Here is a 131249-nt window from a genome sequence, read left to right on the forward strand (position 1 = left end):
TTTATCATTTTAATTCTAATAATAATATATTTTCTTTTTTATGTGTTTCATTTTATGTGATTGATTTCATATAAATATGCTTAACTTTTTTATATGAAATCCATCTATCATGTTTAAAACCGAAAAGCAATACAAAATCATTAAGATATACATAATTATTTCTTATAACATACATTAGATAGGTGTACAAGCATTAGATATAAATTTAATATTTTATTCCTTTATCATAAAGAGATGCAATTGTCATGATTATTTTTAAATTTTTTTAAAATCACTAGAAAGAAAAGCATGATCCCCTTTTATTTATTTTTTTTATATTTTTACTAACTAATTTAAAAATAACTTATGAAAATACATTAAGTAATTTTAAAATAAAGTAAAGGGGTTTTGGTTACCTCATCATCGAAAACCATTAAAGTGAAGTTCGCCACATTATCTTTGTCTTTGTTGGTTTGCTTCTCGTCATCGGATGATCTCGATTCCTCCCAAGCCACCTTGAATACTTTCTTCTTCTTTTAGCAACTTCTTTTTAAGTTTGTTTTTATTCTTTAATTTTTATTTCATGAAATTTTTAAATTTTATAGTGAGAAGTTCAAAATCATCATCATCATCACTTGAGTTATCACTCTAAGTGGTATTCTATTGTTCAAAGTGTCAAATTCTTTCTATTCTTTGGAAGATTGTTCTTATGTTTATTTTGTGTCATATAACTCATTTCATAGGTCATTAAAGACCCGATAAGTTCTTCAAGTAAAAAATAGTTCAAATCCTTGGCCCTTTGAATGACCATTACTTTAGGGTCCCAACTCTTTGGAAGGGATCTTAATATTTTGTTAACGAGTTCAAAGTTAGAAAAACTTTTACTAAATGCTTTTAGACCATTGACAATATCTGTAAATCGGGTATACATGTCTCTAATGGTCTCACTATTGAATCTCAGATTTTGATGATAAAGTCAATTGTAATTTGTTTGATCTAATCTATATGTTGAGAAAAGTGTGTAGGATTAATTACGATGGCAGTAAGACATAAAACAAGTGTTGTGCCTAAGTCAAGATCGAGATCTTATTAGGAGTTCGAGAGTTTGATCGACGTCCGAACGTTCGTCGGAAGTTTTGCGGGAACTAACCAAGAAGTCCAGGAGCTTACCATAGAAGCTCATCTGAACTCGCTAAGAAGATCGTCGCAAAGTCCAGGAGCTTGTCGGGAGTCCGCCGGAGCATTGCCGAGAGTTCGTCGAATGTTCGCCGGAAGTATACCAGAAGCTCGTCGGAAGAGCAATTGACGCACCGAAATAAAAAGTGCAGTAAACATGTCTTAATTATCATAGTTAGAGCATAAATTAAGTTAAGATTATGAGGTAATCCCACTAACTTAATTAGGGGCCAATTGGACCTTTAACAAGGCTGAATTGGGTCGAATTGAGCACCCAATTCAGTTCCTGAATTCTTGGCCGGTGGTGACATTGCTTGGAAAGCAATGCCCCAAGAAATCTGGGCAGTGGAACCACCCAGACTGGGCGGTGGTACCGCCAGTAGTTATTGCTGCCAACGATGATACCGCCCCTATCAAGCGATGGTATCGCCAGAGCTCGATCTCCGAGCTTTGTCAAGCGGTGGTACCGCCCAGACTGAGTGGTAGTACCACCCAGTGTCAAGTGTCAGGCGGTGGTACCGCCAGGACCCCGAAAATTTGGGATTAGACACTTTTTGGCTCTATTTTTGAAATCATTGGGGCCATAAAAACTCTATCCTTTTATATATGAAAGAGCATGAAACCTATTGGCATAATCTTGAGTTCATGAGTCTTAAAGGATTATAAAAGTTAGAGTTCTCCTCCTTCACCTCTTAGTCTTGTAACCATTCAAGAAAGAGGTGTGAGACTTATAAGGGTTCATCTCCTAAACCCAAGAAAAGGAGAAAGTACTATAAAGAGGTGTTCGGTCTTCATCTATTGAAGAAATGCCTTTAGTGGATGTCGGAGACCTCATCGGAGAAGGAATCCGAAAGTGGATGTAGGTCACGAAAGTGGATGTAGGTCACGTTGACCAAATTACTTTAAATTCTGATTTGCTTTTCATAAGTGTAATTTACTATAATTGTAAATCATTTCATAGCAAACTGCTTCTCCTCCTCCTCTAGCTTACGCTCTCATACATTTCAGGTTGTCATCTTCCGATTCAGTTTTCATCGAATATACGAAATATTTTATACGAAAATCAAAGAATTTTTCGCTGCACTAATTCACCTCCCCTCTTAGCGCCGCTCTTGATCCTAATAATTGGTATTAGAGCAAGGTTCACTCTTATTTGGTTTTAAAATCCAAGAGAGATAACATTTGCCAACAACCTAGAGGGCCATTCAATTACATGTCCGCCCATATTTAATGGGACGGATTACACATATTGGAAGACTAGAATGGGGATCTTCCTTCTTTCAATGGATTTTGAGCTTTGGAACGTTGTCGAAAACGGTTTTCAAAAGTTTTTTGTTCCAATGAACAATTGGAATAAGTTGGAGAAGAAAACTTTTACTTTAAATGCCAAGGTTATGAATGCATTATTTTGTGCATTAGATAAAAATGAGTTTAATCGAGTATTAATTTGTGAAACGACTTTTGATATTTGGCACACACTCGAAATGACTCATGAAGGCACTAGTAGAGTGAAGAAGTCAAAAATTAATCTTTTAGTACATTCTTATGAGTTGTTTCGAATGAAACCGAGTGAGACCATTGAAGACATATACACTCGATTTATGGATATCGTAAATGGCCTAAAAGGACTTGGTAAAGGTTTCTTAGATTTTGAACTGGTTAATAAGATTTTAAGATCCTTTCCAAAAAGTTAGGATCCTAAAGTAATGACCATTCAAGAGGCCAAAGATCTAAATAATTTTCCTCTTGAAGAACTAATTGGGTCACTAATGACCTATGAAATGACATGTAAAGCTTATGAAAAGCTTGAGGACACCTTTCCAAAGAACAGGAAGGACATAGCACTTAGAACACAAGAAGACCACTTGAAAGAAAACTCGAGTGATGAGAACTTTGATGATGACGTAGCACTCTTAACAAAGAAGTTCAAAGATTCATAAAAAGAAATAAATTTAAAAATGATACTAAAAATAAATTTGAACCTAAGAAAAAATAAGTGATATGTTATGAATGCAAAAAGCTGGGACACTTCAAGAGTGAATGTCCCCAAGAAAAAAGGAGACAACCAAAGAAGAAGGCTCTCAAAGCTACATGGGACAACTCAAGTTCTTCCGAAGAAGAAGAGCCAACCAACACCGAGCAAGTTGCTCACTATGCGCTAATGGCTATTTGAGATGAGGTAACAAGTTCATTAGATGCAAATTTAACTCTCAATGAGCTTTCAAGTGCTTTTAATGAATTGTTTGATGAATGTAGAATCTTGAGTAAAAAATATAACTCTTTAAAAAAGGAACATGCTTCTCTTATTAGTAATTTTGATAGATTAAAAGTTGAGCACAATGATAGTCTAGCCTCATGTACAAAATGTGATAAACTAGAATTACTTCAAAAAGAAAACTTGCTACTTAAGAAAATCTTAAAAAAGATTGAGGTTGGTAGTAAATCCTTGAACATAATCCTTACCAATAAGGGTCACGTTCATAGAAAAAGCAGAATCGGATTTGTGAGTAGCTCTCACCAAAATCCAACTACTTTTGTTAAAGGCCCTACTTTGCATATTTCACCCCGAAAGAAATGTAACTTTTGTTGCAAATTTGGGCATGTAGCTTATCATTGTCCATTTAAGAAATGTAGTCCACATAAATTAATTTGGGTTCCTAAAAGAACCTCAAATGACTCAATGCAACATGATAAGCTTTGTAGATCGATTTTTGAGGTACCCAAGGTCAAATGGGTACCTAAAAATAATCTCTTTTTGTAGAAAAATGTATCATCATAAGCTAAGAGCAAGAGAGGGTACATTGATAGTGGATGCTCAAGACCAGAGATCCAGAATAAGTCATAAAGCTCTCTAGCCAAAAACAGAAAACACAAAGAGAAGATCATTAGAATTAAAATAAGATCATGTTTGATAACTTGATGATGCAATCATTATTTGAAATCTTAAGTGATAAACACTTGATCTTGATCTCTCAAACCTGAAAATTCTTATGCATGAGTTCCCTTTCTAACTTCTTCCGAAGTTCTAAATTTCTAGGATGCATTCCCTCCCAATTTTTTTTTTAGATTGAATTCTATCTAACAAGGTCATGAATTTGTTAAATTTTTATTTTTGGACTTTCTTGATCACTCACCTGAATCATGATCTTATAGTGTGCGCAATGAGCCATATGCATTTTTCCATACGAGTTTTTACGATGTTTGCATACAAATGATGAATCATGAACTTATAATAGGCATTTTACAATACGAGTTCAATATAACGTTTGAGTATGGTGTGTATTTTATATAATGAATCATGAATGTAGAGTCTTCAATACGAATTTTCTTCTCTTATGATGCGAATTTTTACATGATGAAGTAAATAAGGTTGTGCTTCACAATAATAAAAATCTTGTAAAATTGGAATCACCTGTGATAGTACCACACACCAATGTGAGCAGTGCTCACTGCCCGTAGGTGGTGGCACCGCCCAGCTGGCGGTAGCACCACCAGTTGTCTCGGGTGGCAGGCGGTAGCACCGCCCAGCTAGTGTTGAATCTCGGATTTTGATGATGAAGTCAATTGTCATTTGTTATCTAATCTATGTGTTGAGATAAGTGTGCAGGATTAACTACGATGAGAGTAAGACAAGCAGCAGGAGTTGCGCCGGAGTCAAGATCATGATCACGTTGGGAGTTCGAGAGTTCGACGGAAGTTCGGACGGTCGTCGGAGGTTCAGAGAGAACAGATCCGAGAAGTCCAGAAGCTTGCCAAACGAAGCTCGTCGGAACTTGCCAAGTGGATCGTCGCAAAGTCCAGGAGTATGCCGGATGTCCGCAGAAGGATCACCGAGGGTTATCGGTTGATCGACGGAAGTTGGCAGGAAACTCGCCGGAAGAAGCGATTGACGCATCGGAGCAAGCTGCAGAAGTTGTCTTAGAGTTAATCGTAGTTAGCATGATGATTAAGCATGAAAATGGGAGGTGATCCCATTAGCTTAATCTTGGGGCAATTGGGCCCCTGAAAAGATTCAAAGTGGGCCGAATGGAGTGAACCATTCGGACCCTGATTGCACCAGGAGGTGCAACCGCCCCAGCCAGGAGGTGCAACCGCCTGGGCTGTGGGGTTGGGAGGTGCAACCGCCCCAGCCAGGAGGTGCAACCGCCAGGGCTGCAAGGCTGGGAGGTGCAACCGCCCCAGCCAAGAGGTTGCACCGCCAGAGCTCAAGTTCCGAGCTCTGCCAGGCGATGCAACCACCGAGCTCAGTCTTCGAGCTCTGGCAGAGAGGTGCATCAGCCTGAGCTCAGTCTCGAGCTCTGCCAGGTGATGCATTCACCAAGCTCAGTCTTCGAGCTCTGGCAGAGAGGTGGATCAGCCTGAGCTCAGCTTGGAGCTCTGCCAGGTGATGCAACCACCGAGCTCAGTTTCGAGCTCTGCCAGGTGATGCAATCACCAAGCTCAGTCTTCGAGCTCTGCCAGGTGATGCAACCATCGAGCTCAGTCTTCGAGCTCTGGCAGAGAGAAGCAATCGGCAGAGCTCAGTCTTCGAGCTCTGCCAGGCGGTGCCACCTCTCCAGTCGAGAGGTGCAACCGCCTGATCCCAGAATTCTGGGATTTGATCGATTTGATCGTTTTGAGCTCGAATTTTGAATTGGGTTGAGGCCTATAAATACCCCACCCATTCAGCACTGAAAAGATAACAGACCCATACCGAAATCGTGATCTTTTCTGTGATTCTAAAGAGCTCAAAAGTGTTGTAAAGCCTTTAAGTCTCCTCCTTCTGTTCTTCAAGTTTTCAATTGTAAAGTGAGGAGAGAAAGGTCTGTAAAGGTTGTCTCCTAAGCCTGCCAAAAGGAGAGAAATTGTAAGAGGGAAGTTTGGCCTTCGCCCATTGAAGGAAGGCACCTAGTTGACGTCGGCAACCTCATCGGTGGAGGAAGCCAAAAGTGGAGTAGGTCAAGGCTGACCGAACCACTCTAAATCTCTGGTTTGCGTTTATTTTCGAGCACTTTATCATTACTGCAAACCTCCCTCATCACTACTGCTCTCTGCGCTTTCACGAACAAGTTCTAAGTGCTGTTCTTCCAAATCTGCATTCAGACGTAAACTCGTATTTTCATACATTACAGTTTACGTTTACGTTTGATTCTGCAGAACTGTTTTCCGTGCTTTTACGAACGAGCTTCCTTGCAGTTTACGCTTACATTTTAATCCTATTAATAACTGCAATCTGTCCTCTACGATTTTACGAACGAGTTTCAACATTTAGACGTAAAACTGCATTCAGACGTAAATCGGCTTTCTTCGCTCAATCATCATATTTCAGTTCACGTTTACGTCTTGGTTTCAACTGCATACTGCCTTCTGCGAGTATACAAACGAGTTTCAAAGTTTAGACGTAAATCTGCGTCTAACTGCGTTTAGACGTAAATCTGCGTTTAGACGTAAAACTGCGTTTAGACGTAAAACTGCGTTTAGACGTAAAACTGCGTTTAGACGTAAAACTGCGTTTAGACGTAAATCTGCGTTTAGACGTAAAACTACGTTTAGACATAAAACTACGTTTAGACGTAAATCTGCGTTTAGACGTAAATCTGCATTTAGACGTAAATCTGAGTTTAGACGCAAAACTGCGCTTAGACGCAAAACTGCGCTTAGACGCAATCTGCGCTTAGACGCAAACTGCACTTAGATACAAACTGAGAATTTGCTTTTGCATCATAATAGTTTTTGAACAAACGCAACTTTTGGTTTTTAAATCGTTGTAAGATTTCCGCTGCACTAATTCACCCCCCCCCTCTTAGTGCTCTCGATCCTAACAATTGGTATCAGAGCAAGGTTAACTCTCTAAAGGATTAAAACCCAAGAGAGATGGCATACGCCGGAAACCAAGAGGGGCATTCAATTACACGTCCACCCATGTTCAGTGGAACGGACTACACTTACTGGAAGACCCGAATGAGGATCTTTCTTATTTCTATGGATTTTGAACTGTGGAACCTTGTTGAAAATGGATTTTCAAAATCTTCTCTTCCAATGATCGATTGGAACGATTTGGAGAAGAAGGCTTTCGCTCTTAATGCAAAGGCTATGAATGCCTTATTTTGCGCACTTGATAAAAACGAGTTTAATCGTGTTTCAACTTGCGAAACTGCTTTTGATATTTGGCACACACTTGAAGTGACCCACGAGGGCACAAGTAGAGTGAAAGAGTCAAAAATCAATCTGTTGCTGCATTCTTTTGAACTTTTCCGAATAAAACCGAGTGAAACCATTGGCGACATGTTTACCCGTTTCACGGATGTCGTCAACGGTCTAAAAGGACTCGGAAAGAGCTTTTCGGATTTTGAGCTTGTTAATAAGATACTAAGATCCCTTCCTAAGAGTTGGGATCCTAAAGTCACCGCCATTCAAGAGGCAAAAGATCTGCGAAATTTCCCTCTTGAAGAACTAGTCGGGTCATTAATGACCTACGAAATGACCTGCAAAGCTCATGAAGAGCAAGAAGACATCCTTCCAAAGAACAGGAAGGATATGGCACTTAAAACTTCTGAATGCCACTTGAGAGAAAACTCAAGTGATGAGGATTGTGACGATGACTTGGCACTTTTGACAAGAAAGTTTAAGAAATTCTTCAAAAGAAACAAGTTTAAAAACGATGTGAAAAATAAACTTGAATCAAAGAAGGACCAAGTGATTTGCTACGAATGTAAAAAGCCGGGACACTACAAAAGTGATTGTCCCCAAGTCAAGAAAAGAACAACAAAGAAGAAGGCGCTCCAAGCAACATGGGATGATTCGAGCGCATCTGAGGAAGAGGAGTCCAACACCGAGCAAGTTGCTCATTACGCCTTTATGGCCATCGAAGAGGAGGTAACGGATTTATTAGATGCTGATTTATCTTTCGATGAATTACTAAATGCCTTCCATGATTTATTTGATGAATGCAAAGTTATAAATAAGAAATACAAGTTGCTAAAAAAGCTACATGATAATCTTACTTGTGAGTTTGATAAGTTAAAAGTCGAACATCATGATAGTTTAAATTCATGTATCAAATGTCATGATTTAGAAACTATACAAAAAGAAAACTTGCTACTTAAGGACACCTTGAAGAAATTCGAGGTTGGTAGCAAGTCATTAAACATGATCCTTATAAACAAGGGTCATGCTCCCAAAAGAAGTGGGATTGGATTTGTGAGGAGTCCTCACCGAAATCCAACTACCTTTGTAAAAGGCCCCATCTTACACGTTCAACACCAAACCAAGTGCAACTTTTGTTGCAAATCTGGACACAAGACACATTGTTGTCCATTCAAGAAAATAAGTCCAAACAAATTAATTTGGATTCCTAAAGGAACCATGATAAACTCTATGCAACATGATAGAAAATGTAGATCTATTTATGAGGCACCCAAAAGCAAATGGGTACCTAAACGTCATCCTTTCTTGTAGAAAACTAAACAATCGCAAGCTAGGAGCAAGAAATGGTACCTTGATAGTGGATGCTCAAGGCATATGACCGGAGATCCATCTCAATTCTCTAAGCTCTCTAGCATAGACGAAGGATATGTCACCTTCGGAGACAACAACAAGGGTAAAATCATTGGCAAAGGAACCATAGGTAACAAATCCAACCTCTCTATTGAAGATGTTTTACTAGTTGATGGTTTAAAACATAACCTCTTGAGCATTAGTCAATTATGTGATAAAGGATATATTATAAGATTTGAATCTAATGCCTGCATCATTGAAAAACCACACAAAAATGTATCTATGATTGCATTAAAACAAAACAACGTATACACTATTGACATCAATGACTTATGTGATGAAATGTGCTTTGCCGTTATGAATGAGGATGCTTGGCTATGGCATAGAAGATTAGGTCATGCTAGCATGAAACTAATCAATCAAGTATCATCTAGAGAACTTGTAAGAGGAATTCCTCATATCAAGTTCATCAAAGATAATGTATGTGATGCTTGCCAATTAGGTAAGCAAATTAGGGGTAGCTTCAAAGCTAAGAATCATATAAGCACCTCTAGGCCCTTACAATTGATCCATATGGACTTGTTCGGACCAATCTCTACATCGAGTCTAGGAGGTAGCAAATACGCCTTTGTCATTATTGATGACTACAGCAGATATACATGGACCTACTTCTTAAAACAAAAAAATGAATGCTTTAGACATTTTACCAAGTTTTGTAAACGTGTTCAAAATGAGAAGGAATCTATGATTTCGTCAATTAGAAGTGATCACGGTGGAGAATTTCAAAACCAAGACTTCCAAGAATTCTGTGAACTCAACGGATACAACCATAACTTCTCTACTCCAAGAAATCCTCAACAAAATGGGGTAGTAGAAAGAAAAAATCGAAATTTGCAAGAAATGGCAAGAACCATGTTGAATGAACATAGCCTACCCAAATATTTTTGGGCCGAAGCTGTAAACACTGCATGTTATATTTTAAATAGAGTCCTAGTAAGACCCTTACTCACCAAAACTCCTTATGAGTTATGGAATAACAAAAAACCCAATGTCTCATATTTTAAAGTCTTTGGGTGTAAGTGTTTTATCTTGAATGAAAAGGATAACTTAGGAAAATTCGATGCTAAATCTGATGAAGGAATCTTTATTGGTTATTCTTCGGTTTCTAAAGCTTTTCGCATCTTCAATAAAAGAACCTTAATTATTGAAGAATCCATCCATGTTGTTTTCAATGAGATTTCAGAAATTAAGAAAAATGATCTTGATGATGATATTAATTTTGATTCCTTGAACTTAAACGAAACCCCGTCTCCAACTAGCAACTTGGTTGCATCCACTTCCAAAACATCCTTACCCAAGGATTGGAAGTATATAGATGCTCATCCTAAGGAGCTAATCCTAGGAGACACATCAAAGGGGGTTCAAACACGATCTTCTTTTAAAAACTTTTGTGCCAACGTCGCTTTTCTCTCCCAAATTGAACCCAAATGTGTTGATGAAGCCATGAAAGATGATTCATGGATTATCGCAATGCAAGATGAATTAAATCAATTTGAGAGAAATGAGGTGTGGACGCTTGTTCCTAGGCCAAATGACCATTTAGTAATTGGTACTAAATGGGTCTTTAGAAACAAGCAAGATGAAAATGGTATCGTGGTTAGAAACAAGGCTAGATTAGTGGCCAAAGGTTTCAACCAAGAAGAAGGTATCGATTACGAAGAAACCTTCGCACCTGTGGCTCGATTGGAAGCCATAAGGATGCTCCTTGCCTACGCTAGTTGCAATAATTTTAAGTTATTTCAAATGGATGTTAAAAGCGCTTTTCTAAATGGTTTCATTTCCGAAGAAGTTTATGTTGAACAACCTCCTGGATTTGAAAATAATGGCTACCCTAATCATGTGTTTAGATTAACTAAAGCTCTCTATGGTTTAAAACAAGCCCCAAGGGCTTGGTATGAGAGACTTAGCTCTTTTCTCATTGAAAATAATTTCATAAAAGGCAAGGTTGATACTACATTGTTTATCAAGAATTTTGAAAATGATTTTCTCATTGTTCAGATTTATGTTGATGACATTATCTTTGGTTCTACAAATGAATCTCTTTGTGAATCCTTTGCGAAAACTATGAGTCATGAATTCGAAATGAGTCTAATGGGAGAGTTAACATTCTTCTTAGGCCTACAAATCAAACAACTAAGCAATGGCATCTTTATTAGTCAAACCAAATATGCTGAGAGTTTGCTAAAGAAGTTCAAAATGAATAATTCAAAAGCCATTGACACCCCTATGAGCACCTCCACTAAGTTAGAAATTGATGAGAATGGAGAAAGCTTCGATCAAAAAACCTATAGGGGTATGATAGGAAGTTTACTTTACCTCACTGCCACTAGACCAGACATCATGTTCAGTGTAGGACTTTGTGCTAGATTTCAATCAGACCCTAAGATATCTCATCTCAAAGCAGTCAAAAGAATACTCAGATATCTTAATGGAACTACCAATCTAGGATTATGGTACCCAAAATCAGAAAATTTTGAATTAACAGCCTATGCTGATGCGGACTTCGCTGGCTGTAAACTAGACAGAAAAAGCACATCAGGATCATGTCAATTTTTAGGACATGCCCTTGTATCCTGGTCATCTAAGAAACAAAACTCGGTTGCCCTATCAACAACCGAAGCTGAATACATTGCAGCAAGTGCATGCTGTGCACAAGTTGTATGGATGAAAAACACTTTAGAAGATTACAAAGTGAATCTTAAAGATATTCCCATTAAATGTGATAACACGAGTGCAATATGCTTAACTAAAAATCCTATACAACACTCAAGAACAAAACACATTGATATTAGACATCACTTTATACGAGATCATGTCACTAATCATGATGTAACCATAGAGTTTATTGATACCAAACATCAACTAGCTGATATCTTCACAAAACCCCTATGTGAAGAACAATTTGATTACATAAGAAGAAAATTAGGAATGTTGATGTGTCCGAATACTTAAAATTATTTTTCGAATGTTATTACTATTACATGCCTAGACAACGCTTGATCAAATAACATGTTGCAAATTATGTGACAAATATTTTTTAACCAAATGCATGTAAGAAGTTCATTTTTCGGGTTGTATGCTAAAAATGGGATGTTCCCGTAAACTCTTATGAAAATTCTTTGGAAAATGACTTTCCTCCGTCAAGCAAAAACAATAAAGAGATATATGTGTCATGACTTCCTTTATATGCTTGAAAATGCTATCATGCTTTTTGTTGATGACAAAGGGGGAGAAAAATATGAATTGATAAACACTATGTCATAGCTGAACTGCCATAATCATATCTATGTCATAGTTGCAAATACTTGAGTGATGCTATAAACAATGTTATGCCATCCTTGCATCACCAAGAGATATGTGAACATGTACTATAGTTTGCATCATATCTTGATTTGATATTGTGAAGAAAATGCAAACTTACTAGAAAATCTCAAATGTGAGCATCATGTAAAAAGTCCTTCGTAGCTTTATATGATTACATGATGAATGGTTACAAACACTATCATACAAACTTGATGATGTATGTCATGCCTTGACATAATTCTTGAAGAGATACATCATGATAGGCATCATGATGGGAGCATTGATAAGTTTAACTGATCTAACTTATCAATACGTCACTTGAATTCTTAGGTCTTGAATTCAAGGTTGACTTATCTCAACTATGGCATATAGATAGGGGGAGTTAAGGACAACTCCTTTATCAATTGATTGTCATCATCAAAAAGGGGGAGATTGTTGAATCTCGGATTTTGATGATGAAGTCAATTGTCATTTGTTATCTAATCTATGTGTTGAGATAAGTGTGCAGGATTAACTACGATGAGAGTAAGACAAGCAGCAGGAGTTGCGCCGGAGTCAAGATCATGATCACGTTGGGAGTTCGAGAGTTCGACGGAAGTTCGGACGGTCGTCGGAGGTTCAGAGAGAACAGATCCGAGAAGTCCAGAAGCTTGCCAAACGAAGCTCGTCGGAACTTGCCAAGTGGATCGTCGCAAAGTCCAGGAGTATGCCGGATGTCCGCAGAAGGATCACCGAGGGTTATCGGTTGATCGACGGAAGTTGGCAGGAAACTCGCCGGAAGAAGCGATTGACGCATCGGAGCAAGCTGCAGAAGTTGTCTTAGAGTTAATCGTAGTTAGCATGATGATTAAGCATGAAAATGGGAGGTGATCCCATTAGCTTAATCTTGGGGCAATTGGGCCCCTGAAAAGATTCAAAGTGGGCCGAATGGAGTGAACCATTCGGACCCTGATTGCACCAGGAGGTGCAACCGCCCCAGCCAGGAGGTGCAACCGCCAGGGCTGCAAGGCTGGGAGGTGCAACCGCCCCAGCCAAGAGGTTGCACCGCCAGAGCTCAAGTTCCGAGCTCTGCCAGGCGATGCAACCACCGAGCTCAGTCTTCGAGCTCTGGCAGAGAGGTGCATCAGCCTGAGCTCAGTCTCGAGCTCTGCCAGGTGATGCATTCACCAAGCTCAGTCTTCGAGCTCTGGCAGAGAGGTGGATCAGCCTGAGCTCAGCTTGGAGCTCTGCCAGGTGATGCAACCACCGAGCTCAGTTTCGAGCTCTGCCAGGTGATGCAATCACCAAGCTCAGTCTTCGAGCTCTGCCAGGTGATGCAACCATCGAGCTCAGTCTTCGAGCTCTGGCAGAGAGAAGCAATCGGCAGAGCTCAGTCTTCGAGCTCTGCCAGGCGGTGCCACCTCTCCAGTCGAGAGGTGCAACCGCCTGATCCCAGAATTCTGGGATTTGATCGATTTGATCGTTTTGAGCTCGAATTTTGAATTGGGTTGAGGCCTATAAATACCCCACCCATTCAGCACTGAAAAGATAACAGACCCATACCGAAATCGTGATCTTTTCTGTGATTCTAAAGAGCTCAAAAGTGTTGTAAAGCCTTTAAGTCTCCTCCTTCTGTTCTTCAAGTTTTCAATTGTAAAGTGAGGAGAGAAAGGTCTGTAAAGGTTGTCTCCTAAGCCTGCCAAAAGGAGAGAAATTGTAAGAGGGAAGTTTGGCCTTCGCCCATTGAAGGAAGGCACCTAGTTGACGTCGGCAACCTCATCGGTGGAGGAAGCCAAAAGTGGAGTAGGTCAAGGCTGACCGAACCACTCTAAATCTCTGGTTTGCGTTTATTTTCGAGCACTTTATCATTACTGCAAACCTCCCTCATCACTACTGCTCTCTGCGCTTTCACGAACAAGTTCTAAGTGCTGTTCTTCCAAATCTGCATTCAGACGTAAACTCGTATTTTCATACATTACAGTTTACGTTTACGTTTGATTCTGCAGAACTGTTTTCCGTGCTTTTACGAACGAGCTTCCTTGCAGTTTACGCTTACATTTTAATCCTATTAATAACTGCAATCTGTCCTCTACGATTTTACGAACGAGTTTCAACATTTAGACGTAAAACTGCATTCAGACGTAAATCGGCTTTCTTCGCTCAATCATCAGATTTCAGTTCACGTTTACGTCTTGGTTTCAACTGCATACTGCCTTCTGCGAGTATACAAACGAGTTTCAAAGTTTAGACGTAAATCTGCGTCTAACTGCGTTTAGACGTAAATCTGCGTTTAGACGTAAAACTGCGTTTAGACGTAAAACTGCGTTTAGACGTAAAACTGCGTTTAGACGTAAAACTGCATTTAGACATAAATTTGCGTTTAGACGTAAAACTACGTTTAGACATAAAACTGCGTTTAGACGTAAATCTGCGTTTAGACGTAAATCTGCATTTAGACGTAAATCTGAGTTTAGACGCAAAACTGCGCTTAGACGCAAAACTGCGCTTAGACGCAATCTGCGCTTAGACGCAAACTGCACTTAGATACAAACTGAGAATTTGCTTTTGCATCATAATAGTTTTTGAACAAACGCAGCTTTTGGTTTTTAAATCGTTGTAAGATTTCCGCTGCACTAATTCACCCCCTCCCTCTTAGTGCTCTCGATCCTAACAGCTAGCAATGCCACCACCTGCAACCTCTGCCCTATAAAAAGCAACTTAGGGCTAGTGATAGAACCGACCCCAAGCCCTCCTAAACTCCTTCCTCACACCTCTAAACACCTTTCCGCCCCTCATTCTTCTTGATCCTCCTCTAGAAACTCAAGGAAACCCTCCTCTCCTTTAAATTCAAGGATCAATCTCAACCTTTTTAAGAAGATTACTGCAAGGGTAATTCTCAAACCTCTTCTCTCAATTTATTAATATATCTTGCCTCTTATGTGTAGATCTCTTATCATTTATGTGTTTAGACTCATGGCTTCTAAAAGATCCTCTAGGGACAAAGGGAAGAGGAGATTAGATGAAAATTATGACTCCCTACTTTTCGATTCTAATCAACATGCCCTAAAATTTTCTTCAATAGAGTCTAGACATGTTCATAAGCGTATATATGTTGATTTAGACAAATTAAGTGATTTAGAACCTATTCAATGGTTTGCTAATCTAGACATTCTCCCAATCCTTCAAATGAGTGAACCTATCTACCTTAGACTTGTTAGGCTATTTTACAACAATTTACATGTAGATGAAGATGGAAAGGTATCCACCTATCTATTAGGACATCATATACCCATTATGGATAGAACTATTTTTAACATCATAGGAATTCCGGTAAAAGAAAGAGGGTGTTATTTTAGAGGACAATAAGATGATGAAACAGTTGGGACTACTTACGTTGATGCCTTAGGAACAATTTTTGTCAATCCTAACTTCACGATTCTTCCAAAAAGCTATGAACATTTACTACCTTTAAGCACCAAAATACTTCATCACATCCTGATAAGTATCATTCTCCCAAAGCAATATCATCATGATGAAGTAAGCCAAATGGAACTAGGTACCATGTATTGGATTATGAAAGGACATAATAATTATTTTGGTTACCTAATCCAACAAAACATGATTGAAATATCAAAAAAGGATATAATGCTTTCATATGGTGGCTTAATCACAAGACTACTCCATAACTATGATATTGTCATTCCACCCGAAGAAGAAGTTATAAAACTAGATAGATTTAGTATTATAAATAGAAATCTACTTCGACGGATGAGATGTACATTTAGAAATGGCATATAGACTAGACTACCTAGAAGGACTAATCCCCTCCAACCCAAAATAGAACCTAAAACACCAATTTTTAGGGGTAATTTATCTCCTTCAATTGGTCCCTTTGAGGAATTACCACCAGTAGAGCAAGCACCTCCCTCATCTATCGACAACATAGGGACTCGGATGGATTATTTTGAATAATGACAAGATCGACTTGAACAATGCCAAGATCAAATCTTAACTGAGTTGTAGCAAATTCATCAACAGTTTAATACTTTGTTTAGACATTTTAACTTTCCATCACCAAAATAAGCTATGTATATATTTGAGAAGAAATGGACACAATTCCTCTTTGTTATATTGTTTACCTTAATGTTGTAAACTTAAAGTGCTACTTACTTTGATGATCTTAATGTTGTGCTTAAAATGCTACTTACCTTGATGATTGTAATGCAATGCTTTGATGCCTAAAATGCTATTTACTTTGATAGTAAAATTCTACGCTAACTACCTTGATGGTTAAATGTTAGAACCCTTGTAGATTCTAAACTTGGGGTTGATCTCTTTAGGGGATTGGCCTTTTTGGAACTCTATAGGGGTTCCTCCCTCCAAGTTGCTGCTCAAAGGCTACAGAAAAGATTCATCTATTGCTTAAGAAAAGAGAAGGAATATATGACTATTTATAGGGCTTCTAAACCCTAACTCCTAATAGGACTCCTACTTAAGACTCTTACTTCTAACCAACTCCTAATATGACTCCTACTCAAGACTCCTATTCCCTTATAACTCCTAATTCTTCTCTAAGAAAAAACCTCATACATAAATGTCCCTCCCAATTAGGACTCTCCTAGCTAGAGTCCTAATAGATCCGCCCTCTTTAAATCAGCCTTATCCTCAAGGCTAAGATTCTATGAACTTAGGGAATCGGGTCTTCAGCTCCTCATATGGTTCCGATGTGGCGTCTTAAAGTAGTAAATTATTCCAATGCACTAGTACTTCAGTAGAGAGACGTCGACGATGCATCACGATCCTGCGATCGAGGATGGCTTGTGGTTGAGCTTGAATAACTCCATCCTTAGTGGTGTTGGGTAGTTTGATATGGGGTGACTCGTGTTCTCCCAACTTGGGCTTCAAGCATGACACGTGGAAGACAGGGTGAATTTTGGCATCCTCAGGTAATTTAAGTCTATACGTCACTGCTCCAATACGCTCTATGATTTGATGGGGCCAAAAAAATCATGGAGATAGCTTCATGGAGGCTCGAGTGTTGATAGAGAGTTGCTTGTATGGTTGTAGGCGAAGATAAACCCAATCTCCTACTGAAAATTCTCTTTCGCTTCGTCATGTGTCGGCTTGCTGCTTCATTTTGGCTTGAGCTGTAGAGAGATTATCTTTTAACAGTTGTAGGAGTTTGTCCCTATCAATCAATTCTTGTTCAACCTGATCTACCTTGGCCGAGCCAATTACATACTTTGGAATCACAGGGGCTGGTCGACCATACAATGCTTCATAAGGGGCACATTTTATAGATGAATGAAATATAGTATTATACCACCATTCGGCCCGGGGAAGCTATTTTGCCCACTCTTTTGGTTGGTCGCTAGCGAAACACCAAAGGTATGTCTCTAAACACTTGTTTACTACCTCTGTTTGGCCGTCAATTTGTGGATGATACGCTGTGCTCATCTTGAGTTTGGTGCCTTGTAACTGGAATAACTCAGTCCAAAATTTACTAGTGAAGATCTTATCATGATCACTTACAATGGACCTTGGCATCCCGTGCAGTTTAACAATATTTTCTATGAAAACTTGGGCAATACTAGCAGTAGTGTAGGGACTTCTCACAGCACAAAAATGAGTATATTTCGTAAGTCGATCAACCACCACGAGAATTGTGCTTTTACCTTTGGTAGGTGGCAGCCCTTCAATGAAGTCCATGGAGATATTAGTCCACATCGAGTCCGGTATAGGTAGTGGTTGTAGTTTCCTTGGATTTGCCACAGTTTCACCCTTGTGCTATTAACATACATCGCATTGTGCCACATATTCAGCAATAATTATTTTCATCACTCTCCAATAAAAATTTTGCTTCACTCTTTTGTAGGTTCTTAGGAATCCAGAGTGCCCTACTGAAGGTATGGAGTGCATTTCATGCAGAATGATTGTGATACAAGGGGAGTCAGGTATAAGCACAATATGACCTTTGTAGCGTAGATCCCTCGAATCCCAAGTGTAGTGGGCTATTACACTTGGATCCTCCTCCAATTTTTTTATAATGTTGCTAATCTCTGGATCCTTCTTCCATTCTTCCCTAATGTCCACGAGGAGACTAGTGGTAGGAAGGGAGATGGCTGAAACCTTAGCTTGCTTAGGTAGCCGTAAGAGTGCATCCACACCAACGTTTTCTTTCCCCTTTTTGTAAATAATTTCATAATCAAATCCAAGAAGTTTGGTTACGCATTTTTGTTGCTCAAGGGATGATATATTTTGCTCCAAAAAATACTTGAGGCTTCTATGGTCGGTTTTAATTTGAAATCGCCAGCCGATCAGGTAGGGTCTCCACCTCATTACTGCGTGTACAATGGCGAGCATCTCCTTATCATATACTGACATGTTTTGATGGGAGGGAGATAATGCCTTACTAGTGTATGCGAGTGGTCGACCATCTTGCATAAGAACGGCTCCAATTCTGACTCCAGATGCGTCGATCTCAATGATGAAGGGTCGGCTGAAATCTGGTAGCGCTAGCACCGACGTCATTGTCATGGCTACCTTAAGTTTGTCGAAGGTAGCAGAGGCTTTGTCCGACCATTGGAAAGCATCTTTTTTCAGTAGAGAAGTGAGTGGTGCACTAATCTTCCCATAGTCTTTAATAAATTTTTGGTAGTAGCTTGTTAGTCCAAGGAACCCGCGTAGTAATTTCACGTTTGTAGATTTCGGCCAGCCTTGCATTGTCTCAATTTTTGTTGGGTCTACCACCACTCCTTCTGATATTATGTGCCTAAGGTACTCTACTTTTTGTTGGAGAAAGCTACACTTTGGTTGCTTAACAAAAAGAGTATTCTCCCGAAAGATCGTCAGAACAATCCGTAAATGCTGAAAGTGAGTCTCAAGAGAAGGGTTGTAAATGAGAATATCATCGAAAAATACCAGCACAAATTTGCGAAGAAAGCTCCGAAAAATATCGTTCATGAGACTTTGAAAGGTTTAAGGAGCATTAGTGAGTCCAAAAGGCATTACCAAGAATTCATAATGACCATCATGCGTGCAGAATGTAGTTTTTGGAATGTCATCTTCATATACCCGAATTTGGTGGTAACCGGATCGGAGGTCCAACTTCGTGAAGACTTGAGCTCCTTTTAATTCATCAAGAACTTCATCTACCACTAGTATTGGGTACTTGTCCTTGATGGTGATGCCATTTAAAGCTCGGTAGTCGATGCACATCCGCCAAGTTCCGTCCTTCTTGCGTACAAGTAGCACAAGTGAGGAATAGGGGCTGCAACTTGGCCGAATCACCTCTGTTTCAAGCATCTCCTTTATGATATTTTTAATTTTATCTTTTTGGAGGTGAGGATATCGGTACGGTCGAGTGTTCACTGGTGGCTTGCCCGGAAGGATTGGAATTTGATGGTCATGTTGTCGAGAAGGAGGAAGACCGCATGGTTCAGCAAAAATGTCGACAAATTCAGTAAGCAATTGGGCAAGATTTTGATCTTCAATTTCTATTTTCTTCCCCTTTGGTTACTACTGGAGGTGGATCAAAAAGCCACCATTTATCTTGTGTAAAACTTTCTCCATTTGTTGGGTCGAAATAGTGGTAATGTTGCTTCCGCGCTTCCTACGTAGGATGATATGTTTGCCCTTACAGTAGAATTTCATAATTAATTTAGAAAAGTTTCAAGAGACATCACCTAGTATAGTCAGCCATTCTATACTAAGCACTGCCTCATAGTCATCAAGTGGTAAGAGGAAGAAATCGGTGATAATTTCTTGGTCTTGAAGTAATAGTTTCACCTGCGGGCATATTTGGTCGCACTTTAGGATTCTATCGTCGGCCACCTTTACATCAAACTTGCTACAACCTTCAATATGCAGTGCCATTTGAGCAGCAATCTTACTATTCAGGAAGTTATTAGTGCTGCCCGTGTCGATGAGAATAGTAATCGGCTGTTGTTTGAGAAGGCCTCCAACTTTCATCGTTTGCAGGTTTGAGTAGCCGGCTAGTGCGTGTATCGTAATGTCGGTCGGTTGTGGCTCTTCTTCCATATCTTCTATTTCATATTCAAAGCTCTCTTCTAGATGTTCAATGACCTCTTCTTCTACTAGTTTAATCATAAGAAGTCTCCCTTTTCTACAACGATGCTCGTGGCTCCACGGCTCGTCGCAATGCCAACATAACCCTTTCGTAGATCGCTCCCGAAGTTCTTCTCTTGTTAACCTTTTCAGTGCAGGGACTCGGTTGATAGTAGGGGGGGCTGAGGGCTTTAATATTGTAGGTCGAGGAGTGATCCTAGTCCTCCAGGCTTCATGGTTTAATCGCTCCTCTTGAAGTCGTGCGAAAGAGATGGCTGCCATAAGCGTGTATGGTTGTCACGCCTTAGCTTCTCCCCGGATCTCCAACTTTAAGCCCTCAATAAAGGTCTCCAATAGCTATTTTTCAAACCAATCACGAGTTTGATTAGATAACCTTTCAAACCTGGTTTGGTACTCCTGAATGGTGGAGGTTTGTCGGATATTTGCTAGTTATCCGTCAATGTTCTCGTAATAAGTTGGCTCGAAGCGGTTCAGCAGTCCTTCTTTGAATTGTCGCTATGAAAGGACTCCATATGTGTATTCAAACTAGTCAAACCACTGTATGGCATCCCCTTCAAGATGTATAGTTGTAATTTCCACCATGGATGCATCCGTAGTTTTATGGTACCGAAAATATCGCTCCACGCGCGAGATCCAACCAATTGGGTCTCCTTCTTCCCATCTAGGGAAGGCCACTCTCATGCGTGAATAGTTGGGGTCGGTTATAGAGCCTCCCCTCTCTTGGAAGTCATCTCTTTGGGCATGATGTGATTAGTTAGAGCTCTCTCATTGATGTGATTTCTTCGGGCTTGGTGGTCGGCCCAAACTGAATTCGGTAAGGAGAGTCCGAATCTTATCCTTCATTCGTGCCTCGAATGCTTCAAATTTTACATTGATTGTCTCCTCAGATGTCATAGTATATGACTCCAAATCTATGATGTTAAGATCTCTCTTTTGTTGACAGGTTAAAGGCATGTATAGGTTGAGAGAAGTGATGGTTAAAAGGGTTGGGGGATTGGTTTGGACAGAGAAAATATAGTATCAAGATCAAACAAACAGTGCTATGCAGCTGAAATTCTATAATGTATCTTTCGTTGTAGAGATGAAAACTTTGTGATGAAAAGTTTACGCAGTAATATAGGAACAATTTTTTTTTTTAGATTTTCGGATAGGGATAACTAAATTACAGTAGCAGTAAGGTAGGAAACCAGAACCTGTTGCAATTCATATGGAGATCAAAGGATGATCCGCGGTGGTGGAGATGATGGCGGAATTTGGCGATGATCTTTTAAACAATTGTGGGAATTGCTTTGGGCGGTTGTGGAGGGCTGATGGATGGTTATAGAAGGGCAGCGAGATGCCAAGAACGCTGCTCTGATACTAGGTGTTAGAACCCTTATAGATTCTAAACTTGGGATTGATCACTTTAGGGGATCGGCCTCCTTGGAACTCTATAGGGGTTCCTCCCTCCAAGTTGCTGCTCAAAGGCTACAGAAAAGATTCATCTATTGCTTAAGAAAAGAGAAGGAATACATGGCTATTTATAGGGCTTCTAAACCCTAACTCCTAATAGGACTCCTACTCAAGACTCTTACTTCTAACCAACTCCTAATATGACTCTTACTCAAGACTCATATTCCCTTACAACTCTTAATTCTTCTCAAAGAAAAAACCTCCTACATGAATGTCCCTCTCAATTAGGACTCTCCTAGCTTACTTTAATGAATATATCATGACTTGATATATCTTTTGAATGGATAAATTCCTTGATAAATTTAACTGTTAGTATCTATGACTTGATGTATTATGATCATTTGTAGAATTAGGAATGTTAATTTGTCCGAATGTATGAATTTAATGTATATATTTTCTGGACTATCTTTCACTTAATGTATTCCTTAAATGGAGCTTTCATGAGTTTATGTCATATCAAGTTCACTTCATATCCTTGCTCCATCACTTAATGATTTTTTATATACTCAATCACTTCATGGATTTTATTGACAAATGCATCTTTCGAATTTCACTCTTATGAATTTTTAATGAGAAATGGATTTGATATGATGCCCTCCTGATGAAGGTTTTTTCATGAAATTTCTTTTATCCTTCAGATAATGATTCTTTCATATGAATTCTTTCTTAACGAAAGAAGAATCTTTATTTTTTATGAGATGGACACTTGCAAGAATGAGAATTTGATTTCACATAAATATCTTGATCCTTGTGAAAATTGAAGCATGATTTAATGAAACTCTTTTATCATTTTTAACTTCATTCAAATCATTTCACAAAGTTGGTTCTCAATGGATTTTCCTTCTTACTCTCCTTCTTCATGCAAAGTTTTCATGAAAAATAAAAAGGGAGAAGTTGATGGAAGTTGTCTCTTTAAATATTTATAACTTTTAATGTGAGAACTTTTGAATGATACCATGTCATGAATGCTTGAAATATGATTGGTATACAAATTGAAATGTGACATTAATTTTTACCACGCTTGCATTGTTAAATCGTTCTCATTTTTGTTGATGACAAAGGGGGAGAAATAATACCAAAATATGGTAAATTAATGACAAATATATGCAATGTATTTCATCATATATACTTGAAATGTTTGCTTGATAAATTTTCTTCATTATAATAAGATATTTAGAGCTTAACTTATAATTTTACAAATTGATATCTTATCATAGAATGATGAATTGCTATCTTTGTCATCTTTTATATTTGAAATATCATACTTGAAAATGAATATCATGCCTTGACATCATTTTGAGAATGTTAGATTATAATAGGAATCATGATGTGTATATTTCATTTAAACTTATCAATATATCTCTTGAATTCAAAGGCTTTGAATTCAAGAATGTCTTTTCTCAAGTATGGTATATAGATAGGGGGAGTTAAGGTTAACTCTATCATTAATTGATTGTCATCATAAAAAATGGAGAGATTATTGAATCTCGGATTTTAATGATGAAGTCAATTGTAATTTGTTTGATCTAATCTATATGTTGAGAAAAGTATGCAGGATTAACTATGATGGAAGTAAGACACAAAACTGGTGTTATGCCAGAGTCAAGATCGAGATCTCATTGGGAGTTCGAGAGTTCAACGGAAGTCCAGACGTTCGTCCGAAGTTCTACGGGAACCAACCGAGAAGTCCATGAGCTTGCCATAGAAGCTCGTCGGAACTCCCAAGAAGATCGTCGTAAAGTCCAGGAGCTTGCCAGGAGTCCACCGAAGCATTACCGAGAGTTCGTCGAATGTTCGTCGAAAGTACGTCGGAAGCTTGCCGAAAGAGCAATTGATACACCAGAACAAGAAGTGCAGTAAACATGTCTTAATTGTCGTAGTTAGAGCATAAATTAAGTTAAGATTAAGAGATAATCCCACTAACTTAATTATGAGCCAATTGGGCTCTTAATAAGGCTGAATTGGGCAGAATTGAACACCCAATTCAGCCTCTAAATTCTTGGCCGACGGTGGCACCACTAGGGCTGGTGGTGGCACCGCCTGGAAAGCAATGCCCTAGGAAATCTGGGCAGTGGTACCGCCAGAGCTTGGTCTCTGAGCTCTGTCAGGCGATGGTACTGCCCAGACTGAGCGATAGTACCGCCCAAGTGTCAGGCGGTGGTACCGTCCAGTAATGGCGGTGGTACCGTTAGGATCTAAAAAATCGGGGATTAGACACTTTTTGGCTCCATTTTTGAAGCTATTGGGGCCTATAAAAATCTCACTCTTTTCCACATGAAAGGGCACGAAACCTATTAGCATAATCTTGTGTTCTTGAGTCTTAAAGTATTGTAAAAATTAGAGTTCTCCTCCTTCACCTCTTAGCCTTGTAACCATCCAAGAAAGAGGAGTGAGACTTGTAAAGGTTCATCTCCTAAATCCGAGAAAAAGAGAAAGTGCTGTAAAGAGGTGTTCGGTCTTCACCTATTGAAGGAATGCCTTTAGTGGATGCTGGAGACCTCATTGGAGGAGGAATCCGAAAGTGGATGTAGGTCACATTGATCGAACCACTCTAAATTTTGGTTTGCTTTTCATAAGTGCAATTTACTTTAACTGCAAATCATTTCATAGCAAACTGCTTCTCCTCCTCCTCTTGCTTACGCTCTCATACGTTTTAAGTTGCCATCTTTTGATTCGATTTTCATCGAACGTATAAAATATTTTATACAAAAATCGAAGAATTTTTCGCTGTATTAATTCACCCCCACCCCCCCCCCCCCCCCTAGTGCCACTCTTAATCCTAATATTCACTTGGTTCCATCTGAAATAATTCAAAATCATGCATTAAAAAATTAATTTTTAAATATTTAACTGTATTAGTACTTTCGTGTGTGATTTCAAGTGTATGCTAAATATTAAAAACTATTTCATAAATAGAAACTCAATTAAATTCAGTTTTATCCAAAGCACAAAATAAAGCATTTATAACTTTGACGTTCAAAGAGAATGTCTTCTTTTCGAAATTATTTCAATCGTTCATCGGAAGAGAAGACTTTTGAAATCTATTTTCGATAATATTTCATAAATCAAGATTCAACAAAAGCAAGAAAACTCTTATCTAAGTTTTCCGATAAGTGTAGTCCGTCCCATTGAACATAGGAGGACGAATAATAGAGTAACCCTCTTGAAAGCTGAAAAAAGCTATTTCTCTTATGTATTAAACCAAATGAGAAAAACATGGCTCTGATACCAACTGTTAGGATTAAGAATAATACTAAGAGGGGGGGGGGTGATTAATGCAACAGATAAAATGGACGTAAGTTCGAAAATTATTTTCGTTTGATGAAAATCAATATTAGAAATGCTTAACTTTGAAAACGTACAAAATAGTAGTATAAGTAAGAATTCAGTTTGTAATAAAGGTAACTAGTAAGAGGTAAATGCAAACTAGATTTTTATAGTGGTTCGGTCATTGTGACCTATATCCACTCTCGATTCCTCTTCCATCGAGGCCATTGGCTTCCACTACCGATCTTCTTTCAATGGGCGAAGATCAACTACCATTTTATACTCAATTCTCCTTTTGACAAGTTTACGAGAGAACCTTTACAAGCACTCACTCCTCCCTAAACAGAATTCTAAACTTAGAGCTAGAGAAGGGGATATCAAGTGATTGTAATAGCGTTTTCCCACTTTTAAGCTCTTTGTGCTTATCTATGTTAACCAGGGATGAGAGGGGTATTTATAGGCTCCAAATGGGTTCAAACATAGAGTTAAAACTAATCTCATCCTAAGTCTTTTGGGTACTGGCGGTACCATCTCTAGTGCTGAGCGGTACCACCACCAATGCTGCATTGACACTGAGTGGTACCATCACCCAATCTGGCGGTGCCACCGCTTGGGAAATTGTGTCTGGGCGGTACCATTGCCTGATAGTCTCAGAGATTGAGTCTGGGTAGTACCACCGCTTGATATAGTCTCAGAGATTGTGTCATTGATGGTTCTATATGTTGGATCATTGTTTTGGCCTTGGCTCAACACAACCCAAACTTGAGCTAAATTGACCCCTAATTGAGTAGGCCCAATTCTAACCCAATTATGCCTAAAACCTACTTTGATCTAGATAATTATTATAAAGATAAATCAAATGTTGTCCGGCATGTCATTGGTTCATCGACATCTCATTCGATTCTTCGATGCATTATTCTTTCTTGCGGCATATTGCTCAATCGATTAGTTGACCTCCACAATTCTGATTTCCTTGGCACAATTTCCACTTAGCCCGATCCCATGGCTCGAGGTCTTCTGTTGATACTTCGATCGATCATTCAGCTCGACAACAAATCTTTTAACATGTTCCATTCCGATCGAACATGATTCTTCATACCTTATTTGTCTCTCCCTGATCGAAGCTTTCTGCGTCACTCAAAATGCAGATCAGATAAACACTATTAATTGGTTTCATCATCAAAATCCAAGATTCAACAAGCTCATATAATTAAAGAAACATATTTTTAATTATTATTTTTTTATTTATATTATAAATAAAGAAATATATTAATCCAAATAGGGCAAAAAGCTATAACTAGAATTTTCTTAATCTCTTACCTAACACATCCACACAAAAATGGAAGCGGATCTAAGCCATTCCCTTACTTTGAATACAATACTATGAAATGAATCAAATTAAATAAGGTAAAACACTATTTAAGATATTTCCAAATTTTGAAAGGTGGAAAATATAATGTTGATTGCAATCTTCTTATGTAAATGTCACTGTCCTAAGTGCCATAACATTAGAAAAGCTTTCAATTGGATGAATGATTTTCTTATATATATATATATATATATATATATATATATATATATATATATATATATATGAATCGTTCATCCAATACATAAGCAATTAAAGCAATCGATGATTATCGATCCAGTAAGACATCTTTTTATGTTCAATGTGTCTATTTTAGATAAAAATATTTAAAGTATTAAACACATCATAATGGGATAATTCATCTTGGTACATTCACCCATAACATATGCATCAAAACTCCTAATATATCGTGATGATTGATTGCACCACATTGGTGCAAATAATCCTTATACCTACTGCATCCTTTTCGGACGAATCACCCTTCCGCCATTTTCAACAATATGACGACCATTAAGTTTCCGAGACGCACGTTGTACTTCGATGTAAAGTAGCCTTTATCTCGAAGAGCAACTGAAGGACAAACGCGATGACAATTATATATAGCCAATCAACACTTACGTAAAGCCCATTTAGCTCAAACATAATGACATACTAACTAAATATTGAGCCAATCGCGACTCCGCTTCCCGCCATAGCCTTTTTGTTTCCCTCCGTCCAACCTTTTCCTCTAGCTTCCTCCCTCCTCTCCCTCCAGACTCCTCTCTCTCTAGTCCTTGAAGCCGAAGCCATGGCGAAGAGGCAAACCCGAGGCTCTTCCCCGACGCCCGGCGTCTTCACCCGAAGCCGATCCGAGCTCTTCGTCCACCGCAACCGGTCCGGCCGCGTCCGCCCCGACCCCAGCCGTGGCCCTCGCCCCCGCCTCGACTCGATCTCCCCACCGCCCTCATCCGAACGCCTCTCCGCTGCCGCTGTTAAGAGAGTCATCTCCCCGGAGGCCTCTCCCGTGAAGAGGGACGCGATTAAGTTTGTTGAGGGTGGGAAGAAATCGATCGATCCTGCGGAGGAAGAGGCGGAGAGGATCGAGCTGGCGGGCGGAGGAGCTGATGAGGTCGTGGAGCCATCTGGTGGTCCTGAGGTGGAGTTGATCCACTGTACACCACCTGTTTACCAAAATGCCATGGAAGTTGAGAGCGTGAGCCAGGATCTAACAACAGCGAGTGGTCCGGAGGCCGTCGCTGACGTAACGGCGGACTCGACTTATCCGCCCAAGAGCAGGCTGGTGAGTCTCATTTAACAGTCACGATTCATGCAATTTCCTAGTATCCATTTCTCCGCATTTATTATCTCTTATTTCTCAACTAAAATTTGGGGCTTAATTTCGAGTTTGTCATTTTGATTCATATATATATATACTAACTTGGTATGATTAGGAAATTATTCGGATACATTTCTACTGCTAAATCTACGTAACTAACATTCTCAGTGAGAAAAAAAGGAGTTAGCTGACAGTGATGTACTTCAGGCACCGATTTGTTGTTCTCACTCAAAGCTATACGAAAATCCAAATTCTATTGGCTATAGAGGGCTGCCGCCATATCTTACTGGTCTTGCAAATGATAATTCAGGTAGTCTCACATGGTTTTTTCTTGCATGTCAATTTGTAGTATTATAATAGGTAATAATCTTACTTGGAAGTCTAGTAAAGCTTCTTCAAATAGGTGGTGCACATGTAGTTTGTTGCAAGGATTATCCAGTTAAAGTGGGAAAAGTTGCTGAAGAAATGACTTCAGTACCTACAGAGGGGAAATTTTCCAATGACCAGCTTTTGGTTGGAGGCTCAAAATGCTCTGTAGTTATGGAATCTAGTGAAACTTTTGGTTTTGTTGCAAGCCCAATTGATATAAGCCTCGACAAGAGTCCTTCAAATGGGGATCTTCATGATTTGGAGGTGACAACAACCAACTTATGCAACCAAAGAGGACTGGAATTTGATGAGGTTAAGTTTGAAACTTGCCTTCATGATCCCCTTCTTGAATCTAAGCTTATGCCCAGTCCATCTTGTTCTTCCCCTGCCATTCGGGAACCATTATTAGAGGAAGTCATGAAGCCATCTGATGGATCCGAGGAGTTGATCCACTGCACACCACCTGATGATGAAAATGCCATGGAAGTTGAAAACATGAGCCAGGATCAAACGGTACTGAGTGTTCCGGAGGTCATCGCTGCTGATGTAAAGATGGAGTTGGCTGATCCTTGCAAGAGCAGCCCGGTGAGTCGCATTTAGTATTCACCATTGATACAATTTCCTAGTATTCATTTGTCTACATTTATTGTCTTTTATTTCTTGAGTAAAATTTGGGACTTAATTTTGAGTTTTATCATTTTCACTTACATATATGTTAATTTGGCATAATTAGGATTTTATCTGGCTACATTTTGACTGCTCAATCTATGTAATCTAACTTTTTTAGTGAGAAAAAGAAGTTAGCTGACAGTGATGTTCTTTAGGCACTGATTCGATGTTCTCGCTCAAAGCTATATCGAAATTCAAGTTCTTTTAGCTACAGAAGGCTGCTGCCATATCTTATGAATATCACAAAAGTTGATTCAGGTAATGTCGTATGGTTTTTCTTGCCAATCAGTTTGTAATTTTGTAATGTGTATGGTTGTCTCCTTGAAATCTAATAAAGTTTATTGGAATAGGTGGCACACGAGTAGTTTCTTGCAAGGATTACCCAGTTAAAGTGGAAAAGGTTGTGGAAGAAACAACTTCATTACCTACTGAGGGGAAATTGTCCGTAGACCAACATTTGGTTGAAAGCTCAAGATGTTCTGTGACTGTTGAATCATGTGAAACTTTGGGTTTTGTTGAAAGCCCAATTAACATGAGCCCCAACAAGAGTTCTTCAAATGGGGATCTTCATGATTTGGAGGTGACAACGTCCAATTTATGCAATCAAAGCGGAATGGAATTTGAGGAGATTAAATCTGAAGATTGTCTTCATGATCCCATTCTTGAATCTAAGCTTCTGTGCAATCCATCTATTTCTTCCCCTGCTGTTCGTGAATCTTTGTCAGAGGAAGAATTGGCTGGTAATGTGCTAGCTCGACCATTCCTGCCAAGCAAAGCTGAATTCAGCTGCAACATGATAGGTCCTCTGTCAGACGTCAGGGGGAAGTCTCTTCCAAGGACATCTCTGTTGGGATCCATTCATTCCTTGGAAAGGCATGCCCTTGCTCCTAGAAAGGGGATTCTGAAGAAACACACCAGAAGCTGCAAAGGGATTTGCATGTGTTTGGATTGTGTTACATTTCGAATTCATGCGAATTATGCATTTGACTTCTCGAGAAAGCAGATGAAAGATGCAGATGAAATAATTTTGGGTCTGGTGAAGGAGCTGGCAGGGCTTAGAAATCTAGTTGAGAAGTCTATCATACCTACCTATGAAGGCACCAGGACCTGTGCGCTTCTTCAACTCAATCAGGTAACATCATCTCCTGTGTTTTGTAATACCAGCACAGTCTTCCAATGTGGTCAAGCATGAATTAAATTTGATCCCAGGACTATCATGCAATATTCTTTTACTTTTAGTTACATCTGAAAGTTGGGATTGTGTGAAATGTTGTAGGAGTAAGAATATTATCGAAAATTTCTAAATACTAGCATTTCATTATCATGAAATGAATGGGCAGCACAATCTTTTGTTTTTGTTCAAAAAAGAGAGAGTGAGCAGTCTTAGCTAATGTAACCTTCACAAGATTCTGGAAATGATTCTCATCAAACATTAATGTAGCATGGCCAAATTGAGATAATTGTGTTTCCAGGAGTGACTTCACAGAAAGATAAAATTATCAGTGAGATGGAAGTAATTTGGATCATTAAGAAAACAAAAAGGATTTAGCATTGCAATATTTTGTTAGGATAATTCCATGACTAGTAATACACAGATATGATAACTTTATTTGCAAGAGGCAAGGGTCGTCTCTATAAGAAATTTATTTCTGTGATATGGGCTTGTCATACAACAGAATGTTGTGATTGCTACTTTACTGCTCACTGTAGGTTAGTTAGTATGGGTTACTCCATAAAATTAACTAGACTTTTTCTCTCTTTAAGAAAGAATTAGATGCCCAATGTGGGACTTTGTTTATATGTGGATCCAGCTGAGATTACAATTATACCTGAATTCTCTCGCTCTGATCTGGTCCGATGAATAATGAGGCATATCTGATATATAAAGGAGCCTGTTGAGTTCTTGCATTTATATGGCGCTTGGCTTCTTGATCAATTTGTGGATGTCACATATTCTTTTCATTTGATAAATGTGCTGTGATCGATAATAATTAGGTAATATTCATTACTATTTGTGTAATGGTTATCTTTTGTTTGTTTGCATTTCACAAATGGACTCTTCATTGCTCTATATTTAAGCATTGTTTTTGGAACACTTGTGTACTGAATCTTTTTATATCCATGCATTCTTCCAATGCATTTTCCTGGGACTGTCCATTTGTCATATGCATGCTATTTGTTTCATGTATAATTACTACTTGATATTTAAATCAGGAACTGTTGAAACAAGCATGTCAGAGAGCCTCAAGGGCAGAAAAGATAGCAAACAGCCGTAGCAAGCAAATGTTTAATGATCTAAACGTTCACTGCAGGATTCCTGTAAGAGCTCTATCTTTGGCATAAGAGATAAAACTGATATCTTTCACAAATAAATTCATCAAATGGATTGACCTGATTCCTAAACTCTGCCTTTAGGGTCCAAGAGTGACATTTGCTGGAAGTGTTGAAGAAAGGACAAGTCCAGGAGATCAGCAAGAATAAAAAATTAGGGAAAGGCAAATCTAACGCAATTTCTATGTGCCTTTGATTCATCTCTTCGTTCTGCAAGTATAACGATCTCTTCGAACATATTGTAATGCATAGTTTACCCATCTGTTGGAGAAACCATAGTTACAGTCAAATCCTCTGCAGAGATGTGTCTTGAGAATTCTTTTGAAGTCTTCAAGTTTTTTTTTTTCTTTCTTTCTTTCTTCGTCTTATAAGTAGAAACCAGTGAGTTTTCAAAGACTTTAGAGTTGTTTTGTAATCCTCAGGATTGATGACATCCAGTTATGTAGTACAAGTTTTATCTATATATATGTATACTTTTTAAAATTCTGGATTGAGAAAAGGTCTAAAGTTGAAGAACATTCAAGTTCTCTATGTTGCAATGAAGAAAGGCTGAGGAATAAATTGCATAATTTTATGGATTTTTGGGTAAATTATAATCTATCTGCAACTTTAATATCCATATAATCTACAGCTTTTAAGTTTTTATTGCCACAAATCTTCAGTTTAATCCTGCAGCTATGCTCTCAGATATTTCAACTTTGCTAATTTGTCAAGTCAGTTAATTTTATCTGGATCGATGGATTTGTATGCATGTTTCTTATGGCAGACACTTCTAGTATATGATTTAGATATCCACCTCTTTCTTAATGTTACATTCTCAATGCAAACTCTAGTTTATATAGCTTGGCACCGAATGTTGTTATGAATTATTTACACTTAATGGACATTAACAGCAAAGACATGATATAAGGACGACTAAAAGCAAAAAAAAATTTTGTGATAGAGAGGTAGAGAGAGAAAAGAAAATAATAAATAATAATAATAATAATAATAGTAGTAAAAAGAAGATAACAATCCTCTAATGATATGCAAAAGAACATCTAAATTAATCAAATTTATTTAAATAATAGATATATATGATTGGTTCCTCGTTGTATGCTTCATCGCAAGTGTCGTGTAATTGAGATATAGATCAATATTCATGATAGAATATATTGGCTAAACCAAAAGCTTTAATACTAATTTGATTTAGGATGAGTAACAATAGATTTTTTTTATAATAGAGAGGTAGAGAGAAAAGAAAATTATAATAATAAAAAAATGATAACTATCAAACTCACTCTAGCTCCATGAGTAAACTCAAAAACATAATTTTGATCTGGCACTACTTACACAGAAAAACATGATCTATTGACTGATTTCTCATCCCTTTTCATAGGTTAAGTAAAAGAAAACAAAATAAAAGTACAAAATTTATAATTACATCATATCAAATATATGATTCGATGGGCAGATATATGCTTTCATTCTCCTAAAGATCGATCTTCACAAAAACTTCGATAAGGATTTGAAATCTTCAATCATAATTATAATTTAATTTTTTATTTATTTTTTAAATATTTTTTCCTTGAGTAAACTAGAAAATTAAAGCAAAATTATTCAGATAACTTACCATAGATAAAGTAACTCTAAAATTAATTAATTTTATTTAAATAAGAGATATATAAAATTGATCGGGTGGCAGATATTTGTACAGGTCAAAATTAAAAAGTTTTGTCAGTACATTAAAAAAAACATATTTGAAATTATTACTGGCAAAATTCAAAAAGTCTAATAAAAATAAAAAAACAAAAATGTTACTTAATTGCATACATATCCATTCAAAATCTAAATACTAACAAATATATCCTGATTAAATCATCAGTGAAGTTTACTAAACAATAGTTAAATGATTTAAAGTTAATATTTATAGGGGTTTAGGATTTAAAGTATGTATACATATATATATCCACCTTTACATGACTGAATTGATCTACATGCTGGTAATCCGAGTCTCGCATTAAGTTATTTGTATTCCTCAGCTTCAGCTCCTATTATTATGATTCAAGAACCGATATATTATTTTATTGGATAAATATTTATTCACGTCACATATAGTAACACTATATAGTTTATAACGGTATCGTTAGTCCATTAAGAACGTTATAATGGTCGTAACGGCATAGTCAGTCGATTGAAACGGCGGCAAAATCGACACGAGTTTATTATATGCAATATTAAATCGAGCTTTCGGTCTCTCTCTCTCTCTCTCTCTCTCTCTCTCAGACACACACATTTTGGGCCCTGTGAATTTAGGGCTCATTAAAGCGCGACGGCCCGTTCGTCAAGCAGTTCCTCTGGTCCTCTGCCGACGATTTCTGTTCAGATTCAGCCCCCGAGAGATCGACCAGCGATGACTGCTTCTGAGGTTTTCGGGCTTCTGAGGGGCGATCCGTCGGCGTACATCTGGGTCCCGTGATGAGAGGCTCGTCGCAGAAGGATCTCTCCGTCTTCGATTTCAGCGAAGAGGAGGCAGCCGTGGAGGCGGCGGCTGGGAGATTCACGGCGAAGTTGCAGTCCAGATTGAGGCCTAGGATGGACGACACGGTCAACAAGAACCAGTTCCTCGAGGCCTGTAAGCTCTTCCCCGACCAAAACCCTTTCTTTTTCATTTTGAGGTTTTCGTTTGCCTTGCGGCGAAATGTTCTCGACATGCTGTATTCAACGTACAAGTATTTGTGGTGAATTACGGGTTACCAGTGTGATTGATGATGGGTACGTTAACTGGTGGAAGTGTTATGTAACCTGCCTAATAGTTCCCTAAGTTGGTTTACCAGTCAGCTGCCGATCGACGTTTTAGCCTCGGAATGATGTTGGTAGATTCTACAAACTTTGATGAGCAAATAATGGGTCATTCGTGACATAATAAGTCAGTGTGTTAATTTCATAGGAAGATCATAGTGTAGACTAAATAGGAGGAAATAATTTAATGGCAGCACCATGCAGTGAGAAGATGAAGTTTGCTTAAACTTTTGGCTTACATAATCCAAAATTTTCTTAGTCTTTGAGCTACAAACAATGAAAATTCTATGGCAACCCTTTAGAGAAACTAGGTTAGATTAAATTTAGTCAATAAAGTTTCTTGAACTCAACACTTCCATCCAAAATTGACCAACACTGAACTAATTTGATTGGTTTCACTAGAAATTTTAATCATGGCTCAACCATTTTACAATGGAAATTTGACTCCGATGATAAGGGTATATCTTATTAATATGAATATCTATTAGACTCATTGAGAAAATTCTGTGCTATGCTTGTAATGAGGACCATTTACATTCTTGTACAATATTTGTGCACATTGTATTACGCTTGCCAATCTAATATGACCTAGGATTAATATGGATCGAAGTTTATTCCAATAATTCTGTTATTTTTTGGTCATTCAGAATCAAATGCGCTGTGGATTGGAACCATCTGCAGGTCATCTTACATGCATCTTGTTATGTTTCAATTTGGATGACTAGTATACTGTGTTTATTTAGTTTTTTTTTCCTGTCCTTTTCTTATGTGTAACAAATGATAAATTTTCCCTTAAATTCACTTTAAGAAGCAGAGAATTCTGGGAACAATTAGTGGGTTCGTCCTATAGTATGCATCGACATACCGAGTGTTGGTGTACTGGTGCATACCAGACCTGTACTGGTTTGCTAGCAACCAACATGGGTCCAGAATTCAAAACTGAAAACCTTGGTTTGTAGGAACTCCTTTTTTCATAACATTATACTTCTAGGTTGTGGAGAAGAAAAGTAAAGTTATAATGAAAGGAAATAAGATGGACAAATCATTGCTGACTTAGATAATTTATGATGCTTAGACTGATTAAACAACATATCTGACATCTTGTTCTTATTTCAAGATTAACATTCATAATAACAAAGTCATCTAAGAAATTGCCTGAGAACAAAGTCCTCCAAGAATTATCACCATGAAGCATTCACCAGTGACCAGACTATCCATGAAGTATCCCCAAATATTGATGTGTAGTTGTTTGCTAGTTATTATTTATAAATCAGATACTTTAAGGAAGTATATGACGTACTGTGTAGTGGGTACATAAGCATCTTGAAATATCTTGGGTATTGGTGTGACAGTAGAGAAAAACCAGGCTTTCTCATTTGTTTCAAGGGTTTTTTTTACCAATGCAGTGACCAAAAAACCTGACCAATTGCCACTCTGTAATCCTGCAAAGAACTGTCACGGCCTTAGCTGGAATTGCCTAAGGCGTGAGGCACCCTTGCGGCCAAAGATGCGAACTTAGCCGGCGTTGCCTAAGTCGCGAGTCACCCTTGTGGCAAAGACGTGAACTTAGCTTGCGTTGCCTAAGTCACGCTTCGCCCTTGCGATATTGCTCCGCAAGGATCAGCCTACTTGTAACCTCTCACAGGTCCCGAAGGACCTGTAAAAGAGAAAGTTGGTTAGTTCGAAAGAACGAGCAATGGACAAGTCCCGAAGTCTCGCGAAAAGGGGAAACTTTACAAGCAATTCAGCGAGCACCTTGCGTGCACAAGAGAAAAGAGGGAGAGGGAGAAAACAAGGCTTTAGAAGGATGAACGAACAGCTGCAAGCCCACAAACAACCGCTCACCTGGTCCCAAGCGCGAAAACAAGTTCTTGTAAAGGCCACGTGCGAACTTGCGAAAGAGAGTTCAACGCCCGGTATATAACCGAAGCCCCATCCAGCCCTATGCCACCCGGGGGTTCAAAGGGGCTGAGATGGCTGACGTTTTGGTGAGCGGAGGCAGATTACCGCAACCCTCCCGCGACACGCGAAAACGGAGCTGTTTTGGGTTGTTTTGGGGCTGTTTTGCTCGGTTCGGTGAGCGGTCGCTTTGTAACGCTGCAGCTTGTTCGAACTTACATTTTTACAAGCAAAATGACCCAAAACCAAGAGAAAACATGCTGTCAAGCAGCTGTACATGCAGGTGTGAGCGACGAACGGTTCGTTGAACGGAGTTGTTGCGTGTGCGCGACGACTGTTCGTGACATTCTCCCCCACTTAAACTGTCGACGCCCTCATCGACGCTTGTTGGTAGTTGTTGATGACTTCTTCATGTCGCAGGGCGTCTTCTAGCTCCCAACTGGCTTTAGTTCGGGGAAGCTTTCGCCACTTCACCAAGGACTCTGTCTGCTCAGCTCCGTTGGGTAGCTTTATCTTGTGGTCCACTAGAATGGTTTCCACTCGCTTCTCGTAGGAGGCTGTGATGGGAGGTAGCCGAGTTGGAACACTTCGGGAAGCATCTTGCGGATCCGAGTGGTAGGCTTTTAGGTTGCTGGCGTGAAGAACGTTGTGAATTTTGAACCACGCCGGTAGCTGCAACTTGTAAGAGACGTTGCCTACCTTGCTGATAATTGGGAAGGGCCCTTTATACTTGCGCACCAATCCTTTGTGGACTATGTTCCTAAAGAATTGGAGTGATGCTGGTTGGAGCTTTACCAACACCAAATCGCCAACTTTGAACTCTTGCGGTCGCCTTCCCAAGTCTGCCCACTTCTTCATCCTTTTTGCCGCCTTCTCCAAGTAAGCCCGCGCAATATCTGCATTTCGATGCCACTCCTTTGCGAAATGATAGGCTGATGGACTACTCCCAGTATACCCAATTGCCATGGTGTGCGGAGTCGACGGTTGTTGTCCTGTGATAATCTCGAAGGGGCTCTTGTTGGATGCAGAGCTCCGTTGCAAGTTGTAGGAGAATTGAGCAATGTCTAACAGCTTCACCCAATCTCGTTAATTGGCACTCACGTAGTGCCGGAGATATTGCTCCAAGAGCGAGTTTATCCTTTCAGTCTGGCCATCCGTCTAGGGGTGGAGGCTTGTAGAGAAGAATAACTTTGACTCCAACAATTTGAATAGCTCGGTCCAGAATCGTCCCAGGAACCGAGCGTCTCGATCGCTAATGATATTGTGCGGGACTCCCCAATACTTCACTACATCCTTCATCATCAGCTTGGCCGCTTCCTCTGCTGAACAGTGTAGGGGAGCAACAATGAAAGTTGCATATTTTGAAAACCGATCAACCACCACGAGTATCGATCCGAGTCCCCCTACAGGTGGTAAGCTTGATATGAAGTCCAAGGAAATGCTCTCCCATGGCCTTTCTGGTATGGGCAACGGTTCCAAAAGTCCCACTGGCTTCCGTTGCTCCAACTTGTCTTGTTGGCAAGTAAGGCATGTTCGAACATATTCCTCCGCATCAGTGATTTAAAAAGCGCTAGACGCCAAAAGGCGCCAAGGTCCAAAAACGCCCGAGGTGCTAGGCGCTCGCCCGAGCGAAGCGAGGCGCTAAAATATACAAATATATAATATAATTAATAAATATAGTTATTTAAAATTTTAAATAAAAATATGCTATTAAATTAAGAAAATCTAAGATACAAAATCACAATGTCACATTAACAAAAAGTTTCAAAATTCAAAACATTAAAATTTAAATCAAAGTCATTCATCATAATCAATATTATCGTTATTTTCACACAAATCATCTTCATTGAATTCGTCTTCTTCCTCTTGTTCTTCGATTCCTTCCTCTTCATCAAGATATGTTTCATTCTCTGTGTCTTCAACAATAGCAGGAGCCGAGCTTGATGCTTTTGCACTCATTTTTCTCTTTGACATCTGTCTTGTATATGTTTGTAATTCTCCAGCACCTGAAGCTCTTGCCACATCTCCCCACGTCAATCTATCATCTTCAAATACAAGCTCGTCTTCAGCATCTTGCAAGTTAGCACCCATTTCTCCTACTAACCACTCATTTGAATCATCAATATCTTGCAATGAGATTGAATCAAATCTAATTTTCAAATCATGACGAGTCTTCAAAGCTTGATTATACTTTATGTAAACAAGATCGTGCAATCGTTGATGTTCTAACCGATTTCTTCTCTTCGAGTGAATCTGTCATATCATATAATTTAAAAATATATTAATACATATATCTAAATAAATAAATTAATTAAAATAAAAATATTTAGTAATACTTACATGCTCAAAGACACTCCAGTTTCGCTCACAACCTGAAGCACTACATGTCAAACTAAGTACTTTGATAGCAAATTTCTGTAAGTTCGGGGTGGAATTTTCGAATAGACTCCACCATTCAGCTGCAAAATTTATGTTATTATTAGCAATAACATAGTAACATAATATATATGAAATTAATTATATCAAATTATTAATACCTGGAGAGGTAGTTGTCCTGGATCGAACGGCAATTGGAATTCCAAAAAGACCTTCAGCATTTTTATATAAAGATAATTCATGAATAATCTTATCTTGAACCTCAATGCTGGGAACTAATCTTGCAACACACTGATATAACCCACCCAAAACTTCTGCATCAAATCCAACATATTTAATCTTATAAAAGAATTCAGGGTTCAAATAATATCCTGCTGCATGTAAGGGACGATGAAGTTGGCAATTCCATCTTTCGTCAATGATTGTAAAGATTTTCTTATATTTTTCTTCATTTTCATTAAAAGATCTTTTAATCGTCTCCTTTGCTCTATCCATAGCCTTATAAATATATCCTATTGGAGGCTTATTTTCATTATCCACCAACCGAAGGACTCGAACAAGAGGGCCCATTACCTTTAATATATAAACTACATGATTCCAAAAGGATGGCATTAAGATGATATCAGCAGCCCTCTTGCCTTTTGCTTCTTTTGCCCATTTACTTGTCACCCATTTCTCAGAGGTAAACATATTTCTCAGAGTATGTTTTTGATGATGCACGCTCTGTAATGTCAAGAATGAAGTAGCAAATCGGGTAACACCATGTCTCACTAATTCTTTATTCCCTGTAAATTCTCTCCTTATATTCAAAGCCCCAATGTGATTATAAAGAAATCCAACAACAAAAATTGCCCTTTCTAAGGTTTTCTTGATTTCTAAGATCTTTCCAATATCTTCCAACATTAAATCAATATAATATGCTGCACATGGAGTCCAATACAAGTGTTGTCTTTTTGATTCAAGCAATTTACCTGAGATAAAGGATAACAAAAATGATAAGACTTAAGAGTTTAACACACTTAATTGAAGATAAAATAATTAACAAAATCAGAATTATTTAAATAATTAAATAATAATAATTAAAAATAATTGAAAATAATTAACAAGATAAAATAATTGAAAATAATAAATAATAATAATAATAATAATAATAATAATAATAATAATAATAATAATAATAATAATAATAATAATAATAATAATAATAGTAGTAGTAAAAAGAAGATAACAATCCTCTAATGATATGCAAAAGAACATCTAAATTAATCAAATTTATTTAAATAATAGATATATATGATTGGTTCCTCGTCGTATGCTTCATCTCAAGTGTCGTGTAATTGAGATATAGATCAATATTCATGATAGAATATATTGGCTAAACCAAAAGCTTTAATACTAATTTGATTTAGGATGAGTAACAATAGATTTTTTTTTTAATAGAGAGGTAGAGAGAAAAGAAAATTATAATAATAAAAAAATGATAACTATCAAACTCACTCTAGTTCCATGAGTAAACTCAAAAACATAATTTTGATCTCGCTCTACTTACACAGAAAAACATGATCTATTGACTGATTTCTCATCCCTTTTCATAGGTTAAGTAAAAGAAAACAAAATAAAAGTACAAAATTTATAATTACTGTTAGGATCGAGAGCACTAAGAGGGGGGTGGGGTGAATTAGTGCAGCGGAAATCATTCAGCGATTGAAAACGAAAGCTGCGTTCGTTTGATAAAAACTGTTTTGATGCAAAAGCCGATTCTAAGATTACTTATGATTAAGTGCAGTTTACGTCCAAACACAGTTTGTGTCTAAGCGCAGTTCACGCAGTTTGCGTCTAAATGCAGTTTGCATATAAATGCAGATTGCGTCTAAGCGCAGTTTGCATCTAAGCGCAGTTTGCGTATAAGCGCAGATTGCGTCTAAGCGCTATTTGCGTCTAAGCGCAGATTGCGTCTAAGTGCAGTTTGCGTCTAAAAATTGAATCAAAACGTAAACGTAAACTGCAAAGAAACTCGTTCGTAAAAGCGCAGAAGACAGTTTGCAGTTATAAATAGAATCAAAACGTAAATGTAAACTGCAATGTAAAGATCATACGAAAACACCGATTTACGTTTGAATGCAGATTCGGAAAGATCAGAACTTAGAAACTTGTTTGTAAAAGCGCAGAGAGCAGTAGCTATGTAGGAGGTTTGCAGTAATGATAAAGTGCTCAAAATAAAAGCAAACCAGAGATTTAGAGTGGTTCGGTCAGTCTTGACCTACTCCACTTTTGGCTTCCTCCACCAACGAGGTCACCGACGTCAACTAGAGGCCTTCCTTGAATAGGCGAAGGCCAACTGCCCTTTTACAGTTTCACTCCTTTTGACAGGCTCAGGAGACAACCCTTACAGAACCTTTCTCTCCTCTCTTTACAATTCAAGACTTGAAGAACAGAAAGAGGAGAACTTTTGGACTTTACACAAATTTGAGCTCTTAGAATCACAGAAAATATCAAGAATTCGGTGTAGGTCTGTATCTCTTCAGTGCTGAATGGGTGGGGTATTTATAGGCCCCAACCCAGTTCAAATTTGGAGCTCAAAACGATCAAATCCCGGAATTCCGGGATCAGGCGGTTGCACCTCCTGACTGGAGCGGTTGCACCACCTAGCAGGGCTCGAAGACTGAGCCTCTGGGCGGTGCCACCTCTATCAGGGGCGGTTGCACCTCTTTGCCAGAGCTCGAGGACCGAGCTCAGGTGGTTGCACCGCATGACTGGAGAGGTTGCACCGCCTGGCAGAGCTCGAAGACTGAGCCTCTGGGCGGTTGCACCTCTTGGCTGGGGCGGTTGCACCGCCCAGTCTCGCTGGGAGACATAGCCTGGGTGGTGCTACCTCCCTGCTTGGGCGATTGCACCTCCCACAACAACTTGGGTCCGAATGGGTTGAACCATTCGACCCAGTTTGAGTTCTTCAGGGGCCCAATTTCCCTAGGATTAAGCTAATGTGATCACCTCCCATTTCTAACTTAATCAAAGTGCTAACTACGATTATTTCCTAAGACATATTCTGCAGCTTACTTCGGTGCGTCACTCGCTTCTTCCGGCGAGTTTTCGGCGAACTTCCGTCGATCATCCGATGAACCCTCGGTGATGCTCCTGCGGACTTCCGACAAACTCCTGGATTGCGACGATCCACTTGGCAAGTTCCGACGAGCTCCTTTGGCAAGCTTCTGGACTTCTCGGATTTGTTCCCGCTGAACCTCCGACGACTGTCCGAACTTCCGTCGAGCCATCGAACTCCCAACGTGATCATTGTCATGACTCCGGCGCAACTCCTGCTGCATGTCTTACTTTCATCGTAGTTAATCCTGCACACTTATCTCAACACATACATTAGACAACAAATGACAATTGACTTCATCATCAAAATCCGAGATTCAACAATCTCCCCCTTTTTGATGATGACAATCAATTGATAATGGAGTTAACCTTAACTCCCCCTGTCTATATGCCATACTTCTTGAATTTAAAACTTTATAAATTCAAGAGACATATTCTCATCATGATTCCTATCATAATGTATCTCTTTGAAGATGATGTTAAGGCTTGACATACATTAACACATTTGAATGATGGTTATTGTAGCAATTCATTGTATTGTAAGATATCGACATGTAAAGCTGTGAAGCAAGATTTTGATATCATTACATGATGTACACATTTCGAATATTTTAGCAAGTGTAGCATTGCATCACATGGTAAGATATCAGTTCGTACGATGCAAATATTTGTTTGATATCTTGATACAGGGCATATGGCAATCATATATTTCTTGGTGATGCAAGTATGGCCTAATCATAGCATCAGTGATAGCAACCATATCAACATCAGTAATAGCAACCATATCAATTCATATTTTTTGGATTCATATTTTTCTCCCCCTTTGTCATCAACGAAAAGCATGGTAGCATTATCAAAAAGCATGGTAGATGTGATTCCAGTAGGTTATCGAGCTCATAAAAGAAGGCATGACACATATAATACTTTGAATATCTCTTCTCCTTGTTATGTTATAGTTCGTTGCTTGAAGGAGGAAACTCATTTTTCAAAAAGTTTTCATAAGAGTGTACAGGAGTATTCAAACCGAAAATAAGATGAACTCTTACATGCATTCGGATATGAGTAAGCTATTGATTTTCAAAAACATTTAGTTTCAATAAACAACAAGAGATGTTTGTAACTTTGCATATGCTTACAGATCAAGGTAAAGAGTAACATATGGAGTTTACAACATATCAGGTAACCATATCAAAGACAAAGTCCTTCATGACGAGTAATATAAGGAGTTTTCAACATGCCATATCAAGGACAAAGTCCATGAGGAGTTTATAACAACAACGGATGATTGTGTTTATACAAGCTCATTCATGAGGTGGAAGGTTAAAGTGCCTAAATAAAGAGTCAAATTGTCGATGAATTTGCTGCAGCTCAGTTAGGATTTGATCTTGTCGAAGTTCAAACCGTTCTTGTCTTTGTTCGAATCCCAATATCTTTGATAGATGATGTGTGAGTTTGCTCAACCGGATGTGTTTCCTCGAAGGGACAGATCGGAGGAGATTGGGTACCCCTAAAGACTGGTGTTTTCGGTTCTGGTTCAGGTTGAGAGCGATCAGTTCTTCTTGGCATTCTAACCCAGTTACCGTTTCTATAAAAACATCTTAATCGATGAAGTAGATTTTTATTAATTATGCTGAATCTATCTACTTTTATTACTTCTTCTTCCGGTGGTATTAGAATATCATAGGCTTTCATTATTCTAGTTATTATACCACCATATGGGAGCATCATGTCTTTCTTATATAGTTCCAACATGTTTTGTTGGATAAGATAACCAAGACATATGTCATTTCCTTTCATGATCATATACATAGTTCCTAATTCTAATTGGCTTACTTCATCATGATGATATTGTTTAGGAAGAATGATGCTAGTTAGGATGTGATGAAGTACCTTAGTGTTTAGAGGTAGTAAATGTTCACAACTTTTAGGAACAAATTCTAAGTTCGGATTGGCAAAAATTGTTTGTAGGGCTTCAACGTATGTTGTTCCAACATTTTCATCATCCCATGATCCTCTAAAGTAAAGTCCTCTACTTATCATAGGAATGCCTATCATGTCGCAGCAAATGAATCTATCTGTAATTGAAATATGTTGTCCTAAGAGATAGGTGGACATCCTTTCTTCTTCATCTACTAGTATGTTGTTGTAAAACAATCTTACTAGTCTTGGATAGATGGGTTCATTAATTTGTAAGATATGGAGTAGATCTAAGTTTGCAAACCACTGGATTGTCTCTAATCCTCTTAGCTCACTTAAATCTACGTATTTTCCCTTGTTGACATTCCTAAGTTCAAAATAGGAAAAATTTTCAGCATGGTATTTTGAATCGAAAAGGGTGGAATCAAAGTCTTCTACTAATCTCCTCTTTCCTTTGTCCCTTGAGGATCTTCTAGATCCCATAACTACTGCTGTTTAGAATAATAGTGATGAGCAAAAGTAAATGAATCAAGAAACAGAGTTTAAGGGCTTCTTAGAGAGTACCTTAATGTGATCTTCAAGAGAGGGATCTTCAAGGGAAGGAATGTTGATGCTTTGCTTCGAAATGAAGGGTATTTGGGATGCTAAGATGGGGGAAATGGGGATGGAGGAGGCTTAGGAGAGTAGAGGAGGGAAGGAAATGAGTTGGGGTCGGTTTCACCGCCGGCCCTAGCTAGAGTTATAAAGGGGCAGAGTTGCGGCCGGTTGCACCTCTGGCTGGAGCGGTGCAACCGCTTGCAACACGTGACAGCTGGAGGTGCTACCTCTAGCTGGGGCGGTGCCACCGCCTGGTGAACACTTGTTCTGATCTGAGAATTTTTCTGAGGAGAGTTTTCATTCCCAGTAATCAACTTTACTTACATAATTACGTAAGAATTTTCATTTTAAGATAGGGACTTTGGCTCGATCAAGGTAGATTTTTAATGTGCACATTCTCAATGTCGTACACATGTTTGTGATAGTTTCTTCAAGTTGATAAGTCTTGCAAGTTCATGACAGAGTTAGTCATTTCATGATACGAGTTAAATTAGAAGGTTATGAAAGGATGAAATTGATGGGTTCGAAAATCCAAGGATATGTGAATTTGGGAATCATATGCTTCTAATTCTTGAAAAGTTAAACAGGATTGTATCTAGGTCGCATTTGTGATTTTACCCTTGTTGTTGTTGTTAGGATCGAAGCGGCACTAAGAGGGGGGGGTGAATTAGTGCAGCGGATTAAAACTTCGGTTTTAGAAAAATCTTTCGTACGATAAAAATCGGAATCAGAAATGATTAACTTGAAAGCGTATTCGTAAAGTTGAGCAGCAAAGATAATGATGAAACAAAGCAAGTAAGAAGGTTTGTAGTAATGTGAATGACAATAATAAATGCAAACCAGAGATTACGCCGTTTTTAAAGTGGTTCGGTCAAGTGACCTACATCCATTTGCGAGGCCCCTCTTCGATGAGGCTCCCACCTTCCACTAGCAAATCTCTTGAAAGGGAAGAGTGAATACCCCTCTTACAACTTTTACAAGCGGTTCACTCTCTTACAGATTTTCAGCAAGAAAGAAGGAGGTGAACACTAGCAAATTGAAAACAAGACTATCTAAGACTTTTCTAGGGCCTTTCTCTCAAACACTTGCTGCTCAAAAAGTTGTTATCTCAGCTGAGATTTGAGGGGTATTTATAGGCCTCAAGAGGATTCAAATTTGGGCTCCAAATTTGAATTCTCATGGAGTTCCCGATGCTGGCGGTGCCACCGCCTGTCAGTGGCGGTGCCACCGCCTCTCACTGTCAGACGTTGATAGTGCTGGGCGGTGCCACCGCCCAGCCCAAGCGGTGCTACCGCCCAGCTCTCGGGCACTGGGCGGTGCCACCGCCTACAGTGTTTTCAGCCCACTAGTTGGGCTTTAATCTTGCCCCAAACTAGTCCGAACTTGGGCCCAATTGGCCCCTACTTGGGTTATAGGATTAACACCTAATCCTAACCCTAATTAATGTGCTAACTATGAATTTAAAGACATTTTCTAAGCTATTACAAAGTTCGTAAGTCAAGACTTCTTTCGGCGAGCTTCTGGCGAACTTCCGACGGTCTTCCGATAAACTCTCGGAAACCATTCTGCGGACTCCCGGCAAGCTCCTAGACTTCACGATTTGATCTTGGCGAGTTCCAATGAGCTTCTTCGGTAAGCTCCGATCTTTCTTGGTGAGCTCCGCGAACTTCCAACGAACCTTCCGGTGAGCTTCCGAAAAACCCTTCGGCAAGCTCCCTACTCATTCTCGGCTAGTTCCGGCAGCATTCCCGACGAACCTTCGGACTTCCGTCGAACTCTCGAACTCCCAATGAATCCTTCACGCTTGACTCCGCACTTTGTTTCGCTTTATATCTTTCTCATTATCATAGTTATTCCTACACACACAAACTAAAACTCTACTCCGATCTAGACAACTATTACAACGCGAATCGACATTCCGTTGCCCGGCATGTCATTGGTTGGCGCTTCATCCGATTCTTCAGCGCATCATCCTCTCTTGCGGCTTGTTGCCCAATCGGCGGTTGACCTCCGCAACCCCGATATCCTTGGCGCAATTCCACTCTCCTTGGCCCGATGCCCGACGTCCGAAGCCTTCTACCGTCCAATATCCTGACGTGATCTCCTCCGGCGCAACGTCAATTCCTCCTGCGTCAATTGTCTAATCCTGATCGAGTAGACCTGCATCACTCAAAATGCAGTTAAACATCTAAACACAATCAATTAGTTTCATCATCAAAATCCGAGATTCAACAATCTCCCCCTTTTTTATGATGACAACTAATTGATGACTAACGGAGTTAACCTAAACTCCCCGGAGTTTAACCAAACTCCCTCTATCAATATGTCATTGATAGAACACTTGGATTATCCCAAATCCAAGTAACATTCATCACATGTTATGAAAAAATATTTAAACTATCATGCAAATATATAAAATATTCAATTCAATGCATTAAGTCGTGAATATACTTCTCCCCCTATGTCATCAACAAAAAGGAGAAGTACCTACTCTTATGTGTTTAGAAATAAAAAGTTCCATACATTGCATGAAAAACATAGTATCAAATTTTATCATCATGCAATCTAGCAATTAAAGATGTGTAAGTTTAGCATATTTGCTTTTCTTAAGATAACAACTAATTGTTTTTCTTTAGACTACAAGCTAGCAATTTTCATGATATGCAAGTTACAAGCTAGCAAATTTCTTCTCTTTAGACTACAAGCTAGCAATTTTCATGATATGCAAGTTGCATATTTTTGCTTCCTTTGCAATGTTTGAGCTAGCAATTTTGCTTCCGTAACAAGTTAGCATGTTTTGTATTATACAAGCTAGCAAAAATTTCGAAAGCAAATACAAGATAGCTTTCTTGTAGAAGTGTGTAAGCTATTGATTCTTGCTTCCTTTTGTAATGTGTAAGTTGCAAGTCTTGCTTCTTGAGATAGACAAGATAGTGATGTTCACGAAGACAATTTTTGCTTTTTGAAATAAGCAAGTTAGCAATCTTTGCTACTTAAGATAGGCAAGCTAGCAATCAAGTTTTTGCATCTTCTTGACTTGTGCAAACTAGCTATCTCCCCCTTTGTCATTGTCAAAAAGAAGGGAAGACCTTTTACATCAATTATGACAAAGGTAAGTATTAATCTTATTTGTGCATCATCATATTTTCAAATTAGAATATACACATTTTCAAAAACCTTATATTCATTCATGCACGATATTGAATAAATCAATCAACATTATGAGGATATCATACATGATACTAAAATTTTTAACTATTTATCAATATTTTGATCATGATACCAAACAATCATCATTTAGAGCATTCATGATACAAAACATCAACATTTATCATTTTAGCAACAACTCATAGCATTTTAAATCATGATTTACATCATATGCAATACATCACATCATAATTAGAAAGCACAAGTATTGCATGCATCATTGCAAATCATAAATGTTTCATATCATGATGGTATCAATTTTGTCAAATTATATCCTACCATGATCAAATCTTCTCCCTATTTTATCAATGAAAACAGGGAAGAGCATAATAATGTAAAATATTTCAATCATTTCAAGGCATTTGTATCATAGATATAAAGAAATCATATCATCAAAGATAAGACCATTTGAATACCAAAAGATATGATTCATTTTATCAAATCTCTTCCTTTTATAAATAACAAAAATTATAGGTGTACAAAGAAGAGATTGTGATTAAAAAAGAATCTCAAGTAGTAAGTCCAAGAAATCAAGATCATAATTTGAATACAAACTCATTCAAATTTAAATTGTCACATTCATCAAAATCTCAACATTACTTTCAAGAGATTCAAAATGGTATACATAGGTTTATCATAATAATCAAGGGAAAATCTTAGGAGATCATGATATAGATAAAATTTATTCAATCTTATAAGAGAACAAGATATTAATTCAAGCATATAAAATTTCTCAATTCATTATGAATCATAAGAAGAATTATGGCTCCAAAAAATCATGATTCATTTAGGAAAATTTTCTCTTTAGTGCACGATAAGAAGAAATATAACAATGATACCAATCATAATTCATTTGGATAGTAGATGCTAAAAAGGAACATTGAGGATACAAGATCTTGATTTTTATAGAGTAAATCTCAAGTTATAAATCTCAAAAAATCAAGATAAAGCTTATTTAAATTCAAATCATCAAATCAAAATCATTTTCAACATATTTATAAAAAGATGATAAAATAGATTCATCAAACCAAGAATTTTCAAGAAAAATACTTTTATTTATTTAGTTGTTTCATATAAGCATGCCTTTGTCCTTTTTGTGCCAATATATATATATATATATCATCAATCATTTAGGATCGAAAAATAATTTTTTTCATAAAAACCATTAAGATCATTATGTATAACTTTTAAAATCTCATGCATAAAATGGTATCAAAACATTTAATATTTTCATTCCATCATTTGAATTGGTTTTATTGAACATAATTTTGAATGATTCTTATAGATAACTAAAACTTCTTTAGTTTTAATTTATACGATTGACTTTATCTTAGCATGCTCAAATTTTGTTCATATGTCAAAACCATACATCATGTTTGAAAACCAAAGATAAGGTTAAAAAAAAAACATCAAGCCTTTCATTCAAAAGCCATGCATCATCATTGAAAATCAATATGAAAATCGTCAAAATATACATTCTTACTTCTCAAGCACATACATAAGATTAATCTTACTAGGTGTATAAGCATTAGATTTATATCTAACATTTTATTGCACATGCAATTTTCAAGAAAATTAATCCTAAACTAAATTAAAAATGACTCATGAAAGTATTATGTAATTTCAAAATAAATTAGGGGGATTTCGATTACCTCGTTGTTGAGAGTAGTTGAGGCATAGTTTGCCACCTCGCCTTTCTTGATTTTCTCCACGGGTGCCTTCCTTTTCTTTGACCTCTTCCTCCGTTCAAGTTCATTATTCATTTTAGATTTTTGTTTAATGAACTTATTAAGAGTTAGTGTTCGAAGTTCAAGTTCATCATTGTCCTCATCACTTGAGTCATCGCTCAAGTGGTATTCATTTGTCCGGAGTTCCAAATCCTTCCTATTCTTTGGAAGGTGGTTCAAGTGTTCATTGTGTTCATCATGTGCATTGAGCACCATTTCATATGTCATCAATGAGCCGATAAGTTCTTCAAGTGAAAAAATATTTAAATATTTTGTTTCTTGTATTGCCATAACTTTTGATTCCCAAACTTTAGAAAGTGATCATAAAACTTTACTAACAAGTTCAAAATTCGAGAAACATTTGCCAAGAGTTTGTAAACCATTGACGACATCCGTAAAACGGGTGTACATGTCAACAATGGTTTCACTCGGCTTCATTTGAAAAAACTCGAAATCATGCATTAAAATGTTAACTTTCGAGTCTTTGACTCTACTAGTTCCCTCGTGTGTGATTTCAAGTGTTCGCCAAATATCAAAAGCCGTTTCGCATGTAGAAATCCGATTGAACTTATTTTTGTCTAAAGCGCAAAATAAGGCATTCATAGCCTTTGCGTTTAAAGAAAAATACTTCTTCTCCAAATCCGACCATTCGTTCATCGGTTTAGAGGGAAGTTGAAAACCGTTTTCAACAATATTCCATAAATCCAAATTCATAGAAATCAAGAAAACTCTCATTCGAGTTTTCCAATAAGTGTAGTCTAATCCGTTAAACAACGGTGGACGAAAAACCGATAAGCCATCTTGAAAGCCATGAAGAGTCATTTCTCTCGGGTGTAAATCCGAAATGAGAAATACCGGGCTTTGATACCAATTGTTAGGATCGAAGCGGCACTAAGAGGGGGGGGGGGTGAATTAGTGCAGCGGATTAAAACTTCGGTTTTAGAAAAATCTTTCGTACGATAAAAATCGGAATCGGAAATGATTAACTTGAAAGCGTATTCGCAAAGTTGAGCAGCAAAGATAATGATGAAACAAAGCAAGTAAGAAGGTTTGCAGTAATGTGAATGACAATAATAAATGCAAACCAGAGATTACGCTGTTTTTAAAGTGGTTCGGTCAAGTGACCTACATCCACTTGCGAGGCCCCTCTTCGATGAGGCTCCCACCTTCCACTAGCAAATCTCTTGAAAGGGAAGGGTGAATAACCCTCTTACAACTTTTACAAGCGGTTCACTCTCTTACAGATTTTCAGCAAGAAAGAAGGAGGTGAACACTAGCAAATTGAAAACAAGACTATCTAAGACTTTTCTAGGGCCTTTCTCTCAAACACTTGTTGCTCAAAAAGTTGTTATCTCAGCTGAGATTTGAGGGGTATTTATAGGCCTCAAGAGGATTCAAATTTGGGCTCCAAATTTGAATTCTCGTGGAGTTCCCGATGCTGGCGGTGCCACCGCCTCTCACTGTCAGACGTTAACAGTGCTGGGCGGTGCCACCGCCTACAGTGTTTTCAGCCCACTAGTTGGGCTTTAATCTTGCCCCAAACTAGTTCGAACTTGGGCCCAATTGGCCCCTACTTGGGTTATAGGATTAACACCTAATCCTAACCCTAATTAATGTGCTAACTACGAATTTAAAGACATTTTCTAAGCTATTACAAAGTTCGTAAATCAAGACTTCTTTCGGCGAGCTTCCGGCGAACTTCCGACGGTCTTCCGATAAACTCTCGGAAACCATTCTGCGGACTCCCGGCAAGCTCCTAGACTTCACGATTTGATCTTGGCGAGTTCCAATGAGCTTCTTCGGTAAGCTCCGATCTTTCTTGGTGAGCTCCGCGAACTTCCAACGAACCTTCCGGTGAGCTTCCGAAAAACCCTTCGGTAAGCTCCCTACTCATTCTCGGCTAGTTCCAGCAGCATTCCCGACGAACCTTCGGACTTCCGTCGAACTCTCGAACTCCCAATGAATCCTTCACGCTTGACTCCGCACTTTGTTTCGCTTTATATCTTTCTCATTATCATAGTTATTCCTACACACACAAACTAAAACTCTACTTCGATCTAGACAATTATTACAACGCGAATCAACATTCCGTTGCCCGGCATGTCATTGGTTGGCGCTTCGTCCGATTCTTCAGTGCATCATCCTCTCTTGCGGCTTGTTGCCCAATCGACGGTTGACCTCCGCAACCCCGATATCCTTGGCGCAATTCCACTCTCCTTGGCCCGATGCCCGACGTCCGAAGCCTTCTACCGTCCAATATCCTGACGTGATCTCCTCCGTCGCAACGTCAATTCCTCCTGCGTCAACTGTCTAATCCTGATCGAGTAGACCTGCATCACTCAAAATGTAGTTAAACATCTAAACACAATCAATTAGTTTCATCATCAAAATCCGAGATTCAACAGTTGTTTCCGAAGGTGACATAGCCTTCGTCTATGCTAGTGAGCTTAGAGAATGGATCTCCGGTCATATGCCTTGAGCATCCACTATCAAGGTACCATCTCTTGCTCCTAGCTTGCGATGGTGTGGGTTTCTACAAGAAAGGATGATTTTTAGATACCCATTTGCTTTTGGGTGCCTCAAAGATAGATCTACATTGTTTATCATGTTGCATAGAGTTTATCATGGTTCCTTTAGGAACCCAAATCAATTTGTTTGGACTAATTTTCTTGAATGGACAATAACGCGTCTTATGTCCAATTTTGCAACAAAAGTTACATTTTGCTTGGTGTTGAACATGTAAGATGGGGCCTTTTGTAAAGGTGGTTAGATTTAGGTGAGGACTTCTCACAAATCCAATTCCACTTCTTTTTGGAACGTAACCCTTGTTTGCAAGGATCATATTCAAAAACTTGCTACCAACCTCGAATTTCTTCAAGGTGTCCTTAAGTAGCAGGTTTTCTTTTTGGAGAGTTTCTAGATCATGACATTTGATACATGAATTTAAACTATCATGATATTCAATTTTTAACTTATCAAAATCACAAGTAAGACTATCATGCTCCTTTTTCAGCAATTTGTATTTTCTATTGATAATCTTACATTCATCAAATAAGTCATGAAAGGCATTTAATAATTCATCGAATGATAAATCAGCATCTAATAAATTCGTTACCTCCTCTCCGATGGCCATTAAGGCGTAATGAGCAATTTGCTCGGTGTTAGACTCCTCTTCTTCATATGCGCTCGAATCATCCCATGTTGCTTTGAGCGCCTTTTTTGTTGTTCTCTTTTTGGCTTGGGGACAATCACTCTTGTAGTGTCCTGACTTTTTGCACTCATAGCAAATAACTTGGTCTTTCTTGGGTTCAAGTTTACTTTTAGTGTCATTCTTAAACTTGTTTCTTTTAATGAATTTTTTAAATTTTCTTGTTAGAAGTGCCAAGTCATCATCACAGTCCTCATCACTTGAGTTTTCTTTCAAGTGATCTTCCAAAGTTTTAAGTGTCATATCCTTCTTGTTCTTTGGAAGGATGTCTTCTTGCTTTTCATGAGCTTTGCAAGTCATCTCGTAGGTCATTAATGGCCCAATTAGTTCTTCAAGAGGGAAGTTGTTTAGATCTTTTGCCTCTTGAATAGCAGTGACTTTAGGATCCCAACTCTTAGGAAGGGATCTTAGAATCTTATTTACGAGCTCAAAATCCGAAAAACTTTTTCCGAGTCCTTTTAGACCATTGACAACATCCGTGAAACGGGTAAACATGTCGCCAATAGTCTCACTCGGTTTCATCCGAAAAAGTTCGAAAGAGTGTAACAAAAGATTGATTTTTGACTCTTTCACTCTACTTGTGCCTTCATGAGTCACTTCGAGTGTGTGCCAAATATCAAATGCAGTTTCACAAATCGAAACACGATTAAACTTGTTTTTATCAAGTGCGCAAAATAAGGCATTCATAGCCTTTGCATTAAGAGTGAAAGCCTTCTTCTCCGAATCGTTCCAATCGATCATTGGAAGAGAAGACTTTGAAAAACCATTCTCGACAAGATTCCAGAGTTCAACGTCCATAGAAATAAGAAAGATCCTCATTCGGGTCTTCCAATAGGTGTAGTCCGTCTCATTAAACATGGGTGGACGTATAATGGAATGGCCCTCTTGGTTTCCGGCGTAAGCCATCTCTCTTGGGTTTTAATCCGTTTGAGAGTTAACCATGCTCTGATACCAATTGTTAGGATCGAGAGCACTAAGAGGGGGGGAGGGGGGGGGAGTGAATTAGTGCAGCGGAAATCTTTCAGCGATTAAAAACGAAAGCTGTGTTCGTTTGATAAAAACTGTTTTGATGCAAAAGCCGATTCTAAGATTACTTATGATTAAGTGCAGTTTACGTCCAAACACAGTTTGCGTCTAAGCGCAGTTTACGCAGTTTGCGTCTAAATGCAGATTGCGTTTAAGCGCAGTTTGCATCTAAGCGCAGTTTGCGTCTAAGCTCAGATTGCGTCTAAGCGCAGTTTGCGTCTAAGCGCAGTTTGCGTCTAAGCTCAGATTGTGTCTAAGCGCAGTTTGCGTCTAAGCGCTGTTTGCGTCTAAGCACAGATTGCGTCTAAGCGCAGTTTGCGTCTAAGCGATGTTTGCGTCTAAGCGCAGATTGTGTCTGAGTGCAGTTTGCGTCTAAAAATTGAATCAAAACGTAAACGTAAACTACAAAGAAACTCGTTCGTAAAAGCACAGAAGACAGTTTGCAATTATAAATAGAATCAAAACGTAAATGTAAACTGCAATGTAAAGATCGTACGAAAATACCGATTTACGTTTGAATGCAGATTCGGAAAGATCAGAACTTAGAAACTTGTTCATAAAAGCGCAGAGAGGAGTAGCTATGTAGGAGGTTTGTAGTAATGATAAAGTGCTCAAAATAAAAGCAAACCAGAGATTTAGAGTGGTTCGGTCAGTCTTGACCTACTCCACTTTTGGCTTCCTCCACCGACGAGGTCACCGACATCAATTAGAGGCCTTCCTTCAATAAGCGAAGGCCAACTGCCCTTTTACAGTTTCACTCCTTTTGACGGGCTCAGGAGACAACCCTTACAGAACCTTTCTCTCCTCTCTTTACAACTCAAGACTTGAAGAACAGAAAGAGGAGAACTTTTGGACTTTACACAAATTTGAGCTCTTAGAATCACAGAAAAGATTAAGAATTCGGTGTAGGTCTGTATCTCTTCAGTGCTGAATGGGTGGGGTATTTATAGGCCCCAACCCAGTTCAAATTTGGAGCTCAAAAAGATCAAATCCCGGAATTCCGGGATCAGGCGGTTGCACCTCCTGACTGGAGCGGTTGCACCGCTTGGCAGGGCTCGAAGACTGAGCCTCTGGGCGGTGCCACCTCTGTCAGGGGCGGTTGCACCTCTCTGCCAGAGCTCGAGGACCGAGCTCAGGTGGTTGCACCGCCTGACTAGAGAGGTTGCACCGCCTGATAGAGCTCGAAGACTGAGCCTCTGGGCGGTTGCACCTCTTGGCTGGGGCGGTTGCACCGCCCAGTCTCGCTGGGAGACATAGCCTGGGCGGTGCTACCTCCCTGCCTGGGCGGTTGCACCTCCCACAGCAACTTGGGTCCGAATGGGTTGAACCATTCGACCCAATTTGAGTTCTTCAAGGGGTCCAATTGCCCCAAGATTAAGCTAATGGGATCACCTCCCATTGCTAACTTAATTAAAGTGCTAACTACGATTATTTCCTAAGACATATTATGCAGCTTGCTTCGGTGCGTCACTCGCTTCTTCCGGCGAGTTTCCAACGAACTTCCATCGATCATCCGATGAACCCTCGGTGATGCTCCTGCGGACTTCCGGCAAACTCCTGGATTGCGACGATCCACTTGGCAAGTTCTGACGAGCTCCTTTGGCAAGCTTCTGGACTTCTCGGATTTGTTCCCGCAGAACCTCCGACGACTGTCCGAACTTCCGTCGAGCCCTCGAGCTCCCAACGTAATCATTGTCATGACTCCGACGCAACTCCTGCTGCATGTCTTACTTTCATCGTAGTTAATCATGCACACTTATCTCAACACATACATTAGACAACAAATGACAATTGACTTCATCATCAAAATCCGAGATTCAACAATTACATCATATCAAATATATGATTTGATGGGCAGATATATGCTTTCATTCTCCTAAAGATCGATCTTCACAAAAACTTCGATAAGGATTTGAAATCTTCAATCATAATTATAATTTAATTTTTTATTTATTTTTTAAATATTTTTTCCTTGAGTAAACTAGAAAATTAAATCAAAATTATTCAGATAACTTACCATAGATAAAGTAACTCTTAAATTAATTAATTTTATTTAAATAAGAGATATATAAAATTGATCGGGTGGCAGATATTTGTACAGGTCAAAATTAAAAAGTTTTGTCAGTAGATTAAAAAAAACATATTTGAAATTATTACTGGCAAAATTCAAAAAGTCTAATAAAAATAAATAACAAAATTGTTACTTAATTGCATACATATCCATTCAAAATCTAAATACTAACAAATATATCCTGATTAAATCATCAGTGAAGTTTACTAAACAATAGTTAAATGATTTAAAGTTAATATTTATAGGGGTTTAGGATTTAAAGTATGTATACATATATATATCCACCTTTACATGACTGAATTGATCTACATGCTGGTAATCCGAGTCTCGCATTAAGTTATTTGTATTCCTCAGCTTCAGCTCCTATTATTATGATTCAAGAACCGATATATTATTTTATTGGATAAATATTTATTCACGTCACATATAGTAACACTATATAGTTTATAACGGTATCGTTAGTCCATTAAGAACGTTATAATGGTCGTAACGGCATAGTCAGTCGATTGAAACGGCGGCAAAATCGACACGAGTTTATTATATGCAATATTAAATCGAGCTTTCGGTCTCTCTCTCTCTCTCTCTCTCTCTCTCTCTCTCTCTCAGACACACACATTTTGGGCCCTGTGAATTTAGGGCTCATTAAAGCGCGACGGCCCGTTCGTCAAGCAGTTCCTCTGGTCCTCTGCCGACGATTTCTGTTCAGATTCAGCCCCCGAGAGATCGACCAGCGATGACTGCTTCTGAGGTTTTCGGGCTTCTGAGGGGCGATCCGTCGGCGTACATCTGGGTCCCGTGATGAGAGGCTCGTCGCAGAAGGATCTCTCCGTCTTCGATTTCAGCGAAGAGGAGGCAGCCGTGGAGGCGGCGGCTGGGAGATTCACGGCGAAGTTGCAGTCCAGATTGAGGCCTAGGATGGACGACACGGTCAACAAGAACCAGTTCCTCGAGGCCTGTAAGCTCTTCCCCGACCAAAACCCTTTCTTTTTCTTTTTGAGGTTTTCGTTTGCCTTGCGGCGAAATGTTCTCGACATGCTGTATTCAACGTACAAGTATTTGTGGTGAATTACGGGTTACCAGTGTGATTGATGATGGGTACGTTAACTGGTGGAAGTGTTATGTAACCTGCCTAATAGTTCCCTAAGTTGGTTTACCAGTCAGCTGCCGATCGACGTTTTAGCCTCGGAATGATGTTGGTAGATTCTACAAACTTTGATGAGCAAATAATGGGTCATTCGTGACATAATAAGTCAGTGTGTTAATTTCATAGGAAGATCATAGTGTAGACTAAATAGGAGGAAATAATTTAATGGCAGCACCATGCAGTGAGAAGATGAAGTTTGCTTAAACTTTTGGCTTACATAATCCAAAATTTTCTTAGTCTTTGAGCTACAAACAATGAAAATTCTATGGCAACCCTTTAGAGAAACTAGGTTAGATTAAATTTAGTCAATAAAGTTTCTTGAACTCAACACTTCCATCCAAAATTGACCAACACTGAACTAATTTGATTGGTTTCACTAGAAATTTTAATCATGGCTCAACCATTTTACAATGGAAATTCGACTCCGATGATAAGGGTATATCTTATTAATATGAATATCTATTAGACTCATTGAGAAAATTCTGTGCTATGCTTGTAATGAGGACCATTTACATTCTTGTACAATATTTGTGCACATTGTATTACGCTTGCCAATCTAATATGACCTAGGATTAATATGGATCGAAGTTTATTCCAATAATTCTGTTATTTTTTGGTCATTCAGAATCAAATGCGCTGTGGATTGGAACCATCTGCAGGTCATCTTACATGCATCTTGTTATGTTTCAATTTGGATGACTAGTATACTGTGTTTATTTAGTTTTTTTTTCCTGTCCTTTTCTTATGTGTAACAAATGATAAATTTTCCCTTAAATTCACTTTAAGAAGCAGAGAATTCTGGGAACAATTAGTGGGTTCGTCCTATAGTATGCATCGACATACCGAGTGTTGGTGTACTGGTGCATACCAGACCTGTACTGGTTTGCTAGCAACCAACATGGGTCCAGAATTCAAAACTGAAAACCTTGGTTTGTAGGAACTCCTTTTTTCATAACATTATACTTCTAGGTTGTGGAGAAGAAAAGTAAAGTTATAATGAAAGGAAATAAGATGGACAAATCATTGCTGACTTAGATAATTTATGATGCTTAGACTGATTAAACAACATATCTGACATCTTGTTCTTATTTCAAGATTAACATTCATAATAACAAAGTCATCTAAGAAATTGCCTGAGAACAAAGTCCTCCAAGAATTATCACCATGAAGCATTCACCAGTGACCAGACTATCCATGAAGTATCCCCAAATATTGATGTGTAGTTGTTTGCTAGTTATTATTTATAAATCAGATACTTTAAGGAAGTATATGACGTACTGTGTAGTGGGTACATAAGCATCTTGAAATATCTTGGGTATTGGTGTGACAGTAGAGAAAAACCAGGCTTTCTCATTTGTTTCAAAGGTTTTTTTTACCAATGCAGTGACCAAAAAACCTGACCAATTGCCACTCTGTAATCCTGCAAAGAACTGTCACGGCCTTAGCTGGAATTGCCTAAGGCGTGAGGCACCCTTGCGGCCAAAGATGCGAACTTAGCCGGCGTTGCCTAAGTCGCGAGTCACCCTTGTGGCAAAGACGTGAACTTAGCTTGCGTTGCCTAAGTCACGCTTCGCCCTTGCGATATTGCTCCGCAAGGATCAGCCCACTTGTAACCTCTCGCAGGTCCCGAAGGACCTGTAAAAGAGAAAGTTGGTTAGTTCGAAAGAACGAGCAATGGACAAGTCCCGAAGTCTCGCGAAAAGGGAAAACTTTACAAGCAATTCAGCGAGCACCTTGCGTGCACAAGAGAAAAGAGGGAGAGGGAGAAAACAAGGCTTTAGAAGGATGAACGAACAGCTGCAAGCCCACAAACAACCGCTCACCTGGTCCCAAGCGTGAAAACAAGTTCTTGTAAAGGGCACGTGCGAACTTGCGAAAGAGAGTTCAACGCCCGGTATATAACCAAAGCCCCATCCAGCCCTATGCCACCCGGGGGTTCAAAGGGGCTGAGATGGCTAACGTTTTGGTGAGCGGAGGCAGATTACCGCAACCCTCCCGCGGCACGCGAAAACGGAGCTGTTTTGGGCTGTTTTGGGGCTGTTTTGCTTGGTTCGGTGAGCAGTCGCTTTGTAACGCTGCAGCTTGTTCGAACTTACATTTTTACAAGCAAAATGACCCAAAACCAAAAGAAAACATGCTGTCAAGCAGCTGTACATGCAGGTGTGAGCGACGAACGGTTCGTTGAACGGAGTTGTTGCGGGTGCGCGACGACTGTTCGTGACATTCTCCCCCACTTAAACTGTCGACGCCCTCATCGATGCTTGTTGGTAGTTGTTGATGACTTCTTCATGTCACAGGGCGTCTTTAGGCTCCCAACCGGCTTTAGTTCGGGGAAGCTTTCGCCACTTCACCAAGGACTCTGTCTGCTCAGCTCCGTTGGGTAGTTTTATCTTGTGGTCCGCTAGAATGGTTTCCACTCGCTTCTCGTAGGAGGCTGTGATGGGAGGTAGCCGAGTTGGAACACTTCGGGAAGCATCTTGCGGATCCGAGTGGTAGGCTTTTAGGTTGCTGGCGTGAAGAACGTTGTGAATTTTAAACAACGCCGATAGCTGCAACTTGTAAGAGACGTTGCCTACCTTGCTGATAATTGGTAAGGGCCCTTCATACTTGCGCACCAATCCTTTGTGGACTATGTTCCTAAAGAATTGGAGTGATGCTGGTTGGAGCTTTACCAACACCAAATCGCCAACTTTGAACTCTTGCGGTCGCCTTCCCAAGTCTGCCCACTTCTTCATCCTTTTTGCCGCCTTCTCCAAGTAAGCCCGCGCAATATCTGCATTTCGATGCCACTCCTTTGCGAAATGATAGGCTGATGGACTACTCCCAGTATACCCAATTGCCATGGTGTGCGGAGTCGACGATTGTTGTCCTGTGATAATCTCGAAGGGGCTCTTGTTGGATGCAGAGCTCCGCTGCAAGTTGTAGGAGAATTGGGCAATGTCTAACAGCTTCACCTAATCTCGTTGATTGGCACTCACGTAGTGCCGGAGGTATTGCTCCAAGAGCGAGTTTATCTTTTCAGTCTGGCCATTCGTTTGGGGGTGGAGGCTTGTAGAGAAGAATAACTTTGACCCCAACAATTTGAATAGCTCGGTCCAGAATCGTCCCAGGAACCGAGCGTCTCGATCGCTAATGATATTGTGCGGGACTCCCCAATACTTCACTACATCCTTCATCATCAGCTTGGCCGCTTCCTCTGCTGAACAGTGTAGGGGAGCAACAATGAAAGTTGCATATTTTGAAAACCGATCGACCACCACGAGTATCGATCCGAGTCCCCCTACAGGTGGTAAGCTTGATATGAAGTCCAAGGAAATGCTCTCCCATGGCCTTTCTGGTATGGGCAACGGTTCCAAAAGTCCCACTGGCTTCCGCTGCTCCAACTTGTCTTGTTGGCAAGTAAGGCATGTTTGAACATATTCCTCCGCATCAGTGATTTAAAAAGCGCTAGACGCCAAGGTCCAAAAACGCCCGAGGCGCTAGGTGCTCGCCCGAGCGAAGCGAGGCGCTAAAATATACAAATATATAATATAATTAATAAATATAATTATTTAAAATTTTAAATAAAAATATGCTATTAAATTAAGAAAATCTAAGATACAAAATCACAATGTCACATTAACAAAAAGTTTCAAAATTCAAAACATTAAAATTTTACATCAAAGTCATTCATCATAATCAATATTATCGTCATTTTCACACAAATCATCTTCATTGAATTCGTCTTCTTTCTCTTGTTCTTCGATTCCTTCCTCTTCATCAAGATATGTTTCATTCTCTGTGTCTTCAACAATAGCAGGAGCCGAGCTTGATGCTTTTGCACTCATTTTTCTCTTTGACATCTGTCTTGTATATGTTTGTAATTCTCCAGCACCTGAAGCTCTTGCCACATCTCCCCACGTCAATCTATCATCTTCAAATACAAGTTCGTCTTCAGCATTTTACAAGTTAGCACCTATTTCTCCTACTAACCACTCATTTGAATCATCAATATCTTGCAATGAGATTGAATCAAATCTATTTTTCAAATCATGACGAGTCTTCAAAGCTTGATTATACTTTATGTAAACAAGATCGTGCGATCGTTGATGTTCTAACCGATTTCTTCTCTTCGAGTGAATCTGTCATATCATATAATTTAAAAATATATTAATACATATATCTAAATAAATAAATTAATTAAAATAAAAATATTTAGTAATACTTACATGCTCAAAGACACTCCAGTTTCGCTCACAACCCGAAGCACTACATGTCAAACTAAGTACTTTGATAGCAAATTTCTGTAAGTTCGGGGTGGAATTTCCGAATAGACTCCACCATTCAGCTGCAAAATTTATGTTATTATTAGCAATAACATAGTAACATAATATATATGAAATTAATTATATCAAATTATTAATACTTGGAGAGGTAGTTGTCCTGGATCGAACGACAATTGGAATTCCAAAAAGACCTTCAGCATTTTTATATAAAGATAATTCATGAATAATCTTATCTTGAACCTCAATGCTGTGAACTAATCTTGCAACACACTGATATAACCCACCCAAAACTTCTGCATCAAATCCAACATATTTAATCTTATAAAAGAATTCAGGGTTCAAATAATATCCTGCTGCAGGTAAGGGACGATGAAGTTAACAATTCCATCTTTCGTCAATGATTGTAAAGATTTTCTTATATTTTTCTTCATTTTCATTAAAAGATCTTTTAATCGTCTCCTTTGCTCTATCCATAGCCTCATAAATATATCCCATTGCAGGCTTATTTTCATTATCCACCAACCGAAGGACTCGAACAAGAGGGTCCATTACCTTTAATATATAAACTACATGATTCCAAAAGGATGGCATTAAGATGATATCAGCAGCCCTCTTGCCTTTTGCTTCTTGTGCCCATTTACTTGTCACCTATTTCTCAGAGGTAAACATATTTCTCAGAGTATGTTTTTGACGATGCACGCTCTGTAATGTCAAGAATGAAGTAGCAAATCGGGTAACACCATGTCTCACTAATTCTTTATTCCCTGTAAATTCTCTCATTATATTCAAAGCCCCAATGTGATTATAAAGAAATCCAACAACAAAAATTGTCCTTTCTAAGGTTTTCTTGATTTCTAAGATCTTTCCAATATCTTCCAACATTAAATCAATATAATGTGCTGCACATGGAGTCCAATACAAGTGTTGTCTTTTTGATTCAAGCAATTTACCTGAGACAAAGGATAACAAAAATGATAAGACTTAAGAGTTTAACACACTTAATTGAAGATAAAATAATTAACAAAATCAAAAGATGAATATTACCAGCTAAAACATAGTTGCTTCCATTGTCGGTTATGATTTGAACGATATTTTGTTCTCCAATTTCTTCCACGAAGTTGTCAAGTAAATCATATATCTTGTCTCCAGATTTTACAAAAGATGAAGCATCTATTGACTTCACAAACATAGTCCCTAAAGAACAATTAACCATAAAATTAATTATACTCATACGCCTCCTGTCAGTCCAAACATCTGACATAATAGAGCAACCATGTGTTGCCCATGATTCTTTATGACCCTTTAGTAAGTCATTTGTATAATTCAACTCTTTTTGCAGCATTGGAACTCGCATCTCATAATAACTTGGAGGTTTTAATCCTGCACCATATCTTCCAATAGCTTCAATCATATCCTTAAAACTGTCTAAACGAGTTGTACTAAGGGGAAGACCAACCTGATAGAAGAAGCGAGCAATGTGCTGAATTGTTTTTCCTCTTATTTCTTTATCACAAGCATCACTTATATTTGTTTGTCTCAATTTTGAGCCTCCTGCTTGCCCTTGTTGTTTCTGGGATCCTTGAAGCATATATAGATCCATCGATCCTTTTCTACCTTTCTTAGTATTCATAACTTCTTTTCGCTTTTTGTCGTATACTCTTTTTTCACTTGGGTTAATACTCGCAGAATAATCTTCTTCTTCATCCCTGAGATATTCAACATTGTCTTCTGATAAATTCCCATAAGATTCATTCTTTTGTGTCTTCTTTTCATTCATATAATTCAGCAACTCTTCTTTTACCTCAGGTGGACATTTTTTGCAAACTGCTGCATTCTTGAAATTTCCTACTAGATATTGTTTTGCACGAAAAATACCACCTCTGGTAGTCTTATCGTAGAATATGCAAGTCACTACATTAGGATCTTTCGGATCCTTCAAATAATTATACTTCCATGCAGGATCTTTTTTTGATACCATTGGAGACTCTATTGAGTTGCTCTCTACACTTGCCATTTTTGTTGAAACCTAACAATAATTTCAAATAAATAAAAATTAACAACATTAAAATCAAAATAATATATTATTAATCTATTAACAGAAAATTAATCATTTCAAAATTCAAATAAACTTAATATTAAGAGTATATTGAGCTGGAGAAACGAGGGAGGCGCGAGCAGCGGGAAGGCTCGCGGGAGGCGCGAGCAGCAACAGCGGCAGCGAGCGACGAGATCGTGATCGGGATCGGGATCGGGATCGAGAGCGGCAGCGGCAGCAGGTTAGTGTTGGGTTAGGGTTATATCGGTTTAGTTGGTTCGATTGAACCAACTAACAACCGAACCAGACCTAAAATTCTGGTTCGGTTGCCTTGGTTTACCCAGGCGCTCGCCCGAAGCGCCCAGCGCCTGGGCTCGGGCGAGCGCCCAGGCGGCGCCTGTTTGAAGCGCGCCGCCTGGGACATTAGCGAGGCGCTCGGGCCTCGCCTCGCCTCGCCCGAGCGCCTAGGCGAGCGCCCGAGCGCCTTTTGCAATCACTGCTCCACATCACTCCCCATCTTCGGCCAGTAGAAGGCCCTCTCCACGAGAGCCAACGTTCTGTGAATGCCTGGGTGTCCAGCCCAAAGGGAATCGTGACACTCTTTTAAGAGCTCACGACTTAAATTGTCCACTCGGGGAATATAAACCTTATTCCCTTTTGTATAAACAAGTTCCTCTTGGACCCAAAATCGTCGTGCCTTGCCTTCTTTGATGAGCTGCATCAGGATAACTGCCTGGGGATCACTATACAGTCCATCCCTGATTCGGGAAAGGAAGTTGGAGTGCAACTGACTTGCTTGGCCTCTGCCCTCCAGTTGTACGGCATTCACGCATTCCACTTTCCGACTCAGCGCATCGGCCACAACATTCGCCTTCCCGGGCTTGTACTCCATTGCCATATCAAATTCAGCCAGGAAGTCCTATCATCGCGCTTGCTTTGGGGAGAGCTTCTTCTGAGTTTGGAAATAGCTCAGGGCGATGTTGTCCGTCCTCAGCACAAATCGCGACCCGAGGAGGTAGTGTCGCCAAACTCGTAGACAGTGGATCACTGCTGTCATCTCCTTCTCATGCACTGGATACCGCCGCTCGGTCTTGTTGAGTTTGCGGCTCTCATAGGCCACCGGATGACCCTCTTGCATGAGTACCCCCCAATAGCGAAGTCCGAAGCATCTGCATGGACTTCAAAGGGCTCTCCATAGTCCGACAATTTGAGCATCGGTTCTTCCAGAACAACAGCCTTCAGATCTTGGAATGCTATCTCACATTTGTCAGACCACTTCCAAGGCTGCTCCTTCTTCAGCAACTCCGTCAGTGGGGTTGCTCGCTTCGAATATCCCACTATGAAGCGTCGATAGTAGTTGACGAAACCAAGGAAGGATCTCAACTCTGGCACCTTCTTTGGAGTTCACCATTCCGCAACTGCTTGCACCTTCGACTTATCCATCCGAATGGAGCCATCACCGATTCGATGCCCCAAGAATAGGATCTCAGTTTGAGCAAAGTAGCATTTCTCCCTTTTCACGAACAAAGTGTTCTCCCTGAGAACCTTGAAAATCATCCGAAGGTGCTTGACGTGCTCCTCGAGCGTTTGACTGTAGACGACGATATCGTCCAAGTAGACGACCACGAACTTATCCAAATACTCCTTGAATAGTTGGTTCATGAGAGTGCAGAATGTGGTCGGAGCGTTGGTTAAGCCGAAAGGCATCACTAAGAACTCAAACGCTCCATACCTGGTCACACAGGTAGTCTTCGCTTCGTCGCCTTCAGCAATGCACACCTGCCAATACCTCGACCGAAGGTCGAGTTTTGAGAAATACGTAGCCTTGCCCAATTGGTCGAATAAGTCTGCAATGAGCGGGATGGGATACTTGTTCTTCACTGTTACTTTGTTGAGGGCTCGGTAGTCGACGCATAATCGGAGGCTCCTATCTTGTTTCTTCTGGAAGAGAACTGGAGCTCCGAAAGGTGCTTTAGAGTTGCGGATGAGACCACCGCTTAGCAGTTCACCTAATTGCTTCCTGAGTTCTGCCAACTTTGGCGGGGGCATGCGGTAGGGTGGTCTCGCTGGAGGCTTCACTCCTGGCTCCAGCTCGATGCTGTGATCCACGCCTCTGCGTGGTGGAAGAGTCTTTGGCAACTCGGGTGGCATAACGTCTTTGAACTCTTTTAGGACGTTCGCCACCACAGCAGGTTCTTGAATTGCCTCCTCGTTGAGTGGCTCTAGCTTCATAGCAGCCACGAATGTCAATTCGCCTTTTTGCACCCCTTTCTTCAGTTGTAATGCCGAAATGTGTTGGGGCTCCTTAGTTCCTCTCCGAGAGACGGGAACCATGCAGGGGTCATCGCCTCCCATCATACATAGGGAGTTCAAGAACAGCATCGGCACCAACTTCGCCGCGTGCATAAACTCCATCCCAAGAATCACTTGGAAGTCATCTAGTGGCACAACCATCATGTTGGTGTTTTCGCTCCAAGTTCCGATTTTGATGGGAACTCCCTTCGCCAACCCGGAGATTCGCCTGACCTCCGAGTTCACCGCCTTTCATTCGGCTTGGGCTCTTCTCCAAGATCAACCCAAGTCGCTGTGCTTCACGATCGGCTATGAAGTTGTGGGTAGCGCCCATGTCCACCATTGCACGGGTCGTTTGGCCATTTAGCTTGATGTTCACATACATCAGCTCATTACTTCCTGCTTTTTGTGCTTTTGTCTTCATGTTCTCCCCCACTTGACCCCGCATAGCGTTCAACAAACGCATTGCTCCCATTCGGGGTCCTTGCGACTCCTCGTCGTCGCTGTTGGATTCAGAACTGCTCGAACTAAGAGCAACAGCTTTGCCCTTGTCCGATCGGGGGGGGGGGTGGTGGATAGAAGCCGTCAAAGCATTGAGTGCCTGTTTTTGTGGGCACTCCCTTACCATGTGCGGTCCTCTGCACAAGAAGCATCCTCCAGGTTTTGAGGCCTTGCCTTTCGGGTTCGACCCTTTGTGGGAGCTCTTCTTCTTTTGTTCGCCCCCGAGCTCCTTCCCTCGAGAATGTTTTGGAGGGCGATTGCTTGAAGATTGTTTCCTTCTTGCTGGGTCTTCAGAGGAAACAAAGTCGGTGAGCCTTTCTGTAGCAGCAATTGCCCCGACCACATCGGTAACATTCTTTCGATTTAGCTCCTGTTGAGCGCATGGTTTCAAACCATCGAGGAAACTAAACAACTTGTCCTTCTCGGACATGTCCTGTATGTCCAACATTAGTGCAGAAAATTGTTTCACATAGTCTCGGATGGTGGTACTTTGGCGGAGTTGTCTCAACTTCCTTGCGACGAACTCCGTGTTCTCCGGTAAGAACTGAGTTCTCAACTCCCGCTTCAAGTCCTCCCATGTGTCGACTCGACACCGACCTTGTTGGATCTCCTCCCAACGGGTTCGCCACCAAAGTTTTGCATCTCCGTTCAGATACATTGTTGCTATAGAAACTTTGGTATCTTCAGAATCGGGTCTCGTAGCTCGGAAGTATTGTTCCATGTCGAACAGAAAGTTCTCGAGCTCTTTGACATCTCTGGCCCCTCCATATCCATGAGGCTCAGGTGCCCTTAAATTTTGTGGCGGTGCAACGCGGGTGTTGCCTCCTCCCGCATTTAGTGTTATTGTGAGCATGGCCACCTTTGCAGTGAGTTTCGCCACAACATCCTGTAAGTGTTGCACGGAGTCTTTGGTGTCATCAGACAACCGGTCGACTAGGGCCTCAACCTTGTCGATCCTGGACTTCGCTTCCTCTTTCGAGCTCTCTACCCCAACAAGCCTTTGTTGGCCATGGTAGAGTTCCTCCATGCTCGCTTCAAGAACATCCAGGCGGGTTTCCGCCGTTGTGAGTTTCTCCTTGTGACTCTTTTTCCCAGTTAGCGCTCCAGATTGCGCTTCCTCCGCTCGCGGAGAGTAGCCAACTTCTCGCTCATCCTGTTCGCTGCCGCGCTCCTCTTGAGCGGCTCCAACAGCATGAGAACGAGTGTGCACATGCTGCCCACCTGCGGCTGCTTGGGGTACGGGTCCGGCCTGCCCCGTCTTGCTTGATTCGCCACGATGCTTTGCCATGGCGAAGTTGCGAAGTTCGTTCGCTGCTCGCTTGAAGTGCTTGCCCACTCTGATACCACAATGTCACGGCCTTAGCTGGAATTGCTGAAGGCGTGAGGCACCTTTGCGGCCAAAGACGTGAACTTAGCTGGCGTTGCCTAAGTCGCGAGTCACCCTTGTGGCAAAGACGCGAACTTAGCTAGCGTTGCCTAAGTCGCGCTTCGCCCTTGCGATATCGCTCCGCAAGGATCAGCCCACTTGTAACCTCTCGCAAGTCCCGAAAGACCTGTAAAAGAGAAAGTTGGTTAGTTCGAAAGAACGAGCAACGGACAAGTCCCGAAGTCTCGCGAAAAGGGGAAGCTTTACAAGCAATTCAGCGAGCACCTTGCGTGCACAAGAGAAAAGAGGGAGAGGGAGAAAACAAGGCTTTAGAAGGATGAACGAACAGTTGCAAGCCCACAAACAACCGCTCACCTGGTCCCGGGCGCGAAAACAAGTTCCCGTAAAGGCCACGTGCGAACTTGCGAAAGAGAGTTCAACGCCCGGTATATAACCGAAGCCCCATCCAGCCCTGTGCCACCCGGGGGGTTTAAAGGGGCTGAGATGGCTAACGTTTTGGTGAGCGGAGGCAGATTACCGCAACCCTCCCGCGGCACGCAAAAACGGAGCTGTTTTGGGGTTGTTTTGCTCGGTTCGGTGAGCGGTCGCTTTGTAACGCTGCAGCTTGTTCGAACTTACATTTTTACAAGCAAAATGACCCAAAACCAAGAGAAAACATGCTGTCAAGCAGCTGTACATGCAGGTGTGAGCGACGAACGGTTCGTTGAACGGAGTTGTTGCGGGTGCGCGACGATCGTTCGTAACATAACGTCAGAGCAAGAGGTGCATTTATGGACTTATTGTGCAAATTTCCAATATATTAATTCTTGAACAAGGAAGTTGAACAAAATTGCATTTCTAATATTGGTGTTGCAGCTAGTAATTGTAGTTATTGGGTGATAGATACATTTCCAAGACTTACAAAAGTAGAATTCGATAGAAGGGTTCAGCTTAGCTTTACATATTGAAGTATTAAGCATCTTGAAGTATCCATATTGTGGCTTCTAAAATTTATCCTTATTGAAGTGTAATATTTTTACCATTGAGCTTGAAGAGGAGCAATATATAATTTTAGTCTTTGAGCATTTGCATTGGTTCCTGAATATCATTGACTTTTGGAATAGATCTATTAGCTTCTGAACTATTGTGCTTTCTACATTTGGTTTTTAAATATTTGAGCATGTTTTGAAGGCTATAAGTGCTTTTGGGAGCTTCCTTGAGAATTTTATATTTCAGTTGTTGGTTTGGTAGGGGTAAAACACATCGAGAAAGTGAGACTTCATGGTTTGGTTTCAATGGTTTTTCCATCAATGCAGTGAAAAAAATACCTGACTAATTTCCACTCCATCAATGCAGTGAACAAAATACCTGACTAATTGCCACCCTGTAATCCTGCAAAGGAGGTCAGAGGAAGAGGTGTGTTTATGGGCTTATGGTGCAATGGTGATATCTTGAACAAGGATGTTGACCAAAATTGCACTCATGGAATTGGTGTTTCATTTACTAATGCAGTTTTTGGGTAATAGATAGGTTTCCAAGACTTCATAAGTAGAATCCATCCGAAGGGGGAGATGAGCTTTACATATGACACCTGCTTTGGCTTGTCTTCATTTTTGAAATGCCCTACACTTACGAAAAGGATGTCATTTGTATTGTTTGTGAGTTGTCCATTGATGAGTGCATAATCATTTAATTGAATAGAACTTTTAGAATTAGGATGTGTTGATGGATCTGAGTACAGTACAAAGATGTGATGCAAAGCAGCTGTAATTTTTATTGCTATTTCTTTTGCCTATCTTACCTTACTAATTTATCGCAAAAGATGAACAAACTTTGATGTTCAATCCCAGGAATTCCATTTCGGTTACCGGACCCATACTGGTCCATTGCTGAATTATTACAGGTCTGGTCCATGCCAGCGTACTGACCCATGGTACACTGTTATGTACCATGATACCATTTGCTGGTTTGTGGGAGGAGCAGGAGCAGGGGGAGGAGGAAGGAGGAAGAAAAAGGAGGAGGAGAACAAGCTGTACCAGGTAATGATCTGCAATGGGTGGTGTCGAGCAGGTGGCGACAAGGGGTGTTGTGATCAGCGGATTCTAGGAGTCACGATGCATGAGAAAGATTTCAATTGATTTCTATTTTAAACACCCAGATCAAATTGCTTGAACAGAGGGGGGACCATATCTCGGCTCATGGATTGGTAAGAACCATGGGCTGGTATGAACCACGGATTGGTATGAACAGGCTTGGGTGGCCGGTTGGCTTGAAAAGGGGTGGTCACATGTTTGTGTCACCAAAAATTTTATAATGCAAATGAATGGCAAGTTTCAGGAGATCCTTGGCAGAACTTTTCATCTGCATTAGAGTAGCATCTGCAGTTGCTCTTGCCTCTCGTTGCATGAAATTAGTAAATAAGCACCAGATAATTCTTTCATATTTATGTGGTTAACTCCATTTTTTGACAAATTTGTGGCCATTGTCTGTTTTATAAATTTGTGCAATTCTAATGAAATATTTGTGTTCTCTTCTGATGCAGACACGTCAGGCTTGACTTTCAAGGGTGATGTGACCGACATCATATGTGTAGATATGCACGAAAGAGACAATGACACAGGTTCCTATGCTATCGATGAACCAGAGCAGGGCCTTGCTTTGGGTGATGAGAAAGCAGAGTTGGATGAAATCATGTCTTCCTCTACAAAATATGATGAGCATGATCAGATTTATCCAGATAATTTTGAAGATGAAAATCTAACGAGGAAGGATACTAAGGCTGTTGGAGATTCTGTTCTTCAGAACCCTATAGGCAACAAACATTTCTTGGACTTTCCTGCTGATGTATTCTCTTGTAGCATCTCTCAGAGAAAATTTCTGTACTGTATTAATTCCATTTAGTTATTTATCCTGAGAATTTGGAATTTTGTCAGGGGATGGCAGTTGATGTGGTTTCTGAAGATGAAGAAAGCTGGTCCTTGATGTCTGGATCTGAATCAAGTACTGCTTCTGATACTCCAGAGGATGAAGGTCAACTATTGCTAGTGAGTTTTGTTCTTTTTGCATGATACCTTATTTACAGCATCTTACTTTTTAATTTCAGGCCAGATGGAGTGCCCAGAGTTGGAAAATTGTTATGCTGCAATGGGAGATGTGGTAATAATAACCAATTGCTATCCTTTTGGAACACAGAGAGAATTTGTTTATTTATACAAGACATGACTTTCTCTAATCAATCCTTTACTTATTCTTTCTTTTTCAAACATTCAAATATATTTTCGTGTGGATGTTAGTGTTTCATGCTCTCCTTTAAGCATTAGTCAATTCAATATCCTTCTTCATTTAGAAACATATCCTACTGTTGATTGCTTTCTCTATATAGGATATACCGATATACTAGTTCCTGATTGGTAGGACTACATCCTAATCGGTTGGAACTGGGTAGGGTGGATATGACTTTATTAACTTCGATAAATATCAATTTGTTTGTTCCATTTTCTAATGTATGGTTGTATCTGATGATGTTCATTAATGTCAAATTTCATTTGTTTTTCTGATTTATGGATTTCCTTTTGGCCAGAGTTAATTTTTCACATTGTTACCAGACCAAATGAATGACAATGTTGTTACCTATTAATCATTGAAAGCAATATGATGGCTGATATAACTTTAGGCATGGTTTTGAAGTTTAGGAAACTTAAGAGAGTTTTTTTTCCCTGATATGCCATGTCTTTTACAATGTATTAAGGGTGTGCAGACTATTCTATGGAGTGTGTTATCAGAATCCCTGCATTTGATTTTTAATAGATGTGATTTACCAACGTGTAGGATACCAATAGGATATAAAGAGAGAAGGGAATGAGAAAGATATCAATGCCCTTGTGTTTGTGGTAAAAGCTAATAGAACAAGGTCCTAAACAAGGTTTAACTTGTACTTCTGACCAGACATTGGTTGAGCCGATTTAGTATGCCGTGAGAGGCATACATGCTAGTTCTGACCTATACTGGTTAGATATGAAAAAAGAGAAGAGTAAATAAAAATCTTCTGCTCGTCTCCTGCAACAGTGCCACAAGAGCATTGGGCTTTTCCCTATGGTTTCTATTGGGAGACAGTCGCAGGTCAGTTTTGACCTATACCAATTGGGTAAGAAAAAAAACAGAATAAGAATAAATAAGAAATTTCTGCCCCTTTCCTCCAACAATGCCTCTGAGTATTGCACATTGCCCTATGGTTTCTATTGGGAGACAGGGTTGCAAGCCGCAAATCATAAAGTTCCATACCAACAATCTGTAGACCAAAATCTATTTAGAATTGGAATGTAACTTTAATGCGATTAAATATCAAACCAGGTCATCCACAACCCAGTCTAAACATGGCCTAGTACATCGTGCCTTGTATAGGTGGTATCCCATGATATTCAATTCCTTGGTTCTGGTTATGATCTAGATGCTTGTGATAAATAGTTTGGGATTTTTTTGTAGATCTTTGGTATGCATCATGTTGATAATCTCTATAATTAAAAATAAACTTATTTCTCCAAAGTTCCAAGAATTGAAACTGAAAAAAAATAGGAAACCATAGGAGGAACCAAATGATAACAAAAGGAATGGAAACTGGAAAGACTGATCGAGTCGGAACAAGTAGAAGAGGCCAACTAGAATTGGAGATCTGATAGCAAACATCCTTCAGCTCTATGCTCATAGAAGTTGTAGAGTTGAAACCAACTTGTGTTCAATTTTGAATAAAGTCACTTTTTATACTGACACAAGCGTTACTTGCTGGTGTAATTTTGTCCACGTTGTGTATATCATATTGATAGTTATCTGCTGGCTAGTCTTGTGTGTACTATTGGATGTTTTGATGTATTTTATATTAGATGCTTAATAACCTTGGTAAATCTTTTTTAAAGAGCCTTAATTTAACTAATTTGTTTTTGGAAAGGTCTGACTGATTGTTGTCTCCTGTGCTTTTTATGGTTGATTTTATTTCTACTTAAGTGTGTTATTTACACTTTCAGAGGAAATAGTTGTTTGGTAGTAGTCTACATATATCAGCTTGCAGATGAAAAGAAGATAAATACAATGGATATATATATGTATGTTGGAGGTCGATACAGTGATTTAAAAAGGTGCTCGGGCGCTTGCCTAGGCGCTCGGGCGAGGCGAGGCAACGCCCGAGTGCCTCGCTTCATTTCCAGGCGGCGCGCTTCAAAGAGGCGCTACCTGGGCGCTCGCCCGAGCCCAGGCACCGGGTGCTTCGGGCGAGCGCTTGGGTTAAACCAGGCGACCGAACTAGCGTTTGAGGTCTGGCAAACGCTGGTTCGGTCTCTGGTGCTTTAGTTGGTTCAATCGAACCAACTAAAGCATCGATATCAGTGTGACTTCCCCAACCCTAACCCTGCTTGTCGTTCACGCTATTGCCGCTGCTGCTCGTTGTCGTTGCTGCTGTCGTCGCTCGCCGCTCTCGCTATCGCTGCTCGCTGCTACCGTTGCCGCTCCCACTATCACCGCTCGTCGCTCCCGCTGCCGCTGTCGCTGCTACTGTTGCCATTGTCTCCGCTCGCCACTTTTGCTCCCGCTCTCGCTACTGCTGTCGTTGCTCCTGTTGCCACTGTCTTTGCTCGCCGCTTCCGCTCCCGCTGCTCGCTGCTGCCGGTGCGACTGTCGTCGCTACCGCTGCTGCTACCACTGTCGTCGCTCGCAGCTGTCGCTCCTGCTCCCGCTCTTCTCAGTCAACATCCTTAGTCTTCCGACTCTTCCCTTACACTCTTCGATAGTATACTGTTAACAGTATACAATATACTGTTAACTGTATACTAGTAATAGTATTTGTATTTATTAGATTAATTTAATAACATATTTTTATTTAAAATTTAAATAATTATATTTATTAATTATATTATATATTTTTATATTTTAGCATCTCACTTCGCTCGGGTGAGCGCCTAGCGCCTCGGGCGTTTTTGGACCTTGGCGTCTTTTGGCGCCTAGCGCTTTTTAAATCACTGGGCCGATTAGTTGTATGTATGTATGTATGTTGGAGGCCGATTAGCTGTATCTTGTATAGTGTTGCCCTGCATAAATAAGGTCTAAAAACTATTAGATATCCCTTGAAGCCCACAACTCATCATGCTTGCATCACTTGATAGAAAAGTAAGGAAATTTATGAATGAAAGAATATCATTCTCTTATCTCTTCATCTTGAAATTGGCACTTGGCCTTCTATTATTTTGTGTTTCTTTATATGGACTATTTGCAATGTCAAGGGCAACTAGCTATGTTATACACAAGGAGCATAATTTTGTTTGGACTAGTATGTAGTGGCTGATATTTACCAATCCGGACATGAAACCGCATGTGAACTGCCTAATTTCGGATGGTCCATATGAGGTACTGCCTTACTCCCATTTGCCAGCAGTACTCTTCTTCTCAACCTCCTCCTCAGCTTCTGCTGCATCCTTCTCCTCCTGTAATGATTCCTCCTCCCCTCCTCTTCTTCTTTGGTGCCTCCACTCTTCATCTTCTACGTTACTGCCTCCCTCATACCGACAAAATCTGAAACGGCTTGGCCACGTAACAACATGAGTCTGGTACCCAAAACTGAAAATCGTGGTTATATATGCTGTTCATAATGCCAATGCAAGCTCGAATAGGTCACACTGAGACTTTGGTATTAGACCTTTTCACTAAAGTTTGAAATATCGGGTCTTAGGATACTTTGTCTATGCTAGATTACCATATAAACATTTAAGAATTTATACATACTGTTTTCTGTTAGTAGATAAATTCATGCATGAATGTATATGCAATGCATGCCTTATTTATTGTAAAATAATAATGATGCATTTCAAATGTCAATACTACTGCTGCAGGATTCAAATACACAAAAACACTGTACTCTTAGAGGTTATTGAAATTCCATGATTGTTATGTATTGGTTGAATTTAGCATGAATGAATTGGCTTTTGTTAATTTGGTTGTTTTGGCTTCCACATAGGAAGCCTGAGGCACCTCTAGTCTGTAGGATAGATCTGTCACCAGGGTTTACTAGGTCTTTTTGACAACCATGGTCAGGACCTCTTTAACTTAAAGATAGCACTTGCTGATTTGCTATTGTACCATTCCACTTTTGGTGATTGCAATGTGGGAGAAAGTGAAGCAACATTTTTCTTCATGTGCATCATGAAATCTTCATATTGCCATGTGCCAACCCATGCAGAAAGCTGATACAATCTTCATGAGTTGGTAGCCAACCAATCTAATAACTTGGCAACATTCACAAACATGTGGCTTCAAATTGGTTAGCCCAAGTGTAGTGACCCAACCCATCCATGTCTATGGTTGTGGATGGTTTGGGGGCATCAGATAGAGTGTAATATGACAACATAGACAATTGGTCATACATGTGATGTAGATTGATCTATGAGATACAACCTAACCTAATGCAGTCAATTCATGCTAGCTAATCTAGATTGACTTGGCAATGATGAACTTGAGCTTAGAATGTACTGAAAGCAATGCTAAGCAATATAATGACAGAAGGAAACACAACTGTTACAAAAAATTGTGAGCTTCGAAAGAGTCAATATATGAATTCAAAAGCTCCAAAACTAGTACTTCATTGTCTTAAGTAAATATGTAATCTCATCTAGGTCCCAATAAAATTCTGCAACTCTTCCACTTATAATTCCCTGTCACTGTAGAATTCAATGGTTGTGTACAATATGTCGGCAATTAAGGTTCAACTCTGGAATGTTTTAATCAGATTTTGATGTTGGTTTTTCTTGGATCCTGTAAGCTGTCAGCAGTGCATAAGTATATTTTTATGAACAAAATACTTGGAACTTCAACACAATAGTTTAATCCTGCAAGTTCAAGTATTATTTTTGCTCATATTAAAAGCAATTTACCTGATTTGCTATCTTCTATTTTGTGATTAGCAGTTTAACAATCAGATGTCAGTCATGATCTACCCTGACTATGTCATACATGGGAACACTTTGTATGGAGATTCTCAGCTTGTCTTCTCTTCAGATTGCATTAAGATTGAGTGTTCAGATGCAAGTGGAAGTGATGAAAAGTTTGCTTCTGAATGGGCTGTTTCTGATATAGTTCATATTGATTGTCGGTGGAGTGGAACTGTGAGTTTTCTTAGCCATGGAAGATCTTTTTTTTTGTATTACATTGTAGTGTTACAGCTTTGTTGTTATTGTTGTGTTATGTATTACATTGTTGTCCATAGCATCAGTTGTGTCTCCTTATTCCAGGTAACTACTGCATTGGTTAAACTTTGCCTTAGAGCAAATGATGTGACTAAAAGTGAGAAACATCATAATGTTTCTGGTACGTTCATTAATGTTTTTTTACAATTTACTTTGACTTTGTCTCTTACATACTTCTTCTATCAATTTTGTCTCTTTCTTATATTCAGTTAATGGGAGATTGGCAGTTGAACTCCTTGATGCATTATTTTTTTTCTGTGATTTGTATAATCTGGTCGCCACTAGATTTTGTGTTAGCCGTGTACTCTTTTGGATTAGATTGGGTTGTTAGGTTGATTTTTTAGTACTGATATTTATGTCAGGTGGAAAATGTTTACAAAATGACATATATCTGTGGTCTGTTTACATATATTTGTTGATTTTTTTGTTTCAATAAACAATTTATAAAGCTTCCAATTGTGAGCTTGGCTGTCTCTGCCCGGTTCTATATTGACATAAAGTGTGTGCTCTTTTCTCTATAGAACTTGGTTAGGAATGGAGGTGCCAAAAGCTTTTATGTAGTTATAAGCAAGGATTGTCATATTGCGTACCAGACTTGTTCTAGTCCTTGGCCGAATCTGTACGTATCGGTTGGTACCGGTGTTTCAAAGACGAACATGAATGCAAAGAGGAAGGCGCTGTGGTGGAAGAGGAGGAAGGAGGAAGAAAAAGGAGAAGGGAAGAAGAGGAGATGATGGAGGGAGTGGAGAAAGAAAAAAGAAGAGGAGGTGGTGGTGAAGGAAGACAGAAGAAGAGGAAGAGGAAGGAGAGGAGGCGGTGGAGGAAGAGGAGAAGAGGCATATTCGGTAGACATTCGTGATATATCCTGCATGCATGAGACACAATTAGGGCAAAGGTGATGTGCAGCAACAGTGTTCGGTCTGGTCGTGCGTGCACATGCAAGATGTGATTAGGGCAAAGGCATAGACAAATTCTTTCTTTTCTATATGGGCGGACCGGACTGCCTGAAACGGGAACAGTCCATGTAATGATTCACAGACGGATGAGTATGTATCACCCGTTTTGTTTCGGTCCTGGTGAAAGATCGTCCTTGGTTATAAGCATAACTGCTCAATATTATAAGTCCATTATTTGGATATTCGGTCCTTTGTTTGCTGAATCCTTGGATCCTAGAATTTGTGATTAAGATGGATTTGACTTGAAGATTCACACTTACACGCAGGTCTTGGGATGTCCTATGTAACTTGGAAGGGTTCATGAAACTTATCTAATGCGCACTGCCTAGTAAAGAAATAAGTGACAGTAATGCACTCGTCCATAGATAATGGTAATTCATTCGGCTTCCTGCAATTCCAGTGACAGTGATGCCCATGTTGATAGGACTAGCATATGGATTGAAGTCATTTGTACTCTGTTGATCTGTTCACTACAATGGATGTACCATACTTGTGAAATGATGTATCAGAATTGCGGGATGCATCTGTGCATGACTTAAGACATTGTGTAAGTGTAAACATTGTGGTGCTGCATGCCAGATCAATGCACATGACATGGTATTATGGGGATGTCTAGTGCTGTTGGACTGTGCTGGTGTCATGACATAAAAGTGTTCATGCCAGCTGAACTGGTGTGTACTGCAGTCGATACTTTGATTCTTACCATGATCAAATATGGAGTCTCTTCATTTTTAATTTTGAGAGAATCGGAGATTTTAAAGGATGACGACTATTACCTCATCTTCAATTTTAGGGCCATTCTAGGTTATTGGGACACAAACATATGGTGCTTCAGTTCAAAATATACAGAAAGGAATTGGTCGGGCTATTATCAAGGACAATGTTCTTGGTATACATATGAAATTTACAACAACAAAAAATTAGTATAATTTTATTTAGTTCAAAAATCTAATTGAACAATTGAAGGAAGTTTCTTTTTCATGGATGTGATCACTTCAAAGTTCACAACTCTTAATTTCTAACATGCATGGTACTTAAGACTTGGGTTTTTAATTTCGAATGATGCGGGCGGTACGTACCGGTCCGCTACAAACTAGTACGCGGACCCCTCGATTGGGGTTGTTTCCGTCCCGTTACCACGCGAAATCGGTCGGTGACAGTCGATTCGACCATCACCGCCCGTTACCGGACGGTATTAGCCGAGGGAGAAGGAAGAAGAGGGAGAAGAAGAGTGAGAAGAAAAGGGAGAACCTGGAGATCCAGCACCGCTCTCCCTCGACGATCCCGATCCGTCGTCGCCCTCCTTCGCCGGACGCCGCAGATGAGATGTCACCTCCTCCTCGTTTGAGGTGATGAGGTCTCGGCATCGTCGGCGACTTCTCCTCTTCCGCGCGGGGAGAAGAAGCCTTAGCGATGTCGTCGAGGCTTCGTGGGGAGAAGAAACGAGGCGACATCGCGAGAAGAAAACAAGGTTTCTTCTCCCCACACGGGGAGAAGAAACGAGGCGACATCGCCCTTTTTTTATTTTTTAACTTTATTATTATTATTATTATTATATATATATATATATATATATATACCGAGACGTCGAGACGTCAGAGCATACTGCTCAGTATAGCTCAGCTCGGTACTGTACGAAATTACGAACCTTGCTTAAGACAATTTGAAATTTGTACGTCTGGTTTAGATAATACAGTTTGCATTTTCCGTTATCTTTCCTTCAAATTTTTGTCACTGTAGGATCTCTTTTGTGATGAGCACAGAAGCACATTCTGCAACTCTTACACTAGTGTGATATTCTCCACTCTCCCTTGATGAATTTGCTCAGGATGATATTTCAATTATTTATTTTGCTTCTAGATGTTTTGAAGGTAATTTTTTCTGTGAACGACATGCGTTGGTTGGAGAAGGAACACAAGATTAGAAATCTGGCAGCAAGATATAGAGATATATGGAATGCAAATTCTGGGTATGCTCTTTAAGCTCATAAGTTATGCAATTATACAACTAAGCTATTGTATGATTTCACAGTTGCTTTAAGAATATCATTGTTAATTAATTTATTTTTCACTGGTTGGGAATAGTACCCTGAGCCACTACTAGCGTAGACAAATGTTACTCGGTGGCATTGTTATCTCACTGGAGATATGTGTATTATAATGCTCACAAGAAATTTTATGGAGACACAATTACTGGCAGCCCTTCTATCAAACTTGTATATGAGCTAAAGAATATTTGATTCTTGGAATACATGTTAATATGCTATCAATTTGTTAGACTCTTCTTTGATTTGCGCTTTAGTTGTTGCCATAGTTTAATAAGTTTTTATTATGGGTAGGTATTGTCTCCACTATGGATGCCACATCACATGTGATTGTCAGTTTCTTAGATGGAGAAATTGACCTAGTAGTGATGTTAGATGTAGATCTTTCTGAGGGTCATTGTGTCAGCCTAGTTGTAAATTTTTAATTAAGTTGTCCTTAAAGATCAACTTCTCAGCCTTTGTAGAAGTAACATTTTCTATGTTACTTCTGTCAATAATTAAATTAAGAATCAAGATTCAGCACATTGCTACATCATAAATGCTTTTGTTCTCTAAACATAAATGCTTCAGGAAAGGATTAGTTGACATTGTTTTGGGGTTTCTGTAGGGTTTAGTTTAGCTTAGAGTTTAACATTTCTAAATTCCCATTCATACAATTCAAATATCTGAAGCTATTTGTTTCCTCAATGGAGAAAAGCTCTCACTTTGGTTATGTATTAGTCCTTTAACTACTTATCAAGGTCTCAGAGAATATGTTATGATTTATGAATTTGTGCGTTGGCTAACATTGGTATTTTTTGGCTAATTGCAGTAATAGTAAGTGACATAATTATGTTGTGAATTTATGATTTTTTACATGTGATTTGTGATCTTTGGTTGTCATAACCATTTGTGATTGGTGATATATGAATCTAATACTTTTTGTTACATATACACATGTAAGATACCAATGATAATCCGCAAATCCTACATTGTCAAGAGTGTCACGGTATAGTTTCACCCTTATATGTGCATATATGAAATAGTCATTTATTACATCATTATGAACTTCTGACCCTTGGACGTCACCCCTTTTCAAGATTATTATCATGCCCTGGTACAGGATCTCGAGCAATTGCTTATCTATTCTCACTGATTTTCTATACTTCCTAGTTCTTCACTGTTCTTTTATTATCCTTTTGCATTGTGGAGCATTATTGCACCATTTTTGTTGCAGGATATCTCATTTTCTCTTGAACCTAATTTTTGTTATCAGCTTATTAGGTGGTCATGCTTTAGGCCAACACTACCATTGTGGTTGTTTTTCTCTTTAGTCTGATTATAGTTGCTGCTGATTATAGTGGGCCTGGTGACGTCCAAAAAACTTCAACCACAAGTTTTACATATAAGATATATATATATTTGTTGTAGAAGATAATTCCCAACTTTGCCAAATATCTTCCATTGTATGTTCCTGTGGCTTCAATTGTTACTTTTGGTCTTTAGTGTTGGTAGTTAACCCAAGGTGGGATTTATTCACTAAATGCATTAGTGCATTTTGTTCCTAGAGTTAAAAGTTCACATGGTTAAATCTTGTTATAGACCATTGTATTGTACCCCTTAACCAAATATTTTTTACTACTATTTGGTCTCTGAACATTTATTTTTCATGTTCATGCTATCTGTTTCTGCTTGCCTCAAATTCTCAATGCCTTTTTGTTGAAAACATTTTTTTCTTTGATTTCAGAGATATGGTGTGGGAAGATGACTCACTGGATCCTAGTGCATTATTTTCAAGGGACTACTTCACAGAGTGAGTTCTAGTTATATTTGTTGAATCTCGTATTTTGATGATGAAACTACTCTCGATCCTAACAATATTGGTATTTGTTGTCTTCTTTGATTTGGGTGCCCTATTTGTTATCTTTGTGTAGAAGCAGAATCTGGAAATAAACCCAGAAATCTCAGCAACCTACATGCTCATGTTGAATCCTTAATCTTGTTTGTCATTACTTCTATACATTGTTGTATTAGATACTGTTATCATATCAAACTGAATGATTTTTCGCTTTGGTGCATTTATCTCTGTGTCTCTGATTAAACATGTAATATAAGTATGAAGTCATGGCTTCTCTTCATAGATTTATGCATATACATTCTTTTCATGTGCTCAATAGATAATAGATGAACAAGATTTAGCATTCTAATGTTTCTCATATGGTTGCCATTTTATTGTTAATGCAACTAAAGGCAACATTCTCTGAAGCATTCTGAATGTCCATAAAATTTAATAAAAACCAGAAGAAGCTCTCTCAGAAATGAAGAACAGAACTTATGCGTATGCTTGACAGTTAGGGTGATCTTAGTGTGATGCTATAACTGCTACTTTTCATCCTGGTGGCTACTAGATCTTCGGAGTGGTACCTTTTTGTCAACAACAGCATATTATTTTGTGGATTAAGGACGATTTTAGTCTCACTCATTATACTTCCATTGTGACATCTGATTTGTGCAGTCTGCTTTGCTTCAGAAATGCAGATTCCTTTGAAGATGTTGTGTACCCTAAAGGCGATCCTGATGCTGTTTCTATAAGTAAAAGAGATGTTGATCTATTACAACCTGAGACATTCATCAATGACACCATTATCGACTTCTATATCAAGTAAGCTCAACTGAATACTTCTGCTGATTCACTTGATAGACCCTTTTGCTATTCCTGCACAGAATTCTACTCAGGAAATGCTCTTTATTGTCAAGTAACATGTAACTTAGAGGGGTATATCTGTTCTGTACAGATGACTTCTTGCAGTTAATCAATTTAATATATATGAGTTGTTCTGATGCATAACATTGTGGATTAGGACAGATTTATGTGTAAATATTATGTCCATGTAAGCAACTTACTCACGCAAATATCTTCCATTAGTGTGATGCTATTATGTGGATGATTGTAGAGAAACATCTACCTGGATTCATAGTCAGCATCACCATTTCATTGCTTATCTTTAGCACCTCTCCTTGTTGTAACTTTGGTGCCTTGATTATAATTCAGGCTTTCAATTTTGCTCCTAGCTTTTCTTTTAATTTGCTTTTCAGATGCTTTTATTTCTTTAATCTTTGAACAATAAAAAATGGTGGTTTGCATTAGGCCAATTCTATTACAAGACAGCTGATCATTAAATTGATTCAATTTCATTCAATAACTCAGCCTTGTAACCAGAAAATGGTCAAATAGGCCAGAATGTACAAACTTTACAGAAGTTGGCTGATTATTGGAAATCCTAGGTAGTTGACAGCATCATTAATAGAAAAAGACGGAAATGAGTAGAAATGAAGGGAAGAAGGGGAAAACCAAGGTGGAAATGGAGGCAAAAAAGAGAAAAATGATTACAACCATGACTGTAAAACAGAAAAGATGTTCCTACAATTATGATTACTGTATGCTGCAGCCATCATAGTTCGCTCATCTTCTACGTTTTGGGTAATATTCACACTCGAGGAAAGATATAACGAGAGAAAAGGGGACAAGGAAGTTTGAGGATGAAGATATGCCATAATAGAGAATTAAGGTGTCTTGAGATTTATGATTAATATCAAATTTCATATTCTTATTTTATTTTTTTAAATTTATCTTTGCATTACCTAATTTAGAACTAGGTAAGGTTGCATAGATTGATCCTCTCAGACTTCGCATTGGTGGGAGCCTCATATATTGTGTATGCTCTTTTTATCTTTGCATCACCTAACACTTCACTTTGGTGACCAGAAAAGTATTAGGACTGCAATAGCTCCATTGCTATCTTCAAGGTTAGAGATGCATAAATTTGAAGTCTTTTCTCTGTGTGTGTGTGTGTGTGTGTGTGTGTATATGTATATAACAGCCACCTATTACATTAATATAATTAAATGATATCATGTTTGGCCTAGTTCTTTCACTGTTTCACATATGTTATTCATCATTCTGTTGTTCTTGTAGAATTTCTATATTGATGGTTGGATAAGAATGAATGTTTTCAGATCAGTGAATCTTTTATTAGTGTTGTTTATTTGTGTATTATCTTTAAGTCAATGCATATCTTTTTGATATATATTTTGCTTATACTGTCTATGTGGAATTTGAACATTTGTTGTTTACTGCGTTTTAGGTACTTGAAGAACAAGATTCAACCTGATCAGAAGCATAGGTTTCATTTCTTTAACAGCTTTTTCTTCCGTAAGCTAGCAGATCTTGACAAGGACCGGGGTTGTGTCTCAGAAGGCAGAGCAGCTTTCCTGCGTGTCCGTAAATGGACTCGGAAAGTAAATATATTTGAGAAGGACTACATATTCATACCTGTAAACTTCAAGTAAGAAATTTTTGCAATTTGTGTTTAGAAGGCAAACCGTTGCATCTTGATCTAAATTTTACTTGAATGGCAGCCTGCACTGGAGTTTGCTCATTATTTGTCATCCAGGAGAAGTAGCAAACTTGGAAGGCAAGAATTTCTGTTTTGAAGTTTCATACTCCAGTCCAGTCATATGCACAACTTTACTCGTGCTTTATTTTGTTATTGCAGATAATGAAATTGATTCTGACAAAGTGCCTTGTATATTACATATGGATTCTATCAAGGGAAGTCATAGTGGTCTTAAGAATATTATCCAAAGGTAAGCACATACACATTTAAGGCCCAACATAGTTTATCAGTTTATTAACATCTGTAATTGTTTATGGTAACATAAATGTGTCTGTGGCAAGCACTATTTATGGTCATTAGACATCATACTTGGATCTTTACCTGAAGGTGGGATTTGATATTGTCAATTAAGCAAAATAATAAGCTCAGGTAATGAAATGATCAACTTTGTGTGCCTGGAAGATACTTGTTACCTCTATTATGAATGATTGTGAGAAATAACTGGCAGATGACCAGTTTATACGTGAACAGTTGTGAGCACATGCATTCATACATGATCCACACTTCAAATTGAGGGATGCACATGCCATGCGACCACCAGGTATTAGCATGTGTTCATGCCTCGGAAAGCAAGTCTTGATATTGGTTTGTCATTCCCCACGAATCTTTGTGATGTGTACCTTAAATTACTTGATCCACGAAGATTAATTTGTTTGTTATGAGCAGATTGATTCAAATAATAACTAAACGAATTTTGATATTTATGATGATACATTTTTTTAGTTATACATAATGGTTAGCTGTGAAGATATCAGATTACTCTTGTTGGGATGTCTCGTTAGGTTAGGCATGTTGCATACTGTGGGAGGACATGTGCTTCTTCCTTTTTAATATTTATTTCTTGGAGCTCTTTTTCTTTCACCGAAAAGATGTGTCCAAGGAGGAAAAGTTGAAACCAAGGGTCATAGGTGAAGCTACTGAGAGATAGCATTGATATAGATCGAGGTAGGGACCATCTCAGGCTTCTCAAACCACTCCTTTTTTCATCTATTGTCATTGTTATTCTTGTCGTGTTTTTCTTGCACATTTTGATATTTTCTTTGAATGATTTTTTTATTATCTAGCCAACTTTTGCCATGTTTCTATCATTCCATTTATCCCTTATAGTTCATTTGAAGCTTTTTTCTTTTCTCCTATAATGAGACTTTAGTGCATGTTTGCTGGTGTTGAATGACCTGTTTTTGCTTTTCATGAAAAAAAAAAAGATTTTCAATTATTGTTGCTATTGGAGAATCTCTCTCATCATGTTCAATAGTACTCTATGGACAGTGTTGGGAGCCTAAATCAATTGCCAGAGGATCCAATGAGAACAGCTGAACTTTTGAAACTTGTCATCATCTTGATGATCTTCATGTGCTCGAAAGATATTGTTAGCTGTATTGGATCGTTTGTGGGAAATGACCAATTTAACATGAACCATTGCGAGCACATCCATCAGCACATGACCTTGGAAAGCAAACCTTGATGTTGGTTTTTCATCCCCCATCAGTCCAAGTAGTCCTTGTAATGTGTAATTTAAATTATGTAATTTGCAAGGCTTAGTTTCGGCTTAATCTTTTTGTCTTTCATGTGTAATAAGAATACCTTATTTTTGGTTGTATTTTTCATTACAAACTTCTACATATTACAAATGTCGATACTTCAGATGTGTAATGTGCCGCAATTACCATTGAGATCAAGGTTTTCAAATTTGGGTATCGAACCCATGCCAGTCCTTGGCTAGATACAGGTCCGATCTATTATGGTGTTTTGATACATGGCACATTAGAATCTAGTACATAAAAGGGGGGAGGAATAGAAGGAGGTGGTGGAGGTAAAGGAGGAGATGCAATAGTGTAGGAGAGGATGTCATGACCTCAGATGGGATAATTGGGCTATTAACTTCGTTGAGATTGAACCATTGGCTCAAAAAGCTTAAGTTGAAATTGATAGTAGTATACTCATCAGATCCTTATAAGTAAATCTTAGTTTTGCGTATTTTAGATGTGAGACTAATCAGGGTGTTACAAACTCCTCCGCTTAAGGGTTTGATGTTCTCGTCAAGGCCTAGCATAGCCCATATCAGGCCTTAACATGGTGCATGCGAGGCATAGCTCAGTGAAGGCTCCACACCTTGACGAATCCCTTTACTTCATTCATAGGGAATCCTTTCCTACTTGAGTTTATATATCATACCTTAAAACTAAGTTTGTTTTGATACCAAATGTTGACCTGGCTTGATGGAATAACTGGTTTGTTAACTTTGTTAAGCTTGAACCACTAGCTCAAAAAGTTTAAGCTGAAGTTGATAGTAGTATACCCATCAAATAAATTTTTGTCTTGCCTACTTCTGATATGAGACTAATCGGGGTGTTATAAGGAGGCATAGTGGAGGAGAGGAGAGAGTGCAATGGAGGAGGGTGAGGAGAGTATCGATTGCTAGGGCATGGTGGCGACAAATGTAAGTAGTGGCGGATGTGGGCGGTGGTGGATGCAAGTGGCGGTAGATGTAGGCGCTAGGGAAGAGAGAGAACACATGAGAGAGATTAGGTATTAGGGTTTTTTATCTTTAGGATTATGAAAATAAAAAAATAGGTTGGGTTTATTGGCCAATCCAGGCCTAGTTCTAGGCCTGAATGGGGCAATAAGCCTTGTTCACAAGCCTTACCACTCGGTTCACACGACCTATTGCCCGATATGCCATGCATACGAATCGCCTGAAGTTGGATGGTCTGCATATTGGTCGACGATCGATTGATCAACGGTTGGATCAGTAAATACCATACCGAGAGTCAGTCGAAATTGCTTTCCTTGGTTAAAATCCTCTGCATTATTTTTCTATTTTTGGCAATATGTGCTTAATTTATGTCTAGAATCTTTACTTGATGCACTCATTGGTTGTTTTGATTTGTGTCATTGCCTAATAACTATCGTTTCGTGAATGACAGTTACATGTGGGAAGAATGGAAGGAGAGACACCCAGAAACAACTGAAGATGATTCTTTGAAATACTTAAATTTAAGATTTGTCTCGCTTGAGGTTAGTTTTTTTCTCTAGATCCACTTCCTATGACAAGGAAAATGTTGTTGAAAAACTTGGGCATACTCTTTATTTAATATGGTATACAGTTTCATAACTAATAACTTCTTGTTTATCCTTGGTAATAATGCATTCTCATAGCTATTACAAGAATTTTCTCTTCTCAAAGGCTAAAGTGATCTTTGAGGATGTTTAAATGGGAGAAATGAGTTCTTGCTCTTCTGCTGGATGTAATTAATCTATATTTTACCTGTGTTTTTTTTATTTCAGTCTTTTCCAAGAATTTTCACTTCTTGACTACCAACATTATTTTTGAGGAGGTTTATTATATTGGAGAAATGACCTAGCTCATCTGCTAGATGTACATTCTTAAGCTATAAAGACATCTGGATGCAAAACAATCCTTATTTTCTCTATTTTGTATTTTGTTTACTTGTTTTTCATATGTTAGAAATAAATAACAGCATGTATATAAGTATGATATGTCTACCATAATATAAATAGTATATATATGTATGATCATGTGCAATCAAAATGAGTTAATGACATAAGACAACTTCAAGAGAACTTTTTGATCTTAGACAACTCTCTCTCTCTCTCTCTCTCTCTCTCTCTCTCTCTCATATTAGTGAAAGATCACATAAGCAGTACCTACATGATTCAATAAAATCTAAGTTGATTATTCTGTGTTAATTGTCGTAAATCATTATGATACAACTATTGAATGATAGATCTTGATTTACATGCTTGTATTAACTGTTTTCTAAATTTTCTCTGGAAGATCAATTTTCATTTTTTTAATGTTTTCTTTTTTGGTGTTGTAGTTGCCACAACAGGAGAATTCATTTGATTGTGGTCTCTTTTTACTCCACTATGTTGAGTTGTTTCTGGAAGAGGCTCCTGTGAGTTTTGACCCATTCAAAGTCACCAAGTTCTCCAGCTTTGTGAGTTCTTTTCAATCTTCTTCTAAATAATATATACCTTAAGCTTTGTTAATATATTCTAATGACAAGGCCAATGCAAAATATGTTGCTGTTGTAACTTCTCAAGATTTTTCTACATTTTTTCCTTTTGTAAGATGCATTCCTGTAGATATAGTTGCATATTAGTGTAATTACTCTAAACTCTAAAGTATATATTTATACTCTTGTATTGTTAAGCTTTTATACATTGGTCGTCTTAGAAAATGTTTGTATTACTGAGTGTACAAGTTACTCTGTATATGGAAAAACTTTTGACAACATTGGTATTCTGGCAACTATGCCACCATGAATCCTTTTGAGTAAGTGTGATGGATGCTTGCCAGTCTTCAAATATGAATTTTAGATATAAAATATGCTTGCCATAACAAATATGGATTCTTGACTTCTTGATTTTATGGGACTTCGGATGAACAAATCATAAAATTTTTCTCTGAATAAGTTACATGGTGAGTTTCTAAACTATGAGGTCCAGTTCAAGTTGGTCCTCAGACCAATTATTATCATTGATGTCTTGATATTTCATCTTTGTTGCATTCAGGACCTACCACCATGTCCTGTTAAGCATCTCTTTTGGGAGGGAAAAAAGCACCACATTACAGTACCTGGCAAAGTGGAGGTTAAGTTACGAAGAAGGGAAGATAAAAAGAGAATAAGGCTGAAGAAAACAGATGACATAAATGGTAGACAGAAATAGAGTGGTTTCAAGGGGAGGGATATTATGCAAATGAAAGATATGGGAGAAGGTGAGGCAATAGGATGTGTTTTAGGAAGAAACGTGCAAGAAAAGGGAAGGACTAAGATTGATTGTGATTTGGAAAACAGCATATTGAATGAGATGTAGACAAGCATTGGGATCATGGAATTGTTAACAGATTCTTAGTTTGGTTAATGTTGATGCTTAGTGATGTATTGTCCTGGGATGGTTTTATGGGCCATGTGTCACTTTTCAAGAAAGCATAATATATGCCTCCTTTCTTGTTTGAAAACCAGTAATTTCAGATGTTCCACTCACAAGACACTGACAATCAATGGCTTGACAGTTACCATAGTTGTCAGGGTTTGCATTTCTTGCCCGTCTCGACTTTTCACACGAAACACATTTGAGAAATTAATTCAATTGTTGAACATACTCTAAAATGAGTTCATCTGACCCTAATCTTGTCTGGCCAAGGGCCTGCAATCTCGCCAAATGAGGACTTTCTAGCACATATTGTAGGAACACAAGTCTGTACTGAATGAGTTTCAAACTTTCTATGCTTTTGTGGATTTATCGTGGTAAGAGTCGGAGCTTAATATTTCTTTGTTTTGACATGATGCCCCAAGATAATAACCTGCCTGATTGAAATGTCTCATTTTCATCTGAAGTGCCATATGGCATTAGGATTCTATGCTAGTTTTACAAGATTTAAATAAATAGAATGTATCTCTCTCCAGCTCACTTGTCTGCCTCGGATATTTTCAGCTCAGTGCTGATTGGTTTCCACCTGCTGAGGCTTCTCTAAAGCGTTCTCTTATCTGGAAGCTGATATATGAACTTAACAACCCTACTCAGAAAATTAATACTAGCACATGCAGCAAAGTGCATCCTTCATCCTCAGGGTATCCTGAAATTAACGTTGAGCAAGAACATGTAGAACTTCTTTCTGCACACTGCAGCCCAGCCAAAGGATTAGTGGGTGATGCAGTATGTCCTGATGCTGGAGTTGGAAATGAATTTGGACATCTGGCATCATCTTCTGGTACCAAATGTGATGAACAAACAAGATTGATGATTCCAGAATTTCTTGAACCAGGAGAAAATACAATGTCTTCACCCAAGCATGGAGCTGATGGTCACCGGCATACTGCAACTTCATCAAACCTGTTATTTGTTTCATGCCCAATATTGGTATAGTTTTCTTCTTTGTCTACTTAATACTTTCACCAGATTTTTCTGAGGTCCTAAATGTACCTTGGAATTTGTTATTTCATTTTTTGAGCTGGCACATATAGTGCTTTGCATCTTTTTTATTTTTATCTTATTGTCATATTGTATTTGTTATTTAGGAGCATGCTGATGGAAGGGAACATTTATCTTCCTCTCGCCTGGGGAAAGAAGATTGTCAGCCACAGGATGGAAGCCCTAATGCCCAGTTTTGTATGAACTCTATGAATGTAAGTAGTGCCAATGTAACACCCTGGAGCACTGCAGATGAAAAGGATGCAGATACAGATCTGGCATCTGAATGCATGAATTCCAACAGTATGAATATCGATCAAAGAGAGCAAGATGAAAAAATGAGGTTGGCTTCACCAGAGAATTTTGGTTATGTTCCAGAGAGCCCTACTTCGTCTCCTAGAGAAAAGCTGGATGGTTTTGTTAAAGATTCTCAAGAAAATGATGCATCCAAAGCAGAGGGCACAGATTGTGAAGGTTCTCTGAGAATTTGCACCAGGGAGACAGATTGTCAGATCATAGATGGTGGGGACATCGACACACACGCTTATGGGGTCAGTGATGTTACAGATTGTATGGTAATGGATGGTAGGGGAACAGTGGATGGGCATGATGAGTGCGTCGAACTTGGCACCCAAGAGAGTGGAGATGGTGAGGATTGCCAGGAAACTCGTTCTGAAGCCAGACCGGATGATAACCATCCGGAAACCCACAGCGTGGACATCTGTAGTGGCGATGGCAACTGCAAAGTGAATTTGCCTTCTTCATTTGAAGATATCATCGTTACTGACGATGTGAAGCCTTTGGACAAGGATGATGTTCAAGTGATAGGGCGAATACTAGTGCGGCAGCCACACAAGCGGCGTAAGGTCACGATCCCTGAAGGAACTAGAATGCGCACCCGGAGCTTCACCAGAGAAAGCCATAATAATGGTACATGACTCTCTCAATCAAATCGGTCATCATTGGTTTGTTTTGTAGCAACATGTAAATAATTTTGCAAGATATCAAAGACTGGAATTGGTGCTTTATAGAAGATGGAATTTCTGCAGTAACTTCCATCCAATATCCTTGGCTACGTTAAAAAGTATGTATCCTTAATCAAGTTTAACCAGTCACTTGTCATTCATTAGTGGAGTGCTTCTGTTCACTAACTCTTTAATGCAGATAGTCCCCGAGGATTTCTTATATAGTTAATTGAGTTTTTATACATAAATACCAAATGACTTTCTGCAAATGGTTACAAGCGGATTTACACACTGACGTATATGTTGCACATGGAAGGGTTTCTTGACATTACAGGGTTAAGGGTGGGCTCTGATGTAATGGTAAATATTGCTCAGTTGTAGTTTGGATGTTGGATTCATGTCATGGTAATCTTGAAATAAGGCCGCAGACATTGTTCCTTCCGGATCCTGTATTGATGGGAGATCTGTGCCCATTGAGATGATGAGCCTTGGTTCTGGACAGCGTTTATTTTGTTTGATCATACGTTGGTGTGAGGTATTTTATATGTAGGTGCATCCATCATCCATGATCATAAAATTATTTTCAATGGTTTTCTGAGCATGCATCGATTGAATGCTATTAACATTGGTTATGTTCGATCATGTCGATCCAAGGATGGACGATGGTCATTTATGAATCAAGTCCTTATCCCTCTCCACTCGATTCCCAAGCATTTCACTTTTTTGACAACCAAGTGACGATCACACAGCATTAGTCATCCGTAACGGCGGTAAAAGGAAATCTACAACCCATTGCCTTGTCGGTGAGAGATGGCACTCGAGAAGTCATACTTCCTACTCTTCTCGGAATCTTCATGAACATTAGCTACAATGTTCAAGGATGGTGGGCGAGCCAGTACACGTACCACATCATGTGAAACACGATGCAGTTTCCTTCGCAAAGACTGCATTATTTACTGGTGCTAATTTTTGTTGTTTTCGAATGGGTAAATGATGAAGATGGTGTTCGATCGGTAAACCTTACTATCAAAACGATTAGTCAACATCATCCTAAAAAGCTAGTCAGCATCATCCTAAAAATATGTCGTATTCACCAATGTTTCGTAGATGTGGTGGTAACCACATCTTCATCATCAGTTTACCAGCTACACGTACTTGGAGGCCTCTCCACAAACACGAACAGAACAGAGTGTTGTGGCTGACATATGTACTGTAACTTCAAGATCAGGAGCTTTCTTGGGCACTGAAACAGGGGTGGCTTAGCACACGATGAAAGGAGCCCGGGAGACATGAATTGTGTTGTTTGCTTGTGTTGTCTCTGTTGTCGTCTTCTTCTTTCTTTTACTTACATTTACATACGAAGGAAAAGAAGATGAAGAGTTAGAGACATTGCAGCAGGCAATGTCCTCTTAAACTCTACTTCCAAGGTACGAAAGCATTATCTAATCCAAAAAGTCTTCTTATATGACTATACTATAGTTCTAATGCTACTGAACATATAACTAAATTGTTATTATAATGTAGGATTGGATTCCAAAGCTTAAGAGGGTTATAAAAAAAGAAGAAGAAGAAGAAGAGACAGGATAAAAATGGCTTTGGCACTGACCTCTAGCTATCAAGACATCAATTAATACAATATTATTATTTGATAAACTTGATGGGTTTAGTGTCTCTCTTTCATTTGCTATGTAGTAGTGACTATGGTTTTAAATATCAATTAGTTCAATATTTATCGGTTCCATCGATGTTCGGATGATATATATATATATATATATATATATATGATCTAAGATTACAGATAATCTTTTATTAATTTTTCTGGATGATACCAAGCAGTATTGGTTGATATACCATCGGATATGCTTGTATTACTATCAGCCTGATATATTACAGAAACTCATATCAAATTGAGATATAACAGTAATGCATGCATGATAGATGACTTTAACATGAAGTAACTGTAAGACAGTCAAAATAAAGAAATATTTTTCATGTTAAAGGAACTTAGAAGACACTTCGAAGAGTGGTTTGTATGAGGTCTTCACTTGGAATGTGAGTTGCTTAATTTGCACTTATCACTTGCTGATTAAAATACCATTCTAGATTTGGTGTTGAAGTCTTATGTTTTAATTCAAAAGGCTATGGGAGACTGTGACACTTCTTAGCACATATTAAATTGAATTCTAGACTAGCATTTCTTACATTCTTGCAGTGAGTAAGTAGGCAACCACCTCTTAAAAATCCAGTTGACTCATGAAAACATAAAAGATTTTGGTACTTTTAATAAGTGTTGAGATGTTCAAAAAACAGAAAAGAAAAGGATTCTTATTTGTTTATCCTTTCAAGATTCAAAAAATAATGTATTTGCCTTTACAGGTTGAAGAGCTAAATGAAATGTGGTTAATTGATGGTAATCAAACTTTTCCCTTTCATAGAACAACCAATTGGAGAGTCCAAATCAGACTCAGCAAGAGAGCAGCAAGAACACATAATGCAGCAGCAGAGAATACAAGATGCCATCACCAACCATGAATCTTTCTGCCACAGTTTTTATTTGGACACAGGTCTCATTGTTTTCAGTGAATCCTCTGATTCAGATCTCAGAACTAAGTACTCTTCTCAGCATTTTTCATCAGCTCTTTTAAGCCTCTCTGTCCATCTCCCAATGCTACTATACCAACACAAACACATAATTCACAGCATTTCAATACTGGTGGAGTTATTGAGCATGCAGGCACCTGAAAATGAGCATGATTGAAGCTTGAATGCAAGTGAATGCATCAAATTCTGCAGATGTTATCGGTGCACTGATGAGGAGGAGAAGAGCAAGGGAAAAGAGTGGATTGTTGGAGTGGGCAAGCAGTTCTTCTCATGCTGAGGTGAAGGTGGTCAAGGTCGGTGCTGGGTCAGCAATGGAAGCTGAGAAGAGAAGAGTGGCAGCTAGATCTTGACATTTATTGGATCGATCCTTCCTCATCCTCTCTGCAAAAGTTTCACATGCCATGAACAATTCTTTTCTACTGTTGTCTACTAACAACAGGGAGTTTGGAGTCTTTCATTTAGATTCCATTAAAGGTTTGGATTCTTTGATGGAGATGGTATGGGACAAACACAGCTTTAGACAGAGCCTCAAAGTGTGTCACAGCAGAGTCATAAGTTTCAATCCTTTTTGGTTTCTTGTGAAGACTGATCGTACAGCTGATGAGTCTTCCTGGAAGAGTGTCGATGCATCAAGCCATGAAATAATGAGCTCATGAATGCCCCCATCGCCAGATCTTATGTACAAGCTTTGCTAAAGCCAATTCAAAGCAAACTTTGAACATCCAAGAGCTCTCTTCTTATCCTCACCAGCTGTCATTTCACAAGAGCTACATATGCAGATTAAACAGAGAAAAAGAAAGCAGAAGCAACATTTCTGAACTGGTTTCACATGGATGGATCAGATGAGCAGCAGTGCAGGACAAGAACTAGAAGAGAGGATACGGAGAGAGGTACATGACGGTGTTTTCATAGAGCCTGAGGGACAGTAGAAGCTAAAAGAGTCGGCCACCGGGAAGGTGACGGTGATGGTATTCATCCATTCTGTTTTCATGGCACATTTTGCCCCTGGTCAAACCAGGTGTTCTTCCTGGTAGCCTTCTTGCTGCCATGGGTGAGATTGGCATAGCTTCAAAGTGGCCATAAAAGTAGAGGGTGAGTCAAAGATCTCTGTATGCATGAATTCACCGCATGAGCAATGTGGAACACAACTTAAACAACATGGCATATGGCTCTTATAATCTACAGCTGGGAATTTTTCACCTGCGCAGGAAGAAGATGTTCGTCAGACCTGAAGAAAGACTTGCACAATTCGGATGTGCTCTTCAAACGTGCATTATATCCAATTTGGATTGCTTTTCTTAAACTCCCTAACGAGTTCTCTAATCATATTGATGGGTTCGAGCCTTCTCTCTCTCTCTCTCTCTCTCTCTCTCTCCATATAACAAGCCTTAATATTCTCTGAGGACTTCTATTTTAACTGAGATAAAATTATATCCTTACAATATGTTAATAAATCCCGCATTGATCAGAGTCTCATTTACTTCCTTCTCTTCTTCTAGTAAGAAATAATGAAAAAATAAAGCTTTATTATTGTAAAAACAAGTTGAGACCTATTGATTTATGCACTCTTATAATTGAAGACATTGATTTCTTTCTCTCACTGAATCCTCTACTTTGAAGTAGGAGAAAGAAAGCTTGAGATTTTTCTTAAAAGTTCGACACTACTAAATCTGAAGAGTTTGATCTTTTTTGTCAATCTCAATTAGTCCTCTTCTCTGTTGAAGCTTTATCACCTTTTTGTTCTCTTCCCCAAAAGCAATCTAATCCCCATCGCTGGTTTCCATGGCTCCTCCATCACTGGCGTCCAAAGCCCCGCATTCCCTCACCGCCAATTGCGGTGACCCTATTCTCGCCTTCCGGCCCCACCTCTCTCTTTCTCTCTCTATATATACCCGAAGGTCAACACCGCCTTCTTTCCGCCCATCAAGTCTCTCGCTCTCCTCCTCTTCCCCGCCATCCTCTCGTAAAAATACCTCCTTTCCGCATTTTTCGCGCTCCTTGCCTCAGTTTCCCCCCGCAGGAATGGAAAAGGAGCGATTTTTATCTGTCGACTGCAAGTCGCCTGACATGAACTCTGGCGCCGTCGCCGACCAATTGCCCCGGCCCTTCCTCGACCTCGGCTGGGAGCAGCCGGTGCACCACGACGCCCAGTTCGAGTCGGCGATTAGCTCCTTCGTCTCGTCGCCGTCCTCCAATCCGTCGGCTGGCAACGGTAGCGTCGTTGTCCGCGCGCTCATTGGGCGGTTCGGCAGCATCTGCGACTCCGGGGAGATCTCCCAGACCTCGTGTTACAGCACGCCGCTGGATTCCCCTCCGAAGCTCACCCTCCCCGTGTTGGGTCACCGGCAGCAGGGCGGGGGAGGCCTGCCGGTGCCAGGGACTATGGCGGACGGGCAATTCACGCCGTTCGCCGCCAACCCAGGGTTCACGGAGTGGGCCGCGAGGTCCTCTTGCTTTGGAGCGTGGAGTTACGGCGGCCTCGGAGACCAATCCGGGCTCCCAGTGGCCCGGAATCTGTCAAGGGTTCCGAGCAGCCACTCACTGAAGTCAGCCGGTGCGCTGCAGATGGGAGTTCCGGACAATGGGAAGGACGCATCGAAATCGAACCCAGAGAGAATGGAGATGGAGATGAGATCCAAGCTTGGTGGTGGTATGCCACCATCGTCGACGTCTGGTAGGACGATGGCAGGTGGTGCAGCGAACAACGTTAGTAAGCGGAAAGCAGCATCGAAGGGGAGAGGAAAGGAGGCGCCTTTATCATCCTCCAACGTGAATTCTCCCACAGTACGTCTCAAAATTGATACTTGCACTGGGTTTTTTCTCCGATTTAATGCATAATTCTCTTCTCGACACTATAGCATGAGAATTCTTGGATTGCAGGCGGCTGAGGACGAACATCCTGATGCGAAGAGATGCAAATCAGCTAAAAATAATGGAGCTGACAAGGATTCGGTAGTCAAGCAAGAGACTGAGCAAAACATCGGCGCCAGCCAGAAGAAGGGAAAAGAGAACAATGCCAAGCCGCCGGAGCCTCCAAAGGACTATATCCATGTCAGGGCGAGAAGAGGGCAAGCCACTGACAGCCACAGCCTCGCCGAGAGGGTGAGCAAAGAACGATTTTCTCATGTTGTTCGATCATTCTCGGTTTTCTCTTTTCCTAGTTTCAAGTTTGTCATTGCGTTCTTTCTCGAATTACCAGGTCAGAAGAGAAAAGATCAGCAAGAGAATGAAGCTCCTGCAGGATCTCGTACCGGGTTGCAATAAGGTAAGCTTGCTGATAGTTGTGCTGCAAAGATGCTTCATTTGTTTTCCAAGCACAGAAATCTTAATGAAGTCCCAATGCCTTCGAATACTAGATAACTGGCAAAGCTATGATGCTTGATGAGATCATCAATTACGTGCAGTCGTTGCAGCGGCAAGTCGAGGTACAGAATTATAGACATTAAGAAAGATCAAAACATGATCTTCCTCGGTAAACTAGATTTCCATCTGAACTACATTTATCTGGTTTCAGTTCTTGTCGATGAAGCTAGCTACGATAAATCCCCAGCTAGATTTTGACCTGGAGACTCTCCTCCAAGAAAATGTAAGCTCTTTGCATTCATTCTCTCGGATCCTTTCTCTGAGATGTCCACCAATTTGAGTTGGGCTTGCCTTAGTTTGTCCTTTGCAATATAGATGCATCAAGAACATGAGCCATTGCCACAGCAAGTCTATCCATTAGAAGGAACAAGCACAGCTTTCTCATATGCTCAGCGACCTCAAGGGAGCCCTCTACAGAGTGCCATCACCAATGGTCTTGGCGTCGGCCAACAGCCACTATGTCCTATTGATGGACTGGCCGATGCCACCTCTCAGGTAATGATGCTGTCATTAAACATCTACAGACAGGCATAACTTGATTAAAGTTTGTTGGAAGAGTAAGTTTATGACTGAAGCAATGCTGGCCTTTTCAGCTTGGGAACTTTTGGGAAAGTGACCTCCAGTATGTTGTTCAATTGGGCTTTGGGCAGAGCCAGGGAGCCGAGTTCTTCTCGCGAAGCTTGAATGCTGAATGAGTTGGAAGACTAATAAGTTCAACTTGGTCACTCCATAAACACAGAAGATTATAGGAAAATTTATGGTGTACATTTGATGCAGGATGAGTTCATACTAAGTTAGTAGTCTTGTATTTGAGCAGCACAAGAAGCCTTCAACTAACAGCATTCGGTCCGACCGCAGACTTCAGGCGACAAACTTATTCTTTCATCAGGTGTAAGATCGTGACAAGGTGAGAGCCGGAACAAGAGTGAAGATGTAAGAGGGAGGGTTTAGCATGGTGATCATATTTTGTATTACCATGATAAAACTATTCATTATGAATTAATCAAGATGCCTTGAATTTTTTATTGCTGATTTTTTTTTTTTTCTGGTGCTTCTTGTGATGTATGAGGAAGAAATTTGAATCACTTTAAGAACAGTGCTTATGGAGTCAACCATTAGTTCAAAGGAACCTGCAACCTTTAATTTTCCCTGTTTACGTAACATCTATCACAGGATTCAGGCATACCTGCAACTCCATTTGTTTAAGCTATCAGTTCTTACATAAGCTGTAATCTGAATCTGACAAGGATTGATCAACAAGGCTTACAGCTCATAGAAGAGAAGAACAGTTTACCTGGAGGTCATGGTGCATTAGAATTCTCTCTTCTTTTGTCCTGTCAGATTAATTATGGATTAAGAAGTGTATGATATATCTGTAAAATTAATTGAAGTTTATGCTCCTCTTGTTTGAAGTACCCAAACAAGGATAAAGCTTGGAAGTTCATGTGTCACTAATCCTTGCTGACATCTTATTTGCACAAGCATCAAATGGTTTTATGGTGTTCTTCCTGTTGGAAGAACTTAATCTGCTGGATAATATTGAATCTGTGTTCTTCATTGTCAGCCAGTGTGATGAGGTCTTCACCTTTGTGGGCTCTTCAACATGACAGACTCTTCTCAATCAAATCCTGAGACCTAATGAAATGTGCTGGTGGTCTGTCTACATCCATCCTGATAGGAGAAATGGACATTGCCTCTCATCTACATAAGGTTTGGCCACTCCGCAATGGCTTGGTTGGCATCCAAAGCAACAAGGAAATTATATCATGCAAGTGGAGATCAACAAGTTAACATTTCATTTTGTTGGATCTCAACACAAATCAGATGGAAGCCATTAGGAGCAATTTTCTCTGAGAAGTAGGGGGGAAGTCATCGATCTTGATGTATGTAACTCCATACCAAATGAAATAAGATATAGACATATTAGTTTATATTACAGCCAAGCTGGCAAAATTCAGATACATGGAGCTTTCAGACATTCCTGTCAACCAACTGGCAAACCTTCTCAATTCCCCCCAGTTAATTAAACTGGACATAATCTTCTCAATTCCCCCCAGATACATGGTGCTAGAAAAATTTAAGTTTTTTCGGAGTTTATAGATGGTTCATGTTCTAGTCGATGACCAGGTTAATTTCAGATTACCATAGTATCAAACAGATTTAATGTTTCTGATAGAGACTGAAGATAGATTTGTCTACTGTGACCCCCAAAGAAACCACAAATGAAACAGCATTACATTAATAAAATGATCTTACATAATCCATTTCTGCAAGACTAATTCTGGCCTCAGATTTGCAGCTGGTTTTCTAAAAGGAAAAAAAAAAGAAGTAATAAATTTACTGGGCAAAAGATTAAGATTACTACACTCTTGTCCTTTTCTTTAGTAGGCAGAGCAAAATATCAATTGCACCAATCCTGAGTATAACCAGTTCACAGAACATTTGTTCTTACAATCAGTAAGAACAAAAAAATTGTAGATATAATCAATTCATTCCATATACTGTGATACACATTGCAGAAATATCATGTAGCTTTTAGATATTGCATTGATCATGACCAAGGAGCCATAAACAAGGACCTGTGTCTATGAATAACTCAGTATCACCTCTGTTGCAGCCTCTCTCCATGTCTACTTCTTAAATCTTTCCTCCATCAATCCTCTTGATTCTTAAGAATGGTAAGCATAATACAAATCCAAGAGTGTTGTGCATATGAAGATTGTTTCTGTGCTACACATTGCAGAAATATCATGTCGCTTTTAGATATTGCATTGATCATGACCAAGGAACCATAAACAAGGACCTGTGTCTATGAATAACTCAGTATCACCTCTGTTGCAGCCTCTCTCCTTGTCTGCTTCTTAAATCCTTCATCAATCCTCTTGATTCTTAAGAATGGTAAGCATAATACAAATCCAAGAGTATTGTGCATATGAAGATTGTTTCTGCTTTACTTCAATCCTACACATAGCTATCCATAAGATGTTTGACTATGACTAACTTTCCACCAAAGCTAAGTAATCATGAATCATTCCTTGGATTATTTTTGGGTGAGATGCAAGACATTGTTCGGTTATACATAGAGCTTACTTGAGTAGCAAGAAACAAGTTTGAGATCTAATCAGCAATGTTCTTTCAAATTACCCTAATCAGTAAAGTAAGTTCTTGATTTCTCACACGGTTCTTGGAAGGCAAATGTGGGTTAGATTTTTAGTTCCTTTGGTGATATGAAATAGAAATGAAAGAAAAAAACCATTAGTTTTCATTATTGATCTTTGAGGTAATTTGATCTCACTTTCATACCAATTATAAGCTTAGAAATGAAATGTAATATATATATATATATATATATATATATATTACATTGAAATGAAATGTAATATTTGATAAAGATTAGAAGATCCATTTGACTTGTGGAAACATTTTCTCGAATCGCAATTAAAACAAACACAAAGATTTGACGTAACTGACAACGAAGATACCTTTCTTCATCCGTTAATAGGATGTCTCCACATACTCATCCTACGATTCCGACTTCACCGCCACTGGTTGCACGCCACGTGGTCAATTTGCACAGAATCCACCGTCAGCTGAATCGCGCTTGATGACAGTTGGTCGAATATCCTGGCCCCTGATCTCGTCCAACTAGCCTACTAAACCTAGTTGACGCGTGGCGCCGTGGATCCGCGGGCAGATGACACGAAGGCGGCCGACGCATCATAGATGTCGAAGAATGGACGGTCGAGATCTCTCTGCGGCCAGCCCGCGGCGGAGACTGTCCCTATTTTGTTGAAGCGGAGACGTCGAGAGCGATGTCTCGTTCTTGGGTCATCCAGACCCAAATCGAATTAGGGTTGCTTTCGTCCTCGACTCTTACACTTGAGTAGAATTCTCTCGAGAATCTTTCGTGTCTTTGTTTGGGTCCGGGGGATTCGGAGGGATTCACGTCCTCGCACTCTGGTTCGGTGACGGGAGGAAGCCGATTTGGGAGTCGCATCAGGGGTGTCCGTTTCGGGGAAAGATGATGTTGTCGCTGCTGAGCGATGCGAGGCAGCACCCGCAGCAGCATCCGGCGCCACCGCCGCCGCCACCGTCTCAGCATCCGCCGCCATTTGGATCGGGTGGTGGCGGAGGGTTAGGGTTCCTTAAGGGTTCGCTGGGGGAGCTTGAGGAGGCGTCGGATCTTCTGCAGTCCGTGGATGGGGCTGTGGATGTCAAATGCTTGCCTCGATCGAAGTCGGATGAAGGTCTACGTCCTCTCTCGAGTGAAAATTTTGAGATTTTATTTACGTTGTTGTAAAATTCTCTTTCTTTGGGTGCTTCAAACTCGTATTGGATATAGAATATGAATTTTGGATGGTAATTTGATTCAACAAGCATGATCTTTTGGGAGGATCTATTGTTTATGCCGAAAAATAATTGTTGGACCTACAAAGAGTGACCTGACTTTGATGCTTGGATGATGTAGTTGACGAGGACATGTATTTGGCTATAGCTCATCAGAATTATAAAGCTGCAAAATACAAGCAGGCATTAGAATATGGCAATGCTGTTTACGAAAGGAATCCACGGCGGAAGGACAATCTCCTCCTCCTCGGTGCAATCTACTACCAGGTGCTTCAGGAGGAAATTTATTTTAAATTTATTACATATCTGGACTCATAGGTATTTGGTCTCTGTTGAACGAAAATCTTATCTACTGTTGTTTATTTATTTTCATTTCAGCTCCATGACTATGACATGTGTATTGCGAGGAATGAGGAAGCTCTTGGTATTGATCCTCATTTTTCAGAGTGTTACGGAAATATGGCAAATGCATGGAAGGTAACAAAAGAACTAAAATTTCCCTTCTTTTATTTGTTTATGGTCGAGTGGTTGTGTTGCTTGGATTGGATTATGTAAGACACTCTACTCATAAGATGTATGCTTGAAGGTAGTAGAAAACTCTATTCTCAGGATATATCTTAGATTTGATATACTGGTCTTAATATTTTTTAGCTGCCCTTCACTGATACCTGATGAATATGTTTGTCTTTTACTTAGGAAAAAGGCAATGTTGACCTTGCTATTCGTTACTATCTGACTGCCATTGAGGTATTCTTGAAATTCAGTTCACCATTTCTTCTTATGTTGATATTTTACTGTTACAGTGCATGATGAATTGGTTCACCTTTATTAGTTATGAAGTCATTAATCAATATTGTGATATCATCTTACTTTAAAAGAGAAGCTTGTGTTCACATTTATAATTACTGATGCCTGTTTGTCAAATGGATCTCTGGCATGCAATCTTCTAATATTGGTTGTAGAGTTTGTCATCGCAGAAATGTCAATACTATTATAAACTGAATTGTACCATGTAAGACTTAGTCATGGTTTAATGTATAGCTATTTTATAATTCCAAAAGGTTAAGATCATGTTTAGGGGAAAGATTGAGAGTGATTAATGATATTATGTTGTAATTATGTTTTCTTATTCTTAGAGCTGTAGGATATTGATACTGAAAGTCATTGCTTTTCTCTTTCTGTGTGATCAGATTAGGTTGTTTGTCTAGTGAGTTGAGAGTGTCTCCTTATTGTAGCATATAAACTTTGAGAATGCAAGAACATCATAAAATGGGTCTCTTGTTTTCGAGGCATTTGATTGTATACACGATGTATTAAGAGCAGGGATCAATGTTATTTGTAGCATTAAACTAAGGCATCTACTATGGAAGAATTCTCATTTTATGTTGTACTTACTATTATAATAATGACTAGATTTGGGAAAATTGTATGTGAAGGTTTGTCTCAAAACCACAAAAAAAAGAAAAAGAAAAAATTTGGAAAAGTAAGGAGAGAAGTGAAGGGTCACCCGCTTGAGGGCAAATTGTAAATATCTCTTTGGCAAAGGATCTGTTTGGAAGTTTCTTCTTCTTCCTAATTTTTCTATCATCTGAGCATTGCATTGTATAGATTATCTCATAAATAATTTACTTCTGTGCATGTGACTGAGGCAGCACATTGGTTTTAGGTTCATAAGAAACTGTGAAATTCTTTTAGGTTCCCCTATTCCATCCTGTATAGTAAAGCCATAGAATTGAATTTAATAATTTTACTTGTCCACCAGTCTAAGAAGATAACAAAATTATGTGACTATCTATCCTCTGGGCCTAAATTTGACTTATGGATGAGCATCATAAGATAGACTACAGGTTAAAATCATTATACTTGTCTTTTGTACATTGGCTGCTCTTTCTTGTACAATTTTTTAGCTATAACTTTTTCTTCCCCATCTTCTTGGATGTTGTATTGCATGCTTAGCAGGAACCTTCCTTGTACATGGATCCTAACATTTCAGTCCTGGTATTTGGTTTAAAATTTGCAGGTTCTTCATCATTGATTTTTCTAAGAAATAATGGAATACCTGGATTGATATCTCTTCTTTTTTAATATCATCAGTCTTCTTTTGTTTTTCCCTAGATTCAGCCTAACTTCTGTGATGCCTGGTCAAACTTGGCAAGTGCGTACATGCAGAAAGGAAGACTCAATGAGGCAGCCCAATGCTGTCGGCAGGCCCTTGCGCTAAACCCTTTCTTGGTGAATTTTTGTAATGTTGCATTTTTGTCTCACACTTAAGTATGAAAAAAAGCCAATGATGATTATTGCATTTTTTTTAATAGGTTGATGCTCATAGTAATCTTGGCAATCTGATGAAAGCTCAAGGCTTTGTTCAAGAGGTATGAAAATCCAAGTTTTTCTGTCATCATGATGGTCGAGGCTAGTACACGCCATTTATGTCAGTGGTGCTGAATTTGTGTTACCCTGTTGGTGCACTTATTATAATTGCTTAATTAGACATACTTTGCTGGTATGCATTTTCAAGTCCATTTCTCTTAATTAGTTCTTGGTATATTTTCCTCCCATTGACCATTGATCTTTGGCTTATGAATGAATGTTCTTATTCCTAATGAGTTACTGGAAACTTCGATAACTGTTATTACGTGTGTTACTTTAGTCATCCATTGGATGATTTTACTATAGAAGGATTTATTGATCAGTTCAGTGAGCATAATATTCTTTCATCATTTTGGATCCTTCAGCTTTAGTGCAGACAAGTGATGTCATTTAACTTAAGCGACAAGGCAGATGATTAATACTAGAATTTGATGGCATGTGCAGGCATATAAATGCTATCTTGAGGCCTTGCGTATACAACCTACTTTTGCCATTGCATGGTCCAATCTTGCTGGGCTCTTCATGGAGGCAGGAGACCTTAGCAAAGCCCTTATGTATTATAAGGTAGGTGATTGATCCACCTCATAGTATGCTGTTTGGAAAAGCATTTTGCAATTCATTTGAAGAGTTTTTCTATCAGTTATTTTTGGTACTGTCAGCCCCCAAGTGGACCTGGAGTCTTGACCCAGCTTTTTCAGACACAAACTCGGACAATATAGTTCAAGAGGCATACTGTCCCAGACTGTCATCATTAATACACTATTGCAAGGATAATGTAGCTGCTTTCATGCCTGTGCCAGCCATGGTTGTGGTACATAGCATGAATTGAGTGCCACGGGCCTTGTTCCCGATACATCTCATATGTTTGTGTGGTCTTTGTGTCTTCATTGGCATGTTATGTGGGATATACCTCTGCTGAGTGCCAGTTTGGCAGCAGTATGATACATTCTGTGTGTCTATTGAAGGTGTAATTCTTTGGGAGATGTCTGACCTAAATGATAGGTATTTTAGTGAAGGCTTTAAGAGCAGGCCTGGTGGAAGGCCACCAAGACAGAACAATGCATCTACAGGTGGAATTGGATGCACGAGTTCTACTAAGAATTTAAACATGGAAATATAGCTTGGAAGTTTCAAATTTCAAAATATACTGATACCTTTTTTGGGGTAAAAATGACTTTTAGAAAGTGTATGCATACTTGGAGAAAAGTAGATTGTGCAGCCAATTTTCTTGCCATATCACCTCAGAAAAAAACATAGTTTTTCCTGATCTTTTTTGTATTTGTGCTCCAATACTCAGATTCTTTTTCGAAAAAAGTTTGTAGAATGCTGTTGGATCTTAATCTGATAGAGAATAGTTTTAACATTAAACCCAGTGAATGTGCACTTGTACATGTAACTTTTGAGACACTTCAGTGGATACTCTTGTTCCTGTTTAGTCTGTTCAATGGTAATTTTGTCACTAATTGCAAATCCAAAATGTATCAGCAGCTCCTTTTTTGGGGAAAAAAGGTTCTGTATTAACTGTTTATTTCATTGTATTTCCTTTGTAAACATTATATTATTCTCTATTAGTTCTTTTGTCAATGAGCAGCTCAGAGAAAGCTTTTTTCTTGTTCCACATATCAATTTTTTTATACTACTTAATAGCCCATGAGCGACTGATTTGTATCATCAATTTTTTCAAGCTATTGTAATTATCTGAAGATCATGATTTTGTACATTTAAACTGTAGGAAGTAATGTGTAATCAATTTGACAGGAAAATTTCATTAAACAGTGCTGCAGATATTAGAGATCCCTTTTCCAAAAGATATTTCTTACTGCAAGGAATTGCTTAGTTTCTTATATATAATTTCTAAGACATTCTTGTCTAGTACCTGATGTCAATTTTTTTTGGAACTGAGCGAAAATGTTTTAGTTAGAAGACATTTCCTTGCTACATCCTGTTTTTGATTTTTTTTTTAATTTCAGGAAGCTATTAAATTGAAACCATCATTTGCTGATGCTTACTTGAACCAAGGAAATGTTTACAAGGTAAGCTTTCATGTTATTGTAATTTCCATTAGCGGGAAAAAATGGGAAAGGTCTTGCTTATGGAGAAAAATCATTCTTCCTTTGGGCTTTTCCAGGCCATGGGAATGCTTCAGGAGGCTATCATGTGCTATCGACATGCTGTTCAGGCACGTCCAAACTATGCCATGGCTTATGGTTAGTATTCACTGGTATAGTGGCTGGAATTTATACCATTGGTCACATTTTATTTCTGTTGTGCTGTTTCTTTTCTTGCTGTTTGTTCATTCCTGTGGTTGATCATTAACCATCTGGGGGAACTTTTCATTTGTTCTTGTCTGACTTACTGTTTATCTTTTTCACTTTATTACTATAAAAGGCAGCAACAGTGTGTTCTCTGAATATATGACAAGTAGAAACTACCTTTACATCATAATACAAAAGAGGATTGCACCCTCGATGCAGGAAATCTTGCTAGTACATTCTATGAGCAAGGTCAGCTAGATTTAGCTATTCATCACTACAATCAAGCCATAACTTGTGATCCACGGTTCGTGGAGGCATACAATAATCTGGTAGGTTGTAAATAAAATGAAGTGTTGGTATAGTTGTACAAAAGGAAGAGTGTTTGCCTGATTGAGTTTTCTCATAGGGAAATGCTCTGAAAGATTCTGGCAGAGTGGAAGAAGCCATTAACTGTTATCGGGTAACTTTGTTGACTTTTTCATCTCATGTCTTGTCTATTCTTATCTTGCTAAGTATCTGACAGTCATTTTTTCTACATGAAGTCATGTCTTGCTCTTCAATCCAACCACCCACAGGCTCTTACAAACCTTGGAAACATATATATGGAATGGTGAGATTTCAGAACATTTTTTTAGAGGATGTTCGAGCAATACTATTTGTTGCAAGGACTTTGTGCCATGAAATAACTCAGGGAAATTACAGAGAGAAAAAATCTTTCATGCAGGAATATGATGACTGCAGCTGCTTCCTTTTATAAAGCAACATTGTCAGTAACAACTGGTTTATCTGCTCCTTACAACAATTTAGCAGTCATATACAAACAACAGGTACTTTTCGTTACTTCCTTCAGCATTATAGAATATGTGTGTTTGGCTAAATCATAACTAGTCAGATTCCAGTTGTTGACCATGTTTTTCTCTTTCACTTCAACTTCAGGTGAACTTGTGCTACTTTCATTTGCTGAAATTTGTACTAAAATTTCTAACCTCCTTTAAACCACACATAGGGCAACTATGCTGATGCAATAGCTTGTTACAATGAGGTTCTTCGCATAGATCCTATGGCAGCTGATGGGCTCGTCAATAGGGGAAACACGTTTAAAGAGATGGGCAGAGTTAGTGAGGCAATTCAGGATTATATTAAAGCTGTGGTGATTAGGCCCACTATGGCTGAAGCTCATGCAAATTTAGCTTCTGCTTATAAAGATAGGTATATCTTCTGGGTGGTCTGTGCTTCTCAAATATTTTCTTTTATGGTGCATTATCTTTTCATTTACAATTTTTTGCAGTGGACATGTCGAAGAAGCTCTAAGAAGTTACAAACAAGCCCTGCTTCTGCGTCCAGATTTTCCAGAAGCAACTTGCAACCTTCTACATACCTTACAGGTAGTATGAGAAGCCTTCTTGTTTGTGACACTGGTCTTTTCTAATTCCAGCTGGTTTTTTCTAGGGCCAATAGTTTGTTCTGGACAGTCTGTGAAAGAAAGTATTATAGGTTTTGATATTGAGGTTTGGTAAATGTAATTGTCTGCTTCAGGCAATAATTGATTTTAGTTATTGTGACCTCTGAAGGAACCAGGGCAGATTGCATTAAGTTCATAACTCAGTGTCAAATATCTCCTGCATCCTATCCTTTCGTTATTATTTAATTTATTCATCAAACTCAGATGCAAAATTAGGATCATTGAACTATTGAAGATATTTATTTACATTTATGGTGACAATTAATGATCCAAAAATACAGCTTTCTAATCTTCCTTCTGGATTGATTGAACAGTGTGTCTGTGATTGGGATGGTAGGGATAGCAAATTTGTTGAAGTCGAAGGGATCATTAAAAGGCAGATCAAGGTTTTGACTCACTATCTTATTACTTTGCAGTTTAGTATGAAGAGTCATACTAGTGTCGTAACTTGTGACTTTGTGTTCATTATTAACTGCTTGTGCTTGTTCTACCAGATGTCAGTTCTTCCAAGTGTGCAACCATTTCATGCTATTGCATATCCTATTGATCCTTTGCTTGCATTGGAAATTAGGTGAAACAATTTTCTTCTCATTTCCCACATTTTTTTTTAAATATGAGAACTTTGTGTAATGGTAAATGGTCTTTCAGCCGAAAATATGCAGCTCATTGCTCCTTAATTGCCTCTCGCTATGGGCTTCCTGCATTTGCTCACCCCCCTCGTATGCCTGTGAAGAGTGAGGGCAGAAGTGGGCGGCTCAGGGTGGGGTGAGTAATTTTTTTTGTTTTCCATTGTCTGTCAACTGCTTATGTTGATGTAACATGATGCCAAATGGTTTTCCAGATATGTGAGTAGTGACTTTGGTAACCATCCTCTATCACATCTTATGGGCTCAGTATTTGGAATGCACAATAAGGAGAACATTGAGGTTCTACAGGCTAAATCTTGTCTTGCTAATGATTATATTTAAACAATTTCTGTGTGAACTAATAATTTAGGTACAGGTGTTCTGCTATGCCTTGAGTCCAAATGATGGGAGTGAATGGAGGCAACGAATCCAATCTGAGGCTGAGCACTTCACTGATGTCTCCTCGATGTCATCTGATATGATTGGCAGGTTGATCAATGAAGACAAGATACAGATCTTAATTAACCTAAATGGCTACACCAAGGTATTTGTTGCTATTTATATATTTCATTTGATAACTATATAAATGTTTGTTGAATCTTAAGCAGCAATTTGTTTCCATTTATATAATATCAGTAAGGAAGCAACATGACCTCTAATCGTCTTTGTTGAGACATCCAGGTTGGTTTGTGCTTTGTTGCACAAGTGATAGATCTCAGGTTTGAGTACATGAATGAGCATCATATGAAAATACTTTTCATTAAAAAAGGCATGACCTCTAATCGAATATGTTTCTAAACCTGTATTATTGGATCAACTTAAGAAAGAATCCAAGAGCATAGATTTCTTCATTATGCATGCCAGTGATCGTGTTCTTTGAGGGCGAAGTACTAACATCACAGACTAGGATGAACAATATCAAATACACATCTTAGTATAAGTCATTCTTGAGTTTTCTAGTAGTGGATTAAAGTGATGCATCTAACTCATCATGCCCCTTGAGGGCTAGGTACTAACATCACAAAGCAAGAAGAACAAGACCAATTACAAATCTTACTAGAATGCATTCTAGAGGTTTTAGTATAATATTAAAGTCATAGGTTCTCAAGAAACCATATTTGGGAATCTAGTGGAAATCTGTGAATTATTCAAGTTGGCCCTCACAAGGTGAAATGTTGCTATATATGTTTAGGCTTTGTCAATTTGATTAAGATAGCATATCTGGGGTCTAGTATCTAACAAAGTGCAATTCTAATGATGTGGCGAAAGAATATGCACTAGTGAATGCTGCACAGGGTGATTTCAATCTGTTAGCATTAGGATCCATTATTTAGTTATGTAGATGATTTTGATCATGATGTCACATATGTTGAGCATCTAGTTGAGTTGATTCTGCCACCTTGTTTTCCATTAGTGTGAGCTTGACATTCACTCTGTCAGTGTCTTGGTGAGAGCATCGTCCATGGTTTCGAAGACTAGGATGTAATTGCCACCATGTCTATGAATAATTGTCAAGAGTGATGTCAAATCCAATTACATTATTAACCATTTCTGCTATCTGACTGTATTACAGGGTGCAAGAAATGAAGTTTTTGCTATGCAGCCGGCACCAATCCAGGTCTCATACATGGGTTTTCCTGGAACAACAGGTGCAACGTACATTGACTACTTGGTTACTGATGAGGTCTGGAATCTTTACCTTCTACATTTTCTCCTCTTACCACTTTGATGCTTACTTAATGGCTTATTATATTTGTTTGCAGTTTGTTTCTCCTACACGGTTCTCACATATTTACTCAGAGAAGCTTGTCCATTTACCTCATTGCTACTTTGTGAATGATTATAAGCAGGTACTTAAATCTACTTATTTTATTATTATCCCTCCCTGATTATGTTCATTCTAACCTAGCTTTGGTATTCATGTACATCAGAAAAATCGTGATGTCTTAAGTCCTATCTGTCGACATAAGCGATCAGATTATGGCCTGCCAGAAGATAAATTTATTTTTGCATGCTTCAATCAGCTTTACAAGATGGACCCTGAACTATTTAATGCATGGTAACACTTTGATATAATTTCTAGGAGGAATGAAAGCATATGTTTTGAAGTTCATGGCTTCAATGTTTAGACATGACATTGTTCTCCCAATCCTCCACTAATAATCTCAATGGATCTCAGGTGCAACATTCTGAAACGTGTTCCAAATAGTGCACTATGGTTACTGAGATTTCCCGCAGCTGGAGAGATGAGACTTCGGGCATGTAAGTAGATTTTTAGGTTGCCACTGTATTATGGAGCAAAGATGCGGCGATATTCTGTCTCTCTCCTGCCTAATTTTTGTCTTTCTCACCTTACTATAAGAACTGCCCTGTGCAGATGCTGTGTCAAAAGGAGTGAGACCTGATCAGATCATATTCACAGACATCGCTATAAAGAACGAACATATCAGACGCAGTGCTTTGGCAGATCTCTTTCTTGATACGTGAGTTTTCCCATATATAAATTACTTCTTGGCAGAACTGCTGACATTTGGTGATTAGGATTTGAAATGGATTACTTATAAATTCTATTTGCAGGCCACTTTGTAATGCACACACAACAGGAACGGATGTGTTGTGGGCTGGCGTGCCAATAATAACGCTGCCACTGGAGAAAATGGCTACCAGAGTGGCTGGTTCACTATGTCTGGCTACTGGACTTGGGGAGGAGATGATTGTGAGCAGGTAATGACTGCCATCCTCTCGTAACTCCTATAGACTGACCATCGAAAACCTTAAACCAACTAATGTAACTTCAACGTGGATTCCATGATCTAGCATGAAAGAGTATGAAGAGAAGGCAGTTGCGCTAGCCCAGAATCCCTTGAAGCTCCAAGCACTTACAAATAGGCTGAAGGAAGCCCGCATGACTTGTCCTCTATTCGACACCATTAGATGGGTAAGCAATCATGGCATCTAGGAATCGATAAATTTCTTTTACGCAAGTTTTCTCTTCCATTCATCCGGAGCCTATATAACCCATGTAGGGGGTGAATCTCCGTAAATGTCTAGATTTCCATGTCTCAAATCTCTGGTAAACAAGAAGAATGTGACAGCCTCCGAATTTTACAGGTTAGGAATCTGGAGAGGGCATACTTCAAAATGTGGAACCTATACTGCACCGGTCAGCACCCACAGCACTTTAAAGTAACGGAAAACAGTGATGAGTTCCCATACGACAGATAATATGAGGAGAGGAGACGTCATGAGCAAGAGACGGAATTCCAGCAGCATCCTCGTATAGGTCTATGGCATGGTGATTGGTAGTTTGAAAAAAATTATACACTGGGTTGGTTTATATGAATGCCGCGGTGCGCATGCTAGTATGTGCGACTACGTAAGCTCTTAGAGGCAGATAGAGGTAAGATTAAAACACTTTTGAATGTATTGGCAAGCGTGGCTATTTGGGGTGTGGCTGAGAAGTAGTGCAAGAGTGATGATCTCGATCATGCTATTTATGCAGCTGTGTTCTTGCTGTTGACAGATTGTTCTTGGTGTTGAGAGAAGACTTGTCACTGGCAAACTCCTGGATGTTGTCGGGGTTTCCTATGATCGTGGATGTCGAGACGACATCCTCTTTGGTTGCTTTCCTATAGACGAGCTGAGAAATACTTGTTCGTTTCATCTGCTGCTTGTACCTGCCGGAGAACTCAGAGGGGGTGTTGTTGTCAGCCAGTCGATGGAGATAAAAGAACCCCATTGACAAAGGGGAAGTCGCCGTAAAAAAAGGCCATAACTGCCATGGCTTCGAGGCTGGCCCGTTACATCAAGTTAGGCTCTTCCTGACCTTTAACCTTTCAATTTGAGTCTCTGTTAACGCAGGACACGAAGACTGTTTGGCTGCGGATTGAAAGGTGATCAACAAAGTTTCATCTCCCGATTTCGTGAACTCGTTGACAATACGTATACAGCTAGTATTGGTAAAGAAAGAGGGAAGGGAAGAGTAAAGCAACATTATAAGTATTTATTTTATGAACAATATGAGAAACATATGACAAAGCTACTGAACAAGGGAGACATAATAAGAGAATAAGAAACAACAGAATGGGGGATATATAAATACATAACCCTCCAGAGTTCGTAATTTTTGTGGGCGCTCCTCTCTAAACTCAAGTTTTGCATATATTCTTAGTAACTCAAAATTGATAGTTGATCAGTAGCAAAATGATATCAAACCTTAAACTGATATCATTCAGTGATTTCCATACATCCCTTCTAAATATTATTTAGATGTAATAAGAGTAACTTTTGTGTTTAAATTTTTATTTTTTTTGAACTTAATAAAATCTGAACAGTTCGAGCAACATACTGAGTTATCTACAGAGTTTTAACAAAGATTGTTCTGAATCACCATATGAATATGGAAGGAGTAATTAATTATTAGTAAGGAATAATTTAAGGAGTTAAATTTAGATGTACTCAAACTACTATTCTAATTTAAAGTCCTAAATTTCCGCAAATATATATTCTTCTTCCTGCTTTTATTTCCTAAAATAAAAGCTGAAGCAAAGCCTATTATAATGCACTGAGTACTACTTCTCCCCGTAAAAAGATTCTTGTTGGCCAAAAGAATGGCATGCTCTCCTCCTCTTCCTTAAATGTAACAGGCAACAACCACCATTGACTGCATCGAGAAATCAACCCTACACTACTGCAAGCAATATGACCAGAAGCAGACATGCTTCAGAGGAAAGAAAGCAAAAATAGACAGAGAACAGCCTTATTCTTGGCATGTCACCATTCCTCGAGTACGGAGAACACAGCAGTGCACAAGTAAAGCGTAGAGTTAAGCTGAAGAACGGTAAATGAGACGTGTTGTGGTCAGTGGAACATTGATCAAACACCATCCGTGCATGGCGACCAGGGGGTGGAAGAACAGCTACAGAACAATGCAAGCAAGAAGAAGAGGTAGCGCACTAGACTGTAGCATCAAAACGATGAGATTAGAGAGCTAACTGAGGGGAATTGTCATGAGTACCAGCTTTGCTACTGCTAATGACGCAATTGACCTAAAGAAGAAGGGAGAGAGAGAGAGAGGTGGACGGCTTAGATCAAGCCTCAGCCTCGGCGTCGAGGGTCTTGTTTCCGACGGCGGCAGAGACGACCCACACAACGCCGAAGGGGTCCTTCAGCTTCACTACGACGCCGCTCTCGTCTTCCGCCACCTCGCTCACAACCTCCGCGTCAGCGGCCACCGCCATCTTCACGGCCGCCTCCACGTCCTCCGCCTCGAGCCGAAACGAGATCCCTCCGCTGATCACAGCCGCGGTCCCCCCTTCTCCCCTGCCATAGTCACCGAACATGTCAAGATGAACGAAGATGAAGTAGGAGCGGTGGGTTCGGAGAGAGGAGGGTTTACGCTGCGTCGAAACAGTCGCTGACGAGGAGAAGGGAGGAGCCGATCTTGAGCTCGGCGAAGAGGATGAGAGGAAGCTCCTGCTCGGCCTTGCGCTTGGGATGCGCCACCCGCCGGAGCTCCTCCGCACCGAACGCCGCCTTGTAGAACTGCACCGCCGCGTCCGCCTTCATCCCTGGCACCGCCAGATGCGGCTTGAACCCGAGCAGGCCCACCACCGCGGCCGCGGCCACCTCCCCGCTCTGCTGCTCCGCTGCCTCCTCAGCCATTGCCTCAAGAAAGAAGAACGCCGAATCCCTAGCCCTTGCCGAAGGAGCTGCGGAAGCACCAACGATGAGAAGGTGAGGAGGTATTTATACGAACGCCGATGGGCGATGAACTGTTCCAACTCATTGCCATTAATTTGCACCTCCTCAGAACCGACCATCCCATTTGTCCAAACCACAATTCTGCCATCCGCAGCTTCGATCGCTCTGTCGCCCGTTCGTCACTCTCGAGACGCATCAAAAACCGTGCTGTTGGGGCTCCGAGAATCAATCTTAACTACTCGATCCGAATCACAGACGGGACGAACGGATGAGATTAGCCGATGCCGACGAAAGCGACCGGGTCGCACACAGCACGATTTGGTCGGTGTTGGCTTCGATCAATTCATCGGGCCGTGGTAAATTCGTAATAATGAGGAAAGTAGGGGTATTGGTAGAAACATGCGGGCGTCGCGTTGCGGTTCGTGGAGTGGGCATCCTCTGCAGTCACACTTCAAGTGAAAGCTGCAATTGGAGCATCCTTACCGTCCATAGGCAAAAATGAACGTCTCGATGGAACTCAACTGGTAAAACCGATGGAGAGGATCTTCTCAGAAGGTTGTCTCGGCAGCCGTCCCAGCGTGGACGCATCCACTATAATCACCAATAGAGGATAAGTTAGCAGTACGCCACATTCTCTAACCCGTTTCCTGACCCTAAAGCTCTGACGTGCGGGACCCAGTCTGTGGTGTGATTCTTTCTTACCGCGTGAGTGTCTCGAGTTCACGTTTAAATCATCTTTCTTCTTCGTACAATAAGTTCATAAGTACAAGCTTTATTTGTACTCGATTAAGTGGTACTATCGGTGCTATATCATAGTAGAACAAAAGATTCATATGATTCATATAAAACTCGTTAGATTCATTTATAGATCACGGTCAACATACTGAAGTAAAGGACAATGATACGAATGATACGGTTAATATAAATATAAATTTGATTATATATATATATATATATATATATATATATACATATTGAAGTAAGCGACCAGAGCGAGGAGCTGAGATGGTAGGTGAACTCCTGATATATTGCTGGCTCAAAGTGATAGCCCTACGATGGCCCCGAGGTGCAAATTGCTTATTGAAGGGAGTTCAGGATTGTCTCAATGTGTGACTTATTTATTGAAGGGAGCTCAAGGTCATCTCGAGATGCTTCTTAGATGCATTGAAGTCCTACACAAGTGATTAATGGCGAGGGGGCTTTCCTTCCCTACCCCATCCGATTCTCAAGTTAGTATCTGATCTCCCTAAATATAGGATCAACTGGTTGAAAAGGAATGAGTCCTCTATTTTTCTATTTCGAATGTGTTTTTATACCTTGAAGGAGGGAAAAAAGTTTGTGATGTTCTCCCTTGTTATAAAGGATGAGAATAAAGTTTAAGATTGTCTTCCTTATTATAAAGGGAGAAAACTTTCATTGCCATAATGAACGAGAAGAAAGTTTATGTTTCTCTACTTTTGTACATGTAGGTAGGTGACTTGAATGACACATGGTGACTGCATGCCAATTATTGGTAGATTACCTATCATTTGTCCCACTTGGAAGGCATGTTTTGGAGCTTCGATCAAGGGTTCGAGGCATGTCGTTTGGCTTTGTCAAGGTTGAGTTTTGTGGTTGTGTAACAGTTTTTGTTTGTTCATCGTGGTAGTTTGTTCGCCCGCCATAGCAAGCCTATTCGTCTGCTATCATAGTGGGTTTATTCATCCGTCGTAGCGGGCTTGTTCGTCCACTGTCGTAGCGAGTCTGTTCGTCCACTATCGTAGCGCTTCTGTTTATTTGTCGTAGTGAGCCTATTCATTTGTTGTCATAGCAGTTTTGTTCGTTCACCGTAGCAAGTTTTGCTCGTTCACTATCATAGTAGTTCCATTCATTTGCCATAGTGGATTTTGCTATTAACCATTATTGTGAGAGTGGGAGTCCACCGTTGCAGATTTTACTTCGACCACCATTACAGGAGTAGGGGTCCAACATTATAGATTTTGTCTTACCATTATTATGGGAGTAGGAGTAGGAGTTTACTATTATGGATTTTGCCTCGATCAACGTTATGGATTTTGGGCTCTGCTTCCTCGTTCGCCATCGAGAGATAAGCTCTCCTCCTTCACCTTCGGATAAGGGTGCCAGTTTCAATATAATATCCATCATAGTGAGTTTTGGGCTCTACCTCCACCTTTGCCTTCGGGAGATAAGCTCTCCACTTTACCTTCGGAAGAGAGGCTCTCCTCCTTCGCCTTTGGGAGATGGGCTCTCCTTCTTCACCTTCGAGAGAGGGTGCACGAGTTCTCTTCATTTGCCTTTAGGAGAGGGCACTAGTTTTTATTAGGAAATCTAGGGATGACATCACATGCATTGCGAAAGAATAGAAACAAAAATCATAAATTTTCACAAAAGGTTTCATCGTTATGCGAAGATTGGTGTGCAAAAATCATAAAATAAAAAATCACACATATAAGTAAGATGTTTTTTACCTAAGAAGATCATATATTCCTGAAATCCTACATATCTGTAGGAGATGATAAAGGAGGTCAACTGTCCTCCTCTCTAGTAGTGATCCGCATGGCATGGGCTGTGAAGATGTTCCTCAAATCGCTACACAAATCTTCACGTGCCTCGAATAGGGGTTGTTCATTGAGGAGAAGGGGAGAGAGGAATAGAAGGTGGCAGCCAAAAAGGCCTACCCTATGGCTCTTTAGTTCCCTCCTATTTATAGAGGTTCATTGTTAACTTAACCCTAATGGATCCTACCCTATTAGATACTGGATCTCCATTAAACTACCCAATCTTCTTAGATTAGTGGGTCTTTACCCAATAATCTCTTATTGTCTCTCATCCATAGGATCCAATAATTCATGGGCTTATTGGATATCAAATAAGATAGAGGCTCCAATAGATATCTCATATTCGAACCTCTATTCATTGCAATATATATCATATGTATGTGACCTTTTAGGCCCAATATCGAGCTGGTCGTAAGTCTTACCTATCAGAATTCTTTATGACTCAATGAATTATTTTCTTTATAATAATTCACTCGACTTATCGACTAAGGACATATTAAGCCACTACGTTGAAGTTTCTAGACAATACAAGGGAATCTAATTCTTTGGACCTATATATCCTTAGTTATCGTGTACATATAATCCATTATCTATTTAATATCCCAAAGACCATATATCAAGCATGGTGTTGTCAAGCCCATACGGTTTCTACTCGAGTCTCGCTCTAATCAGATTCTTCCGGAGAAACTCTTTCTCTCTTAATCCGAATGACCCTAGCTAAGGATTTATCTAAGCAAGAATATATATATGATATTTTTCTCATGACACCAAGAGCATATGATCCTCTATCAACACTCAATAGCCCGTGTAATGGTGGCTGTAACTTTCGATGATCGGTTGTGCTAAATCTGGAACTTCCAAACCTATAAGTCTAGTATCAAAGAGTTGAGTACTTATACAGGACATCCTTTGTGTCTCAAGTCTAAAGACCAGATACACCATTGGGACAACGAAATCATTGTTTGACAATAAGGCATCATCAACCATCTAACATTCCATAAGCGGTTCAATCGGTGAACTCATTATCTAATGAGCACCTTGTTAGGATCAAGAATGGCACTACGAGGGGGGGTGGGGGGGGGGGCGAGGGTGAATTAGTGCAACGGATAAAAACATCGTTGGTTCAAAAATCTCATTCGTTCGATGAAAACCGATATAAAAACTTCTTAACTTGAAAGCATGTGGAAGCATAGTAAAAGTAAGAATTCAGTTTGCAATAAAGGTAAATAGCAAGAAGTAAATGCAAACCAGATTTTTATAGTGGTTCAATCGTCGTGACCTACATCCACTCCGTTGATTCCTATTCTGTCGAGGCCATCAGCATCCATTAACGATCTTCTTTCAAAGGGTGAAGATCAACTACTTTTTTACACCCCTCTTCTCCTTTTTATAGGTTTAGGATACAATCTTTTATAAGTACTCACTCCTCCTTAAACAAAATTCTAAACTTAAAACTAGAGGAGGGGATCTCTCAAGTGATTACTATAGCATTTTTTCATTTTTAAGCTCTTTGTGCTTGTGTTTATTAATCAGGGATAAGAGGGGTATCTATAGGCCTCAAGTGGATTCAAACTCGGAGCCTAAAAATGTTTCATCCCTAGTTTTCGAGGTACTAGCGATACCACCGCCTATGTTCGGCGGTAACACATATTGAATCTCGGATTTTAATAATGAAATCAATTTATAGTGTTTATCTGATCTGCGTTTTGAATGACATAGGAAGCTTCGATCAGGGAGAGACAATTAAAACAGGAAGAATCATGTTAGGTCGGAGTAGAACATGTCAGAAGATTGGACGTTAAGCCGGAGGATCGATCGACGTATCGGTAGAAGGCTTTGGGCCATGGGTTCGAGCATCGGGCCAAGAAGAGTGGAAATTGCGCCAAGGAAATCGGAGTTGTGGAGGTCAACTGGCCAATTAGGTAATAGGCCGTAAGAGAGGACGATGCGCCGAAGAATCGAATGAAGTGTCGATGAACCAATGACATATCAAACAATATTTGATTCAAGCTTTGTAATAATTGTCTAGATCAAAGTAGGTTTTAGGCGTAATTGGGTTGGAATTGGGCCAACTCAATTAGGTTTCAATTCGGCCCAAGTTTAGGCTGTGTTGGGCTAAGTGAAAGGACCAAACAATGACCCAACAAATGGAACCATCAGTGGCATAGTCTCTAAGACTGTGTCAAGTGGTGATATTGCTAGACTAGGTAGTGGTAGCCCCCAGTGTCAGTTCTGTAGGCGATGGTACTACCCAGCACAAGCGATGGTACCGCCAGTATCATGAAAATCGAGGATGAGACACTTTTAGGCTCCAAGTTTGAATCTACTTGAGGCCTATAAATACCCCTCTTATCCCTGGTTAACACACACAAGAATTGAGAGCAAAAAAAGAAGAAAATGTTGTTGCAATCTTGTGAGAACTCCTTTCAAACTCTAAAGTGTTAGTGAAGTTTAAGAGAGGAGGTTGTGATGGTGTAAAGGTTCTCTTCTGAGCCTATCAAAAGGAGAATAGAGTTGTAATAAGGTGGTTGGTCTTCGCCTATTGAAGGAAGACCGCTAGTGAATGTCGGTGGCCTCGACGGAAGAGGAATCGAGAGTGGATGTATTTACTTTAACCTTTTCATTTTAATTGCAAATTACCTTTCTTACTACACTCTTCTGCATGCTTTCAAGTTAAGCATTTATAATATCGATTTTCATCGAACGAACGAGATTTTTGAACCGACGACGTTTTTATCCACTGTACTAATTCATCCCCCTCCCTCTTAGTGTCGACTCGATCCTAACAGTTGGTATCAGAGCTATGTTTTTTTCTTGTTTAGTTTAACAACCAAGAGAAATGGCTCTTTTTCGATTTCAAGAGAGACTTTATATCATTCGTCCTCATTTTTTCAATTGGATGGACTATACATATTGAAAAACTCGAATAAGAATTTTTTTACTTTATATTGATTTAAATTTATGAAATATTATTGAAAACGAATTTCAAAAGTCTTCTTTTCTAATGAACGATTAAAATTATTTGGAGAAGACTTTCTCTTTGAACGCCAAAGCTATGAATGCTTCATTTTGTGCTTTGGATAAAATTAAATTCAATCGAGTTTCTATTTATGAAACATCTTTTGACATTTGGTATACACTTGAAATCACACACGAAGGCACTAGTAAAGTTAAAGATTCGAAAATCAATTTTTTGATGCATGATTTTGAATTATTTCGGATAAAACCAAGTGAGACCATTGAAGACAACACTTGGTTTACGGATATCGTCAATGGTTTAAAAGTGCTTGGTAAAAGTTTTTTTAACTTTGAACTCGTTAACAAAATATTAAGATCCCTTCCAAAGAGTTGGGACCCTAAAGTAACGGTCATTCAAGTAGTCAAAGATTTGTACTATTTTCCACTTGAAGAACTTATCGGGTCTTTAATGACCTATGAAATCAGTTGTATGACACAAAATGAACATGAGAATAACCTTCCAAAGAACATGAAGGATTTAACACTTCGAACAATAGAATACCACTTGAGTGATAACTCAAGTGATGATAATGATGACTTTGAACTTCTCACTATAAAATTTAAAAAATTAATAAAATAATAATTAAAGAATAAAAATAAACTTAAAAAGAAGTTGTCAAAGAAGAAGAAAGTATTCAAGGTGGCTTGGGATGAATCGAGCTCATCCGATGACGAGAAGCAAACCAACAAAGACAAAGTGGCGAACTACGCCTTAATGGTTTTCGACGACAAGGTAACCAAAACCCCATTACTTTATTTTAAAATTACTTGATGCATTTTATGAGTCATTTTTAAATTAGTTTAAAAAAATTACATATAAATTGTTATATATATATATATATATATATATATATATATATATATATATATATATATATATATATATATATATATATATATATATATATATATATATATATATATATATATATATATATATTTATTTATTTATTTATTTATAAATTAAGACCATGCTTATCTTTCTAGTGATTTTGAAAATGATCATGAAAATTGTATGTTTTATGATAAAGGAACAAAATGTTAGACTTAAATCTAATGCTTAAGATAAATCCTATGTATATTTTTAAGAAGAAATAATATATGTCTTGATGATTTAATGATGCATAGTGATTTAAAATCATGCTTAATGAGTTTATATTTCAAAATTATGCATGATGATTTTTGTGATCTTTGTCATAATGAAAGTTCTTTTTCGGTGTTAAACGTTGATGTATATTTTTATTTGGCATAAAAAAACTTGGGCATGCTTATATGAAATCAATTATATGAATTGAAATAGCTAAAAAGGGAATACATTTTAAAATTTTCTCTATATCTATCTTATCATATTTTTTTTCAACAAGAAAATGATAAATCTATGTATATCATTTTGAATCTCTTGAAAGTAATTTTGATGATTCAACGATTTGAATGAGTTTTATCTATATCATGATCGATCTTGAATTCTTGGAATCAAAACTTGATAGTTTTTTTATGTGAATCAAGATCTCTTCTTTGTTCTTCTATGTTTCTTCTTACCATTTACTAAAGAGGAGATTTTCTATATAAATCATAAGATTTCTTAAGCATGAATTGAAATATTTTCCTCCTATGTTTCTTTTTGTAATTTACTAAAGAAGATATCTTTTTTGAAATTAATGACTTAAATTTTCTTTTGAAGATCTTTTATTATTTGATCTCCTAAGATTTCCTTTTGATTATTTAAGAGGAGATTTGTCAAAATGAATCATGTCTTTTGGTATTCACATGATCTCATATTTCATGATATAATTTTTCTTTGTATAATTCCTTGTATTCATGAAGTATATCTCATTACCAAAATTTTCTTGATATCTTCTATGTGATGACTTGAATATTTATACCTTTGTGTTATTCCCCTCTTTTTGTCGACGACAATGGGGGAGAAAATAAACGATGAATGTTTGGTATCATGATCAAAATGTTGATTTAATGTATAAAGTGATAAATGCTTAAAAATATTGATTTAACATTTGGTATCATGAATGCTTTAGTATCTTACATGGGAGGAAATGATAAATGTTTGATACTATGATTAAAATGTTGATTTAATGCATGAAGCTATACATGCTTAAAAATTTTAATGTCTTAGCATCATGAATGTTATGCCCAAAATGATATATCATGAATGCTTGAGTATCATGTATGATATGGTCATAGTTATGACTGATTTATTTTTGGTATCATGCATGAAGTAAGGATGAAATGTAAGGTTTTAAAATTATACATATTTTAATTTGAAACTATAATAATGCACAAACATATTGAAATAAGATTGATACTTTACTTTTGTCATGATTTGAAAATTGATGTAAAGGGAAAGGAATTACAACGTTGTATTATTCCCTTCTTTTTTATAATGACAAAGGGGGAGAAAAATTGCTAGCTTATACATTTCAAGGAGAAATTTGGTAGGAAGCAAAAATGCTATCTTACACATCTCAAGAGAGGCAATACTCATGATGCATGAACATCTCAAATATTTGTTAGCTTGCATATTAGAAAATGATGTAAAACTTACCAAAATTACTAGCTTGCATATTGTAAAATGATGTAAAATAAAATTACACTTCTCGAAAGAGAAGAAAGAAAATTACTATCTTGCATTATGATAAAACTTGATATTATGTTTATAATGCAATGATTTGAAATTATATATCAAAAACTTACTAGTTGCACTTCTCCTTTTTGTTGATAACAAAGAGGGAAAAGATAGGATTGTACTTGGATATTTTAAGTATACATGATTTTATGTTACATGCAATGATATAATTAATTGGTTCTTTCAATATTCATGATGCATACAATTGTGATATACTTATAATTCTATAAATTATAAACTTATATCAATATGACATATTGATAGGGGGAGTTAAGGTTAACTCCATCATCAATTGGTTGTGATAATTAAAAAGGAGGAGATTGTTGAATCTCATATTTTGATGATGAAACCAATTGATAGTATTTATCTGATCTACGTTATGAGTGATGTAGAAAGCTTCGATCAGGGAGAAACAATTAAAGCAGAAAGAATCATGTTGGGCCAGAGTAGAACATGTCAGAAGATTAAACATCGAGCCGGAGGATCGGTTGACGTATCAGTAGAAAGCTTCATGCCATAGGTTCAGGCATCGAGCCAAGGGTTTGAGCATCAGGCCAAGAAGAGTAGAAATTACGCTAAGGAAATTGGAGTTGCGGAGGTCAAATGGTTGATTGGGCAATAGGCCGCAAGAGAGGACGATGCGCCGAAGAATCAAACGAAGCGTCGAAGCATCAAATGTTGACATGCCAAACAATATTTGATTCAAGCTTTGTAATAATTGTCTAGATCAAAGTAGGTTTTAGGCATAATTGGGTTGGAATTGAGCCAACTCAATGAGGGTCCAATTGGGCCTACGTTTGGGCAGTGTTGGGCTAAGTGAAAGGCCCAAATAGTGACTCAACAGATGAAACCATCGGTGGCACAATCTCTGAGACTGTGTCAAGTGGTGATACCACCCAAATTCAGACTCTGAGACTATCAAGCGGTAGTACTGTCTAGACACAATCTCCTAAGCTATGATACCACTAGACTGGGCAATGGTAGAGCCTAATGTCAGTGCTGCAGGCGGTAGTACCGCTAGTATCCTAAAAACTGGGAATGAGATACTTTTAGGCTCTTCTTGAAGCCTATAAATACCCCTCTCATCCCTGGTTAACATACATAAGAATTGAGAGCAAAAAAGGTAGAAAATGCTATTGTAATCTTGTGAGAACTCCTCTCAAACTCTAAGTGTTAGTGAAGTTTAAGAGAGGAGGTAGTGGGGGTGTAAAGGTTCTCTCTTGAGCCTACAAAAGGAAAATAGAGTTGTAAGAAGGTGGTTGGTCTTCGCCTATTGAAGGAAGACCGCTAGTGGATGTTGATGGCCTTGACGGAAGAGAAACCGGGAGTAGATGTAGGTCACGATAATCGAACCACAATGAAAATTTGGTTTGCATTTACTTTAAGCTTTTTATTTTAATTACAAACTGTCTTTCTTGCTACACTCTTCCGTATGCTTTTATGTTAAGCATTTCTGATATCGATTTTCATCGAACGAACGAGATTTTCGAACTGACGATGTTTTTATCTGCTATACTAATTCACCCCACCCCCCGCTCTTAGTGCCGACTCGATCCTAACATCGCCGCTTGCAGCACTAACACTGGATGGTACCATCACTTAGGAGACTGTGTATAGGCGGTACCATCACTTGACAATCTCAGAGACTGAGTTTGGACTGTACCATTGCTTGACACAGTCTCGGAGATTGTGCCACAAACAATTCCACCAATTTGGGTCATTATTTAGGCATTTCACTTGGCCCAACATAGCCCAAAATTGGGCTCAATTAACCCCTAATTGAGTTGGTCTAATTCTAACCCAATTAAGCTTAAAACCTACTTCTATCTAGATAATTATTACAAAGCTAAATCAAATGTTGTCCGGCATGTCATTGGTTCATCGATGCCTCGTCCGATTCTTCGGCTTATCATCCTCTCTTATGGCATATTGCCCAATTGGGCAGTTGACATCTGCAACTTTGATTTTTTTTTTATGTAATTTTTGCTCTCCTTGGCCCGATGCCCGAACCCATGGCCCAAAGTTGTCTGTCGATACGTCGACTGATCCTCCGGCTCAACGTTCAATCTTCTAACATGTTCTAGTACAGCCCAACAAGATTATTCCAACTTTTATTTATCTCTCCCTGATCAAAGCTTCCTGCATCACTCAAAACACAGATTAAATCATAAACACTATCAATTAGTTTCATCATCAAAATCCGAGATTCAACAATCTTCCTCTTTTTTATGATGACAACCAATTAATGATAGAGTTAACCTTAACTCCCCCTATTAATATGTCATATTTATAGAACCTTGAATTCAAGTTAAAGCAAATTTAATTTATTAATGAATTCAACCAACATGTCATTATAAAATTATACATAATCAAAATTTCAATACATCATTCCATGCATGATCATCATTATAGCTTCTCCCCTTTTATCATCAACAAAACGGAGAGATGCATCTAATAAGTTTTTTATATATAATTTTAAATCATTGCATTATAAACATAATCTCAAGTTTTATCACCATACAAGCTAGTAATTTTCTTATGGGCTAAATGGGCCTAAGTTTGGGCTATGTTGGGCCAAGTGAAAGGCCCAAATAGTGACCCAATAAGTGGAACTGTCGGTGACACAGTCTTTGAGATTGTGTTAAGCGGTGGTACCGTCAGACTGGGCGGTGGTACTGTTGGAAAATCATTGGGGGCGACATCATATGCGCAGCGGAAGAACAAGAAAACAAAAATCCCCGATTCCCAAAAAGATGTTCGTCGTCGTGCGAAGATTGGTGCGCAAAAATCCGCAAAACACAAAACTGCGTATAGAGATTGTGTTACCTAGGGAGATCGTATATCCCTGTTTCCTTGCAGATCCTTAGGAGAGGGTGAAGGAGGTCAAGCGTCCTCCTCTCTAGCAGTGATCCACACAGCAGGGTTGCGACGACGCTCCTCAAAACTCCAGGCCTACTTTGAGGTGGAGAGGGAGAGGAGAATAGGAAAGGCAAGCAAAGACTCTAGCCTATGAGGTTGTGAATCCCTCCTATTTATAGAGATCCCGTGTCAAACCCTAATAGGTCCTTCCCTAGTGGGTATTGGATCTGCATCCAATAAGACAAGGGCTCCGTCGGATATCTCATATCCGAACCTCTACTCATCGCAATGCCTACCATATGTGTGTGACCCTCTAGGCCCAATATCGAGCTGGCCATGAGTCATACCTGTCATAACTCCTTCTAACTCAGTGAATTATTATCTCTTTAATAATTCACTCGACTCATCGACTACGGACGTACTAAGCCACTACGCCGTAGTCCCTAGACGATACAGGGGAATCCAATCCATTGGACCTATCTGTCCTCAGTTACCATGTACCTATAGTCCCTCATCCATCTAATATCCCAGAGACCGTATATCGAGCATGGTGTTGTCAGACCCATACGGTTTCTACTCGAGTCTCGCTCTAATCGGATTCTCCCGGAGAACTCTTTCTCTCTCAACCCGAATGACCCTGGCTAGGGATTTGTCTGAGCAAGAACACATGGGATATTCCTCTCATGACGCCGAGAGTGGATGATCCTCTATCGACACTCAATAGCCCTCGTAAGGTCGACTACCACTCCCAATAACCAGTTGTACTAGATCTGGGACAACCAAACCTATAAGTCTGGTATTAAAGAGTGGAGCACTCATACAGGACATCCTTGGTGTCTCAAGTCTAAGGACCAGATACACCACTAGGACTACGGAATCGCTGTCTGACAATAAGGCATCATCAACCATCCAGCATTCCGTAAGCGGATCAATCAGTGAACTCATTCTCCAATGAGCACCTGTACTGTATCCCTAGTGTCCCTACACAAGCAGCTATGAGACCAGCTGCATCCATCATATGGACGGGTATACAGCACACCAGTCTATCCGGTTACCACGATGTCCCTCTCGAGTAACCTATGACCGGGATTATTTAGGATATGTGTTTAAAGGTGAATCGATCTCATTATCATGATCTCATCACGATCTGATTCCCATTGCACAAATCCAAGGACATCACAATATATATATATATGCATTTATGCAATAGTTATAAAGTGATATACGTCAAAATATAATAAGCAAAAAGATTATGTATCAAGTCACACGTGTCATCACTCACGTGATTGGCTTGCTGGGCACTTATGACTAGCAATCTCCCACTTGACCTAAAGCCAATCACCTATGTGTCTGATCCCCATCAGACTCATGTGACGCTCATAGACAATCTGAGACAACAGCTTTGTCAGTGGATCTGCAATGTTATCTTTGGATGGAACTCTTTCCACTGCTACATCTTCTCGGGTTACGATCTCTCTTATAAGCTGGAACCTCCTCAGAACACTTCTGATGAGACCCGGGTTCCCTTATTTGAGTAATCACCCCATAGTTGTCGCAATATAAGGAAGTCGACTTGTCGCTATCTGTATCGACTCCCAAATCTGTGATGAACTTCTTCACCCAGACTCCCTCCTTTACTGCATCTGATGCAGCAATGTACTCCGCCTCTGTGGTCGAGTCAGTAGTGGTCGAGTCAAAGGTGTACACATATCCTGAATTCGACTCGCTATCATCGACATTAGACTGAAAACTTGAGTCAGTGAAGCCTTCAACCTTAAGGCTATTACCTCCATATACTAGTAAAAGATCCTTAGTCCTTCTCAAGTACTTAAGGATACACTTTACTGTTTTCCAGTGCTCCAAGCCTGGATCCGCCTAATACCTGCTCGTGACACTCAGAGCATGTGCTATATCAGGCCTAGTACATAGCATGGCATACATGATAGACTCTATTGCTGAGGCATAAGGTATCATATTCATGTTTGCCCTTTGGAATTTTCCATGCCAAACCTTTTGACAATAGTTTCTATGTACCTGGACTGGGACAAGCCAAGCATCCTCTTGGATCTATCTCTATAGATTCTAATCCCCAAGATATAAGATGCTTCCCCTAAGTCCTTATGGAGAAGTGTTTAGATAACCAAGCATTTACTGTGGATAGCATTCCTATGTCATTCCCAATGATGAGGATGTCATCCACATATAACACCAAAAAGGTGATAGCGCTCCCACTTACCTTTCTGTATACACAAAGCTCATCTTCGTTCTTAACGAAGTCATAAGATCTGATTGCCTCATCAAATCTTATGTTCCAACTTCGGGAAGCTTGCTTTAGTCCATAAATGGATCTAAGCAACCTACACACTTTATCTGGGCAGTTCTTGGACACGAATCCCTCAGGTTGCATCATATGCACCTCCTCCTCGAGGTTCCCATTGAGGAATGTGGTTTTCACATCCATCTGCCAGATCTCATAATCATAGTGTGCTGCAATAGCCAATAGAATTCTGATGGATTTTAGCATTGCTACGGGTGAGAAAGTTTCGTCGTAGTCAACACGTTGCCTTTGACGATACCCCTTAGCCACTAGCCTTGCTTTATAGGTCTCTACATTTCCATCTACTCCGATCTTTTTCTTAAAGATCCACTTGCAACCGATGGGTACAATACCTTCGGGCGCATCAACTAGGTTCCAAACCTTATTAGAGTACATGTGATCCATCTCAGAATTCATGGCTTCTTGCCACTTCCCGGAGTCTATACTCATAATAGCCTCCTCGTAGGTCTGAGGATCAATATCCTCTACATCCTCTGCTCTAATATGTCCCACATATCTCTCAGGAGGATGGGATACTCTATCAGACCTGCGTAAAGTTGAAACTTGTGTATTAGGTACCTGAACAGACTCGGGCTGTAGAGTGGTGCTTGAGCTTGGTTCTCTAACTTCGCTCAACTCTATCATTCTCCCACTGTCTTCGCCAAGAATGTGTTCCTTCTCAAGGAACACTGCTCTCTTAGCTACAAAGACCTTTTGATCCTCGAGATGATGGAAGTAATACCCACAAGTTTCCTTGGGGTACCCCACAAATATGCATCGCTCTGTCCTTGATTCTAACTTATCGGGGTTGTGTCTTTTAACGTGGGCTGGGCAGCCCCAAATCTTAACAACCTTAAGATCATGCTTCTTCCCTTTTCATATCTCATATGGTGTAGACACTATCGACTTAGTTAGAACTATGTTCAATAGGTAAGCTGTGGTCTCTAGGGCATATCCCTAGAAGTAGGTCAGCGAAACTCATCATGGACCGTACCATATCTAATAAAGTACGATTTCTCCTTTCAGAGACATCATTGAGCTGAGGTGTGTAAGGAAGTGTCCATTGGGATAATATCCCATGGTCCTTGAGGAACTGAGTAAACTCTGTACTTAAGTACTCACCTCCTCGATCTGATCGAAGAGTTTTGATATTCTTTCCAGTCTGGTTCTCCACCTCATTCTTATACTCTCCGAATTTCTCAAAGGCCTCAGACTTGTACTTCATTAAGTACACATATCCATACCTTGAGAAATCATCAGTAAATGTAATGAAGTAGGAGTAACCTCCAATGACATGAGTTGACATGGGTCCACATACATCACTATGTATGAGTTCCAACAACTCATTGGCTCTCTCTCCAGTTCTACTAAATGGAGATTTGGTCAGTTTTCCACGAATGCAAGGCTCACAAGTTGCATATGACACATAGTCGAATGGATCTAGATATCCATCATTTAGCAACTTTTGAATCCTTCTTTCATGGATGTGACCTAGCCTACAATGCCATAGGTATGCACTATTCAACTCATCTCATTTCCTTTTGGACACATTTACATTCATGATATGTGGAGTGGTGTCTAACATAAATAAACCATTATGCAATGTTCCTTTCGTGATGATCTTATCATCTAATAATATCGAACAACCATTGTTCTCAAAAACAAATTTATATCCACTAACTGTTAAACATGAAATGGAGATAATGTTTTTGATAATAGAAGGAACAAAATAACATGCATCTAATGCAATAAAAGCTCCACTAGGCAGATGTAGGGCGACCTCGCCAACAGCTAATACAGCAACTTTTGCTCCATTACCCATCTTGAGGTCCATCTCGCCTCTCTCTAGTCTCCTAAGCCTTGCTAGAACCTGCAACGAATTGCATATATGATAAGCACTACCGGTATCCAATACCCATGTGTTATTATAAGAGTCTGACAAATGAAGACTGATCATGAATGTACCTGAAGCTTCATCAAGCTTTTGTTTCGCCCTTTCTGCAAGGTACTCTTTGCAGTTTCTCTTCTAGTGCCCATCTTTACCACAGTGGAAGCACTGGCCTTTGTCCTTTGTTGGGTCTTTCTTAGCAACCTTTGCTTTACATTGTTTGCCCTTGCCCTTTCCCTTCTTAAGGGACCTTTCTGCTTTCCTTTTCTTTCTGGTCTCACCAGTGTGGAGAACTGGCTTCTATTTCTTAATAGTACTCTCTGCCTCCCTCAACATATTGAGGAGCTCTGGGAGAGTCACCTCAAGCTTGTTCATATTAAAATTCATTATGAACTGTGAAAAGGAATCTGGTAGGGACTGAAGCACAATGTCCACACACAAGTTATCCTCTAGGACCATTACTAGACCTGTGAGTTTCTCTATCCACTCAATCATCTTTAGGACATGGTTCTGAACCGGTGTCCCCTCAGTCATCTTAGCGCGGAAAAGGCTCTTGGATATCTCATATCGTTGAGTCCTTCCCTGTTCCTCAAACAATTTGCGGACATGTAGGAGAATGGATATGGCATCCATCTTTTCATGTTGTCTCTGTAACTCTGGAGTCATAGAGCCCAACATATAGCACTGAGCAAGAGTGGAGTCATCAATGTACTTCACGTAGCGAGCGATCTCATCCTCGCTTGCCCCTTCTTTGGGCGTAGGCATCACTGTATCAAGGACGTACACGATTTTCTCCGCTGTGAGAACAATTCTCAAGTTACGGAGCCAATCCGTATAATTTGGACCAGTGAGGTGGTTGACATCAAGTATGCCACGTAAGGGATTTGAAAGCGACATTTTCTGAAAATAAAGATGTAGCAAAAATAAATAACATGCAGATTTTGCAAGAAATAAACTATCAAGATATGGACTTCTATCTTAATATGCTCCCACTATTTTACTATCGAGTCACGCGACACCCTCAGCACGTAAAACGGAAGTCTCCGGCAGACTTCTAGTGGGGATCAGGATCCAATCAGCATCTTAGTGTAACCTCGAGGGACTCGACCAATCACACTAAGCCTAAAAGGTAGGCAACTCTTGCCGATCACAACTCCTTATGATTCCCGTCCTGTTTGGCCTCCGAATCACCATGGCCTCGAGGGACTCGACCAACCATGATGCTCGGTTAAGTCAACACCTTCGTTACAAGATGAGTCTGATTTGATGATATACCCTCGAGGGACTCGACTAAGCATACCATGCCCTCAGGTCACCGGTGACATCTCTATGTCGTAAGCAAGATAGCGAATCACGATATAGGTGAGTCTCGAGGGATTCGACTAACTCAATCTACACCGGGAATCGATTCCTACTCATAATGATAGAAGGCCACGTGGGTCAATCTAATTGCCTCACGTTTACCGACTTAATATTATCGAGAGATGTTTCTATAATTTGGTCTCCTAATATGACATGTCACACATATACATATTTAATATATATCTACATCGCATGCAAATATATATACATATCTAGTATGTGTATAAGCAATCACACCAGATGATCATGGACCACAACCTAATATGATTAGGCCCGAGCCAGTAGGCCTAATCACTCACATCAAGATCTATGTGTGCAACGGTGCATCTTCATACCCTGTGATCGTCCATCTCATCCTCGTCAGTTTCGTCGACATCTTGATGCATCTTCATGCATCACGATCGTCCGTCTCGTGGGTCCCGCTATCGCATCCACGCTCCCGCTGCACCTCCTCATATGATTACAACTTAATCATAGGCACGCAGGCCCGACAATAAACGAGAAATATAATGGAGGTTCGCAGACCTCAATAATAATAATCACAAGTACACACATCACACGGTCCATGATCATCCGTCCACACATCATACATCACATATATAAATAATCATCATCATGTAGGACTACTAGATAATAATAAAAATAATAATCAACTAAACCTTTTAATTAATTAATATTTTTCTGAAATCAGGGACATGTAGGGAATTTCTCAATTTCTAAGGGAATTTTCGTAATTTGGACAAAAGACAGAAACTGGAATTTCTCAAATTCACAGGGGCAAAACTATCTTTTTGCCCAAAACCCTAATTCCCTCTTTCTGCTGCCGCTGCCGCCGCCGCCACCCTGCTTGCGGCGGGGCGAGGGCGCTGCCCTCACCTGCAGGCGGCACGCTCGCTGGCGGCGCTGCCGTTGTAGGTGGGCTCCCCCTTCGGGCGGTGCTATCCCACCGGGCGGTCGCCCCTGTTGGGGGGGGGGGGTGGGGGTTTCGCCCGCGGGAGCAGCGGCGGCAGGCGCCGCTTCCTTTCGGCGGCAGGCGCCGCTGCCCTGCGGCGCCTCTGCCCGTGGGTTGCCAGTCCCGCCGGCAGCAAGCCTGCTGCAAGCAGGCCGCCGGCCGGCTGCTGCAGATGCAGCCCCTGCGCTGCACGCACGCAGATCGAGGGCAGCAACTGTTGCTGCCCTTTCTCGCTTTTGCGTCAATGATTTTGACGTCAATATTCTTCCTAAACACAACACACGTAGTTCAAAACCAATCATTCGCACGAACAACCTGGCTCTGATACCACTATTGGGAAATCATTGGAGGCGACATTATATGCGCAGCGGAAGAACAAGAAAACAAAAATCCCCGATTCCCAAAAAGATGTTCGTCGTCGTGCGAAGATTGGTGCGCAAAAATCCGCAAAACACAAAACTGCGTATAGAGATTGTGTTACCTAGGGAGATCGTATATCCCTGTTTCCTTGCAGATCCTTAGGAGAGGGTGAAGGAGGTCAAGCGTCCTCCTCTCTAGCAGTGATCCACACAGCAGGGTTGCGACGACGCTCCTCAAAACTCCAGGCCTACTTTGAGGTGGAGAGGGAGAGGAGAATAGGAAAGGCAAGCAAAGACTCTAGCCTATGAGGTTGTGAATCCCTCCTATTTATAGAGATCCCGTGTCAAACCCTAATGGGTCCTTCCCTAGTGGGTATTGGATCTGCATCCAATAAGACAAGGGCTCCGTCGGATATCTCATATCCGAACCTCTACTCATCGCAATGCCTACCATATGTGTGTGACCCTCTAGGCCCAATATCGAGCTGGCCATGAGTCATACCTGTCATAACTCCTTCTAACTCAGTGAATTATTATCTCTTTAATAATTCACTCGACTCATCGACTACGGACGTACTAAGCCACTACGCCGTAGTCCCTAGACGATACAGGGGAATCCAATCCATTGGACCTATCTGTCCTCAGTTACCATGTACCTATAGTCCCTCATCCATCTAATATCCCAGAGACCGTATATCGAGCATGGTGTTGTCAGACCCATACGGTTTCTACTCGAGTCTCGCTCTAATCGGATTCTCCCGGAGAACTCTTTCTCTCTCAACCCGAATGACCCTGGCCAGGGATTTGTCTGAGCAAGAATACATGGGATATTCCTCTCATGACGCCGAGAGTGGATGATCCTCTATCGACACTCAATAGCCCTCGTAAGGTCGACTACCACTCCCAATGACCAGTTGTACTAGATCTGGGACAACCAAACCTATAAGTCTAGTATCAAAGAGTGGAGCACTCATACAGGACATCCTTGGTGTCTTAAGTCTAAGGACCAGATACACCACTAGGACTACAGAATCGCTGTCTGACAATAAGGCATCATCAACCATCCAGCATTCCGTAAGCGGATCAATTAGTGAACTCATTCTCCAATGAGCACATGTACTGTATCCCTAGTGTCCCTACACAAGCAGCTATGAGACCAGCTGCATCCATCATATGGATGGGTATACAGCACACCAGTTTATCCGGTTACCACGATGTCCCTCTCGAGTAACCTATGACCGGGATTATTTAGGATATATGTTTAAAGGTGAATCGATCTCATTATCGTGATCTCATCACGATCCGATTCCCATTGCACAAATCCAAGGACATCATAATATATATATGCATTTATGCAATAGTTATAAAGTGATATACGCCAAAATATAATAAGCAAAAAGATTCTGTATCAAGTCACACGTGTCATCACTCACGTGATTGGCTTGCTGGGCACCTATGACTAGCAGGTACCACCCAATGGCAATGTGTCAAGTGGTGATACCGCCAGACTAGGTGATGGTACCGCCCAGTGTCAGTCCTGCAAGCGCTGGTGCCGCCCAACACAAGCGGTAATACTGTCGGTACCCCAAAAATCGGGGATGAGATACTTTTAGGCTCCAAATTTGAATACACTTTAGGCCTATAAATACCCCTCTCATCCC

The 131249-nt window shown here is 39.5% G+C and overlaps 5 protein-coding genes and 1 long non-coding RNA gene across 12 annotated transcripts; 5 read left to right on the plus strand and 1 right to left on the minus strand.

Annotated features, from left to right (window-relative positions):
* The first annotated feature begins 26652 nt into the window (after positions 1 to 26652).
* On the plus strand, positions 26653 to 31347 carry LOC135633616 (uncharacterized). 2 transcript variants are annotated; one of them, XM_065143285.1, is made up of 7 exons: positions 26653 to 27428; positions 27672 to 27774; positions 27850 to 28418; positions 28658 to 28760; positions 28853 to 29634; positions 30717 to 30821; positions 30918 to 31347. In XM_065143285.1, the coding sequence occupies exons 1-7, from the start codon at positions 26937 to 26939 to the stop codon at positions 30981 to 30983; spliced, it is 2220 nt and encodes a 739-aa protein (XP_064999357.1). In that variant the 5' UTR covers positions 26653 to 26936; the 3' UTR covers positions 30984 to 31347. The 2 variants fall into 2 exon arrangements, with proteins under 2 accessions (XP_064999357.1, XP_064999358.1); XM_065143286.1 differs by having other exon boundaries at positions 26655 to 27428; positions 27868 to 28418; positions 30918 to 31346.
* A 24005-nt stretch (positions 31348 to 55352) lies between these two features.
* Positions 55353 to 89129, plus strand: LOC103978538 (probable ubiquitin-like-specific protease 2B). Of its 4 annotated transcripts, XM_065143338.1 has the most exons (17): positions 55581 to 55696; positions 56511 to 56544; positions 68887 to 69188; positions 69278 to 69374; positions 69448 to 69500; positions 74285 to 74485; positions 74612 to 74687; positions 77383 to 77491; positions 79293 to 79358; positions 80061 to 80207; positions 81691 to 81891; positions 81965 to 82020; positions 82102 to 82192; positions 84930 to 85020; positions 85845 to 85964; positions 87466 to 87891; positions 88050 to 89129. In XM_065143338.1, exons 2-17 carry the CDS (start codon positions 56517 to 56519, stop codon positions 88878 to 88880), a joined length of 2895 nt encoding a protein of 964 aa, XP_064999410.1. In that variant the 5' UTR covers positions 55581 to 55696; positions 56511 to 56516; the 3' UTR covers positions 88881 to 89129. The 4 variants fall into 4 exon arrangements, with proteins under 4 accessions (XP_064999406.1, XP_064999408.1, XP_064999407.1 ...); XM_065143334.1 differs by lacking the exon at positions 56511 to 56544 and having other exon boundaries at positions 55353 to 55696; XM_065143336.1 differs by lacking the exon at positions 56511 to 56544 and having other exon boundaries at positions 55353 to 55696; positions 80076 to 80207.
* A 1022-nt stretch (positions 89130 to 90151) lies between these two features.
* On the plus strand, positions 90152 to 92667 carry LOC135633135 (uncharacterized). Its single transcript, XR_010494912.1, has 2 exons — positions 90152 to 90334; positions 91284 to 92667. It is a non-coding gene; the product is annotated as an uncharacterized LOC135633135 (long non-coding RNA).
* A 735-nt stretch (positions 92668 to 93402) lies between these two features.
* On the plus strand, positions 93403 to 96054 carry LOC135632921 (transcription factor bHLH77-like). The gene is made up of 7 exons (XM_065141795.1): positions 93403 to 94292; positions 94389 to 94610; positions 94708 to 94773; positions 94865 to 94933; positions 95023 to 95094; positions 95187 to 95366; positions 95465 to 96054. The coding sequence occupies exons 1-7, from the start codon at positions 93531 to 93533 to the stop codon at positions 95564 to 95566; spliced, it is 1473 nt and encodes a 490-aa protein (XP_064997867.1). The 5' UTR covers positions 93403 to 93530; the 3' UTR covers positions 95567 to 96054.
* A 2594-nt stretch (positions 96055 to 98648) lies between these two features.
* On the plus strand, positions 98649 to 109859 carry LOC103978537 (probable UDP-N-acetylglucosamine--peptide N-acetylglucosaminyltransferase SEC). Of its 3 annotated transcripts, none has more exons than XR_671159.3 (29): positions 98649 to 99118; positions 99340 to 99485; positions 99597 to 99695; positions 99915 to 99965; positions 101334 to 101450; positions 101534 to 101590; positions 102033 to 102152; positions 103559 to 103621; positions 103717 to 103795; positions 104063 to 104172; positions 104250 to 104303; positions 104386 to 104453; positions 104568 to 104670; positions 104850 to 105052; positions 105132 to 105228; positions 105620 to 105691; positions 105800 to 105876; positions 105954 to 106070; positions 106147 to 106231; positions 106308 to 106475; positions 107505 to 107615; positions 107695 to 107781; positions 107863 to 107990; positions 108111 to 108193; positions 108309 to 108414; positions 108509 to 108655; positions 108749 to 108869; positions 109043 to 109331; positions 109434 to 109859. XR_671159.3 is itself a non-coding variant. In XM_009394363.3 (28 exons), the coding sequence occupies exons 1-28, from the start codon at positions 98893 to 98895 to the stop codon at positions 109154 to 109156; spliced, it is 3009 nt and encodes a 1002-aa protein (XP_009392638.2). In that variant the 5' UTR covers positions 98649 to 98892; the 3' UTR covers positions 109157 to 109432. The 3 variants fall into 3 exon arrangements, 1 of the variants encoding a protein (XP_009392638.2); XR_671158.3 differs by having other exon boundaries at positions 109455 to 109859; XM_009394363.3 differs by lacking the exon at positions 109434 to 109859 and having other exon boundaries at positions 109043 to 109432.
* An 817-nt stretch (positions 109860 to 110676) lies between these two features.
* On the minus strand, positions 110677 to 111652 carry LOC103974475 (uncharacterized protein At5g48480). The gene is made up of 2 exons (XM_009389321.3): positions 111330 to 111652; positions 110677 to 111253 (listed from the first exon to the last, which is right to left on the minus strand). The coding sequence occupies exons 1-2, from the start codon at positions 111593 to 111595 to the stop codon at positions 111022 to 111024; spliced, it is 498 nt and encodes a 165-aa protein (XP_009387596.2). The 5' UTR covers positions 111596 to 111652; the 3' UTR covers positions 110677 to 111021.
* Between the last annotated feature and the right edge of the window lie 19597 nt (positions 111653 to 131249).

Source organism: Musa acuminata, chromosome BXJ3-3, assembly GCF_036884655.1.
Source record: "Musa acuminata AAA Group cultivar baxijiao chromosome BXJ3-3, Cavendish_Baxijiao_AAA, whole genome shotgun sequence".
In the NCBI taxonomy this organism is placed as follows: Eukaryota; Viridiplantae; Streptophyta; class Magnoliopsida; order Zingiberales; family Musaceae; genus Musa; species Musa acuminata.

Coding starts and splice junctions, on each gene's coding strand:
- LOC103974475 (XM_009389321.3), bottom strand. CDS start 111,595: ATGGCTGAGGAGGCAGCGGAGCAGCAGAGCGGGGAGGTGGCCGCGGCC. Junction 111,254..111,329: donor AGCGACTGTTTCGACGCAGC/GTAAACCCTCCT, acceptor TGACTATGGCAG/GGGAGAAGGGGGGACCGCGG.
- LOC135632921 (XM_065141795.1), top strand. CDS start 93,531: ATGGAAAAGGAGCGATTTTTATCTGTCGACTGCAAGTCGCCTGACATG. Junction 94,774..94,864: donor TCGTACCGGGTTGCAATAAG/GTAAGCTTGCTG, acceptor TTCGAATACTAG/ATAACTGGCAAAGCTATGAT. Junction 94,934..95,022: donor CGTTGCAGCGGCAAGTCGAG/GTACAGAATTAT, acceptor ATCTGGTTTCAG/TTCTTGTCGATGAAGCTAGC.
- LOC103978537 (XM_009394363.3), top strand. CDS start 98,893: ATGATGTTGTCGCTGCTGAGCGATGCGAGGCAGCACCCGCAGCAGCAT. Junction 104,454..104,567: donor GGAAACATATATATGGAATG/GTGAGATTTCAG, acceptor TCTTTCATGCAG/GAATATGATGACTGCAGCTG. Junction 105,692..105,799: donor TCATTAAAAGGCAGATCAAG/GTTTTGACTCAC, acceptor TTGTTCTACCAG/ATGTCAGTTCTTCCAAGTGT.
- LOC135633616 (XM_065143285.1), top strand. CDS start 26,937: ATGGCGAAGAGGCAAACCCGAGGCTCTTCCCCGACGCCCGGCGTCTTC. Junction 27,775..27,849: donor TCTTGCAAATGATAATTCAG/GTAGTCTCACAT, acceptor TTGGAAGTCTAG/TAAAGCTTCTTCAAATAGGT. Junction 30,822..30,917: donor ACGTTCACTGCAGGATTCCT/GTAAGAGCTCTA, acceptor CTCTGCCTTTAG/GGTCCAAGAGTGACATTTGC.
- LOC103978538 (XM_065143334.1), top strand. CDS start 55,540: ATGAGAGGCTCGTCGCAGAAGGATCTCTCCGTCTTCGATTTCAGCGAA. Junction 69,189..69,277: donor TCTTGGACTTTCCTGCTGAT/GTATTCTCTTGT, acceptor GAATTTTGTCAG/GGGATGGCAGTTGATGTGGT. Junction 69,375..69,447: donor TGATACTCCAGAGGATGAAG/GTCAACTATTGC, acceptor TTTTAATTTCAG/GCCAGATGGAGTGCCCAGAG.